The 144,179-nt window shown below is 40.4% G+C and overlaps 5 protein-coding genes across 6 annotated transcripts; 2 read left to right on the top strand and 3 right to left on the bottom strand.

Annotated features, from left to right (window-relative positions):
* Nucleotides 1-28,117: 28,117 nt before the first annotated feature.
* On the bottom strand, nt 28,118-31,064 carry barx1 (BARX homeobox 1). Its single transcript, XM_033966845.2, has 4 exons — nt 30,643-31,064; nt 29,720-30,008; nt 29,171-29,255; nt 28,118-28,798 (listed from the first exon to the last, which is right to left on the bottom strand). Exons 1-4 carry the CDS (start codon nt 30,842-30,844, stop codon nt 28,637-28,639), a joined length of 738 nt encoding a protein of 245 aa, XP_033822736.1. The 5' UTR covers nt 30,845-31,064; the 3' UTR covers nt 28,118-28,636.
* A 2,108-nt stretch (nt 31,065-33,172) lies between these two features.
* Nucleotides 33,173-42,161, top strand: ptpdc1a (protein tyrosine phosphatase domain containing 1a). 2 transcript variants are annotated; one of them, XM_033966831.2, is made up of 10 exons: nt 33,173-33,352; nt 35,494-35,589; nt 37,842-38,013; nt 38,367-38,447; nt 38,528-38,646; nt 38,941-39,078; nt 39,192-40,270; nt 40,447-40,632; nt 41,173-41,283; nt 41,358-42,161. In XM_033966831.2, exons 2-10 carry the CDS (start codon nt 35,502-35,504, stop codon nt 41,469-41,471), a joined length of 2,088 nt encoding a protein of 695 aa, XP_033822722.1. In that variant the 5' UTR covers nt 33,173-33,352; nt 35,494-35,501; the 3' UTR covers nt 41,472-42,161. The 2 variants fall into 2 exon arrangements, with proteins under 2 accessions (XP_033822722.1, XP_055077596.1); XM_055221621.1 differs by lacking the exons at nt 33,173-33,352; nt 35,494-35,589 and adding an exon at nt 37,383-37,766.
* Nucleotides 42,162-47,813: 5,652 nt separating this feature from the next.
* wnt7aa (wingless-type MMTV integration site family, member 7Aa) lies at nt 47,814-57,106 on the top strand. The gene is made up of 4 exons (XM_033966843.2): nt 47,814-48,251; nt 49,138-49,364; nt 52,568-52,839; nt 54,591-57,106. The coding sequence occupies exons 1-4, from the start codon at nt 48,181-48,183 to the stop codon at nt 55,068-55,070; spliced, it is 1,050 nt and encodes a 349-aa protein (XP_033822734.1). The 5' UTR covers nt 47,814-48,180; the 3' UTR covers nt 55,071-57,106.
* Nucleotides 57,107-80,193: 23,087 nt separating this feature from the next.
* fbln2 (fibulin 2) lies at nt 80,194-111,656 on the bottom strand. Its single transcript, XM_033967283.2, has 17 exons — nt 111,400-111,656; nt 108,559-110,346; nt 101,655-101,772; nt 100,811-100,940; nt 99,587-99,773; nt 96,672-96,881; nt 95,998-96,111; nt 94,078-94,176; nt 88,666-88,764; nt 85,472-85,609; nt 85,233-85,376; nt 84,362-84,490; nt 83,495-83,620; nt 82,541-82,657; nt 82,329-82,457; nt 82,094-82,217; nt 80,194-81,234 (listed from the first exon to the last, which is right to left on the bottom strand). The coding sequence occupies exons 2-17, from the start codon at nt 110,258-110,260 to the stop codon at nt 80,874-80,876; spliced, it is 3,927 nt and encodes a 1,308-aa protein (XP_033823174.1). The 5' UTR covers nt 110,261-110,346; nt 111,400-111,656; the 3' UTR covers nt 80,194-80,873.
* A 13,883-nt stretch (nt 111,657-125,539) lies between these two features.
* hdac11 (histone deacetylase 11) lies at nt 125,540-143,738 on the bottom strand. Its single transcript, XM_033966842.2, has 11 exons — nt 143,512-143,738; nt 143,073-143,135; nt 142,836-142,984; nt 141,957-142,057; nt 141,502-141,618; nt 139,339-139,381; nt 138,748-138,824; nt 135,912-135,974; nt 129,221-129,317; nt 127,135-127,313; nt 125,540-126,911 (listed from the first exon to the last, which is right to left on the bottom strand). Exons 2-11 carry the CDS (start codon nt 143,105-143,107, stop codon nt 126,678-126,680), a joined length of 1,095 nt encoding a protein of 364 aa, XP_033822733.1. The 5' UTR covers nt 143,108-143,135; nt 143,512-143,738; the 3' UTR covers nt 125,540-126,677.
* Between the last annotated feature and the right edge of the window lie 441 nt (nt 143,739-144,179).

The raw sequence follows: 144,179 nt of genomic DNA, 5'->3' as shown, positions 1-144,179 counted from the left end.
CACTGATCAGCGACTCCTGTGCGCTCATTTACATTTTGTCCAAGTATTGTTTTCTACTTAAACGTACCGCACCTGTGTCTGTTTTTCCTCTGTAAAGATACTCTAAAAGCAGTTCGTCGTATCAAAATCAGTCCACCGTGAGCTGTCTGCGTCTAATAAAGCAATTTTATCATTTCCAGACCCTTAACTGTCTCAGATCACATGGCCTGGACTCGTGGGGTGCTCCAAGGGTCAATCCTGGGACCCCTTATCTTCAACATGTAGCTGTTTAGGCCAGTTAATCTGCAGAAATAATGTGTTTACCAGATGTATTATGTATTTTGATGTTAATTAATCTTTCCTGTTGCTGTTTTTAAGATGGATAGTTGGATATCCTGCAGAACCTTCAGCCAAACACAGTTCCCTGACAATTATGACAAGCATTAACCCTGTATTTGCCTTTCAGATCTTTAACTCGTGTATTTTTATGTGAAGTTGAATGTAATATCAATCTATTTTCCCATATCAACCAAAATAAACTAATCTATGAGTTATTCCTGAGAAGAGGAGAAAGATGTGAACGTCCACTGCTCCTCACAGATTTACTCACAGATTGATCGAACGCAGAGGACATGGGAATAATACCTCAAACGTTAAACATTTTATTGAACCGTTTTTGATTTGAGTCACTGTGAAATTTGAACAAAACCAGTGTAAAACTCCCCCTTCGCATTTGAACGCTCTGAGCCAAGCATTTAAATGTTTGTATCCCCTTTTACTATCAGAAACGGAAACAATTTGCTTTAGTCCTAACAGTACGACCCCACTGTTTCGTTCATGTTACCGGCTGCCATTTTGGTTCTTTGAGTCACCACACTCCATGTCAGCAGCATTACTCTCATTATTTCACGGTTAGTTTGACACACAGCTAATATTCAGATGGCAGGAGTTGAAATGAGCAAGTGAAAATATGTGAGTGGGAGGTCTGGAGTTGGACTGAGTGTGTGTGTGAAGAGGGGAGGGGCATCTGGACTCTGCCAAACAGCCCCTGACAGAACAGGGCCTATTTCCTTCAAACAGCAATCAAGCCGAATCAAAGCAGCTGCTCTGGTCCTGAATACTCCAATTGCGCTAATCAAGTCCGTTTAAGTGCAGAGGGAGTGCGCCACACACGCATATCTCACACACGGACACACACAGACGAGCCGCTGTGGACTCTGCAACAAGTCAGAAATAATAACACTTATTTTATTAAGGCCTCTGGAGAAACGCCAGAGACAGGATACTCCGAGAAATACATTTTGAGCAGGCTACAACTGGATTATTTTAATGAGACTGAAACTGTGCAGATAAAATCAAACTAAAAAAGCAAAAAGGTGATAGCACAAATGCATAAAGATTGAATTTCCTAAACTGGGGAAGCTGGGATTCCCTAAAAAGTGTAAATATTATCTTCTAAACTCTGCAGACATTTTCATATATTCATAAAATCTAATGGAGCGTAATATGCACTTTGCGATGTTCTGTTCCATTAGTGTCAAACTGCAGAAATAACACGTCTAACTTGTTGATTAAATGTGTTAATTGAGCCAGTGGACGTCAGACCTGAGGGTTGTTTTATACCATAATTAAGAACATGTAACAGGATAAATGACTCTTCTCGTGCCTTCATGTCCTGCCACAAGTCGACCACAAGTGGCAGGACCAGAGTGAGTCAAACGCAGTGACTCTGCCGGAGTGCTGGAAGTGGCATATTTGTTATTCTGCAGCTGCGCTCTTGTCCATGTGTATGACAATTCTAGTCTAAATAACATGGCACTAATCCACTGACGTGCGCTCACTCTCTGACGCCTGCTCGGGTTAATCTTGTTGGTTGAAATGCCTGATCCAAACGCCTAATTCTGTGTCCAAACGCTTGACCCTCTGTGTCCAAACGCCCGACTCTCTGTGTCCAAACGCCCGACTCTCTGTGTCCAAACACCCGACTCTCTGTGTCCAAACGCCCGACTCTCTGTGTCCAAATGACTATGAAAACTATAATGATGAAAACAATGCTGGGCCTAATAGTTGTGATTTGCTGGTGATTATGGCTCAGAGTGAGTTTGCCAATTCATTCAGTGAGTCGGTGGAGAGCTCTGATCACCTTACATAAATCGAAGCGTTTAACAACCCAAAGCGGAGGAAGTAAAAGCACGTGGAAAGTGTTTCAATGTGGTCTGGCAGCGGAGCCTTGGCCCTGCGAGAGACTTCCTCTCACAAGTATTTAATGTTGGAAGCTCGGTCTCTCCAAACACACAGCACCTGGGACAACAACAGAGCTTCCAGCAGCCATGTCCAGTTAATACAGCACGGGCTCGGAGTCACAACACAATACAGCCCTACACAGGCCCGCACAGGCCTACACAGGCCTACACAGACCTACACAGACCTGCACAGCACAGCCCTACACAGACCTGCACAGCATAGCCCTACACAGACCTGCACAGCCCTGCCCAGCACAGCCCTACACAGCACAGACCTGCACAGCCCTACACAGCACAGCACAGACCTGCACAGCCCTACACAGCACAGCCCTACACAGCACAGCACGGCCTCGCACAGCCCTACATAGCACAGCACAGCCCTGCACAGCCCTCCACAGACCTGCACAGCCCTCCACAGACCTGCACAGCCCTACACAGCCCTGCACAGCCCTACACAGCCCTGCATAGCCCTACACAGCCCTGCACGGCCCTACATCAGAGACGAGCTGTGGGGACACAAAACATTCATCTATAGCAACATATTAGTGTTAATGTGTTATGTATTATTTTTTATACAAACATGAATAAATCAAGTTTAACAAAGAGCCTTTGAGTTTGGTCCGTTGCTTGATTCTCCACAGCTGGCTAACTCAAGCTTGTGACTGTTAAAACTAAACTCAGATTAAAGTCCAACCTGAGCTTCAGAGCTGGGCCTATCTCTCGAGGAATGTTGATGACGTCACTGAAGGTATCACAAAATCATTTGGCCTAGATATTTAGAGAAATGTAACATGTGTGTGAGCGTTTACATCAGCTCCAGTCCAGTGTAAAGCCTTTTAATTGAGCGTTATATTATGAAGAGAAATGATGTGTAACATGAGCTCATAACTCGAAAACCCGGTGTCGCCCAGAGAGCACTTGTCAACACTGCAACATGCAACAGGCTCCGTCCTAATAGCCCCGCACACTAGCCCCATTTAGGTCGTGTCATTAACTTAATGCTCATCCATAGTTTGGTCTAAACATAGCGCCTTTTATGGAATTATCCTAATTAGTGCGACCATTAGTCTTAATGGGGAGTAATGGCCAGTTAGAAGTTATTTGGTAAAACAACACGCCAGCGGCTGGAGGTGTTTTATTACAGCGCTAAATTAAGCTTATTTCTGGAAGGTAAGTATGTTTCCAGATTGCCAAAATTGTCTGGGCGCAAATTCAGTTTCCACATCAGAGCCATTGGCCACCCACTGGGCAAATGACACAACCAACGCTTAATTTATTAAAGTGTTCTTTTAATATTTAATACACGCATCTGAATAAATACTATCTGTATGATCATATTACAGGTGTGGCACATTTTTCTACCATTCATAAATCTTTTACTTAACTTTGGCTAATGATGCGGAGGCGGAAGGCTCAGGTCTCGGGTGAATCTCTTGCTCTCACCTGGTGGAAATGAAGGGATTCTGGGTAAACTCAGCGCACCTGATCATTACAGGTGTGTAGGAGGAGAGAAAATACCCCGCTTTTATTTAATACTTGAATGAATTTAACAACTTTTCAACGGAATCAAACTGAGTCCTATTCAGTCCATAAAGTAGACACACTGCATTGACGCAAACCTAATCAAACATTACCCTTTACATCATATTTTATATCTGCTTCGGTACAAAAAAAAACAAAAATATGCGTGTTTTTCTTTAACTACAGCCAACTACGTCATATTTACACTGATCTATTCACGTACAATACAATATAAGCGATACCAGCAGTGGGAATGAAATGAAATGCCCATGTCCAGCTCCTCTAAACTCATTTTTAAACATAATCTTAATACGATCTATTCGCTTGTTAATGAATAAGCCTCCAGTCCAAAGCTTACAGGAGTTACAGACCCCAGCGAGCGTTCTCTAAGTGGCTGAGTGGTGCGGATAATTAGTCTGGGAACACCATAACCTCTGGCATCGCTCTCATGGCAGGACTCCCCTCTGCTTTTGTCCAGTGTTTATTCACCATAACAGTTCAAATTGCCCTGTTTGTACGGCCCGTCCTCTGGGATGCTATACAATCTCGTAACTCAAAATGGACTTCTTTAGGCTGCTAAATTCACCATAGGGGCAAAAGAAACCGCAAGGAAACACAAGTTAAGTGAGGCGCTGTAGGGGCTGGTCCACATCAGGCAGTAATCAGGGGAATTCCTTCACACCAAAGCTTCTGTAAACAGAGCCTGTAATGAGTTAATTACTTTACAGGGTGAACGATAAGCAGCTATTTAGCAGGGAACAAGTGGTAAACTCTTAAAATTTAACTGTCATGTTTCTACAAAGATTTATGACGTTCAGAAATAGTTTGATTTCTGTCCATGGACCATTTAGTTTGAGCAAATGATGGTGCATTGTCTGTTTTTATGAATCACAGACGGTGAATAGAGCGCTCCTCTCCCTTACGTAAACCTGCCAAGCTGATGAATCACTCTGAAAAGGATGGTGTCACTGAACCGTAAAGGCAAAAAACGTTTCAATTAGACAAAACACTGAATTATTAAAGCTCTTAAACACATCAGAATAAAACAAATCTGCAGTGAAATGTGTTCCCGACATAATAAAATCTTTCATTTTCCATTTAATTTCAGTTCAATCCCAGACTTCGACAGTCAAAAGCGAGAAAAAAAATGAAGCTGGGGTTTCCTAATAAGCTTAATATACAGTTGAAATGCACCATATTTGACTCAAACACCTGCTGATTTCCCCAGACTCAAGCGTTTATTGATCCTCGTGACTCCAATCTCAGGTCAGCGCGGTTTCAGTCAGATCTAAAAGGTGAATTACGATATAAACGACAATGATTTCACTGTAAAAACACATCCAATAATCCCGACCAATGTGTCATCACTGCTCTGACTCCACCCGCCTTCACTCAACAGCTCTTCTTGCACAACGACGCTCTTGATCGACAGTTTCAGACAAGCCGCAGCTCCTCTGACATGAGCCGGCTCAGCGGCGCTAATCTGTTCAAATATAGCAGTATGTACGTACGTATGATTGTTGAGAGCGTTAATGTAGCGTGACTTGAGCTGAAGTGATGTTTCCTCGGGTTCAAGAGGCGCAGATTAGAGCATTTACAAAAGCAGTGACGCTGTAAATGAAACTTACGAGGCTGCGTTTGCTGCTTATCTGATATATTTGGTTGTCGATTTGGTGTGAAGAGGACGTCAACGTTGAGCAGAGTCGGCCCGAGCTTTCAGGCGGCCCTAAACTGAATTTGTCTCTGCAGTGGGTTCCTCTTGGCTCAGTTATCGGCGATTCACATTTGACAACATTATAACTCTGCTCTCATCACCTCATGTTGTAACGACTGACAGGGAGCAGTTTAACTATGTTTATTTTACAGTTTTTAAACGTGCAAATGAAGGTAGATTGATCAGATAGTTGAGAGCGGGGTCGTTTTGCAGTGGTCCAGGAGGAGATCGTGGGCAGCTGGGTCGGAGACAGAGGAGCTGGAGCAGGATCACTGCGGATACGGGGACGATCTGGTGCCGAGTGTCAGGTCCTGGCTCCCTTTTTCCTCCCCAGGTGCAGCTTGATTGTCAATTAGTTGCAGGTGTGTGTGGGAGGAGCCCGAGTCTCCGCCCAGCTCTAGGCTCTGACACAGAAGAGAGGAGGAAAACAGCACAAAACACGAGGCAAACTTAGATCTTAACACCTCAATTTACTACATTTGTATTTACAATTAAAGCCAGACGTTTACATACAGTATATATATAAAAAAGCACATACACACTGTTAGCTGTGATTGCCTAAAACAGTGTATATGTGTCTTTTTATACATTTAAACATTCACAGAAGCAGACACTTAAATAAGCTGATTCACCATCCTTTACTTATTATATAAATGTCCCATTTTATCCTTCAGAGTAAGAACTAACCTCTCCTCACCTCTGCCCGGCTCAAAAACAAATGGCAGCAGCAGATATTTAGCAAAAAAATAAATAAAAATAAATAAATGTAATCTTTGAGAGGGATATTTAGGCTGCAGTGAACACACGAGTCCTGTACGACGGAGTATAAGGGTCAGTTAAAGGCGCTACGGGAACAAAGTTGTAGCATTTCGATATTAAAGACGTAATTTTAGGAGAATATATGCTACTGTGCGTGGATGAGTGACCAGTGCGTTATGCGTTATGGAGAATTTGAGCATTTTGTTCAGATTTACTTTCAGCTGGGGTTTGTGCACGGTGAAATACTGTGTCTTTTCGCCCACCATCACCGCACTATCATCAGTCTAATTACTTCGAAGCGACACTGCAGATGTTTGAGTTTGTTTCGTTGGAGGAACCGTACGGATTTGTGAAGAAATTGCTACTTTTGTGGAAGAGGAACTGGCTGCATAACACACCAGTCACTCAATCACGCACAGCAGCCTATATTCTCATAAAATTAAGACTTTATTCTCGTAGTTCTATGATTTTATTCTCATAAAATTATGAGTTTTTCAGGCTTCGACTTTATTCTTTATGTCTTTAATGTCGAAATGCTTTATTCTCGTAGCACCTGCATAGTTTATTTTATTTAACTGAGCCTTATACTCCGTCGTAGTCCTGTTTCCAATAAAACTTTACATATTATACTATTTTGAATATAAACATATGGGCTCTTGGTTTTGAGCATGAGAGTGAGTAAAACACCTCTGCTTTAATTAAATAATACGCAAATACGCAAACTCATATATAAACTCTACAGATGTTTTATTATAGTGAAGGAGAAGCATCCCACAGGTCACAAACTGGAGGACAGCGCATGTTCCAGGTTGATTGGGGGGAAATATGAAGCACCAAACTCAAATCCAGACATATGTTTTCATAATTTCTATTCCCTCACAAATGTATTCTAAACTTTCCTTCACGTTATGTCATGTAAAAACCCATCAAACTCTCATGTGACCGCGGATGTTAAAAAGTATTCGACGTGGCTGCTGCTGTAGAGTTCACTTTTATAACCAACTTAACATATTGTGTAATGGCGCAATTATCATCATTTGACATGTACATGTATCCTACGCATAAGAATATAATCCCAAAACGTCATACTTGTTAGTTCTTGTCCTGATCGGATACAGTGCATGACCTGGGTGAGGTAATGCTGACTTCCACGTGCCATGCTCAGGAGCATCTGGGATTGGTAAGAGTGTCTTGAGTTCCCGGGAGGGTTTAAGATCTTCTCTGATTACATGTGGCAGCCTCTGACCTGCGCTGAGGACCTGCTCTGACATGGAAGATTGACGATTATTGATGCAGAAACCTTTGTTAAATTAGCGTATTAGCTCGAGCACTGAGTCTATCAACCTGAGCACTGAGCAGATGGTTTACTGTTTTTCACTTTGTGGATCAAGTTGATGTTTTGTTATAAACTTTGCCAGTCGTGTTTCTGTGATGTTGTGAGTAGATATGATCATATTTAAAGGGCCAAGTGCAATTATGATCTGTCAGTTTACAAATTTGCCTGTTTGTACTCATGCCGTTAAGTTTGTAAAGTCACTTAAAGTCTCCTGAATATATTTATTAATTACGTTTATCTGATTAAGGCTAATTAATATGGTATTTTTGTGCATTTGATTCAGGTCATTTTACATGTTTTAATGACAAAAATATAGTCATTAAACCTCACTCACCATCAAATACATTGTAGTTCTTTATACACTTTATACAATTTATTTGAAAAAGTAGTTTAAATCCATCAATGTTCTTATTTTCATGTTGGTGTTCCACAGGGGAGGCTTCTTGGACCTGATCTTTTTCCTCCAGAATAAATAAATTTAAGGGGATTTTGATGTTCAGCAGGTAAATTCAATTCAAGTGTGTTTCTACAGCACATTTAAAACAACAAACAAAACATAAAAGTCAACAAAAAATAAATATACCAATAATACAGTACACAAGAAATGAACAATAATAAAACACCAAGAGAACCTGTGGAGCTGTTTGTTAAATGCCAGGGAGAAGAGGTGGGTTTTCAGTCTTATCTTAAACTGTGTTAAAAACTGAAAGGATCTAAAAGGCAGGGGGCGCTGTTCCATTGTCACAGCCCTGCCACAGAAAAGACTCAACACAAAACAACACAAACATATTTAGAATTGCACCTGAGATGGAGCCAGTGCAAGTTGAGCAGCACAGGTGTGACGTGCTCTTGTCTCTTGTCTCTTGTCTCTCGTCTTAGTTTTTCTCAGCAGACTGTAGTGTTCTGGACACTCCGTCTGTGGAAAGTAGAGCTTCACTTTATGACAGGTGCTTGTTCAGTTTGAACACAGAGTCCACAACGTCCCCAAGATTCATCACTGTAGGTCAACAATAAGAGGACAGAGGACCAATCATACTGTCATCCCCAAGCAGCGGGTTAGTTTGGCCAAACACCACCACACCCAGAAACATGTACAGAACGAAGAGGGACAGCGATACTGTAGAACCTGGGAGCACAGCATACTCTGTGGAGCAGGAGGAGTGTCCTAGATTCACAGAAAAATTATGATCCACCATTGAATGCAACTGATAAGTCTAAAAGCAAAAGAACTGCAGGTTTCCCAGACTCAACAGTTAAAAGCAGGTCATTAAAAACCTTTAAAAGAGCTGTTTCGGTAAATTTAGATTAAGTTAAGTCTGCAGTCATATGTATCCTTCTCTCAAACCTTAGACAAAAAGGGCAACTTTGAAATAAGTCTAAAGTTAGAAAGAATATTTGGGTCAAGGTTTTCTTTTTGATGAGCGTCTGGACCACAGCGTGTTTCAGAGCAGTGGGAAAACAGCCAAACGTCAGAGAAAAGTTCACAACATCAGCAAAATAAAGTCCAATAGAATCAAAAACATCCTTCAACAGACGACTTGGAAAACTATGTAGCGGACACAAGGAAGACTTTAGCTGTTAAACATTTTTTCCAAGTTTAATGAGCATTAATCAAGCCTTAAACTGTTTCTGTGGAGACGGGAGCTGTCTGTGGTTGAGTGAATCACCTGCTGCGGAAATGATAAACACTGACCAGGAATTTACATTAGGCCCCCAGTGGAAAAGTGCAGAGTGTTGATGGCTTTGAATGATCGTGTAATTAAATCTCTTCTGTATACAAGACATATTTCATTCGAGGTATCTGCACTTCTTCACTCCAACTCTTTAAAAGCCATGTCCTCAATCTTCAAAAAGAGCTGTGAAGGCCAAGTGATCATTTCAAAACAATTCAACAGCAACTGTGAAAGACATTGTGCTTTTGCAGCTCTTAATTCACCAAAGCCTTAATGGAAAGCTGTGACAGGGCCCAGGAAACGGCGCAGACAACTTGAAATACCTTCATTTAAACTTGTATTTAAAAAGAGGTGAAGTGCAGTTGAGCACGTCGCAAAAAAACGCGCAAGTTGTTTTGTATTTTAACTTTGTGAACGCACGTTGTCGACTGCAAACAGAAGATAAAAAACCAAAGAAATAACGTTCAGCATTTGGAATTTTGAAGCTAGTTTTAGGCCTTGAATTTTAACCTGTTGAATCAATAAACAATTCAAAGTTTTTAACAGCTGACACATGAGTTCTTCTTTAAATTCCACTTTTAAATGAGGAACCAGATGTTATTGGTGGAGACGGAAACGAGGATAAAGGTTTAGGTTTTTAGGTTTTTAGGTTTTATTCAGGCGATGCAAAAGTATTGAGGAAAAAGGGATTAAAAAAACACGGAAAACATCAGCCCTGCAGCACACACGAGCCTGTTCAACGCAACGGATATTTACTTACACGGTTTGACAATAATTCTGCTTCTTAGCTCCACCTTTTAAAAAAAAAAACATCTGCAAGTAGCACAGACATTTAAATCCACGCTAGCCATCATTTGAAGTGCACTTGGAGGCTTCAAGCACTTGTAAACGTTTCTTTAAAGAGAGAGAGAGAAAAAAACTGTGGGGCGTCAAAGGAGAATGTTAAGTGTACTTATCCATTCATCAGCGGTTGTGACGTTGCTAAGCAGATGTGCAAATAGAGGAATCAACCGCGCCGTGTTTTCTTTACAGCCATTGCACAGTTTGTGGATTGTGAGAAATAGGATAGACGTTCAGCAATCCATCACGGGCGGACGGGTCGGCACGTCGCCCCGGAACACCAACGAAACCACACGACACGACTCGATTTATGTGTGAATTCATTCGGATCAGGTTTTCTCCCGCACAATAAAACTTACTACACTGAAAAACACAGCATCGGTGCAAAAGTCACGGTGCTGCAGCCGCTTTTTGACGTAACGACGGGAACGGAACATAGAAAGTGGAGCTCGCGGGACCTCCCTTCAGCCACATGGACACCGCTCTGCTCAACGTCAACCCGAGCAGGCCATGTATCACTTTGTTTCCATGATTTGACTCAATTAAATCATTAAGTGTGATTAGGGGACTTGTGTAATAGCCGCTCTGGTGCTGGTGCCGAGATCTGGTTCTGGACTGGAGCTGCCCGTCGTCGTCTTCGTCCCCCCCCCCAGGGTCACCTTAAACAACTCCGCCGTCCTCCATTTCCTCCCCAAAAGTTATTGTACGTGTATAAAGTCACACATTCATTACCTCCGTGTGGTTTTTGATCGAAAATCTAAACATCGCAGGGGAAGTATGACTACACGAGTGAAAAAAAAAATGCGGAAAAAGCAGCTTAATGTTCTGCGTCCACTTTGGCACAGACGCACGGAGAGTTCGAAGCCAGGTTCTGGTCAAATGAATGGAAACAGTTGTATTTAGATTATTACTTCACACAGCAATTATTACATATGGGGTGTAATGAGTCATTGCGAGAAGATTAGCGTGTTAATCTGTAGGAAATGAAAGACCTGGAAACCCCTAAGTGCACGGAATCAAATATCACTCGCCTATTTTGTAAACACAATCAAACCAGCTCTTGTTTTTCAAATTGTGAGTAGTTTGAAAGCTTCTAAAGAGCCAAAACTACAGATTGCATCCACTTAAGAGCGAATGCAAGCGGCGTTCCAACCTGACGTTAACTGGAACCATTACAAAAGTGTTATACCTCATACCTCGCTAATGAACGCATGTGTGCAATAACTCCGAGAGACAGTTTTCAATTACCTCCCACTGGAAACAAATGGGTTTTTATTCGGCCCTGAATTATATATGTCCATGCAAATACCTTGTGTACTTGATGCTTGGGTAACAAATTGCCGTATCGTGTGTTACAATTACCTCCTCAGTTTGGCCAGTCAATTCATCTTCCTGATCTGATGGGTTGAAAGCTATGAATTATGGCCATATTTCAGTCTAAAAGAAACAAACCACTAATTGCGATGTGGCCTTTTGGTAATTTTGACTAGAAAACGCGGAAAGCCACTCCAGCATCGGTGAGGGAAATCATTTACTGCTGCTGCTGCTTTATTTTGGTTTCAAATAACAGACACTACTAATTTGATGTGGGTCTGACCCCGGAGTACCCCCCTCCCTCTCGCTCTCGTCCGTGGGGAATACTCCAATCAGCCCACATCTCCGAAACTTTTTCCCCCCTCCTCTTTTCTAAGCTACCATCGAACTGGAGACTGCCTCTCTCAAATGTTTCTGCTAATTCCCATTTCCTTTGTAATCACAAGCTTTCATGTGAGTGGCCAGTGCGTGGGCTAACGGGGGGGCGGAGGAGGAGTGTGTGGATGCAGCGGGGGGAGGGCTGGACGGGGGTAATTACTCCAGGGTCTCGGGGCATTAACCCAACCAGGTGTCAGTGGATGGCCTGTTTACGTCAGTGATTAATGAATAGGACTGCCGCTGGCCCGCCCGCCCACCGCCCTTTTCCCTCCGTGTACCCGCTGTTCTTTCATGCAGACTGGAGCGTGCCACTGAATCAATTTGCAGGGCAGCTCTGACAGGTTTGGCCTCTCCTGTGCTAACCTGTGTGTTAACAAGCTAATGAGGGCAAGGACTCCAGCAGCAGAGCCCGGAGTGTTTGTGAGTCACTATTTATTCAGAATTTATTTATTTCTATGACATTTTTCTCAATAATTTCAATTTTATTTTATTTTTCACAATGGTCGACGTCATGTCAGGCACAAACACACCCAGCGTTTAACAAACTACATGCACAAGTGAATATTGTGCACATATTTTTGTTTAATTACGCATGAAGTTTATAAATGACACTGTGCAAAAACATGGACGCCCCAAGACGCTGTGCAAAACAAACTATCTGAGGCTTGGCAGGTTGTTGTGTTTTACTTTTGCCATTAAAGTTTGACACGGTGTTTTATGAAAGCAGGAAATTTGTAAGAGGAAAAAAAAAGTGAAAATAAAATAAAATATAATAATAATAATAATAATAATAATAATAATAATAATAATAATAATAATAAATGAAATACAAATGAAAAATAAAATATAAATTAAAAAATTTATATAAAATAAAAAAAATAAAATAAAATAAAACAAAACAGAAAGATTTAACATGATTTTATTTGTCAGCCTGTTCCATCTATTTATTAATGCTAAAAAAGAAGTGAAATGTTAAGCTTAATGTTGAGATTTAGACTTTTGTTTCACAATTTACATTTTATTTTACGTAAACATCATATCAAAGTACAATATAACAGTATACATTTACTTCTCCGCTCATGACGTAGGAGTTAAAATAGAAAAGCAGTCTGGAAAATAGCTAAATAGATATATATATATAGATTATAATTTGCATAAAATTGTGTTACTTGAACCTGTTACTCATATAAAAACTCACTCCCATAGCGATATAATTCTTTAATAGTCCTAATAATTTTTTTCTGAAACTGATGAACATCTTGGCTTTGTCATTTGGCATTTTTAAAGAGTTAATGTTCCGCTCAATGATTCCACATCTTTAATCCATAATAATAGTCAGAGTAATCCGTCCCAGGCAGCGGCGGTAATAAGCCTGTACCAGCGCTGCATTAAAAGATTAACTTTTCATCGTTTCCTTTTCTTCCTGATTGTACAATGGGCCGGGCCAGACCTCACCTGGTGACTCGGTGTTGAAACAGTAAATATGTTTTACCTGGTCGAGGCTGTTATCCGCCGCGTGATGAAAGCGCCGTGAAAGGCCCTGTGTCGTCCACTCACATCTGTCACACCGGATCTGGACACGAGCAGCTTTGTGTACACAGGTGATTACCTAATCAGAGGGAGGCCACCACAGGTTCACGTCACTCAGACTCATTCCCAAGTCATCTCCACATATTCCCCCTGCCACGTGTGTGAGGCCGGAGCACACGGCTGCTTATGTCTGTGTCTGCTGCTCAGTGTATGTCTGCGTCTGCACACTGCTCAATGTATGTCTGCGTCTGCACACTCCTAAATGAGTCTGAGGGTAAGATTTAATGTATAAAACAATAAAACACAGTCACTTATGTCTGCGTCTGCACACTGCTCAACGTATATCTGCGTCTGCGCACTCCTAAATGAGTCTGAGGGCAAAATTTAATGCTTCAAACAATAAAACACAACCTCTTATGTCTACATCTGCATACACCTTAATGTATGTCTGCGTCTGCACACTCCTAAATGAGTCTGAGGGTAAGATTTAATGCATAAAACAATAAAACACAGTCACTTATGTCTGCGTCTGCACACTGCTCAACGTATATCTGCGTCTGCGCACTCCTAAATGAGTCTGAGGGCAAAATTTAATGCTTCAAACAATAAAACACAACCTCTTATGTCTACATCTGCATACACCTTAATGTATGTCTGCGTCTGCACACTCCTAAATGAGTCTGAGGGTAAGATTTAATGCATAAAACAATAAAACACAGTCACTTATGTCTGCGTCTGCACACTGCTCAATGAATCTGAGGGCAAGATTTTGTGCATAAAACAATAAAACATAACCTCCTGCTCAATGAATCTGAGGGCAGGATTTAATCAGAATCATTAGACTTTTATTGCCATTGTCAGTTAACACAGACTCACAAACTAGGAACTTACTGCGGTGATAAAGTGCAACATAAAAACACACTGAATAAATACAAATAAGGACGTGCATGAAGTTAAAAAAGATATGCTTAAAAATAAAATACTTAGACATAAAAAATTATATACAACAGCAGCGTCAGAACAACAGTGCAAACGTGACTAATTAAAGTGAGCAGTGTTATAAAGTGTCAGATATATAATGTTTCAAACAATAAAACACAGTCACTTATGTCTGGATCTACACGCTGCTCAATGAATCTGAGAGTGAGATTTAATGCCTCAAACAATATAATATTAGAGGTTTCAGCTTCCTGTTTTTATGCAACATTTTACTAACATTTTTCTGTTCAAAAGACATAATATTGTGTTTTAATTTGCTATTTGCTGGTTTGTTTTACATTCTGAAGCCCGTGGACTCAGCTCCTTCTTCACTGTGGTGTTTTTTTTCCTCCTGCAACAATAAATTAGAATAATCACGACTGGTCAACTGTTAAAATAATCATAATATTTTGATGATTGTTGTTGTTGTTTGGATCATAGAACATCCACATGACCCTTTTATAACAAAGACGAGCGTTATTAAATTCAAATTCGCTCACTATTTCTGATTTGACTTAAACGATCGTTGGTTGTCTCCCCGTTTCTTTTCTTTATTTATAATTTAAGGCTCAAACACGTCACGTCTCGTCTCTCCTTCTGCCTCGTCTCACGTCCTGCCACTTAATTGTGATGATTTGATAAATGAAGAGTTTGAGAGTTTTCTTTAAAACTGTTCTGACCTGGAGACCTCCTGTGCAGCTCGAGTTCAAACCTCCTTATCCCGTCATTGATGAGGTGCATTATGGGAGACTCAGAGATAATAAAATGATCCTAATGGGAGCGTGTCACGACAGAGCACATTCCTCCTGCTGCACTGAGGTCCGTGTGGCATGTCATGACATCAGCTCACAGCGCGCATTAAGACAGCCCATTACCAAAGCCGATGAGTTACAAAGCGCTGCTGCTCTCATCCCCGGCTCTTAATGGATTGCATTTTGATTGTGTCAGCCAACACTCAGCCAGCCTTTTACATGGTGCTTAGAGGCGTCCCGTACACTTCCAGCAGCTGTTTTTTCCACACTGTCTGTCAAAACAACCAGGATGGAGAAGTGGTGGAGGCGGAGGGACACTGTTATGACTAGTGCAGGTGGGGGCACGGAGAGGAGAAGGCCTGTCACTGAGGAATGCTCCAGAACAGAGGAGAAGCCTGAGTTCACTGCGCAGGTGGATGCCGAGGTGAATTAATACAGTGTTAATGAAACAAAAACATGTCAAAATGCCCCTCCGCTCCGCACTGTTTTAACACCTGCGGTCGACTCTGCTGTTTGCACTTGTGTGTCAGTTTATTCAGAGTTTCACAGTCCAAGGGGAAAGCCAGTAGAATTAGGCTATCAAAACATTACGGTGAAATATTACATTTGGTTCCTGATGACTGCAAAGCGTACAGTTACAATAGCAAAAGGATTCCTTTGTGATTAGTGCGGCGGACAAAATAGTTTGAGTTTCTGGCAGTTATCACATCTGTGTGTGGTCCTGGGCTTTTGAACGCAACAAAATGTAGAATTTTATTACAATCTCCAAAGATTAAAGACACTATCAACACTGTGGAGTGAAGAGTAAAAGTATTTACACAGAGAAGAGGTTAAAAAATGTTGGATTGTAAAATCAAGATGTGAGTCTGGGTCAGTCCAGAACATTTCAAATGAAATCATCATTTCATCTTTATGAAATCATCTTTATGAAATCATCTTTATGAACTTTATGACATTATTTACATTTATTTTAACTGTATATAGATATGCCCTGAATTATTTAAACTTTCTCTTGAAGTAATATTCCTCACAGTTCAAAATGCCGTTTCTTACTTTTATTATATTTATTTACAAGCTCATGTAGCTGATGTCTTTATTAAAGTTTATCTTTCACGATGAATCATTGCTTTATTTAGTATTTACATCCTCTCAGTGGTGCATCATGGTACAAATCGACAGTTTATCAGCACAACTGACTCAAAGGAGAAGCAAATGAACCAAAACAAATGTGATGCAGCAGAGAAGCAGAGTTTGGAAACGAGGCTTCAAACGGCTTCAAGTTTTCAGCTGAACATTTGGTCGTTTCATGATCTGTTTCAGTGAGAGTCGTGTCGTCGTGCGTCACATCAGACTGTGCCAGGCTTTGTGAAAGTGACCCTGGTGTGACTGTGTCGATGGAGAAGATGTGGAAATCGTCACAGTTTATGACTCTGACAGATGTGAGTTATTGAAGGGAGTGAATTTGTGATGAATTAAATCATGATTCATCCAGAGAAACTCAATGGAACACAGCTTCACCTGTTACCTCTGAGTGAATGAGGCCTCACAGACTCTGACAACTGAAAGTAATGATTAAAAATAATAATAATAATAATAAAAAAAAATAAAATAAATAATAATAATAATAAAAATAATAATAATAATAATAATAATAATAATAATAATAATAATAATAATAATGCCTTACACTTGTAATGCTGCTTGTTGAGCACATTGTGTAATCTGTCTCTGTGGCACTTTAGGGACAAACTCTGTGCCAAGCGTCTCATTGCATCATGTATAGTGTCCCATGTCTATAATGTCCCATGTCTATGTCTATAATGTCCCATGCAGTCGTCCCATGTCCCCCTCGAGCTCAGGTGTCCACACAAACACCAGACTCACATATGTCCAGTGTCACATCAGCTCCAGTGACATTAAACTACCACAGTCTGAGGTGTTGGAAAGTCACTTCAAATCGTTTATAGACCTGGTGCTAAAGTCGTGAAAACAATGTGTAATGTCTGGTCCAGTTTCATCCTCCAGCGTCAGTCACATGACGTTTAGTCAGATCCACCAACTCCACGTCTCAAAGGTTATCGCAGCGCTCTAGGAATTCATTTAGTGGATCATTTTGGTGGATTCTGGAAGAGGAATAATCGATTTGTCCACGATGGCACTCGTTTAAATAAGGCTGGAAAAAACTGTTTAGTGACAATATCAAATTTACGCTGGAGTCTGCTCCTCACAGACGACTGAGCGACTCCTTAAACACAGGATAAAGAGACTCACGTGATTCTTTGACAAAAACACCTCCCACCTGCTTAGATACGACAATAAAACAAACAAATGTGCAGATTTCTCATAGAATATCTCATCAGGTTGTGTAACTTGGCTCATATCAATATTTCTAACAAACTTAACTCCCAGACGTCAAATCAGTCCCAGTCAATCTCAAATAAGCCCAGAATCCCTAAAGAGTTTGATCTATTTCATGTGTAAAACTGAGAATTACACGTATGAATGTTCGTAATATCACGTCTAAAGTCGATTACATTAACGTCTGGACAAATCAAACAGATCCAGATATATTTATGTTTTATGAAACCTGGATATCAAATCAAATAAATGAAAAGGAAATCGAGATTGAAAATTACAAAGATTTTCACCGTCACATCTAAACGAGGGGATGTTTCTGTTTGTTAAAGATCATCTGCGGAGCTTCTCCTGCCAAAAGCATCAATGTTTTGAATATCTATGTCTGTCAGTTCTCTGTGGAAATGACTGTGATAAAAATATTTCTGTTATTTTCATGCACCAAAACAGGAAAATAAGGAGGTGGTAATGACGGGCAGATGCTCCGTCTTCATCTCTGACCTTTGTTCTCTGCATAAACATCAGGATTTTATGGGATTCAGCTCTTGTACATTTTACAGAGGAAATATTTGATGCTTTTAATACACATTTTATTTCTGTTTGTGATGTTTTGGATCATGACGGTGATTCTTCTGATGTTGATTATGTTGATTTTCTTTTTAAATCCTTTGTTTCAGGTGATGAGTTTAAAACACATCACTGTTCACCCGATGGAAAAGTCGACTGACCATCGCCTCTGTCAGAACAAAACTGTACAGATGGATTTATAAAGTTTACTTTACACTGTCTGAATATCTCACTTTCTTGTTAAACTTTGATACAGGAGGAGCTCATGACGGTTCACATCTAAAATCTGACCACACTAGAAATGAAACGGAAAAAAAAGCTTTTGGTTGTTTTGCTTCCTAAAAATGCTGTACATTTAAAGGACAAAACTAAACACAAAACTAAACACACTGGTGCCACTAATGCCCTTTAATAATAATAATAATCACCTGCTCCTGTTTTTAATATTTAAATGTTAAATGAGCCTCTGCAGATATTTGTTTTGTTTGTTTTGTTGTTTGTGTTATTTTATATTTTAACAGAGCTCATGAAAAAGAGTCTCACTGGATTCTGTCTGGGTAAATAAATAAAAATATGAATCAAAGTCTCTCAGAAAAGAGACGCTGCTAATCTGACATCAGCCCCTCTGACCAACACCGACACACACACACACACACACACACACACACACACACACAGAGACACACAGAGACACAGACACACACACACACCCCCACACACACAGAGACACACACACACACATGTGCACACAAAAACACAGTCTCACACACGCGCACACACAAACACCCCAACACTCGCACACACACCCCCACACACAGACACACTCACACACACACACAGACACACCACTTTCATCCAAGGTGCGGTGGGTGAAGTGACTAAAGACACAACGACAGCTCTGTCTGAGCGAGAGCTGATGGACGACTCAGACGACCTCTCAGACGACCTCTCAGACGTCAGATAAAACAAACACATAATGACACTGATGATGATGCGACATTAGGGACATAGACAAACATCTTAAATGTGTCGTCATAAACGTCACACTGTTTTTATTAAAAAACATGTTAAATATATTTTTGTATGTTTGTGTGGAGCCCTGGCATAAAACATCTGGAGGATCATTATACAAACCTTCACCGCGGTGATGTTCAGGTCCATCTCAGATGAGTCAGTGGGTGCAGGAGTGAGCGCAGGGTCATCGTTCAGCGTCTGGTTTACACCTCTCTTTGTGCGTCCGACCGGCAGGACGGGGGTGTCATGGTGCGGATCAAGGCTCTGATGGGAGCCCTTGACCCTCACTGGAGTTAAAAGCTACAGAGGAAGCCGTGCTCAGATGTAATGCTTTCCACCGAGATGCCAGACACCTGCACTGTGTCAATCTGTTTAGATAGAAGCTGTGGCTGATGGAGGCGCAGCTGGAACCACCATCATTACATCCAACTGTGATGTAGCACAAAGCAACACACAAACACTGGCCCCGGCTTTAATGACAAAAGCTCAGCTTGGACATTAGCAGAGTTTAATGATGCAAAGCACTTACGGAGTCATCTCTGCCTCTAAAGAGCAGTGCGAATATGCTTGTCTGCTGTAAATATTATGTTGAACACATATTTCATCTTGTCAAAACAAAGTCCTGCTTTTGCTTTTAACGTTCTTAATCTTTGGCCCTTCAAAACAGATTCTTAAGTCGATCTGGACCACATCTGCTGAAAACCTTCTTTTCAGTGTTTCTAAATCAGGATTATGATCACAATAATGAACTAAGAAGAGACGTAAAGATTGTGGCTCTTTAAGAGGGAAACATCACACACTCGAGTCCAGAAGGTTAAAGGTTTTACTCTGTAAAGATGTCACAGTTTAATCACATGGAAAAAGACGATAGTTTTCTGTCCACACGACCCTGAGGACGGAGGGATTATACAGATGATTTAATGAGATTTTTAATTTAAGGACTCACTATTTAATGATTGAAAAATTGTCTCATAAACTCAACAAACACATTTGATAGAAAAGTGCCGTATAATAAACTCTGTTTTCACAAGAGTCAAGTCTTTATTGCCCTGCTCTTTGTTTAATGTTTCATGTTTCCAGCTCATTCTGTCTTGTCTTGGTAAATTTAACTTAATCAAGTCTTTTTTCATTTCTTTTCATTCATCTAAAGTTCACTCCGGACATGCCTGGAATGTCTCCAGAAACATTAACACTTAAACATTTGTATAATGAGGCATTTATAAAGTGCAACCAGAGAACTCCAGCCCGGCCACAGATTTAATGTGGACGTGAACTTGTACGTCTGCAGCAGGATACGCTTTAATTCAGAGGGAAACGAGAGTCATGCTCGTCAGTTTGAGTCAGAGGAAGAACCGGGGCCGCAGTCTGGACTGGTCTGCACGGCCCCACAGCAGGAGCCACGGGCCGGGGGAGCCGCGGGCCGGGGGGGAGCCACGGGCCGGGGGGGAGCCACGGGCCGGGGGGGAGCCACGGGCCGGGGGAGTACTAGGAGCCCATCTGGCAACGGGACTTTTGACTGGCACGAAGGGAAACACTGAGGGAAACAGACATGGCTTTTGACTCTTTTCAAAATGAACCTTTACAAAAGATAAACACACTGTGTGTTCAGAGATGGTGTCCACCTGTGTCCACCTGTGTCCACCTGTGTCCGTCCTGTGTCCACCTGTGTCCAACTGTGTCCGTCCTGTGTCTGTCCTGTGTCCACCTGTGTCCGTCCTATGTCCACCTGTGTCCACCTGTGTCCACCTGTGTCCACCTGTGTCCGTCCTATGTCCACCTGTGTCCACCTGTGTCCGTCCTGTGTCCGTCCTGTGTCCACCTGTGTCCGTCCTATGTCCACCTGTGTCCGTCCTGTGTCCACCTGTGTCCACCTGTGTCCGTCCTATGTCCACCTGTGTCCGTCCTGTGTCCACCTGTGTCCATCCTGTGTCCGTCCTGTGTCCGCCTGTGTCCACCTGTGTCCACCTGTGTCCGTCCTGTGTCCGTCCTGTGTCCACCTGTGTCCACCTGTGTCTGTCCTGTGTCCACCTGTGTCCACCTGTGTCCGTCCTGTGTCCACCTGTGTCCGCCCTGTGTCTGTCCTGTGTCCACCTGTGTCCACCTGTGTCCCTCCTGAAGTAAAGACTCTTCTAATGAGCAGAGCAGCACATGAGCTCAGAGTGACGCAGGTAAAGACGATGAAGGTGAAGACGTTTATATTTTGAAGACCATCTTGAAGCTTTAATGTTCTGCTTATTAACGGACTAAATCTGTGAGACGTCCACGTGAGGCTCGTCAAGACATTTAACACAATGAGACGTCACAAAACAAGAACATTTTACTAATATTTGTGGTATTAACTCACCTGTGCAATACTAAAACGTGCATTTATTTGATTTGATAGTTTCTTTAGATATAGAAAAAAGTATAAATAATGTATTGAGCCGTGTGCACACAGAAGTACAGATGTTTTTTCTGTTATTGTCCGTCATTTTAAGCATAAAAATCCATGGTAACGTGACAGGCCTGCAGACAGCGGAGGTCTGGGTGGCCCCGGAGCCGCTCTGATGGCTCATGAATGAAGGCTCAACTTTGTGAAATGTGGTTTGGCAACTTTTTACTCTTTCACCGACAGAATGTTACACTTGAGCAGCTCTCACAGGAAGGACTACATTAATGAGCTATTTCCACTTTTATCCAACAACATGAAAAGAGCTGTGGCTGCAACACTTTTTTCACCTTTTTTTTCTTTTTTTTACTGGATCGTAGTTCGATTTAGTTTAAGTTTGACGGTGTCGTTGGTCTGTTATTTTCTCCTCTGGACAAAGATCAACCTGAAAACACACACTGAGGCACCTGACATCTGTAAATATGAACATTTTTGGATTATTTTAGGAGCTGAACCTGCGAATTGTTGTCCCATGTCCCAAATTATGATTATTTCCATCACTTTTTGACCGACCACACACCCATCCACATCCTTAAGAACAATGTCAAAAGAAAATACCTTGACACCTGCTAAACCATTTGTAAAATTCACAAATTATCATTCACATCTCGCCATCCGCTGTGAGCTCGCTAATGAAAATCCCAGTGCAGCGTGTGATTAGGACTGTCAGATCACATTTGAGTCTTGGAGCTCATCACTCGAGTTCGACCGGGGCGGTGCCAGAACGTCCTGATTGTTCTGTGCACCCTGCGTCAGGTCGACTCGGGAACATCTGGGAGATCATTCCAGCTGCGCTCCAATCTGCTGCTGTTTACTTCTACTTTACGAATATTCTGAGCGGCTGCCCGGAAACGCCCCGAGACAAACTTGGACGCACAACACACGGATCACAAAGTAGATGACTGGCAGCAGAAGGATTGTTTGGTGCATATTTAGCGTTTATGACTGTGTAGATGCCATTAAATTCAAAATGGCTGCTTTGAATTGTGTCATGTGTCATGTTCTGTTTTGACATTTGGGCGGCTTGTTTTGGTTCCAGATTAATCAAGTCAGAATTACATATAATTGCAGTAATACAGTGCACATGTGCTTGATTTGTCAGTGATAGACATGTGAAACAATGGACTAATGGAATGGAATTGGTATTAAGGGAGTCGTTATGTAATTACAATTTTGAAATACTTAATGCAGCTCTGTTTACTATTTTTATATTATTATTATTTGTTTAATTAGTTTGCAATTTTTATTTTTTTCTCCACTATAAAAATAAATAAATAAATAAATACATGAATAAAGAAATTAATTAATAAATAAAAATCAGAGTATCTATTTACATTTTTTTCATATTTTTATAGAGCATCTGCACAAAAATAAAAATAAAAAAAATACTAAAATGTGTAAAATCTGTATAAAAAGTTATTCAAACACGTGTTAAATAATGCTCAAGAATATAGTAGTTTTATTTTAATTTTTTTTGTAATATTTTATAATACAGCCTTTAAACCATAAGTCTTAACATTGAAAAAAAAAAAGAAATACTCATTATAATAAATTAATTAAATATTTGTGAGCTAATACAAAGCCCTACAGATGCTCTACAAGACTTGCAAAAAATTCTAAAATTAAAATTCTAATTAAATCTCGCGGTGAAGTGGTTAGGCACACGGTCGCTGAGCAGTAACGCACTGAAACGTGGTGTGTTTGGGTCTATATGTTTCAGATAAAGATCTGGAGCCGCACAAGTGCAGCAGCTCAGACGTTTCATCTTTAACTCACTGTTTTCTTTACTTCAAATGCTGCTTGGCTTTTGTCTGTTTTTGTAATCTCTATCACTTAAGACGCAGAGTGGGCTCCCGAGGCAGATCTGGATAAAGTCTAATAGGAGGTGAGCACATGTACATGGAGTGTGCGCTGTGCGAGAGTGTGTGCGAGAGTGTGTGCGAGTGTGTGTGTGTGTCCAGCTGACTGTAATGAGCTCTGTAAGCACATTTGCTCCACATAGACACAAAAAAGGCCTCACTTATATGAAACATGTCTTTTTCTGTGGCTTGTTTTGGAGAATCAGGTTCATTTTTCAGCCGTTTAGTCTGATCTGACCATAATCCTGATGTAGACTTGGTTTTTTGTCCTGTTGAACCTGGTTTTGTTAAGTTCTAGGTTTATTTTTAGCCCCATATTTGCTGTCGTGTGTGTGACTATGTGCACATCCAGTGAAAATCATCAGCCAAAGTGGAAGATATAACGTATTATGCAACTGTAATCACTGTAGCCCTGAAAGCACTTGGTTTAGTTGATTCATTTGTTAGCGTAAGGTTGTTTTTAGTCGACTAAATGTTTTCCAGGGAGTCCGCAGCAGAAAGGAGAGGACAGGACTCTTTTTAATCGCGCTATTCGATGGACAGAGCGTGACTTTTGTTCTTTAGTCCATGAATGATTTGACGTTGCGTCCGTTCACTCCCTGAAAAAGCAGCTCTTAAGTTATGAGGTTACATTAAAAGTGCTGTATTACAGATCGAGTAAAACATTCCAGCTGAAAGCATTAGGCATCAGAAGAAAAGTATTTACAAACCAAGTAAAGATTTAGTCTGGAAATGGACAAATGAAGAATGCACGATCCCAGGGCTGTGTGCTGTAAACTCAATCTTGAAGCTGTTAGTTGCGATGGACGGCTGCTTGTCATGTCTTCACTTTGAAACGTCCTGGAAAGTGGAGTTGTCTTTCAAACGAGCTTTTGAAAGGAAGGGCTTTTTGCAGTGTAATTGCTCCATAATGAGGACTCCGCTGACCTCCTGCCACGTCTTGGACATTTTTTTATTTACTCATCTCCCTAATATCAGACAGATGGAAACCGCATGTCCGTCCAGCTCGTCCACTGTTTCGATTTGTCCCGTGAAACAGCTGTCCCTTTGCGTCTCTCACACAAGAATGAAGCTCGAAATCCATCCCGCGGCGTGACATAAACCCTCACGTCGTTGTGTTAAAGGCGTTTTAATAAGAGCTGCTGATGTACTTGTGTTTAATCCTAGGCAAAGACGAGCGTTAGTCTGAAAACTGTCGCTTGATTGATGAAACTGTAAAGATAAAACCTCCAAAATGGCCGCCATAAAACTCAGAAAAATCCTAATATTATCTTTAATTCACCGTGAATCACAAAAATAATCATTTCTAATTGTCTGATGTTGTTATTCGCACCTGTAACACTCACTTCAGCACCACAATATTGTCATTTATTATTTATTCCACTTAAAAAATACAGTATATAAGTTTTCGCAGTGACTGTTCTGAAGTTGTACGGTTTTATTTTATCGCTTTTATTGGTGATTGTTTGATTTTTAGGTCAGTCTTTAAAGTGCAATCGTGACCTGCTGCGTGTGAGTTAATAAATGATATTAAAAACTGTTCAAATACGCTCACACTAACATATTTACTGAAAGATCACTCACTGCAGCCAATGGTATTAACTGTGAAATACTTGAGCTACATTTAACTAATTGCGCTCTATTAATGGATCTAGTTTCTATTTGACTTCGGCTCTGCAGCTGCCACATCAATGATCATCTTAAATAAGTCTGCCGCATGGATTCTTCTCCGCGGACGTTCATTTTTGACTCGAATATGTTACGTTTTGAACTATAAAATTTGACTGTGATGCCTGAGAACCCCGTGGAAGAGTATTTGTTTGTACTGGAGCCAGGAGCGAGGGCCCACTCATGGCACACGCTGCGAACACTGAGGACTTTATTCAAACGCCAGTGTAAAATTCACTTCATTTTGCCTTCGGTCATGGCGCTCTGCAGATCTGTCCTGTGATTTATAAAGCACAGTCAGGGAACATCGCACCGTTACGCCTGGATAATCCATTACACACACACTCAGGACAATTAGAAAAGTCATTTTGCAGTTAAGATTTAAGAAACTGTCAGTGCAACGACGGAAAAAATAGATGTTCATTTATTAATTTTATATAATTTAATGTTTTTTTTATTATTCTATTGAAACATCTAACTGTGTATAGTCTCAAAATAAGGTGATTTTATACATTTATTTGTTTTATTTTCACAAAAGAGTAGCCATTGTGATTTCTGGAGTCAGATTTTTCTGTTTTCCCTCCATAATTGCTCTGGTTCAGGTCGTACAGAAAAGTGATGGTGATTCAAAGTGATCCATGCGCATGTTTTAAAAAGCCAGGAAAATATCTATTTCCACAGGTGTTTCTTACATTTTTATAAGGTGACTGAAACAAGTCTAACTGAATTACTACTGTTTTTACTAATAGTTAATATTCTTGAGGTGATGGAGGTGCATTTACCTTTTATTTTTGAAACGCCAGGATGAAAATAAATAGTTTTATCACAGCAAAACCTCTAAAACTGTGTGTAACCGGCGTATATTTGTATTAAACGCAACTTAAATCCTAACTATTCCCTTTTATCTGATGCTCTGCTGGTGTTAAAGACTCGGCTGAATTCATTTGGACACAGGAAACTGCACAAACTCAAAAGGAGAGAAGTGAAACGGCCGCTCCCTCTCACAATAATTGGGATCATATGCGGCGGCGTGCACTTTAGCACATACATACGTTGAATTAATCAGTAATTATGCCTCCAGACCCCCAGCCTGCGCTCTGTCTAAGCACGCACCTTTTGACTCCATAAACACCCGCTTTCTAAAATTGGGGTCAACTTGGTCCTCCGCAGCGCCATCAAGCCACTAGCGGAGTGCTCCTCGAATAATTCTATCAGACGAATCTTTCTCCTGATTATAATTTATGTCAAAAGCCACTGACGTCCCACAACGAGCTCCAGACACATGGCACCGTGACCAGCCTGTCCAATGGAAAAAAAACACCACTGTTTTCATGGCAATTATCAGTTTAAAATCAGCTGAAAAGTCCTCAAAATGTCACTTACAACAGGAAGTGAAAACCCATGAATAATCCACCTGATGCACAGTTTATTTTGACTGTATTGTGGTGATATTTGAGTAATTTTGGGTCATTTTGTGCAGGACAGTTATTTGACTATAACTTACCAAGCTGGAGATGCACTTTTTACCTTTTTATGTGTTTTAATTTCCTGTTACAGTTGACATTTTGAGGACTTATATCTTATTTTGCCTTGAATTTCTACGTCTAATGTTAAAATTCTGTTTCTGAAACCTATGCACACAGCAGGTTTCTACTTTAACTCTTAACATAAGGTTTTCTAAATATAAATCTGGACAAAAATGACATTACGGCCTTTGACTCGACACCTCCTCTGGCTGCGCGGTGACAAAACGTGAGCGCTTTGTTTATAGCTGTCATTAACGTTCCTGAAGGAGCGAGGGAGCGGGCAGCGGCTGATTGAGGGTTGAGGTTTTTCGAGCGTTTGCATGATGAGGCCTGGACATGTGTGCTCGCCCTGGACAGATGTTGAGCAGCAGCCCGGACGGTGAAATGGAGACCACCAGCTCGAGAAAGGTGCACTTACAAAGCCATCCCTCTGATGATTAGCAGGAATTTCAACAACCTGGCTTGTATCATTTGCGGCAAAAGTGAACCCCGCTTTAACCTTTAACGTACCACCCTGCAGGAATGGGTGACTAATGCAACGGTTTGATAGTAGCAGCTCATATTTGTTATGTTTTACTCTGTCTGAGGCGATGCAATAATAGTTTTCTCTTACATTATCTTCAGAATTATGTGTAAAATATGAAAATGTTGTGCATAAAGACACTTTCTGCAGCTACACTCACGCTCAAAATCACATTATTGTCATATTTTTGGTCATTTAATAAGAAAAAAAAACACTAAAATGACACGTAAACGTCAAAATCCTCTTATTTCTTTCGGATTAATTCTGAATTTTAAGGCGAGCAACAACGATTTATTTATTTTCTGTTTTAATATCTGATTAAATCTAATGAAATAGAGAAAGCGTCACCCGCAGGACAGCCTCATACTGTGGAGATTACAAAAGATATGCAAACTATGTGGAAATCTGGTCATTCTTTCTCAATAAAAAATAAAAATAAAGGGTTTCAGGTTCATCCTCAAAGCAGTCCCACATGCAAATCAAAAACCACACCATTCACACAGAACATACACTCACAGGATTAATACATGCATGACACAAACAGCTGCTTTATCAGAGATTCATGAACGATCCAATAATATTTTGCATTTTGAAAACACTGCTCCTCCTTTAAGACGCAGAGCAGATGAAGTATTAGGCTTTTTGTGTGTGTGAACTAGAGTTTGGACAAAACATCATGGACTAAAAGCTACGACAGAACTGAAGGTAAAGTGCTCATCTATAATTTGAAATGTTTCCCTTTTTTTCCTGGGATCAGTTTTACCGTTTTGGGCTTAAGAGCTGAACATTTTAAGGTGATTCATAAAACACTGGATTAAACTTTCACAGACAAAAATAATAATAGGCCTGATTTGTTTTTTTCTTGTTTGTTTTTTTAGATTTCATTTCATTTTATAAAAGCCTGTGAGCTCGTGCTGTTTCTGTTAAACTGGGGTAAATGACACATATTGTTGTCTGTGTTCTGTCCTTCACATTTTGTACTTTTGTCATTTGGTTCATGTTTTGTGAGTAATGCTGGACACGTCCCTGCGCTGGGCGGTGCACTGATGCCTCACGATTAAACCGTTTGAATAAAAAGAGGAGTGTGTATTAGTGAAAATACATTTAATAATTAAACAGTTACATAAAAGGAATGCAAATCAAATGAAAAGTCCTTAAAGAATATAAGATTTTGACCTACTGCAAACATTTGAGTCCTGTCCTCAACAGCAGCTGGAAAAGACACAGACACGGCGGCTCACTCTGGTGTCTCTGTGGTGTCTCTGTGGTGTCTCTGTGGTGTCTCTGTGGTGTCTCTTTGTTGTCTCTCTGGTGTCTCTCTGGTGTCTCTTTGTTATCTCTTTGTTGTCTCTCTGGTGTCTCTTTGGTGTCTCTAAGTGTCTCTTTCGTGTCTCTCTGGTGTCTCTTTGCTGTCTCTTTGTTGTCTCTTTGTTGTCTCTCTGGTGTCTCTTTGGTGTCTCTTTAGTGTCTCTCTGGTGTCTCTCTGGTGTCTCTGTGGTGTCTCTTTGTTGTCTCTTTGGTGTCTCTTTAGTGTCTCTCTGGTGTCTCTTTGGTGTCTCTAAGTGTCTCTTTGGTGTCTCTCTTTATAAAAGCGATCCTTGAGTTCCTTGAGTTCCTTGAGCCGCTCCTCGCTGTGTAAAAGTCCATGTTGTCCATTAGATTGACTCTCGTGTCCAGAGTCAGTCCTCCTGAGAGCTCTCTAAGTGGCTCCCTGCAGCAGAGTCTGTTTGTGGCTCCGTGTCTGTGGCTCGCTCACACAGCTGCTCACTGCTCGGGATGGAGTTTTTCTTTGGGCGTCCTTTGGGTTTGGTGGGAGACTCCAGGCCTCCTCCTTGTAGCACCTGCAAAAAAACACATAGAAACCACAGAAATATCATTTATCACTTTGTGTTTGTAGATTTAAAAATAAATCTGACTTTGAACATTTCAAATTTAAGTGGACATTTAAGTAGTTTGTCCCAAATGTTATTTTTTGCTGCACCTTCATGTTTGTCAAAAATAATTGTACTAAAATACATTTTATATATTTGTTAATAATCAGTTGAGAAGTAAAAGTTTTACTCCTGTTTTTGATTCATGTTTAAAGGTAAAACACTGTCAGGTTCCTCTGTAAAACACTTTATTTATTTCTTATTTGTGGCTCTGAGACACGTGTGGAGTTTGTGAAGTAAATTCATGTGAAAAATATCAGACTTCATTGAAATGTAACGTACAATTTTCTTCCACTTCATTCTTCGGTTCTGGTACCACGTTTTCACTTGAAGTTGACTGAGACCCAAAGACTCTGCCAGATCTATTCTGTAAATACAAACAGGAACAAAACTTTATTTATAACAAAACATTTCATCAGAGCCTTTTATTTTACAGCCATAATACTTCACACTGAGATGTAGGAGGTTTATTGTTGAAAATGATGTTTGGATGAAATGATTCTGTGGCACAGACTCTTCTGTTTTTATATAAATCTGTTTGTTCTGCCCTGACACTGACTCTGCCTTAAATCATTTTCTTCATATTTCCATAGTTTTTTATTTCCTTAAACAACTGGCCCTGACCTTTAAAACATATTTTAGGAGCTAATTATTCGTCAGTGTCTTTTTGTCACGGTGCGTGGCCTCGACGCGCGGCTGGACCGGGTTTAATCTGCTCATTTCGATCATGAAAATGTGGGGGAAAAAAACACATTTAAAAAGCGACACTTTCTTCTTGATTTTGCTAATGTCCTGACTTAAGTCTGTGTGTCATTTTAAACTCAAATGTACCTGTCTGGAGTGGACAGATACTTCTGCTTCTCGAAGCGCTTCTCCAGGCCCATGAGCTGCAGTTCGGTGAACACGGTGCGGCTGCGGCGGCCCTTCTTGGTTTTGCTGCCTCCATCCGCGCCGTGCTCCAGTTTCCCGCGGAGGTGGAGGTCCAGGGGCAGGTGGTGAGACGCAGATCCCACTGTCAACCCCGGGGCAGCGGACAGAAGAGGAGAGCCGAGCGGAGAGGCGAGAGAGCAGGACAGCGGGGACATGGGGAACTTGAGCAGGCTGCTCTGGTCTTTGAGCACTGCGCACAGACACAGGACAGTCTGGGTCTGGTGTGTGGATTAAACTCTGACCCATTAGAACTTTAACATGCTGAGATTTACTCCTCACTGTCCTCACCTTAAACTGACACGAGTCACGGAGCATGAGGCTTTACTCAAAAGATCCACGAGTGTTATTTTTATTTTCTTTTTCTATTAGGCCAAGGATAAAATTAGGCCTGTCCAGGTTTTAATGATAAAATTAAATCCAAGATGAGCACGTTATAACTCATGTGAGTCAGAGTCTATGGACTTTTTGTTTAATTAGCCTGTTTTTTCTTTATTTATTTTTTTGTCTCAGTCTATTGTGTTTTTTCTCTTTTGCTTAAATGATATTCACCATGTTCATAACACATAATATAATAATACATGAATTATCATTAATTATAGGCTAATCATTTAAATATTACACTCACTTTATCACAGCATTTAGAAAATGTGCTACTTCTACAGTTTAGAACTCAAACTCAGAACTAAAATCAGTGAATGTAGGACGAGTATCATTTTTCCTTCCAATTTATAAATAAAGGTCTAAGTTTGGCCCGTGCGTAAAAGTCCCGACAGGAGAAGTCAGTGATCCAAAGCAGCTCAGAGTGTTTCTTTTTAGTTTCTTACCCAGTTGGCTGTGGAAGGGCCGCGCGGACAGCAGAGCCTGGACTCCAAACTTGAGCAGTTCTCCCGCGTGCGCAGAGGGTTTGTGCTCCGCGTGGTCCGTGAGAATCTCCTCGATCATGAAACTCCTGTAGCGGTGCGTCCTGTGGTCCGGATGCGCCTCTGGGGCGTAGTAATGCGCCGCCAAGTCCAACGGGTGCTGCATGGTACAACTCTGGTCACTTCTCCCAACGCCTCAGTGTGACATATTTCCTGCAGTGAGTCCAGAAGCACCTCTCCAGACGCTTATCCAGACCGCGCCGTGCGTCTTTACGCGTAAATCCGGGGCTATATTCCGTCAAACGGCCTGGAGTTAAACTTTGCCAAACTTCAGGAGTCACCTCGTTTGTGTCACTTTTGTCCAGATACGATCAGTTGTTGAGCCTGAGGACGTCACCTTGGCACTGAGGAGGGATAGACTTTGGGTTTTATGAGATCGTTAAAGCTCCACCTCTCCACAGAGCTCGTTTGCTGCTTGCTCCATCTGCACATGCAAAAACATAGACTGGCATGGATTTTATGCAAAGAGGAAGGAAATAAGGAGACGCACTTCAGACACTGGGTGACTTTGGGACGCAGTGGTTATTAGGCCTGTGCCATGTAAGTCCTTATGTTAATATGAAATTATGTCACTGAATTCTCCCATGTTGTGTTTTAACTCAAATTTAGTTTGCACAATAGAAAAAAATAAAATAAAACTAAGACAAACAAAAGCATTTTTATCAATTAGGACTAAGCCATTAATTTATAATTGATCAATTAGTGACTTTATATGGACCATAGGCTATATTTTAATTGACAAAATAAGGAATTCGAGACTCATCTAAACCACTAGTCCAATAAATGGTGCGTAGAATATTAACAAACAAAAATGCAAATGTAAAATGCAGATTGTAATCAAATCAACATGGAGCAAGACTAAAACTCCCATCTGTGATTCTACAAATCAAGATCAATCCTAAAGCAATTATAGAGTAACTGCATATCTATCTATCTATCTATCTATCTATCTATCTATCTATCTATCTATCTATCTATCTATCTATCTATATATATAACCTGTAATTTTATATATATATATAAAGTTAGTGTGTGTGTATGTATATATGTGTATATATGTGTGTGTATATATATATATATATATATATATATATATATATATATATATATATATATATATAAGTTGGTGATCTTTTGGGGGAAAAAATGTAGCAAATTGTCTTTTTCCTGCAACCTGTAACTTTTGAGGAATTTAAATCCAACACATGCTCGTGCACACATGTCTCTCTCTAGGACACATGCTCGTGCACACATGTCTCTAGGACACGTGCTCGTGCACACATGTCTCTCTCTAGGACACATGCTCGTGCACACATGTCTCTAGGACACGTGCTCGTGCACACATGTCTCTAGGACACATGCTCGTGCACACATGTCTCTAAGACACATGCTCGTGCACACATGTCTCTCTCTAGGACACATGCTCGTGCACACATGTCTCTAGGACACGTGCTCGTGCACACATGTCTCTAGGACACATGCTCGTGCACACATGTCTCTAAGACACATGCTCGTGCACACATCTCTCTCTAGGACACATGCTCGTGCACACATGTCTCTAGGACACATGCTCGTGCACACATGTCTCTAGGACACATGCTCGTGCACACATGTCTCTAGGACACATGCTCGTGCACACATGTCTCTAGGACACATGCTCGTGCACACATGTCTCTAGGACACATGCTCGTGCACACGTCTCTAAGACACATGCTCGTGCACACATGTCTCTAGGACACATGGTCGTGCACACATGTCTCTAGGACACATGGTCGTGCACACATGTCTCTAGGACACATGGTCGTGCACACGTCTCTAAGACACATGCTCGTGCGCACATGTCTCTAGGACACATGCTCGTGCACACGTCTCTAAGACACATGCTCGTGCGCACATGTCTCTAGGACACATGCTCGTGCGCACATGTCTCTAGGACACATGCTCGTGCGCACATGTCTCTAGGACACATGCTCGTGCGCACATGTCTCTAGGACACATGCTCGTGCGCACATGTCTCTAGGACACATGCTCGTGCACACATGTCTCTAGGACACATCGTGCACACATGTCTCTAGGACACATGCTCGTGCACACGTCTCCCTCTGCTGGTCACCCACAGAATGTAAACTTGTCTCATGTTGTGACTAGAGCTGATCACATCTATGTGTTTCTAGTTGTTGAACTCAGTTCACTTTAAATAACTCAAATGTATTTCTTTATTAGAAAATCTAAATACCAACAGTCTAATAAAAAGTGTGTCAAATATAACATTCCACACAGATTAAAATGTTGAAAGATTAAGAATATTGAAATGAATATAATTATGTAGCAACAGAGCATCTTAATATTAGTTTTAAATATCTAAAAACATGGTTAAATAATTAACTTGATTAAACAGCTGTGGTCACGTGACACACCGTGAGTCAACAGGTCACGTGGCTAAGCTAGCTCCTCTGTTAGCGCTGTTAGCTTTACTGAGCAGATCTTATGATGTGGCTCCACGAAAAATGGACTTTCAACGGCTCCAACATTGACAACAAAACGGACATCGACAAATGAATCTTCTGTGTCAACGCGCCGCAGCAGAAAGCCGCACTTAAACCCCGGAAACACGGTAAAACTGCGCTTTTGTTGTGCTAACTGCGGCTAATTCCTAAAGTAGCAATAACGGTAAATCCTGCAACATCAGCACCACTGCCATCCAAAGGCTCTAGTACAACCTGTAGGACGGGTTTGAGATGGTTTCTGCTCTCTAAAGTATGTGCACACAAACAAGGGATTGCAGTAGTTTAATATTTATGAATTATTAGATTATTACTTATCAAATCTGGACAGCTGTTGAACTGTTTTGTGACATCTTCGCTGGCATGAATATTTTTATTTTGCCTTTTATTAATTAGTTTCACCGTGAACAGTTGCCATAGCATTTCTAACAAATTGAAGAAAACAACATGGGGCAAATCATCTAAGAATTCTCTAATCCACAGTTTCACAATGTGGTTTACACACGAGGAGAAGGGCCATTTGAGACCATGTTGTTGTCAGACACATTGTCACTCGTCCCACGCTCAATTTAACAACATTTTTGACATTTCTTGGCTCCCATTTCCATCCAAGTGAATCTCTACACGATGTTGGCCCTATGCAGACAATGTTTATTAGTGCAACCTTTCTTTTTAATCAAACTTTTATTTGCACAATTTTGACATCTGATACTACAATTTAGCATTTACCATTTAACATTTCTGTAGTTAATCTGAAACAGCAAATATGAAGCTGAATGTTGCGCAAGATACAAACTCCAATAATGCATTATCATCTTATGTCCTTAAATATGATTGCAGAAGCACAAATCCAGGGTACACCATCCTGACGTGACTCCAGGGGCTGTCCTGATTTCCCTGCTCTTCCTCAGTCACACTGTGCTAGTGTCATCTCAGTTTGTTAAGGGTCGGTTACAGTAGAAGGATTCCTAAAGGTGTGTCGTGGATGGAAAGAGACGGCTCTAACTTTACAGCATCAATAATTCACAGAGCTTTACAATGAATAGGACAACAGTTGTGACCTTAGCGTGACCTGCCGCTGAAGATGCACACGAAAGAGCAAAGAGACATGTTAACAGTCCAACTTTGGTGGATTAATTTTACAGCCCTGTTATAGATCCAAAGTATGTTGACAGTGTGTGGATGCTGCACGCTGGTTCTTTCAGAGCATTGAGTTGGAACATAATTACAGTAGGTTTGTTAATGATGCCAAGAATGCATAGTATTGGATTTTTCCTTTTAACTAAAACAGTGATAGAATGCTTAATTTGCAACGTAATTTTGTGTAGTGATCGCAGAATAATAAAAGCCAAATCCTTCTTTCTGATGACTCATGGTTACTATTCATTCAGCACATCTTCTCTTAAACCCTGGCTACCTGAGAGCTGATCATGAGTTACTGCCAGCTCCTAACACTCACGAGAAGCTAAAGGTCAATAAATCAACAGGCTAATCAAACATCACTTCAGCAGCACAGCAGTCAGATCAATAGTTAATGGGCCACACTGGGGCGTGGGTTGTGAAGGTGCAGGGTTTCTGATCTTGCAACAAGCGGTTAGCGCCAGTGTCGAGACCATTAGACCTCGCGGTGTAACGTGAGAGACACTGGGACACTTAGATTTCAGTGGACACTCAATAAAGGGTTTATTATGATGCCAATTCTGCATGCAGTGGACTTCTGAGAGAAATCAGAGGGAGGTAATACAATATATGAACAACACAAGGCAATTCCATCAACATAATTATCACTTTTAAACTTTAATTTGCCATTTTTTACAGGAAAAAATGAACCAATAGACCCATAAAAGTATTACAGATAAGCTAAAATAAATACATGTGTGGCAATTTCATAATGTACTAAGATATTTTACTTGGCAGTGGGTCAGGAATGTGATGAGGAACCTGTTATAATAACCGAGAAATTTCTTAAGAAGACCTGTACAAATGAATAATGAATTGTGAATGTTGTGATGCTCCCTCTTGCCTGGACCACACCCTCTTTTCTCCCATGGGTGCTGTGGTGCAGGAGTGACACTTGAGCTGCTGACCTGGTGGCTCAGTTTGCACATTTGCCTTCTCCCCTGAGTTTTACCTGCCAGGCAACGCTCATATCTCATTTATGCTCTCACCTCCTTATCAGCAGCACGCCCGTGGAGCGTACAGCCCCTCCTATTGGTGTCGGGGCGTCTGACTCACTGTCCCCACCTTTCAGGTCCAGTCATGGCAGCAGGAGTCAGCCTCGTCAGTGACCTCCCTCTCCTCTCTGCTGGAGTTCACAGTGGAGCCAAACGCGCAGACATGGAGATGGGTAAGGAACGTACTTTGGACTGTGTGTTTGTCCTAGTCTGTTGTTCTATTAAGTATTAAGTATTAAGTATATTAAGTCAAGGCACCTGTGTAAATAAGTGTTAGTGCTGACATTTTTGATTGCAGGAAAGCACCAGGGGAAAATTAAGTTGTACTATTGGCATGTAATTTGACTAAAAAGGTGCAGTTTAACAATATTACAAATAAAATAAAATAATTTCAGAACTGAAGAAGCGGCTGAGCAGCAAAACGTCTTCACTCCTACAAGATTTGTCCAGTTGACAGATTTAACTTCGTTGTTTGCTCTGGATCAGACCTGGACGAGTGAGGGTCTACACAGACAATATTACAAATAGTTTCTTGAAGTATTAGATAAGATTAAGGTTAGATTTTATAATGGATCTAAAATGTGCCTCTTAAAATGATTGGACTGTAAAATAACATAAAATATCACATTTGTTTGAAAGATTCCTCTTCAAGTATAATTTATTTTACAGTCTCTCTTTGCAGCTTCTGTCTGTTTGTATTCAAGTTTATACACTCATATTTTACTTTTGAACTACTTATGTGTTTTCAATATTTTGTTTACATCTCACAACAGTGTATTTCATTTGTCATAGTAGTGTTTTTGCTGAAGTTGATGTTTTTGCCATGCTCTGAGTGGAGATGGGAGTGGAACTGAAACATCAATAATATAATATTTCACTTGTTTTGCGATGTCTATACACTTGTTCATTTTATTCTCCATTCACTTTTTTGGTGATTCTTCAACCTCACTGCATTTGCGATGGATTTCAAACATATCTCATCATCGTTATTATCTTCTTAAAAAGGAGATGTTCATTGTCGTCAGCTTTGGCCACGCTTTAGCTCTGGGTAAAGATGCCGGTTGACTTAGTGCTGCCTAACAGAGAGCATCATGGAGCAGGATCAGTTCACCGTTTGGCTTCAGGTGAATAATGACACAGAACTCTGACCTAATTTAAAGCCTCTAATTGTACTAAGTAACTAATAAACATGAGCTGTTGTTAATATTAATGTATTTTATGCAGCCAAAATGCAATAGTTTTTTATCATTTATATTTATTTAGCATTGTTGGTGAAATAATAATGTTTATAACGGTGAGTGATATCAGGTGTTCCAGTTTTTTTGTAGTTGGTTAAAAGGTTAAATGTACTTTAGCTTTAACATAGTGTTTCTTTCTCATGGAGATCTAATTCTGGCATTTCCTTCACTTAATGCAGCCAACAGGCATCTTTGGTCAGGAGTTTGGCTGTGTAGGTGTTTGATATTGATGATGTCAAAAGAGTCAATTCATCGACTAATCCAGTGATCATTATCTGGACTACGCACAAACTCCACAACATGCTGTGTGCTCCGACAGAGTAAGAATTACATGAAAATTACACAGACAACATTTGGATATTTTGTTATATTGGATACTTGACATGTGGGGGTATAATGCCTCTTTTTCTGTCCCACAGTGTGACCACACACTGAATGGGTGTGTCACACCTTAGTAGCAAAATTGTTTTTCAAAAAAGTTGGATTTTACAGTAAGAATATAGTAGTAATTTCATTTCTTTGTGTATAAAACCTTAACCCATAGCTCTTTTTGGTGCATAAATTAACTCCTTTGGTGTAAATGGTTGTTAAAATATTTGATTTTATTGTTCATTGTAGATTTTTGCAAAATAATCATTAATTGCAACCCTGGTTCAGCTCCACATTATGATTAAGAAATGCATATCTGCCTGTGCTGCCTGTGATCTTTAGAACTGGGCTCTTTGATAGCTCTGTGTGTTTGTGCTCCTGTGTACTGTATGTGAGCCGCCCTGCCCGCCTCCCTCTGATGGCTTTGGAAATAGTTGTCATGGTGACATTTAGATGCTGCTGATAGGTTGTATCGGCTCTTTGCCCATGGCTGATTGTTGTTTGATTCAGCGTGGGCACATGCTGAGTCAGTAGCCTGGTTAGTTGGGACAGCAGTGACAGACGTGGCACCATGCAGCAGCACAGAGGCTCTTTGGGGGCTCCGGGGCCCAGTGAACGGGGCCGTGAGCGCCGTCACTCGGCCTGTGACATCCTGTTGAGAGTGCTGCAGCGCACACGTGGCTCTGCTGCCGACTGTCGCAGAGTCATGGGTGCGCTCAGTGAGGAGAGGATCCCTGATGAGTGTAAAACTTCTCTTTGCTCTTTTATCTTGTGCTGTGTCTTTAATGTTTCCTTCTTATTTTTGTATGTTTTTGCAGCCACAGCGAGGGTCCCCACAGCGAAGTACACAAAGATGGGGGAGACGCTGAGGCATGTGATCCCGGGCCACATGCAGTGCTCCATGGCCTGTGGAGGGAGAGCCTGTAAATATGAGAACCCCTCTCGCTGGAGCGATGAGGAGCAGGCCGTCAAAGGGCTCTACTCGTCCTGGTACGTCCCTCCCGCTCACTCTCCCTCTCCCTTTACCTCCCTCTCATCCTCTTTCCCCCCTTCCGCTCCAGCTCCAACGCTGGTCATCACAGGTCAGATCCATCATTGCGTAACAGCTCAATACACTTGTCCTTGATTTGACTGTATGGCAGAATGATTTCATGTTGACTTTATTGAATGTAGTAAAACAAACGCTGTGGTTCAGTTTAGGGCCACTCAGTTTTGAAAGACTGAGTTTGTTATCTAATACAGAAGGGACTTAACTAGTCCTACTCCCGGGCATGTCAGCTGTTAAACAGTTTGAACAATTTTCTCCACACCTGCTGTGTAAAATGTCATGTCTTTTCTCCTAGGATCACTGACAACTTGCTCGCTATGGCAAGGCCATCCACTGAGATCATAGAGAAATACAATATTATTGAGCAGTTTCGGAGGTGTGTAGTCCATATTCACCCACGTTTATGCATTTGTGTGAAATAAATATTGATTGTTGTATTGTTACGTTGTGTCTCAGATGTGGTTTAAAGACGGTCATTAACCTTCAGCGGCCAGGAGAACACGCCAGCTGTGGAAACCCTTTGGAGCAAGAGAGCGGCTTCACATACAGACCTGAGATCTTCATGGAGGCTGGCAGTACGTGCACACGAGTTTATAATGGGTTACAACCATTTCACCCACTGATAGAATTAGAGCTGTATAGTTTGGGTGCTCGTAGGTTTCTGCACCTCCTTTGAAAATAAGCTGGAGAAGGATGTGTATTATTCAAAATGATGAATGAAAATGTGTTTTGGTTGTGCTGTGTAATAGTCCCAAGTAACAAGCTAATTACCTCCGAGATGTATGTTCTGCAGTCTTTAACGAGCTCCCTTGACATTTGTTTCCGCTCCTAATTGGCCTCGAGTATAACACTTTGTTTGTTGTTTGCAGTCTATTACTACAACTTTGGCTGGAAAGACTATGGAGTGGCATCCCTCACTACAATCTTGGATATGGTCAAAGTCATGTCATTTGCTGTTCAAGAGGGGAAAATGGCGATCCACTGTCACGCTGGCCTGGGCAGAACAGGTTTGTACAACTCCAGTGTTCACACCAAAAGGCATAATCTGTGTAGTTTTGTTGGTATAGTAATGCAAAGTATAAAACATTGATAGCAGTAGTAACGTGTAGTGGTCTCTCAGGTGTGCTGGTGGCCTGTTACCTCGTCTTTACCTCCCGGATGAGCGCGGACCAGGCCATCCTGTTTGTCCGCGCCAAGAGACCTAACTCCATCCAGACTCGAGGCCAGCTGCTCTGTGTGCGCGAGTTCGCTCAGTTCCTCATCCCACTGCGCAGCGTCTTCTCCTGCACCGAACCCAAAACCACCTCTGTCACCCTCTCCCAGTACTTGACCCGCCAGCGCCACCTACTGCACGGCTACGAGGCTCGCCAGCTCAAGCACGTGCCAAAGATCATCCAACTTGTGTGCCAGCTCCTCACTGACATCGCGAATAACCGTCAGGCAGAGATTGAGGAACAGTGGCTGGAGATTCCTGACCTCACCGCAGAGGTGGAGAAAACTGTTTCTCAACAGGCTCTGCAGCAGCTTGGTAACGAAATGAGAGGCAAAGGCATTCCAGTGTCACCTTGTCTATCACAGCTGCCCAATCCAGGACTTGTCCAGCCTCTCAATGATCTGTCTTTGATTAGTGACAGTGAGCTGGACTGGAACATCCCCATCAGTCTGTCTCTTTCTACACACAAAAGCCTCAGCTATAGTGACTCTGTCCTTCACAAACTCAACTGTGATGAACTCTGTTTGGAAAGTGTGCACAAAAGGGTGCCATTGACCTTCCTTCTACATCATTCATTGTCCCACAGCAGCCTTATTCCATGTAACCAGCCTAATTTCTCTGACCTCTCTTGCAAGAACTTTACCAGTAAACTGCAAATGCCCGAAATGCAAGTACAAAAACACACACAATCCCCATTCCTGAAGAAACGATTACAGAAGGGCCATCAGAGTTTGTCTTTAGATCTGTCTGAACCATTGAGAAACTTCTACAGTTATTACACCAATCCAGCCTCAGCGGTCAGGACCGAGGGAGCTGGTTCAGAGCAGCACTCGCATGTGGTAGTGGAAAGGAGAGAGTCAGAAGACGTTTCTTTGATAAGCCTTCCACCAGAGCTCTCTCCTGACAACAGACGTCTGCTCGTGGCTAAAGCTCTGGCCCTGGACCACGTAGACCCAGATCTGAAATCCAAAGTCTCAGTCTGGCAGGTAAAGCAATAATAATGACCTCTTATGTATTAATGTATTTATTTATTTGTCTTTATATTAATTGAGGTTTGAGTATCAGACAAATGTGAAATGATTGATACTCCAGCTTGATTTTTCTCCACGTTTTATTTTGTTAATATACTGTTTATAAATGTATCATATCTTTTGTTTCACAGACAGAACTGAACTCCAGGGAGGGTGCGTGGGAGCGACTGTGCTTGGAGAGAGAGCCTCTGGTGCTATCAGCTCTAATGTGGTCGTGGTTAGAGCAGCTGAAGGAGCCGGTCATCAGCAGGGAGGATGTGAAAGCGCTCAGCGAGTCCAATGTCAACTCACAAGAGGCTCTTGACTCGCTGCAAAAGGTACAATCTGCGATGGTGTCGTCATTAGTCATGATTCTTACATGTGTTAACAGGGCTGGAGGAACATTTCATTAATACATTTTTTTGATTATTTTATTTGAGGGTGGCTAACTAGTCAGACACCAACAGCTTTAAACTATAGCTTCAAATAGTTTATTATAAGAAAAGCAATGTTTTTGTGCACATCTGTGTTTTGTGTTGAATGTTATGTGACATTTAACACATGAACATTCACACGGACAGTGGCTCTTCAAACTGTGCCCTGTCTCATGCTGTATAGATATAGTGTACAGTTATATAAATATCTTTTTTTTTTTAAATAAAGAAGCATTTTATGGAGCTAAATTAGTCCCTGATTGTGGGAAAGATGGACGGGTTTGGGTAGAGTTGTGTTTTAGTTTTAGTTTTTCCTCGAGTGATGCAGAAAAGAGGGAGCCACTGTCAGTGAATGGTCATGTGTGTTAGTTGAATCACAGTCACGTCAAAACCTTTAGCATTTCTACAGACCTGAAATATTGTCTCTTTATCTTCATGACGCAGGGCCACAGACAGACCCTTCTTTGCATCCTGGAATGTGCAGCTAATCTTCTGCCTTTACCTGAAGATGTGGAAAGTAAATTTCTCACTCGGACGATTAAAGTGTTTACACGGGTGAGTGTCAACAGATGTACAATAATCATTATGTTCTGTGGAATCTTTAACTTTAACTTAACTCTGCTTCATAGATCGACCCTGACTCTGACACAAACAAGGGCTTCTACTCAACACTAAAGTCTATTTTGACTTCAATTCTTCATGATGTTTGTGACAAAGCTACAAAGGACAATGAGGACCATTGATCCAGCCTTAAAACATCTTTTTAAAATAAAAAGCAGGGTTCATAAGGTATTGTATTGTGGGCATTCTACTTTTGGTCAGATCAAACACTGGTGAACTGTGCTAATGTTCATCTATGACGTAGAAAGCTATTTAAAGTTATGTTTCTGTTTCAAGCTATTAATAGACCGTAAGCACTGCCATTTTTATCGATGTGCCACTGTTGTGTTGTACTACTGTAATGTCCAGGGACTTAGTCGTTTTTGGTTGTAAGGGAGAGAGATGACTGAGAAGTGTTCTTACGATCTTTTAATGTAACTATTTAAATGTTGTGGGAAAGGGTTATAATTTAAACCAAAATATATTTAACACTGTGCAGAGCAAATGATGTGTCTTATTTATTTAAATGCAGGTATTAGTTGTTATGTAACCAGATGACAAGTTGCTTTCTTGGCATGTCCTAATGTTTTTTAGTTTTAAATGCAAACTGTTGCTACTTAAAAAGCAATGCAATTTAGTTAGACCACAGTGCATTGGGATTTCCCAAATCAATACCAAAAACTGTTGTGATGTACATGCACTTATAAAAAACTCTACTCACCGACGGCCTCTTGCTGCTGTGACTAAATCATTTGCTTGTAAACAGCTTGAAACAAAGTTTCTGTGAAATATTTTTTCATTGTTCCTTAAAATATTAAAATATTGACTGAGTAGATTTGTGTGGAGTCAGATTTGTATTTATCCGAATCAGGTTGTTCCAGACTAGAGAATCTCGAGTGGCGTCTTCCAGGGGAGGTGTTTTTGAACATAGAAGGTTAGACATTGGTTTTATTTAACCAACGTTGGTTTTATTTATTTTTATTTATATATATATATATATATATATATATATATATTTATATATATATATATATATATATATATATATATATATATATATATATATATATATATATATATATATATATGGGGGGAAGCCAAGGGTGCGCTATTAACTTATTTATTATGGCAGAGGAACTTATGGCAATTCTACATTTTAAAAACTCTCCACACACTGAAAGTGTTAATATTATGGGTAAAAAAAATTTATTACTGGTGGTCAGTTTGCTGAATATACCGCTGTATTTCTAAAACACAAAAATATGCTGCCCCTTGCCATTGAGAAAATTTCTATTTTTTTCCATAGCATCTGTTGTGTATGGAAGCCCGTTTCCGCCATGAAAAAAAAAATAAAAGCCCCACAGAAAGTCGAAATTACGAGTTTTAAACTCGTAATTATGAGTTTAAAACTCGTAATTATGAGTTTAAAACTCGTAATTATGAGTTTAAAACTCGTAATTATGAGTTTAAAACTCGTAATTATGAGTTTAAAACTCGTAATTACGAGTTTAAAACTCGTAATTAGGACTTTTAAAACTACTAATTATGAGTTTAAAACTCGTAATTAGGACTTTTAAAAGTATGAATTATGAGTTTATAACTCGTAATTTTGGGAATGTAACATTTACAAAAAGTGAACCTTATCAATTTTGATTAAATGAATTTGGTATTTTAATAATTTCCTCAATAAACCAGCGGGGTTGTGACCAGCTGGCACTCTGCTCAGACCAGGAAAACGAGCGCTCACAGACACAGAGCACAGCTCATGAGTGGTCAGAACAGCACTCAGGGCCCACTGATTTGTTCAAGACGCCAGAAACTTTACTGGAGCTTAATTTATTCATTTTTTAAAAGTATGTAGGTGATAAACATAACAGTCCTCCTCCTGTCTCCTCTGCTCTGTACACTCAGTTGCAGTGTGCTACAAGCTAAATTAAGACTTTAAAAGTTCTAATTACGAGTTTTAAACTCATAATTAGTAGTTTTAAAACTCATAATTACGAGTTTTAAACTCATAATTAGTAGTTTTAAAAGTCCTAATTACGAGTTTTAAACTCGTAATTACGAGTTTTAAACTCATAATTACGAGTTTTAAACTCATAATTACGAGTTTTAAACTCATAATTACGAGTTTAAAACTCGTAATTTCGAGTTTAAAACTCGTAATTTCGACTTTCTGTGGGGCTTTTATTTTTTTTTTCATGGCGGAAACGGGCTTCCATAGTTGTGATATTCTTAAAAAATGTGAAATTTTGGCTGTTCATAGCTATGATCTAAATACTACTGAAAATGTTCCTGTTAAGAAGGAGGTGCAATATCTTGGCCTGATAATATCCAAAAACATTCCTGACAGAGAAAATATTAATATTACCCCCAGACTGAAAGCTGTTAAGAACATTTTCAATCACTACTTAACTTGTGATTTGTTAATTCTGGGTCGTATTTTGCTCTCTAAATCAGACTCAATATTTTTTTTATTTTTTTTTTTATTTTTTATTTTTTCTGGAACATACATACATACATATATATATATATATATATATATATATATATATATATATATATATATATATATATATATATATATATATATATATATATATATATATATATATATATATATATATATATATATATATATATATATATATATATTTATTTTATTTTTTTTAGATTTTTTTTTAGATTTTTTTTTATTTTATCGAACCGCTTTTTTTCCGGAACCGTTTATTATTTTTTCCGGACCCGGGGGTAGTTGGTCTCTGTTGTATGGAAGCCCGTTTCCGCCATGAAAAAAAAAATAAAAGCCCCACAGAAAGTCGAAATTACGAGTTTTAAACTCGTAATTATGAGTTTAAAACTCGTAATTATGAGTTTAAAACTCGTAATTATGAGTTTAAAACTCGTAATTACGAGTTTAAAACTCGTAATTACGAGTTTAAAACTCGTAATTACGAGTTTAAAACTACTAATTATGAGTTTAGAACTACTAATTATGAGTTTAAAACTCGTAATTATGAGTTTTAAAACTACTAATTATGAGTTTTAAAACTACTAATTATGAGTTTAAAACTCGTAATTAGAACTTTTAAAGTCTTAATTGAGCTTGTAGCACACTGCAACTGAGTGTACAGAGCAGAGGAGACAGGAGGAGGACTGTTATGTTTATCACCTACATACTTTTAAAAAATGAATAAATTAAGCTCCAGTAAAGTTTCTGGCGTCTTGAACAAATCAGTGGGCCCTGAGTGCTGTTCTGACCACTCATGAGCTGTGCTCTGTGTCTGTGAGCGCTCGTTTTCCTGGTCTGAGCAGAGTGCCAGCTGGTCACAACCCCGCTGGTTTATTGAGGAAATTATTAAAATACCAAATTCATTTAATCAAAATTGATAAGGTTCACTTTTTGTAAATGTTACATTCCCAAAATTACGAGTTATAAACTCATAATTCATACTTTTAAAAGTCCTAATTACGAGTTTTAAACTCATAATTAGTAGTTTTAAAAGTCGAAATTACGAGTTTTAAACTCGTAATTACGAGTTTTAAACTCATAATTACGAGTTTTAAACTCATAATTACGAGTTTTAAACTCATAATTACGAGTTTTAAACTCATAATTACGAGTTTAAAACTCGTAATTTCGACTTTCTGTGGGGCTTTTATTTTTTTTTTCATGGCGGAAACGGGCTTCCATACTGTTGAGCTCTGTTCTTAACCATCAAATCCTTCCCAGTATTTATTTCAATTCCGAATTTAACAGCAAACCACATTCCAATCCTGGTGGTGGCGCTAATGTTCAGGCTGCTTCCACACACACCCGAGCACGTCGCACGTATGACGCAGCACGCATGACGTATGACGCAGCACGCAGGGGCGGAGCGCTGGCTGCGTGCTTTCGACATGGCCGCCAGGTGGGTTCACGCTTCTGTCTTCTCTTGTACGTTTTTAACTCGTTCGTTTGCTTGTGTACGTATTATTTTAGACACGTTTTTGGCTAAGAGTTTAACCGCGGTAGTTTGACGTTTGTGACGGAGTGCAGCAGCTTATTCGGGTCGTAAATATCCGTTTTTACCCTGCCCCACGCTGTGCTAGCTTCATCAATGTGCTGTTAGCCAGTGGAGTGTGATGGAGTGGTGTGGCTTAGAGAACTGCAGGAAGAACACAGAAGTACATGTTTTTTTGGCACACCATTAAAAACAACACAACCTGCATGTATCACCATTCACTTAAGTAGTTATTTTCTCATAAGCTGTGTTTTTATGGCTCATCCTAAAGACTTTGCCTGTGTTGAAGGTGTGCCCCTGTCAACTGTAATAACAGGTCACAGTTGTATATCCACTTTGACACACAAAACTGCCTGATTTAAATACAGTTTCCTGAATAAGCGACGGTAAATTAAACTGTGATTAAGTTTTATTAGAGCAGTAGGGAGAGGACATAGTTTTTGTTCACCTACAGATGATTAAGATCAGGAAATGCAGCATTTGTAGTGAGTTCTTCCCTCTTGTTCTATACAGTATTTCAGGATTGTAGACAGGCAGACCCATATCTAAGACCACTACTCCACATACTTTGTAGATATGGCTCAGACAACAGGATTGGTTGCTCTAGACGTTGATAATATTGGCTTTTTTGTGTGTTTTGGATCCTTCTTGTTATTCATGGATGTATGGATGATGCTCAAATCTTTATATTGACAGATTATTTTATTGTTCCTGTGCTTTGTATATCCACACAGATCTGCCACCATGTTGAACTGGAGAGGACCATCCCCACATCTCTTCCAAGGACTTCCACAATAGCAACTGTGGGATGAGGTAGTAGGTTGTATAGTTTTAGGGTCACACCCGCACTGGGAGATAACTATTCAACCTACTGTCTTTCTCAAAGTGCTAAAGCCTTGACTGCTGCATCCGGTTAGCGCCATCAGACCGTCGTGTTATGGAACTTTCTTCGGCTGTGTGAGGGGTGAGGTAGTAGATTGTATAGTTCTAGGGTTGTGATTTTTGCCCTGTTTAGGAGATAACTATACAATCTATTGCCTTCCCTGCACACAGAAATATACCTTCTTAAGACAATGTTCTGGTATTTAATTAAATAAGGTTTGTTTCTGGTCAATGTGTGTAAGTTAGAGAATAGTAATAAAGTCTTTTCAGTTTCACTTTTTTGTTGCTAGCTGCTTTTGCAAAATGTGTGAACAGAGGTGTTGAAATCAAACTATTTTTATCAAGAGCGACACACAGGAACAGATGAAGATGTGGGCAATAGACTGTCAGTACATTCAGTAATTTAAATATGTGCATTTAGAGCAGACTGAGGCACCAGATATTTATTCATGCTCAAATTCTCAAAACTAACAGACTTTATTAACTCAAGAAGCCAAGAAAAATTTGGCTCCTGAGGGCAAGACAATTCACCTGTCTTGGCTCCAGAGTCCATTTGATTTGATTTAATTGATGATTGCAGATAATGAATGAATTTCTGCAGAATTTACAGCATTAAAATATACAAAAGACAGGAAATGGATATATTTAACATTTCAAATTCATACAATCTGTTGTTGGCAGAGCAGATTGCTTGAGTTTGTGTGACACTGATAGTCAAAGAGTCATCCTTGTTCGTGAGTTGCCTGTGGGAGCTCTGTTCTCTGGTCTCAGGGCGCAGGTCGTGCAGTGGCAGGTCCTGTGGAGTGGGTGTGTACTGTGCTCTTCATCCGTCTCCTGCTGTGAGGGGAGCTGTGGGTTTCCCTCTGGAGATTATCTTCAGGGCTCTGTTACACCGTCTCCAGCTGTGCAGCCAGTGTCCGTGTCACTGCTGCATGAACGAGCGTGTTAGTCCTTGTTATGTCTGCTATAGCTTTTAACTTTTCTATCTCCATGGCAACGAGCAGCCCACTCACTGGATCAGATCAGTGGAGAGGAGACCAGCAAGACTTCATGTTTTAAAGGTAACATGGAAATGAAAACATTTAAGATGAACAAGTTTAAAACCATATTCTACTATGGAACATTTCAGACAGAGTTGGAACATCGCTGGTGGCCAAAGATTCTGATTCTTATTGTAATAGTTCTGTAGTTTTCCTGCAGATGGCGCTAAAACTCTGCTTGTAGTGTAGGTCAACGTTTCCACATCTGACCTGATCCTATAGAAGTGATGTTCAAAATTAAAGCTGATTTATTCCTAGCCAACAGGTGGTTTTCCAAATTATCCAAGCCCCCAGTCCTCTCCAAAGTTTGTGTCTGTATCTGTCCTTTTTGGCCCCAAGCCCAGTACAAACTTGTCTTAAAACGTTCAAAATCCTTTAAACTTGATGGAGAAACTGAAAATCTAAAGTAGGAAAACTGACACTTAAAAACTGCCCTGGCAGTGTTTCAAATTAAAGTTCTGTAGGTGATGGGACTAAACTCTGAGGAAAGAAGCTGTGGGTGGAGCCAGAGTTTCGACATAAAAGGTGATGGGTCCCGCCGACAGAAACCTCAACTACCCTCAGACCCACGGAGGCATGTCCCAGAGCAGGTGCGCGCAGGACCACAGCACCACGACACATCCCAGAGCGCAGCGCGTCCCTCCTGGAGCAGACGGGACAGGACCGAGCGCGCAGTGAGTGAGGACAGACTGCGCACCTGCGGAGAGACCCCACTGCGCCACAACTGCTCCAAAACTGCCCCAAACTGCCCAAATCCTGCCCCAATGCCCCGGTTCAGCCTCCCTCGACCGGACCCCGAGCCAATGACCCCGCCACGAGTCTCCACACATCAGAAGCTTTGCTGGTTGCTCTCGAGGGGCTTTATCCACGCCTCGGTCCCGCGGGATTTTACGCACAAATAGAAGTTGAGTTGGACGCGCAGCAGCATGAAGAGGAAAACGCGGCGCTGGATTTTTCACTTTTTCCTGTGTCTTGGAATAGTGTATCTCAAAATAGGGTGAGTCTGTTTCATGTGTAGATGTAGAAAATAAAGACTGGAGTAGCTCTACAGGTCAGTGTGGGGCCTGGTGTGGACAATTTGCATATTTAATTGAGACGCCTGTGAAAAAGGATTTAATCAAAAGAAAAAAATGACCCAAATACATGATATTTCTCCTCAAAAAGTTTTTAAAAAGTGTAATTTATAGTATTATTGATATTCATTTTAGATTTAAACAACACTTTCCTCTGCAGATCCAGTTTTCTGTTACTTTTTTACATTTATATCACTGCAGAGAGTTTGTGCACAGGTAGATCCAGTTGTGGATAGTTTCATTTATGTTACTGTAAGAGCTTTGTGCACACAGGTAGATCCAGTACATTTGTGCATCACATTCCTTTTGTCATTGACCACAGGGTTCACCTGGAGGCTGCAGCCACAGAACAACAGCCTCCTCCTGGACAAAGGCCTGTGTCTGTGTGGCTGCTCTTAGACTGAATACTGCCATAAAGTAGAATACAACTACAGATGCTTCACTAAAAGTCGTAAAATGAACAAAAAATATAAAGCAAGGTGCAGTAAAATGTGTCCCATCCGCTGAAGTGACAAGAATCTGCATCTCTGACGGATGTTCTTGTTACCAGGCTTTGTTAATCTATTACAAATACTATAGTACTATAATGGAAGTAAAATAAAGTGCTGCCTTCTCTTTCGTAGTTATTTGAAAGTGAGACACATGTTGACGCTTTAACTCTCACTTTTGTCGAATCTGTTGAATTTACAGAACAAAATACTGTAATACTTAATAGAAAAATATCAAAATTATACTTCCATAGATTTATTTTACACCGGTTTTGAAATGTAACACTGAAAACCTGTTGTTATTGCTTCTTGTTGACCACAGGGGGTTGTCATCAGTGGTTGCCCTGGGAGCCAGCATCATCTGTAACAAAATCCCCGGCCTGGCTCCGAGACAGAGGACGATCTGTCAGAGCCGGCCTGATGCCATCATTGTGATCGGAGAGGGAGTGCAAATGAGTATTAACGAGTGCCAGTTTCAGTTCCGCCACAGCCGTTGGAACTGCTCCGCCCTGGGAGAGAGGACGGTGTTCGGCAAAGAGCTTCGAGTGGGTACGTTCCACATGTCAGCCTCTCATCCAGTGGAGTGGAAAATAACTTATCTCATGTTACAGCCAATGAATCTAATGATATCAGGAGGGAATTTGTGTAAGAAATTTCAGTTTAGATGTTCATTGAAGCATTAAAGATAAACAATACGATAATAATAATAAGTACATCAATGTGAAATAGTGAAGAGTAGCACAGAAAGATCATCTCAAACTTTTTTTATTTTATTTATTCATCTTTATTTACACAGGGGGGACCCAATGAGACACTTGGACTCTCTTTTTCATGTTCGTCCTGTTTAAAATACAACACAAACCGAAACAACAATCAAAACAAATAAGTCCATATCAAACATCAATACCAAGTGCAGGTGTGTGTAAAAGTTTGTTATCAGATTATTAAATTGCGATTGTGTCACCAACGTGTCCAGTTTTGCGTTTCCTTGGAGCATATTCCATTTTTTGTGAAGCAAAGCAGCTAAAAGCCTCGTTCCCGTGTCAGTTCTGGTGCAGCTCGTCTTTAGTCTTATGCAGTCGTGTGATCTGGTGTTAAATGTTCCGGTATCAATAATTAACAAGCAGGTGAGGTTTTCTGACAGTTTTTGAAGTCGTCCCTTATAGATAAACTTAATGCAGTGCTGTTCTCTTCTAACAGACAGTGATGGCCGACCCACAAAATGAACCTAAAGGGAACTGATGTGATGTTTTACTTTCTGATTAGTTTGTGCAAAAACACAAAGACAGAAAAAAAGTTCCACTGAGATATTGGACCCTTTAAACTTGTCAAATGTCAGTGTCGATTCTGTCATGTGAGAATAGTCCCTGGATGTGTCTCCTGTCTGTGGAATAAACCTGGAGGCTACGTTTGCTCTGGTGACAGGATGGAACTGTTTTATTTACAACCACCGCTTTTCATGTACGTTAGCTTTAAAAATGTGGATTTAGAGTCGTGTGTCGTGTGTCGGATTCAGGGAAATGTGAACACGCGCATTTTTAGGTGTCGTTTAGGAGTTTGAACCCAGTAATGTCTTGAAATATAGGCAAATTCCTCAATAGTGAATGAATGGAAGAGGCATGAGCAGACATGATCAAATAGTAAACCTGTAGGCACAACATCAAGACAGAAACGAGCACAGATCTTCACTAAGTTTTCCTTTTGTCTATCGTGATTTACTTTATGTATTTGCCACATGTGAAACGCCAAAACAATGACTAAACTTAACCTGCACAGCTGCCCGCGTCTCACTAATGTTGTTTCTGCTGATCACATAATTTGCACCTACGTTAATTTCTGTGTAAATAAGCAACGTAACAAGACGCTATTTGCACTTGTCCTGGATTACAGGTATAGGCAAGTGTAGACCACCACCAACAAGCAGAGAATCGACTTTTCTCTTGGGAGAGTTTACACTGTTTCATTTGCAAAACGTTTTAGAACCACGTTACTATTTTGTTCATTTAATTATCCTCATTTTCAGGTAGTCGTCCTGGGTGCTGCCGTTAGTAATCTTACCCCTTCTTCCAGTTTATACACTCAGAGAAAGGTGCGTTGTTGACTTGTTGGTGCAGATTTTACACAAAAAAAGCACTTTTTCTAGTTCTCCTCTTAGCCCTTTAAGGACTGAGCACATTATAGACCATCATCGCTCACCTAGACTCTTTTTTTTTCTTTTTTTAACCATAAAAATCATGTTAAAGGAAGTATCAACGTGTACTTTTGTCCTTTTTCACACAACTACCTCTATTTTACAAACCCATCCTTATTTTCCCATCGACGCATCGAATAAACGTGTAACACCAGTTTAAGTAGAAGAAAAATATAAAAACGAATGCACTTTTGAGTAACTTTTATGCAAGGGAACAATGAAAAAAACTATCTGGCCAGCTCAGAAACACTTTAAATTACATATATGAACAATAATCAACATTTATACAAGAGATTATGCAGATTGTATTTAAGGTTAGGTTTTTACAGCCCTTCCTATTAAAAAAAAAGTCAGGCGTTTATGCAGCTAAGACATTGATTTTTGGAACGTCTACTAAAGGATATCGGAAGTTCTGCAGCTTATGAGTTTGTAATCTTTGGTAAAATACTGTAAGTAACATATTTAAAGAGCTGCAATAGGGTTTAAGCAGAAAGACAAACAGAAGTGCAGGTCGTTAGCCGTTAGAATAAGAGGCTGAATAAGATGTAAAAAAGTGGGACGTGTGAAAATAAAAAATCTTTATACATGCAGGTAACATATATTTTCTCCGAGAGGCAAGTTCACACTGGTTTTATCATGTTGTTTAAGGTTTAACAGATAGAAAAACATGAATAGAATCAAGTTTATCCAGTGTTCTCGATGTGTTTGATCACCAAATGTGCATAAAAGACACTTGGTGGAGGTTAGAGCAGGTCAGTCGTGCTCAGGTCCAGCTGCTTCACTCACAGAACTCCTCAGTCTTTTGTTAAGTGTCAGCAGACCAGAACACTCATAACCAGAGCGATGCATACTCTTCTTAACACTCTTGGCAACCGTGCAGCAATCTACAATATTTTGGCATCACTTGTGCTCCCCACCCACAAAGCTGGCTACTCGGACTGTCAACGTGTGAACCTGGCTCCGCTTCACCCGCCATTATTTACACTTAAAACACAGATTTTTAAATACTTTTGCATGACATAAATACCCCCCGATAGCCACGTTAATTAGCCTAACAGATCTCATGAATCTTTTACACGTTTCTCTCTCCACAGAACAGTTAGCGAAGCTGTTCTTTCGTGGTTTAAATTTACGTTGGACTATTTTTCTGCTCGTGTGGAACTATCTTGATTTATGGAGTAGCCATCTATCGTGTTAGGGAGGCCTGCATGCCTCTCAGGATCACGTCCGCAGGGTAGATCCCGGGGTGACAGCATCCGGGATGAGGGCCAACGCCAGAAAAGATCAACCGTCTCACCTCAAACAATGAAATACTGTCTACTGTTTCTACTGGAGGTGTAGTTAGGAGGCTCAAAGCTCGTCGTGGACTTAATTATTTACAGTAACTTGAATGTTCTGTTGTTTCCGTAGACCTTGATAAATGAATTAGTCTTGGCTGGCTTCATACGTTTGATAATTGTGTTCTTTTACAGCTATGCCCGGTATGTAAGGAGGCTTGACAGTGTTGAAATAGTGCGCGAGTTCTTCATTGTGTCTGAATACCTGTTTGTTTGTGTTGCAGGCAGTAAAGAGGCGGCGTTTACGTATGCGCTCATATCTGCGGGAGTGGCCCACGCGGTCACAGCGGCCTGCACCCAGGGGGGGATGAACGGCTGCGGCTGCGACAAGGACAAACAGGGCTTCTACAACCAGGAGGAGGGCTGGAAGTGGGGAGGCTGCTCCGCTGACATCGACTACGGCCTCAGCTTCTCCAAAGTGTTTGTGGACGCGCGCGAGATCAAGCAGAACGCACGCACGCTCATGAATCTGCACAACAACGAAGTGGGACGGAAGGTAGGACAAAAGTAGCAGAAAAACCTTAAATAAAACACATAATTAATGCGATGTACCTGGCAAACCAAACTAAACTCCTCACAAACGTACAGTAATGCTCAAAGAAATTAGATTCTGCAGGTTCAAAACTCCACAAACTGCCCAAAGCTCCAGCTCGTTGTGATCAAATTTAGCTTAAAATGTGTCGATGTGTCCATGGGCGGTGTACTGTGGCTGCACGTCGCTCCACTTTGACCCGGTGACGCTCCAGAATGGGTCAAATGCAGAGGATAACGTGGACGATAAAGCATCTACAGTTTGGAAACAGCTGCGTGTGTCTGTGTTTAACCTTCTTTATGATTCTGATCGCATTCGTTTCAACACTGTGCCAAAATATTATCTATGTTTTGGTATAATTAAAAAAGCTGGATCTTTGACTAAGCTGGAAAAGTGTCGTGTCATGTGCGTCCTGATCTGCGCTGAAGAAACGCACAGTTCTTTGATCCGTGAGGCTGGATTTGGTTGAGGGCACCGCTTCATATTTGAGGTCTGGCATCAGTCACGATGTGAATCTCTTAATTTAGACTTACAAACCGATACGGCTGTAATTACTGTAGCGGGGCTTTCGAGTTCAAATGGCGATGATGTCAGTGCCAGTCTTCACGTTTCTTGAGAAGAATAAACAGATTGTAAAAGGAGTTCTGTTAGACAAACAATGGGGGCTTGGCTGGCATCTCACTCCACTGAGCGCGGTGAATCCCTCGTCAGGGTCTTACAGGGCATGGCCACACAAAGCTGCAGGCTTCTAAGGCTCTTGACAATTACCCAGCAGACTCCTGTGCGTCTGAGGCCACATCACAGCGAGGTGACTCAGAGCGTGGGTGAGGCCGGTTCCCACTAAACCCGAGAGAAAAGGGGTGAACTGACGTCATCGGGGAGAAAACCCAGGCTCATCATTCACAGAGACACAGATGCTGCCATTCAGTTCTTTAGTGGAGCTGATAAACACCTGAACATGGAGACAAACTAACCGCCGTGAACAAACGCTGCTGTAAAATGTGAACTGGGGCTGTTTTAATATGTGTTTCTGAATTGGCTATTCATAGGTTTTCAACATTTCACCATTTAAAAGATAGGGCGTTTTGGTTTGAATTGTTAATTGCTATGGCGACAGTCCTAAAGGTTCATCATTTGTCCCTCATGTTTAGCAGCAGGACACTTTACATCTTTGAAAAGGACTGAACAAGTTTGAAAAAGTCATGTTTATTACTTTTGAAGGCACAAATATCAGAGTCCAAAGTGTGACCTCGTTAGCTGATCTGTCATTCACACCTTTCCTCTTTTTAACTGAAGACGTCTAAGCATTAGGACGTGTAATGAGCCTAAAGATTCTTGCCGACATTTACGTTTCAGAGTGTGGTATTTGAGCCGTGGCTCATATAGCAGCCTCTGTACAGTGATGCATTGAAGCAGCTCACACAGCTCAGGAATGCTTACATTCATTTGGAATGCTAGAAAACTTTTGTCTCAACCTGTTGGACTATTCATGTAGGATTTTAGTCACCAGGCCTTGGAAAAATGTGGCCCTTTCAGGCTTCTGCAAATCATCCCCATGAATAATCCATAAAATAGATTTTATATGAACTTGGTTGTGATAAAAGTCTTTTTTTTAGAGACTTTATCTTCCCTGCTCACATCACATAAAGATAAATATCTTCGTGTTTTTTCCATGTGGTCCCTCTGTAATGACACACTGTGCTTCTCTGTTGCAGATGCTGGAGAAGAGCATGCGTTTGGAGTGTAAGTGTCACGGCGTCTCAGGATCCTGCACCACTAAGACCTGCTGGACCACGCTCCCGAAGTTCCGTCAGTTGGGATACATGCTGAAGGACAAGTACAACCAGGCCGTGCACGTGGAGCCGGTCCGCGCCAGTCGCAACAAAAGACCCACTTTCCTCAAGATCAAGAAGCCCCACTCTTATCGAAAACCTCTGGACTCTGAGCTCGTCTACATCGACAAGTCTCCAAACTACTGCGAGGCCGACCCCCTGAGCGGCAGCATGGGCACGCAGGGCCGCCTCTGTAATAAGACGGCTCTGCAGCCCAACAGCTGTGACCTCATGTGCTGTGGGCGGGGCTACAACACGCACCAGTACTCCCGCGTGTGGCAGTGCAACTGCAAGTTCCTCTGGTGCTGCTACGTCAAGTGTAACACGTGCAGCGAGAGAACTGAGGTCTACACCTGTAAATAGAAGTATTTATTTGTCTACTACACTGTCTCTGTGAGACGAGGCCGGGCGGGCCAGGTGGGTCAGGCGGGCCGGGTGGGCCGCTTTTGCACAGTTTAACCACCACAGCTTCTGATGAGTCGATTCAAGCCAGAAATCAAACCGTTACTGTTCCTGCATGTGTACTGTAAATATACACATGTACTTACAGTATACGTGTGTACTGTCAGTATACACATGTACTTACAGTATACGTATATACTGTCAGTATACACATGTACTTACAGTATACGTATATACTGTCAGTATACACATGTACTTACAGTATACGTGTGTACTGTCAGTATACACATGTACTTACAGTATACATGTATACTGTCAGTATACACATGTACTTACAGTATACGTATATACTGTCAGTATACACATGTACTTACAGTATACGTATATACTGTCAGTATACACATGTACTTACAGTATACATGTATACTGTCAGTACACACATGGACTTACAGTATACACGTATAGTATAAGTACATAAGTGAGGAGCCTGTCTAATCCTTCATAACTGTTTTAAACAGTTGATTGGATCCTGGTGCCACAGACCTGCCTGTGTGCAAAAGTCACTAACACCGTGTCACAGATGAGGTTTATATGGCCTCATGTTGGACTGTAGCTTGTGTTGATGAGGTCCTCTTGGCCTCATGTAGTTTGTGTTGAGGTCAGTTTGGCCTCGTGTAGTTTGTGTTGAGGTCAGTTTGGCCTCATGTAGTTTGTGTTGAGGTCAGTTTGGCCTCGTGTAGTTTGTGTTGAGGTCAGTTTGGCCTCGTGTAGTTTGTGTTGAGGTCAGTTTGGCCTCATGTAGTTTGCGTTGAGGTCAGTTGAGGGGACATTTCCTCCGACTTGTTGATATTTTACTGATGCCAATGGACATCCTGTGACAGGAGAAAAGTATTTCATTTATATTTGTAGGTCAGATGCCACTTCAGCCTCGTCTTTTGGCAAAACTGTGTGAAATGTTTATGTCGTAAATTGTTATTATTTATTGTGTAAAAACTACTGACTATTTTAAACATTTCTGTGGGAAAAATCTGGACTTTAAACGAAGGTTTTTTCCCATGTTTCTTTATAAACATTTGGTTGATTTGGTGCCACAAAATTAAAACTAATCAACTGATCTCACTGTTTTTATTGAAAATTACAACCTGCTGCTATGTTTGCAGATATGTCTCTAAAAGGTTCTGTCCTGTGTCACCTGTGAGTCTCGTTAAGGCCCTTTTCTTTACATTATTGGAGTAAAATCATTTCCTTTGTCATTTATTTACAAATGATCGAGGACGTGAGCCCTGAAACTCTCAAACTGACATGAAATGGTGAAGTTTGGGCTCAGACTGTTTCCCTCGACAGATAAACTGCAGAAATATTCTATATTTTATACAAAACTATTGTCATATGTCACTCATCATTTCCTCTGCTGCTCAAAAGTGATGGATTTGTGTTTGGGAAGAATGTCGTTCATTTGTTCAGTCAAAATTAAACTGTCAGATTTATTTTTATTTGCTCATTTCATGTGAAACATTTTATTTTGTTGAAGTCAAAGACATTGGAAGTTTGAGTGTTCATGTTTTCACTTTTTAACCTAAATATAAGCCTTAAAATAACACATTTAGTTCTAAACCATAAGTACTTTATGAACCCAGTGGTTTCTCTGAGGTGTTTCTGTCGTTTATTTGTTTATTACATCAGGTTGAATCTGTCGCTCTCCCCAGACACAGTCACATTATTTTTATAAAAGTCCTGGTCAGTTTTGGCTCACAGCTAATTCTTTTGTGCATGTTGGTTTATTTTATTTGATAGAGTTTATTTTTATATGTTTTATTTATTTGAGTGTTTAAGCCTTTAGAATGTCTCCTGCAGGTCACTGAAGTCAGATTCACTGTTGTTCTATCGATGCATCAAAGGGAAAGTTCGATTCAGAGCTGAGGACAGTTAAGTCTTGGACATAAACTCGGGTTGTCACCGTCTACACTTTGTTTCTCATCAAATAAAAATAAATGTACAAAACTCTGACGTGGTTGTTTGTGTTTTACAAAGTCAAATGTTCTGATTTAAACGGTTTTGGTTTAGATTCATCAGCTACAAAATCCTTTTAGTCTCCATCCTCCAAATAGTGACGTTTATGACGTGTTTATGTGGAGAAAAAAGTACTGAGAGATTATAGATTTGATTCTTTTGTTTTTATTTCACACAGAAAACCTAAAATCAGATCAGATTTACCTTTTTTATTGTATTGATAAAAGAAAAGGACAACACCATAAGACATTTTAGTAAATCTTGACACAAAAAAGGCTTTGACTTGAATTGACTTGAATAATTTTAAATGAATAAATGTTTGTCAAAGTCCATTGAACTGAACTGAATCTTCAAACCTGAATTCGACTTTCCCACAGACGCTTGTTTATCTAAGTCCTAAAGAGAATTACAGAGATAAACCCGAGTAACATCATTAATTTCACCTCTGATTTTATTTGTTCATTTTAAGACTGACACGTTATAAGACACAGATCTAAACACTTTTGTCTGGAGTAAAACAGCGTAAAGAGCTCCGTTAGTTGTTTGAGTTTGGCTGCAGGTCTATAGTTCTGCCGGAGCTCAGTGTGTCTGGGTGAGAGCGGAGAAAGTAGATTTGGCATCTGATGGATTACTCTGACATCTGCTTCATTCACTCCTCTCAGACGTTGCCTGAACAACCGCTCTGTGCCCCTCAGAAATGTTCCCCATCGCACAGAGAGGCCAGACCGACCGTTAACTAAATGGTTACTATGCAAAAGCTAGATAAAATTTGGATGCTATTTATTTTGTGGCGTTGGCGTTGGGGGGACGCTGGGAGCACAGAGCTTTACAAAAAGAAGAGGATGAAGTCAAAAAGGATTTGAATCAGACCAAAAGAAAAGGTTTTAACTCCCAGGACTAGTCTTCACTAAACATCCCCCTGAAACATTTCAATAGAGCCGTGTCTTTGACTGGCAGCTGGCCAAACACACTCACTTCAGCCTTTACAGGGTCTGCACATTTACTTCAGCTAAAGCACAAAACCATTTATCCACAGGTCTCCCCACGGAATAAACAACACCATTTATTCTGTAAATGATTTGAGGTGACAGCAGACGTGCCCCCACCACAGAGGGACTGCGAGATTTAATGTGTAGGTTTGTGTAATTCCATAAGAAGTGTTTGTAATGTGTGTGTGTGTGTGTGTGTGTTATTTGATGTGTGTGTAATATATGTGTACTGCAGTTCAGTGTCTGTAGTTCACTAGTTTCACTTTATTCTCAGGAGGCAGGAAACTTTCACTTTTTGCTACTGAAACAATGACGTAATTACATTTTGATTTTGACTCATTATAACTTTTTCATGCCAATTACTAATAAGAAATAAAAAACTAAAGTGACGTGAGCTGTAGGAATCTCATCATTAACAGAATAGTTATGGATGGATCGAGATGCGTTCAGTCGACAGGGTCTGCGCACACGGGGTCTGCGCACACGGGGTCTGTTTGGAGGCAGTGCTGCGTAGTACAGTGGACACATGCAGTCACATCAGGGTTTCACATGTTTTAGCTCATCTGATATAAACTTTTAGACACAAACACACACAATCCAACTACGGACGCACAAATCACACAATGACTCAGTGACTGTGGCCTGAAATCTCACCTCACAACAGTGTCTGAGGAATGAGCAGCATCAGGTCCATCTGTGTGGAGTTTGCATGTTCTTTCTGTGTCCTTTCACCATAAACAGACACACTCTGGACTGAGGACACTTTTTCATACAAATCTCTATAAAATAAACCTTAAATCAAACATGGAGGCTTCTCAAACTAGATCTTTTATCATAAAGCAGTGTCTTTTCTACAAACACGTCTCTGACCTTCACTAATCTGACCCACGCAGCACAGGGACAGATGACCTTTGAACCTTTATGGGGTCAAATATGGGACAAAAATAATTCTGTCAGAAATATTTCCAATAAGAAGTGTCCATCATTAAGGCCCTGTGTAAAAACGTCGGTGGGATTAATGTAACTTTATTTTGTGCTGTACCTAAGTGAACGCGGCAGTGCCAACACTTAAACTATTGCCAAGTCATGCGTAACAGCCCACGTACACATAGTTTGGAAAATCAAAGAGCACTAGAGAGGATTTAATTGAAGGATGCATAAATCAGACACAGCACTTTGAACAGAGCAGACGATAAATCACAGCTGAGCTCTGAAGTCTGAAGTGACTGAATAATGGGGGAGATATTTGTTGGTTAAAATTGTCCAATGTTACAACATAGATAATTATAAAAATGCTGCCTCAGACTGGAGCCTTTAAACAGTCTCAGTGTTATATTTGTCTGTACAATAAATGAGGCTTATGTTTTTTTTAATTTGTGAGTCTTGATTGGTCCAAATGTCAGTTGTTTTGTTTAATGAAAATATGTTGTATAATATGATCAATGCAACTATTTTATTTGAGTTAATAGTGACATAACTGTGGATAATTTTGAGTGATGTAATCTGATGTGTTTTATATTTTGTTGGGAACTTGCTCCACCCGATACAGAACATTATATAATATTATCTCATTTGAAATGTCTAGATCAGGGGCCTCAAACTCAGATTATCTGGAATCAGGTATTCAAAAAAAAAAAAAGCTTTGTTAAAATCTTCTCAAACGTCATCGCTGTTTTCAACTTACATGAAGAAATATGACAATTCTTGTTGATTTTATGGATGTGCCTCGTTATTTGTTGAATCTTTTGTAACGGGAGCACACAGCGCGAGTAACACGTGTGTTTGGGGTTTACAGATTTTTCGCCAAATCTGTAAACCCCAAACACACCTTCTACGCGCAACATGATAAAGCCACACTAACATTAATCAAACTTTATTTCTATAGCACCTTCCAACAACCAAAGCTGCCCAAAGTGCTGTACAACATTAAAAACACATTAAACTTTCACACTGACCTGTGGGCCACAAAATATCGTCTTGAGGGCCGGTCCCCGGGCCGCGAGTTTGAGACTCTGGGTCTGGATTAACCAAACACTGAGTGGGAATGAATGAACGGTTTGGATAAAAGATGTGACATGGATTGATCTTATAACACAGAAGCCAAACAAAGAGAATAAACAGCTATTAAAAAAACAAAACAAACAAACAAACCATATTGGAGTCAGTAGGTCAGTATATGGGGCTGAATGTCTACAGAAAAGTATTAAAAGGATTGACGAGTTGTTCGAGGGGGACGTCCTAACATCCTATAACGACAAAAAGAAAACATGACATTTAGAAGAGCATCATCACTTTTGGAGAAATCGTCGAATGAGAGAATGTTTAAAGAGAAACATGAAGTCGTCTGATGAAAATCTGGTGCTTTTCTACTCCTAAAACCATGACTTAGTCCGGCTTCAAGATGGCATCACATGTGCACAACCGTCAACATGTACAACACATATTTATGCAAAACAAGGAGCAAACAAATGCAGCAGTGGGTCTAGAGCTGCCGTCTTTTAAACAGGTTGATCTTTAGGGACAATGACAGTGAAAACATGGTCCAGCAGGTTTTTGATGGTGTTTTCTGATGTGAGATTTGTACGAGTAAATGTGAAGTGTGGCATGGATGAGGCCGTTTCACTTTCACTTCTGTAAGAGACATAAAAGCCGACAGGAGGTCCCACTCTGCTTTGTGCTCGGCTCTGACTGACAGCGCCGCTAATCCCAGAGAAGCCACAGGAAGTAACACAAAGATGCACTTAATGACACAGGCTCCTTCTGCTGGAGGCCTTTCTACTGCATGTGTGGCACAAATATGAAATTACACTCCCTGTAAAAACAGGATTAGAAATGATTATCTCACTTGTGTTAGCACGCAGCCTGAAATCATTTGTGAGCCTTATATACAGTCGTTTTTATATAGGGTTAAACAGCTTTATCCGTCCAAACTACAGCATCTCCTCCTGTGATAATAAAGAAAAGATAAAAACTAAAAACTCTGCAAATCAAAGTGTTGTAAACGCAGGTGATGCTAGTTGATTTAGCATGTTTTAGGTTCATGGGAAAGCCACAATTGTCATAGTTCTACCTGTTTGCTTGTGTTTTCCTCAGTCCGGCTCCGTTTTTCAGCCTGTTCCGGCCCTTCTTTTGTTACCTCCCTGGTTTGCCAGCAGCTGCCTCTCGTTTTGTTAATCAGCCCAGCGTAGCCTATATAAACTGCTTTTGTTCAGTCAGTTCTTGCTCGATTGTTGACTAATCAAGAGAAACATTCAAGCTCCTCTGAAATGCTCTGTACCTGCATTTATATCTGTTTGAGTTACCTGTTCCTGAGTTCATTTGCCCAGCCTGTTTCCCCATTTGAATCCCCAGTATTAAATTCAATAAGACGTTTATTCAGCAGTTGTTTAGTCCCTGATTTACCATATTCCAAATGACCTGCTTGTAGGTCACTTTCTGTTGTAGTTTGAGACATTTGACGGTTCATTTGTGTTTCATTTGAGTCCAGTTTACCAGCGTGACAACAATTTCCCCCTAGATGTTAGCAGAACCCCCCCAGAAAGAAAAATCCAAATAAATGAACAACCGTGAACTAAATTTGTGCGTTATCCATAAAAAAGTTAAAATATAATAATGACACACACAGTTCAGTCCATGAAGTGCAGCCGTGACGACACGTGTGGGGCATGTCCCTGTGGCCACGCAAACATTCAAACTAAACAACTTAATATTAGCAACACAAATATCTTCCCTGGAAGTATAATAAAATCTTATTATAGACCCGTGGTGTCTTCCTGCACGTCGTCCACCAGCTGTAATTTGTTCGCTAAGAAGAGGTGTAAAATGTTCTTGAAAATTATTGGGCAATTAAATGATGACAAACTCCTGTCTAAGGCCTGAAGCAGAGTCTCGAGTTGTATAATTTACACCACTGAGCTTAATATATGTTTGCTTCTTTTAAGGTCAGGGACAAATTCGGTCGTATTTATCAGGGACAATGTGCAAATTCATTAATCTGACAAAGAACTGGACCAGATTTAGCTACTGCTGCTTTCCATCTGCAGACACACACAATAAAAACACACATCGCAGTGACATTCCTGCGCCAACTTACATCCTTATTAAAGTTAGGTCAATAAAATACACAATTAATATCAGTTCAAATACATTAGAAGCTTTACTAAAACACCTGGAAGTTTACTGACAGCACTTTCTTTGTGGTGGCACATTTGGTTTTGCCAAAAAAATAGGTTGACTTGTGTAAAACGTTCTTTGTTCAAAAACTGATTGAAGTACTGAGTAAAGTTCGGCAGCGCCATGCAAAATAATACAAGTTCACAAATTCTCGAGGATCCGTCTTAATGCAGTAGATGTGATCGGTCAGCGCTGTGTTTTGGGCGAACGTCAAAGGAACAAACCAAAGCAAACATGGCAAAGTTTGATTTTTCGTCTTGTTCTGCTGTTGTGATGTTTGACTCATCACTGATCTCTTCATCTGGAGTCAGGAAATTAAAACAAATATGAATAATAATGACCTGCTGGTGTCAGAGTGAATATTACAACTATGATTTAATTTGGCAGATGATGTGTCTGACTTGTGGTTGAATAAATATATATTTTTTCCTATGGCCATGGACAAGGTAGAGTTACCTCATTCTCAAGAGTTTCATCACCTCTCAGTATTTACAGCTGATTTAAACTGTGGAATGTGGTGGTAACTTTTCACACAGAACAGCAGCAGCCAAACACTTCAGATGGGTTTGAGTAATGACCCGACTGCTGACTGATTAATACTCTGTGCAAAAGAACTCCTTTAACTCTCCGTTACATCAACTGATCAAGCAATGAAATACAAAGAAAAATACAAATTTTCTTGTTAAAAACTTGTATTTTCTTCTCATTAGTTGAAATAAATCCTAATTTCCTTCACCCCTAAGATCAGTCCAATCCCTGGAGCTGTGTTTGCATCGTCTTCAGAAAGTCAGACCTGCTCCTGGTGCACGTCCGACTCTCCAAGAGCCGCCATTTGTCACTAAATCTGTTCTAGGGTGTGTGCGTTTTGGGGACCACAGGATGATGTTGTCCTGACGGCTTCATCGAGCACATCCAATTCCAAGGGCCATGGCTCCTGACTGAAAAAAGGTGGCGTCCTCTCCAGGTGAGTGGGGAGTCCTTATCTCCAAGTGAAGGACGAGTGAGGGAAGGATGGAGCGTGAGACTGACAGGCCGGTCAGTGCAGCGTCTGGAGTAATTCAGCTGAAATATGGTCAAGCTACGGCCCGACTGTCACCTGTGGTCATGAGCTTTGAGTAATGACTGAAAAACTGGGCCAAACTGAAATGATACTATTCCTTACAGACAGTGTGAGAAGCTCAGATTAGAGCTGCTGCTCCTCCACGTCACGAGGAGTCAGCTGAGGAGGCTTGGGCATCTGTCCCAGACGCCTCCTGGACTCCTCCCCATATGGGAGCTGTTCCGGGCATGTCCCAGGAGACCCTGGGGGAGACCTGAGACATGCTGGACATTGATGGATAAATTAATATTAATTCAAAGTTTACTTGGCCCAGTTCATTAAAATAACTGAACCACTATCAAGAACTAGCATAAAAATGAATAAATACAATGGCTATAAACAGTATTTATATTTGATTCTGCGGAGGAGTCATATTAGAGGTAATTTTCTTGACAACTTTTCCCTGAGTCACTGACTTATTTCTCTTCCTCCACCTGCAGCCACGTCTTATCTTCAAGTCTAATCACCACTGTCTGTTTTCTTATGTGCTTTGCTTGACTTAGGAAACTATTCTGCTCATATTCAGCCAGTGCGTATCTTTATGGACTTTATGAGGAATTACCCAGATAAGGCATGCTTGTATTGTAACTGTGCATGACTCTGGAGTTTGTACTGAACTGTCCTAATCACGACTGGAGGAAGTCAGGTTTTTATGTCCACAAGTGGTTTTAGATTGTGAAGTCTTGATTTGTCGTCGTTCAGGGTCACAGTGAGTTCAGTTCACCACGTCGGACCAGCCTTTAAAACGATGAGTGCAGAGCTTCAGTCACTTCTCGTACAACGTTGGCGCTAATCTGTGTTCGTGAAATGACAAGTTTCAACAAGTGCGTTTCAAAGGGGAAAGTGTTTTGGAAGTGAAGGCACATTTCTCTAGAAGGTTGTATTAAATTAACAACTTGTAAGTGTAGTACAAGCCTTCATTCAAACTGCATGTGACCTGAGTCTGAGGGTGCACTGCAGCTCAACGGGTTTTAGCAAGAACTAAGTCCACCAATCTGTGTAAACGGTAAACTGCACCTCGCCTCATGTAACGTGTTTGAAAATGGAGCGTGTTTTGTGTGAAAATGAAAATGCCTCGATACTGAAAAGGAAATGTCATGTCTTAGTTGGACCATCCTGGTTAAAAACACTTTGTTTTGCATTTCTTGACCTTTATTTAAACTGAAAATGTTCTGACAAATGTGGACGGGTGTTTATTTCTGTCCGAAGCAGAAGTTAAAGGCCTGTTTCAGTGGGACCAGTTTTAGGCCTTTCCCATGGCAGTCCTCTGCTGCTCGTTGCTCTCCCTCTTCGTTCTTGTTTAGACAGCTTGAGGCCTGGAAGCAGGTCAGTTGATATTTATGTTGAGGTTTCTGACTAACCAAGCAGGAGGAGCTGTGGATACAGCACCATCCAAGTTTCTTTAAGTAAACAAATAGATAACAGAGCTAAGGCTCTGCAGGTACCACTTGGTTGGCATTGGTGGAAAAGATGCACATAAATAATAGAAGATACTTTCATTAAATACGTAACAATAATAATTACATGTACTGTTGGGTTAAAACATTTCACTGATGCCACAAGTGCTGAGATGTGACAGTATAGACTTCTGTAATAATATAAGTTTTAGTGTGTTATGAGCAGCAGGCTTCAGTAAAAAACTTGTCTTACCCACATTTTCCACTCCTTAATTCTGATGGGGGTTTTTTTTTCCTATCCTGAGGTTAACTCTTGAGTAGATTGAACTGGTTCAGAGTGAGGTCAGAGGTGAGTTCAGGTGTAATCTGCCATTCACAAAAAGAAGCTGGACTGAGCTGATCATTTAATAAACTCCTGAAGGACAGAAGCCACATGTCCTTCTCTCTGCTTCTCTGCTGACTCTGGCTCATTATCTATTCTCCTCCTGCTGCTTGATCTAAGTGCAGACTTCAACACCATCTCTTGTTCCCTCCTCGATCAAAATCATCTCTCACCGATCAGTTTCACTTCTATCTTTAAGGTGACATTCAATTCATTCAATTTTCATTCAGATCTTTCATCTCTGATCCAGTCTCAGTCTCCACAGGTGTTCCCCAGGGCTCTGTCCTCTCTCCCCTGATGTTCATCATTTTTCTTGTTCTTCTTGGTCACATCTTTCCCAAACACCACATCAATTCTCCTTCTATGCAGACGACACCCAGCTCCAGCTGCAAACCAAACTCCACACCTCCACCCCTCTCCCTAATCAACTGCCTCCAGGAAATAAAACTCTGGTTCATCGCAAATTTTCTGAATCTACCCAAAACAAGATCGATAAATCCGTTTCAATTCCCATCGACGAGCTATTTAAAGATGGATAAAATAACTGAGGTGACCTGTGTATTCCATGTACTTTCCGCTGATCTATTTAGTTCATGTGGCAGACGACCCAGAGACCAGCGTCTTTATTAAAGGCCACTGTTCTTTTGTCCTGTTATTGTCACAGCGTAGTGTCTGTTTGTTTTTGGGTGGTGTCCTGAAACCTCAGAGAACATTGAGGACAATGCTGCGGTTCACCACAACCACTAAAGACAGAAACATGTGGGCAGTGTGACATGTGACACATGTGCCAACTCTCACTCCATGTGCACTGGACCTCAGCTTTAGCCCAGGGTGAAAAGGACGGGGTCATTATATGTGATTGTTTTGATAGATTCAGCTGATTAACTATCTACTTTTGGTTTTCTTTATAGGCCAAACCAGCGCAGTACAAAACCCTTGATTCCTTTTGCTCAGTAGATTTCTGTGTCTCTGTTCAGCACATTATTAATGCAGGTAATAGAGCAGCGTTTGTGTGACACGTCTGAGCTCCACAGTGAGACGAGGCAGCGTCCAGATCACATTCTCCCACAAGGGAAACTGTTATTGTCAGTTGTGTGAAATTAAAAGTGGCCGTGGCGCTGGTGTCAGACGATACTTGTGCGATCACATAAACGTCTCTCTCCAGTCGTTTCAGTTCTTGTTACAATGGCAGTTTTGATAAAGGAGCCCAGAGTTTGACTGTATATGTAGTTTGAGTTACCAACAAGTCAAGTGCAATTATAAAGGTTTTGTTGAAACATTCTGATGTTTATCTACTGCCTGATCTCTGCGGGGCCCGCGGCGGTTTTCATTGTATTCCAGGAGTCATTCTGCATGTGCAGGTTGTGACACAGACTCTTTAATTGCCCAACATTACCATTGTTCATGGATACGAGTCAGACGGTTTATTGAGCTATCGAGAAATCAGAGAAATGCTGCAGAGACTAAATTATTATTTTATTAATCGTTTCTTGATACAGTCTCAAGAAGAGCCTATTGAGCATAAAACTCCATAAAATGATACCCATAAATATCCATAAAAAGCATGTTTGTTGAATATAAGAATATTGAACTGAATATAGGCCTTAACAGTTGCCTGACGAGCCCAGAATGACTCTCTGTATTTTTATACAGAGAGATCAGTCTGATCCTCACTCCCTCCTTTGGCCTCCAGCCTGGCCTGAAACAAGACCGTGCAATCAGATTTATTGTTGTTTTTTTTTACAGTGATGCAGTGAAAAGAATGAATTGGTCATCATTTTGAATAAAGTTACATTCCTTAGTGCTTCATCTATTGTTTGTTTATTCATTTATTAATTAAAAGCATGTTAAAGTGTATTGGATGCAGATCAGTGAAAATGTCGAAATGATCTGCGTGTGCATTGTAAACATCAGTTCAAAGTAATTTAGCTTTTTCTGTCATGCGGTTTGGGTGATGCCCTCCTGTCATGTGGTTAAGTGTGTGGAGAAACACCGGGAGCGCTGTTGGTTGGGAGCCATAAAGCTAGTCCATACATGTGTGTTTTGTGCATGCTTCTTGGTTTGTTTAGTCTCATCTGCCACTGGTGTAACCGGCAGCTACAGACTTATTAAAGCCATTCATCATTCCACCAGTGCAGCGTGTCACTAAAACATAGCCGCAGGGTCAACTCAGTCATTCTGAATGCTTCTTACCATTCTGCGTTTCCATTACACCTCAGGACATGCACAAATCATATCTATCCTAAATTATGTATGATTTTATTTATTTGTGTACCTTGTTTGTTACCACTTTGCTGTTTGGAGAGATCGTTTCTCATCAAGAATAATACTTTTCCAACATGTTTGCATGACTGCGTTTATACAGATGTGTGACCTATATCTAGATACAGGCTATTTTATTTATTTATTTATTGTATTATTTTTATTTATTTATTTTTATTTTTGTATTTTTTTTAATTCTTTTTTTAATTTATATACATATATTTTAATTTATTTATTTGCTATTAATTCTTTTTTTATTATGTATTTTTTATTCATTCATTTATATATATTTTTTTATTTTATTTATTATTTATTTATTTTTATTTTTTTTACAAAGTTTAGCAACACTAACATCTGATAATACAGTTAACAATATTTAAAAGAAAAAAAACAACTGCATTTAGTGATTTAACGACATACATTTTCTTGATTAAGTCCTTAATTTACCTGTACAGATAAGTTCTACTGTATCAAGGCTGTGGAGACACTGAAGAGCCTGTCACCCGCTGCAGGACCCTCAGGAGCCCTGAGGACCCTGGGGCCCTTCACAGCCCGACACTTCTCTGTATCTCTGAGCCGGAGGAGAGCGTGATTGAGCAGCCTGCCGCATTATTCCCCATGACCACAGCACAGCCCTTTCAGCGTGTCTTTCCGGACTCGTTTGCATTCAAATGTGCAACAACAGAGGCTGAGTCTTGCTGCAGCTGGCCACATTAGGTCACCGTGACAGGCTCTTGGAGATCTGCCGTCCTCTACTAGTCACACTGAGGAGACAACAGGCCTCACTGAGGACAGGAGGCCGACGAGAGACTCTGACATTTCACTGTGCTGTGCTCCCAAAGGCAAACAGTCAGAGGGGGGTTCACTACAGGAGAAGCATTCACCCTCACCATGTAGGACGCACACAGCGGGCTTTCAGGTGCACACAACATTCTGTACTATTTATTAGACCATGCATAAAAGAGTATGATGTAATTGTAACTTAAAACACTGTACCAAATCTGTATCAAATGTGAACTCTCATTTTTTTTTGCATTATTCATCGGTTTGCATCCGTTTACATGAGGACGTTAGGTCAACATTCCCTTTTCCGAGTTTTAGGCCAAATGTTTGTGCTTGTGTCATGTTATACTTTGCCTAAAATGCTCCACAGTGTGATATTTAACACATGTAAGACAAACGGGTAGATCCTTCTGACACAAAAGTCACATGTCGCACGTTTAATGGGCATCACAGCTGATATTTAGTTGAGATGATGTTGATATGGGCTGCACCTGGTCGCCTCATGACATAAATAATGAGAAAGATGAAGTGAATTACAGGGCTACAAGTGTTTTATTGGTCCTGTCAGCACCTGCATATAGCCACACGCTGGAGCTAAACTGATGCATTTATTACAAGTGCTGAGAGAAGCAGGTTGCAGGTCGACCCACTTCTGGAAGGTGGAATTGCCTCCGCAGCTGCTGTTCAAAGCCTCGTGGATCCTTATAACCAGGGAAATTGTTTGTTTTGAATCATCATCTGTCCCCTGGCTCAATCTGTGCTTTATAATTACAGAGTCGGTTAAACGGCTACAGTTGTACTTTCATGTAGTCGGTTTCACAAAGCGGTTCTCAGCGGTGCTCGTTTTGTGTTGATAGAGAAGTAGTTTTGGGGGTTTTTTTTGTCTTAAAGTTAATGTCTGACGTGAATAAAAACATCACATTGCTGGATATCGCAACAAACGGATGGAAAATATAAGTTTTGACATAGATTAGACATAGATACAGGCTATTTTATTTATTTATTTTTATTTATTTATTTTATTAATATTATTATTTGTATTTTTTTTTTTTTTTTTATTTTATAATTTATTCATTTATGTTATTCATTCATTTTTAATTGTATGTATTTATTTATTTATTATTATTTTTTTATTCATTATTCAGATTTTATTCATTATTTTGACTTTAGCAACAGCTCCAAGACAAAAGTGGCCCCTTTTCCAGCACAAATGTCACTATAAAGTTAAAATACAGTACAACCAAACAGTAACTTGCTGTTTACAGTGTGATATGTTAGTGATGATTTGTTTTAGGCAACGACTGGAATTATCTGTGCAGGTTTATGAAAAGGTCCTGGTGCTGCAGAATCAGTGTAAACGTCTTTTTAATACATTAATAAAAGCTGACTGTTGGTGCTTTCTGAAGACGACGCTCCAAAAAATAAACCCATCAGATTTCCCAGCCTCATTCACAATATTTATAGAAGTCGCCGGACTTAACGACGGGTTAATAACAGTCAGAAGGCGAGGTGAGCGCTGCTTTGATGTGATGGATTATCTTTGGTCTTGCAGATTGTTCTGATAACGTCATGTCAGTCCCTCAGGCCGTGTTGTCTTCATTCAGAATAAATAAATACTGTGATAGTACGCGCTTACCACAGACGCTCTGAGCTTAACTGAGGATTCTGTTTATTGCTGCCATTTATTTTCTGTTTACCAGCCCATAAGTTTGAAGAAAGAAAGAATAAGTTATGATAAGCGAAGTCCTTTTAAATGAACGTGTCTTTTTGTAAGTCCAGGACAGGTGCCTCCGTCCCTGTGTGGACATTATGTGTGAACCATATACATCAAAATGCTTTATTTGCCTTTGGCTTTTAGGTGGAAAAGTGTGAGAGCGGGTAAAAGCATGCCAACTAATGCAGAGTATGGCTGAACGGTTAACGTGGCAAAGGGCCAGTGGTGTGATATGCTCTGTGTGTTCAGTGAGCAGAAGGTCTGAGCTCTGCCCCGGGTCAGGTGTATTATGGCTGTTTTCACACTCACACTGTCAGACTGGAGCCTGTGTGGATTCATGAGCAGGTGGACAGAGGCTAATCACCAAAGGCCAAACGCTCACAGCTCAGTCTATAAAATATTTGTAAAGAAGAACGAGAACGCAGAAGAGAACTCGTTTTTAATAATAAAACCCCACTGCACGTTGCACCTAACAGTTTTTTCACAGCTATGATATCCACATTAAGACATGATGTGACCCAACCCTTCTCCAGCACAGACGATTAAACTTGAGGTGTTTGGATGCAGGCCATGAGCAGATTTTACTAGTGAGGACAGGACCGCGCAGGCATTCCAGAGGTGTGCAGTAAAAACAGTGGCCCAGAGCCCTGCGCTGCAGCACAGGCAGCCAGGCAAAGTGGTCATGCCTCCCGCCGGATCTGTCACCAGCTTCTTAGTGTGTCCCAGAGTCGCTGACGGCCTGGGCCAGTGCTTTGTCTGCCTCACATTCCCCACGAGCAGAGCTGGGAACACCTCAGCATTGTCACACATTAAGCCTGCACCATTTGTCATCAATGAAAGCATCTTCAGCGAGGAGGTGTTGGCTCTAACATTGGAATTGTGATTTGAAAATACGTCTTAATGTGAGTCTTTGACATGAGCTGTTGATAATGTGGTTCGTGACGTGTGACAGGCCTGACATCAGTATCTGACAAAGTGAACTTTTAATATCCTTAAATGAAATCATACAAACTTACCCACATCAGGGGGAACTGCAGCGAGCACCTTGAGCAAATGTTTTCAGAGATTATAGATCATTTTCACCCTGTCCAAGAAACAGAATAGACAGGACATGACGTGAGAAAATTCTGCTAACTACAAGTCTTCCATGCCTCCCTTATAGAAATACTTGAGTAGAAATATTTTTGGTAAAACAACACTTAAAAGTAACTAAGTATCTGGCTTTTAATCCAATAAATGTAACTCATATCATCCTCTACTACAGGACACAAAATACACCACAGTCCAAGAGAATGACAGGCTCATGGGACACAGAGGAAAGAAACACAATGATAGTTTATAAAGAGCAAGAATAAATCACCTGAAACTGAGCTGATGTTGGCAGCGCCGCACAAGGAGCTGTGATTGGTCCTGAGAGGGTGTGTGGAGACGCCATGCCACACAGAGAGGCAGGACTAGCATCCGTCAGCACGGCCATTATCCTTTGTTGTAGCCAAAACCACCTTCAGCAGGTGATGATAGTCCAGGTTAAAGTGCACCGGGCTGAGAGCCGCCGTCTGAGCACCACAGCCTCAAATAGATTCATTCATGTTCAGGCACAGATACATTATGGTTTATTTTATTTGGGACAAAGTTGGTACGCTCCAGTTGTTTTGAGTTTTACTTGAATATTAGATCCACATGGACAACAATAATATTTCATTCACTATAATTTTCACCTGTCATGTCTCACCTGTCACTCAGTTACAGTTAAGTTTTTATATCATTTTTATTCCCCTTGTTTGTTGAACTAAGTGGGATTCTTTTAAACCTGTGGTGGAAAAAAATAATCATAATCTGCATAGAAAATATTTCATATATAAATCACATCAAGCACAAAACAAAAGTCATCAGTGGAAACATTTCATCAGTCAGATAAGAACAGAGCCAAAACAAACAGGGATGTGTCCACGGTCAGCCTCCTGCTGAATTCTCAGCAAATCTAATGATTATGTCGTTTTTTCCAGGTTTTATCTGTGACTCACTTTGGGTGGGCGTCAGTGACAGTCTGAAAACTCACAGGTCAAAAAACACTTTTACATAAATAATAATAATATATGTTCATCAACTGTTAATGAAAAGAAACATGTGACAACAGGATACTCATCTCGTATCTTTATTTTATTTTTTTGAGGACAGATGCATTTCATGCACTCAGCCTGGTCACTAAACACCCGTGTGTTTATCAAACACTAAACACCCGTGTGTTTATCAAACACTAAACACCCGTGTGTTTATCAAACACTAAACACCCGTGTGTTTATCAAACACTAAACACCCGTGTGTTTATCAAACACTAAACACCCGTGTGTTTATCAAACACTAAACACCCGTGTGTTTATCAAACACTAAACACCCGTGTGTTTATCAATTCAATTCATTTATTTTTGTAACGCCCAAAATCACAACAACAGTTGTCTCGAAGGGCGTTCATGTTTTGGTTGATGGGGGAAACCGGAGTACCCGGAGGAAACCCATCCAGACACGAGGAGAAACATGAAAAACTCCACACAGAAAGGCCTGGGCGACCCGGGGATCCAACCAAACCTTCTTGCTGTGAGGCATGAGTGTTGCCACTCAGCCACCGAGCTGCCAAACACTCAACTCAAATCAAACACTAAACACCTGTGTGTTTATCAAACACTAAACACCTGTGTGTTTATCAAACACTAAACACGTTCATGTTTATCAAACACTAAACACTAAACACGTTCATGTTTATCAAACACACCTCGTGGTCAAATATCTCCACTTCAGACAGAAGACACTGGACAGGGAGCAAACAGGAAGTATCCAGATCAGCGCTGACAGACGCCACACACCACCGCCTCACTCACCTCCACCCTGACGACCAAGGAACAGAAGAGGAGCCGTGCGCCCACAGCACCGCCCCTAACACTCACCCGCCTCCACCCTGTGACTCTGGACCTCACCTGTGGCACATCAAAACATGAGTATTTTGGTGAGATTGTCAACATCTTTGGATTTAAATAAACACAGGCACAAACAAACAGGTCCAAAGGGACTCTGCAATAATTTAACATGTGGACATTATTACCTGGTTTGGTGGATACTACCTGTGATGAATATTTAACATAGTTTTACATCTGTTAAGTGGCAGCTGGAGGAAAAAGAGTTGATGAGAAAATAAATACTATATGATATAGACAAAAAATTACATCCAAAATGCAAAGTCAGTTTAGGAACAATGAAGACATTTTTCTGTCAGTTTAAGGATTCATGTAACAAAATAAACATGTCGTCATTTATATTTCTAATTGCCTGAAAGTGATGGTTTTGTCTTGTTGTTGGTTTACTGTTTTAGCTGCATTTACCCATCTCCAGCCTTTGCAGTGGGATTACAGATGTAATGACTCCGGGGCCTCTCATGTTAATCCTGTTCTACTCTATCAAAGTATAATGTTTACATAGTCTCCTGAAATGCCACAGACTGTAATTATGCGCTATCACACAGATGTCTTAAGAATATCAAATTCACAACATCTTTTGAGCAGTGACAGCTCTGTCACTCCAGGCTCTGGTGAATCCCCCAGATGAGCGAGCTGCAGTGGGAAAATAGTGAAACAGTGCAACAGAAAAGGCTCAGATTGCTCAGAAAAAAATGAAAAGTGTTGTTCCTTTGTGTCACTCTTCAGGATATACTAAGAGACCATCACTCCAAGACAATAATCGCTTCAAACGGGATAACTTTTAGGGTGCGCATGACTCGTTTTGTGGACATCAGACCAATGGGAAGACAGTTTTTTTGTTCTAATTTATCCCACAAACTTTTAAAGGTGTCAACATCTCCAGCAGGATCATACTCTTAGAAAACTGTGACAAGGTGAACCCAAACATTTGCCGCTAATAACAAGCATGAACAGAAAGACACACTTAACATAAATCAGTCTTTTGTCCTTCTGTATTTGAAGATAATAATCAACATCCACAGTTGCTCCACATCAACGCAAGTGTGAGCGCCAGGAATGCCCTCAGGAGTCCACCCGTGCAGCCCCAGACTCACTGCACCTCGTCCCCCATGAGAGCCGCTCATGCACAGCTTTCACTTGTGCTCCATTTCACAACTTCAGATTAAGAATGCAGAATCATAACAAATACCTGATAGTATCTGGGGTTTCCAAGGACTTTTTAGTGTCTAATCTCCTGAAGGAATCACATTAATAAAACCCTGCTCTGTTTGGGAAATTTGACCAGCCCAATGCCAGATTAAGCAACGTTGGCAGGTTTTCTGGGCATACGCTGGAGACAATACAAAACAACAACAAAAACAGCAACAAAAACAGCAAAAACAGCAAAAACAACAACAAAAACACCAAAACATCCCCTGAAAACACATCCAGAACAGCACAGATTGACACTTATCCATAGTTTGTATTGGTTTTTATTAAGGTTTCACTGTGTAACTTATGTTTTTATGTCCTGTGGCATTTGTCTTTATTGAGGATGTTATTGCTTTGCCTGGAATGTTCCACAGTACGACATTAAACATATGTAGTATCTCAAAGTATCACACAAGCAGTCAGGCCGACAGCTCAACATCTCAACAGTCTGGAGAAGAGAGGCGGCTTATGATAAAAATGCATGTCCAATTTTCATATATTTTTAAAAAAGAGAGTAAAAAAAGTAAGATTTCACCCAAACATGTTGCCTCTGTATAATAATACTTTACTTGACTCTATATAATAATACTCCAGTCTCCAGCTTTGGCTCAAATTACAGGGATAGTATCAGTCAGAACATTTTACAAAGAATCAAAATGTCCTGATTGACGTGAACAGAGAAAGAAGAAAATCCTTGCTGTAAATTTTCACAAAGCAAAGGGACTTACTGCGAGCCTCGGGCGGAGAACGTAATAATCCAATGCATTCATCATACCAGCCAGAGCAATTAAACACGACCTGTAGCTTCATGCAGTTTAACAAAAATGTGACCACGCACCTCCAAAGGTCAGACTCTTTCCTCTCTGTCAGAGATGCCACAGGAACTTTAGGAAGATCAATGAGTAGAGCCGTGATAAAGGACCTGCATATTTCCCTCTGAGAATTGTCTTTCATTCAAGCTGGAAAAAAATGTAGAAAAAATGCAAAAAAATATAGAAAAAATGCATTATTAAATATTTACAACAAATGATGAGCTCTAAAAATTACTGAGGGACAATAATACTGCAAACGTTTGGCAAAATAAATAACAAGTCACTGCAAATGATTTATTTACTCCAAAGCAGGATATTTTAATGGCCAATAATACTGTTTTTGATGGTGTAGAGTGATGAGTGACAGGGGAGAGACACCACTCTGCTCTGATGTTCTTTCAACCTGCTTTTGTCAAAACATGGCTCTTTTTTACCAACACCTGAGACGAGCTCTTTGAAGACACCACCTCAATGTATGACCGTGGGTTTGAGAATGAAGAAAAATCATGAAAAATCAGGACTGTTGTTGTCTTATCTTTTCGCGTGTGTTCTTAAAATTTGACCTATAACGAGAAAGTGAAATCCATGAATAAGTTCTGTGGATCTTTGTGCACTTGAAGGACTCGAGTGAAGGACTAGAACACGAGGGAAAAGATCACTTATTCTTCTACAAACTGGAGACTGAAGCTCCATACCCCAGCAGAGGAGTGACCTGAGGCGCGGGGCCCAGGATCAAACAGAGCAGTGGAGCTGAGAGAGCATCACTTGTTGAGTACAAAGCACATAAGGTTTTTAGAGCTGGGACCCGGCGTCCACAAATACACCGCTGGACCACTTCAAACAGCAGCGGCCTCTCGACTTCATTAGCTCAGATGAAAGACACGCATTCATCTTTGTGATTGTTTGATGCAATGCACTGACCGGCACTGACCACAGCACTTTAGGTCAGAAAAGCTGCTCCACACTGTGCTGCTGTCCTCTTGTGTCCAGGACTAAATATGTCACTTTTACAACAGTGATTCTGTATTGACCCGGTTTTCATCTGCTTCAGTCTGACGTCTTTATTCTCGTCCCTTTATCGAGACGCCGCTCTCCTCAACAGGTAAATCCTTGAGATAAAGTCCTGACCAAGTCCAGCTCAAGATCTGGACTGGTCCTTTCTCCTGACGCTTCGCCCCAGTGACACTGAAGGAAAATGCAGATGGAAAAAAATAATAAATAATCCCTATTCAAACATGTACCTTACCATTCGGAAAAAGAAACTGTCACAACTAAGACATGATAAATAAAATCACAAAAATAAAACTTATATGTATGTGTATTATATGTGTATAAATATTTGCAGTACAGATATGTGCAGTTACAGCTGAATGATTCTAAATGTCACTTTCCGACTCATTTAACATGTTGCTGTTAAATGTTTGAACAAACATGACACTGTCACTGTGTCTTTGTTCATCTGTCGTGTCCAGCTACATGTGTATATAAATGTGTGTGTGTGTGTGTTTTATTGTTTGTAACATCAACCTGTAACGGGGTCTGCAGATGGAAAATAGACCAAATCTATAATCTGACATGTTTACATTTGTCTTCTTTCATATGCACTGCCCCACTTTACTTAAATAAATGAAGACATTAGTTACAAGAGTATTTTTGAGTTGGCATCATTTGCTGTTTAATAATAAAGACTCATCCTGCATTTGGGTCCAGTAGATTAGACGACTGTAACGTCCTGATCACTGGCCTCTCCAAACGAGCCACGGAACAGAACATCCAGAACATCCAGAACATCCAGAACATCCAGACCACTGCTGCTCGGGTCAGGACTAGAACCAGGAAGTACTTCACACATGTTAGAGCCACATGAACCATCTCACACTCTGAGGACTTCAGGGACCGGCCTCCTGCTGGTCCAGAGTCAGGACTAAACCTGGAGAATCAGTTTCATTTTTGTGCAGCTAAAACCTGGAACATTCTTCCTGAAGATGTGACTCAGGCCTCGACTTTGACAATGTTTAAATCCAGACTCAAACGGTTCTGTTTAGCTGCTGTGACTGAAAGGGGTTTATTCTGCACTTTTCTGTTTTAATCTTAATATTATGATGATTATTTGTGATTATTTATGTTTTGATTTGTTGTATTGTGCTGTACAAATAAACCTGCTTTGCTTTGCCTAATAAGACAATAATTACACACTGCAAACACAATTATCATACTTCCAAACATGACACTTGTTAAATGAGTCTGTGAGAGACCAGAGGAGCCTCTTTGACGGACAGATAGTGTTAAAAACATGAACCTGACTAAACCCAGGGAGCTGCTGTCAGTGGCGTTCCCCGAAGGCCGGAAACAATCAGTGCAGGGATGATGAAGTGAGCTCTGCCCTCTTTTACTGTCACAGCCAGAGGGAACGCTACTGGTATGTCTGCTCATATATCCATGTAGTTTATGCATTAGCACTCATCACTTATAGTTCACACGGTGCAATTATCCTTTTGAACACAGCACTTTCAGGAAATTATAGGCCTACTCATCCTACAGTCAAAAAAATATGTTCAAACCCAACCAGCCTTACATCATAATAAAAAGAATTGTCAATAATGATGAAAATATATGACAGAAATCCCACAAATATCTCGAAATGTCTTTATTCTGAATCCACTATTAAACATTTCTGGCTTGTTTAATGTGAATTCCTCTGAAATAAACTCAAATTAAACTAAAATCTTCTGTTCTCTGTTCAAACTTCAGCTCTGTTCAAAAAGAAAAAACAGCATATCTACTTTTTTTCCTATGTTTGATTGCCTTTTCCAGCCAGTTTTCCATCCCCACCTTTTTTCTGTATCATCAGGAGGAGCAGTCAGTAATTACAAATGATGGAACAATTCTTTCCATAAAAATTCCATCCGAGACAAGTAGAGATGTAATACCTTTCCGTGACACTAGAGACAGAGTTTATGATCACTGTGCATCAGCCAAAGCACCGCAGGAGGTGTCACTGGGGTTTATTTAAGACTAAAGTGACCACAGGGAAAGTATTTGATGCATTGTACCAGCTAGTTTATTTAAAAAAGTTCAATTGTGGCACATTAACCTCCTGAGACCCGGCGTCCTCTTCTGTGGACAACACATTTTGGGTTGTTTAGGCCACAGTGCACATTTTTAGAAGAAGAACAGCAACAAGAACATGTTCAATTTGGAATATTTCGAAGAGTCTAAGAGTATTTTTTTTAATGTATTTTAATTTATTTTTATTATTTTTATTTATTTATTTATTTATTTTTATTTATTTATATTTTAGTTTTTTAATTGTATTTTATTATTATTTATTTTTATTATTTATTTAATTTAATTTTCATTTTTATTTAAAGGCATATGTCTTCCTGCGCCTATTTGCAGCACTTCAAATGAGACACATTGTTCTAAGAGTGATGTGTGTGTTCAGGCAAGAGCTCGGGTCTCAGGAGGTTAAAACAGTGATAAGTTAATAATTAGAGCTTTGCAGGTCCTAAAAAGTCATGTCAAGTGTTATTACTGATGTTTAAAAGCCACAGGTGGATGTGAAACGCACAGTCTGCTTCCCTCTAGTGTCTGACTCTTTGTGCAGATGAACTGTGCACTTTACGTCAGCAGCAGAAACAGACACAGGGAAAGACAGAGGAGGCTCTTCTCTTGTATTTGCTGATAACCCTGCACAGAGCACACAGATAAAGTGAGTCTACACCCTGGAAGTGTGGGAGGAACAATCAATGCCCAACAAGCACCATCCTTCCTTAAGAAAACTGTGGCGTTCTCTTCTATCATGTTTTGGCACATATTCTAAAGTGTGTGGTATTTTTAGATTATTGTTAGACCAAACCTCTGGCCGACCACATCCAGCGCGTTTCACTAAAGCGGATTTCTCTTTTTGTTGCTGTGAGTCAGTGGAAAAGTTAAAGCCAGATGAGATTATAACATGCACAAGTTTTCAAAAGTTTGCACATGTGACAAAGAAATGGCTAAAATCAAAGCAAATCTGCATCTATTAGTGAATGTGTGTGAAAGAAAGAGGATTTGTACATCTGAAACTGTGATTGTGTGTGAATAAACTGGTTTGGTTGTGTATTTGTGTGTCTGAACTGAATGTTTTTTTTAGAAATGTTGTATTTAATGTATGTATCATAAGTTTACAGGTCTTTCCTCTACTTACATTTAACTGTTCTTCTTACTTAACATGCATTTATGTTAAAGTTTCCTTCTTCCCACTTCTTTTTAAGCTTATATAAGGATGAATTTGTGAAATGTACTTTAAGTGAACCCGATACATGTGCTCGAAATAAATAAATAAAACAAAAACAAAACAAAAAACATCAGCCTGTCCTGGGACGACACGTGGACATTTGTATTTTTGCAATAACATGGCACCAAACATCTTTCCTGTTTTGTTTTGTTTTAAGGTTAATGTGTTGTTGTGCACTGTCCATGTCCAGATAAAAGCAAACCACATCATACCATGCAAAAAAAACAACAAAAAACAAAAAAACTATAACTAAAGTAGCATCTTTTCCAGCTGCACCTGTGTTGCTGCTCGGGACTCTTCCCTGAATAACTGAGACATGATTCCAGGGAGGTATCATGCTGCAGATTGCATGGATTTTACTTTATAATTCCACCTTATAAAGCCACGTTTGCCTGTTATTCTGATGTTGTTGTATATACTTTCTACCTCTAAGACTATTTTATTTTTAAACCCATCTTTTTAAACTTTACACATGCCCTTATTTGTACTTATTCAGTGTTTTATGTCACACTTTATCACCGAAGAAAGTTGCTAGTTTGTGAGTTGTGTTCACTGACGATGGCAATAAAAGTCTGATTCTGATTCTGATTTACACTTTTTTCTTAATCCAAACACAAATAGTTGCAGATAAACGGTGTCCATGGTCGAAAAACAGCATAAAACAGAACAGAAAACGCTTCTCTAAATATAGTTTTAGTGTTAAATCCTGTTCTTTACTCACTGATCAGCCCCTGCACAGGAAAACAGGGTGGTAGTGTGTCCCATATCAGCTCATAAGAAAACACTAGTATCAGCTCTACACGACATACATATATAAAACAAACTACACTTTTTCCGGGTGGGAGTTGTAATCTGGGTGTTCCACTGACTAAATCCAAAAGGTTCAGATAGAATTTACCCATGTGAAGCATTTCTTTAACTAAAACAGCAGTTAAAATGTGTGCACAAAGTCTTACTGTACACCAAATGTCCACAAGATGGCGACGCTGCTCCAGTAAATCTTTCAATCCAAACTGTAAGAATAACTTTTATACTTTTATTGAATACAGTGGGCATGGATTAATGAGTTTTCCATTATCTTAAACATTGAAATAAATGTTTTGTGTAGAAAAGTTTGCATTGATAATACCCTGAGATAATAACAGCAACGTACATTAGGTGCAGATAATAGTAAAAGCAGAAAAACTACAATAGAAACTCCTTTTTTTGTACAGTGCAGACGCAAAACAGATCCGAGGGTAACTTTTATAAATATTTACATCACACGCTGGCTTTGGTTGTGACTGATAAAACCTCAAGTGCACTTTAGTGGAGCAAATTATGGGTTTTTTTGTGGATTCTGTGGGGAAATTAACACTGTAACATTAATAATCTAATGTTAAACTTAAACGTTATGAAAATGTTGATATACACAATTATATCCAAATCAAATCTTTGCTTTTCCAGACAAATATACTGAAATAAACTACGTTTTGAGGTATTTGCTAATGTTTACAGTACATTTTTAGAGCATCTGAGTTGCAAATCTGTTAATTTTACGGAAAGAATGGCCTCTGTGTCACTTGTTTAATGGATATTTTTATCATTTCTGGTATAAATATGTCCGCTGATGCATCTCGGTTTGACTATAGAACTTATTTCCTGCATTAACAAAAAAAAAGCACCATATGAAATCATGAGTCCGTGAGATCCAGGGTCTTTTTCTCACATGTGGCTCGATGTGATGAAGACGTAGATTCTGGACAGAAACGAGGTGAACGTGCCTTGTCTCAGCAGCTTCATCTCCACGTCGATGAGGAAGTCCCGTGGCTCTGTGACCGCCCTCTGGATGTACACCGCTCCCGTGTGACTGTTGAGTTTGCGGGTGCTGAAATAACCCTCGTCGTTGCCCCTGGTGATCTTGATAACGATGTGGTCACCGGCGTAAGTGGGAGACGGGCCTATCCTGAAGATCTGCGCCGGCACGATGATGTTTGTCTGGAAGCTGAGCTGGTAGTAGGTGATGCGCAGCGGGGAGTTGAGACAGTCCGGAGAGTTGGAGGGACAGCTGAGCCTCTCACAGCGACTGAAACACACGGACATGAAAATAGTTTGTTTCGAGATCAGAGGAGAACGCTGGACCTCGAGCTGCGGGGGACTTTCCACACAGGCCTTAAACAGGACATGTGTTGTGTTCAGAAGCTACTTTTTGGAGTCTTTCTTTAGTATTTTATTTATTATTTTCACTTTAATCTCTAATAATTTGTGAAAGCCTCGGTAAAACATAAAACATTACAGACGGATTATAATGCAGTGACAATGAAGTGATTAGACTGGATAAGGTTCATCTCAAAAAGTATGATTTTGTTTAGTTTTTTAAGGCAGTAGATGAATATTGTAGTCGCATATGGGTTATAACTGAATATTCTGCAGAGTTTATCAGGCAACAGTGTCATTAACATTGTCAAATACAGTTGTTCTTCACTATATCGTATTTTTTTGTGTGTATTTTTTCATGCTTTTCTACAGAGTATGAACGTGCATTGTGTCGTGCGTCCTGATTGGCTGTTGGACTGTAGACCATTGTCCATCAGTCTCCTCCGTGCCGTGTCTCCTGTCCAGTACAGAATGTGTTCAGACAAATTTACATAAACGTTGGATCGCAGTGTGACTCTTAAGTGCTGTACGTTTGCGATTCGTTTTCTCCCCGACAAAACCCACAATGTCGATGAAACGTTCTGCACCGACAAAGACGCCTACGAAGGTTTGAACTTTGAGAAAGTTTAAACGAGAGAGAAATGTGAGAAAATGTTAACGCCTGTGTGAGAAAAGTGTATAAAGTGTGTGGTGAGGGGGTTTTTACAGCCTCAAACCCCCGCGAGAAACGAGAGACCAGCGTAACACAACATTGACATGACTGTAGTGATTCTGATTCGTCCACTCACGTGTCCGTCACTTTGTTGTAGTTGGGAGGACAGTCAAAGGACAGACACCTGAAGCCTCCCTGGAGATTAAAGCAGCTTTGTCTCACGGAGCAGTTATGAGAACCAGTTGTGCACTCGTCAACATCTGGAAAAAAACAAACAAACAAACATGATTTTACCTCGACATGCCACAGATACTTTGGTCTATTGGGTCTATAACTTTTCAAAGCTTCATTTAAAGTCCCCAGCCCCTCACCTTTACACGTATGACCGTTTGCAGCCATGACGTAACCGTGAGGAGGACAGGCGCACCGATAACTGCCGACGACATTGACGCACTGGAAGGCACAGAGGTTCCCCATACTCTGAGAGCACTCGTCCAGATCTGCAAACGGCACAAATCACAAACTTTTACACTGCCTCTCGCTCTGAAAAACGTGAACATCTGAACCCGACTGTGGACGGTACCTTCACACGTGTGACCGTCCTGCTTCAGGTGGTATCCCGGGCGGCAGTAGCACTGGTACGAGCCGTAGACGTTGGCGCACTCTTGGCTGCAGGGGTTTTTCTCACACTCGTTTACGTCTGGGGGACACATAAACGCGCAGTATGATTAGATATGATGTACATATATGAAGAACAGCGTTAATTAGTAGATAATATAATAACTGTGTGCGACCTCAGGCTGTGCAATTCAATTAAACTAAGTCACATTTTAATTAAAGCTGAGATTCAATCATTTCTATGGAAAAAATATGGTTTGGAGTGAAAGAAGCTGGAGGAAAACGTTCAACTTTGCTTTCGTTAAAAGTCTGTATTGTTTATGTTCAGAAAATTAATACTGAAAGGCATTTAAAACTGGAAAACCTATATATTGCTGAGTTCTCGTCCAAGCATGAGCTGAGTCTTACAGATTTCTAAACATGAGCAGATTTATGTCGGCTTCATCTGAACAGAAAAGAGAGTTAAGTGGATGAAGTTGTCTTGAAGCTGCGGTTAATATGATCTGAGACTCTGTGACTGACTCCCCTGAACCGCCGCCGACATTAAACTCCATCAGATCGATCGCTTTGAGCGGCAAATAAAGTTATGAGAGAGACGTGTTTATGCAGAAAACAAAGAGAACACTTGGAAACGTTGGTATCTGTCCATCAAACCATCAAACTCTCCGTCTCCACCGAGGTTTGGGATGAATATTTTGGGCTTTGGGGAATAAAACGTGTCAAAAGTGCCTCACAGTTTGATGATTTACTTTATATTCAGTCGCTGATATCAGAGGTGGAGTTCGCTTGTTTTTGGCAGAATATCTACAGCTTGTTCCTCAACTTCCAGGCGAGTATTTTGTGTTTAAAAAGATAAATAAATAAAAAAAACAAACAAGGCCAATCTGACAATCTGTTAAATCCCACACACTGTCATTACCTTCGCAGTTTTTTCCATCCGGTGCCAGGGAGAACCCGGAGGTGCAGGAGCAGCGGTAGGACCCGGGGATGTTCTCACAGCTCTGAGAACACAGACGCCCAGGGAAACGCCAGCATTCATCCACATCTGTGAGCAAAAACAGCAGAGTTACATCATTTATAAAGCGTCAAGTGTCTTCATCCGCCCCACAGCCTCAGTGACTTACAAATCTTGCGCAGGGCGTTTTTAGAAATGTTGTATTTAAGTGTTGTATTTAATGTATATATCATAAGTTTACAGGTCTTTCCTCTACTTACATTTAACTGTTCTTCTTACTTAACATGAATTTATGTTTTAAATGAAGACAGGGGTGGGATTTAATAAGTTTTCTTCTTCCCACTTCTTTTTAAGCTTATATAAGGATGAATTTGTGTAATGTACTTTAAGTGAACCCGATACATGTGCTCGAAATAAATAAATAAAACAAAAACAAAACAAAAAAACATCAGCCTGTCCTGGGACGACACGTGGACATTTGTATTTTTGCAATAACATGGCACCAAACATCTTTCCTGTTTTGTTTTTTTTTAAGGTTAATGTGTTGTTGTGCACTGTCCATGTCCAGATAAAAGCAAACCACATCATACCATGCAAAAAAAACAACAAAAAACAAAAAAACTATAACTAAAGTAGCATCTTTTCCAGCTGCACCTGTGTTGCTGCTCGGGACTCTTCCCTGAATAACTGAGACATGATTCCAGGGAGGTATCATGCTGCAGATTGCATGGATTTTACTTTATAATACCACCATAGTTCCATCATTATAAAGTGTTATACCATCAGGGGTCCAAGTGTCCTCATCCGCCCCGCAGCCTCAGTGACTCTCACCGTTACAAATCTTGCGCAGGGCGTCGTACTGGTATCCCGTCTGACACTCACAGCGGTACGATCCCGGGACGTTGTGACAGATCTGAGCAGCTCCGCAGTGATGAGACCCCACCTGACACTCGTCCACGTCTGTGCGAACAATCGTGATTACAGGGAGCTCGCCAAAAAGATTTCTGGTGTTAATGTTTGTTTGATGATGGTAATTAATCAAACTTTTGTTATTCATATTATATCAATTTGATGCCCGACTTTCTGCAGTAATACACTGATAATGGTTTATGTTTTACGCATCTAACTGTGCCTATGTGCTCATCTAAAGCTTTCTGTGGCTCTTATATATTCTCAATTTCTTGCATCCTCTAAAATTACCACCTCTTTGACATTTTTGTTTTGTAAAAGCAGCTCACAGGAGGAAAAAGGCTGGAGTCCCCTGTTCTAGAGCATTAAGGACGGTCAGATATGGACATTTTCAGCTCATAAAATGTCCAATATTTGTCTCTTTGTTGTGGACCATAACCAATATTTGCTGTTTTCGATATATAAAGATTTTTAGATTGAAGTAAAGTTGTTGCAAATTTAAAAAAAAATAACTTTCCACTTCTACTTTCAGGGATATTATATCATTTCTTCAGCTTCTTTTCTTTTCTTGATTGGGGGAGTCTTTGCATAAACTATCCATGGTAAACTTTGTGCATTTGATGATATCAGGTTATGAAAACTCTCTAATATATTGTCTTATATTCACTGCATGTTAGCACAGGGACATAATAACCAGGTCTCAATGGTCCTCGTTAGCTCTGACCCTGGACCTACATTCAATTACACCTTATTTGTCTGATGAAATCTCACAGGACTGGACCCTGCTCCTCACCGACACAGGCGTCTCCCTGAGCGTTGGCGTGATAACCTCGGCTGCAGGTGATGCGTTTCTTCTGGCAGGTGTAAGAGCCCACGGTGTTGATGCAGTGGGAGCCCGGACTGCACGGATCTGTCCGACCGCTGCACTCATTTATATCTGTGCAATAACAGGACATAAAGGACCATTCAAATCAGGGATAACAAACCTTTGCTCCTTCATGTTCACTATCAGCAGTGCGATTGTTAACTCACCGATACAGTTTCCATGAGGGTCCTGAGTGAATCCAGTGATGCATTTGAGTTTAGGTCGACAGCGGAAGGATCCTGGGGTATTTTCACACACAAAACTCCCTCCGCAGTTATGAGTCTGTAACTTGCATTCATCAATATCTGGAAAAATAAATGTATTATTATTATGATTATTATTATTATTATTATTATGATTATTATTATTATTATATATGTACTATTATTATTATTATTATTATTATTATTATTATTATATGTACTTTTATTATTATTTTATTTAATGTATATATTTATTTATTATTATTTTTATTATATTATTTACTTATTTATTTCTATTATTATTTAATGTATTTATATATATATATATATATATTTATTTATTTATTATTATTTTTATTATTTTTATTATTATTATTTTTATTATTATTATTATTATATGTACTATTATTATTATTTTATTTAATGTATATATTTATTATTGTTATTATTTTATTTACTTATATATTATTACTATTATTGTTATTATTATTATTTATTTACATATAATTTTTTTATTAATCAATTTATTTATTTTATTTTTATTATTATTATTACAGTCTAAGTAGCTGCTGCCAGTAGGTGTCACTGTGGCTCAATGTACGAATAAACCAGTGAATAGACCATCATTAGGTCCTGTCAATATTGGAGGAAAATGTGCAGAAATACCACTGCATCCAACTCTGCAATTAACTCGGAAAACTTGTAATTTGACAGCTATTGAATCTGGAAGGGATGGATGAAGTTTTATTGGAGAACTTGTCTTGCTACTTTTTTCTTTTTCGTGGCCAATTTCTCACAGTTTATATCTGGTCTTTTGAGATAAATGCCACAGCACACTGGGTCTTCATGCTCGCGCTCTCCCCCATTTGTTTCTTCAAAGATGGATTGGTCATATCCCAAGAATTATATTACATTTTCTACATTGTTGAGAATAATTTTCCAAGACTTTTCCAGGTCATTAAAAGTTGTAACTACAAATTGCGCTCTGGGTATTGGGGATAGTTATTCTCCTGGAGTTTGCAGTGGATATAAACTCATTCTCCTTTACACATGGAGAAATATGGGTCCGTGAGGAACGCTCGGGGACAAATGACTTGCAGTTATTTTCTGATCAAATTAGATGAAAACAATAGAGGGGACAGGATGATATAGCAGGAACAGTCTTCAGTGTGTTACAAAGAGCCTCGGGGTGAAGCGGTGCAGCTGGATGTGAAAATGGCCGCACAAATGAGCCACAAAATGAGATTACGCCATGTGGAGCTTTGATCAAATCTGCAGTAAGTTGTTTGGTGTAGACGGCCGCGCTGTTATTAATACTACAACCCAGACAACATCTCCAAGAAATCAATTTTACTGACCCTCATTTTGGACCGGGACTGTGTTTTTGTGGGTTATTCAGATGCTTCAAACCGCGTTGTTAATCGGACGCTGCATGTTTGAGTTTGAGCGATCCTGATTGTTCTGCATTTTGAGGTTTGAGTGCTCAGGAAATGTCTGTTTTCACCTGTCCCCTATCCCCGCCCACAGCTCTAACTCCAAACCCCGGAAGAAGAAAGACTCTGTGGTTTATGCGAGTTGGAGAAGTGGAAAGTGAAGCTTATTTTTTGTTGTTTTGTCCGTTTTATGATGAATTTCTACATCTTTTATTTGATGAAACGTTCTTCCACTGCCCTGAGATGTTCTGATGAGACGGTCGTTTCATTCTAATGTTTATAAGTCCCTTAATTTCTCTATAAAGTCTTAAAGAAGCGGCAGATGAGTTTGTTGGTGTTTGTAACTGGCCTGTTGTATTTGATTGTGTTTTTTTTTAATGGCGTCTTATAAACATATTAAAGGACTCGACATTTTTTGTTTGTAAGACACGATAAAATAGAATCAGTCAAAATCAATCATGTAATTATATAAAAAAAAAATAATAATAATAATCTGTCTCCGGGTCAAAAATGTCACAACATAGATAGAAAAACATGATGAAAATGCACTACTGTGGCTTTAAACACGTGGGTTTTTCCAGATCTGCAGTTTTAAACAGGAATAAAACTGTCAATAGACCTTTTTTCTATTATAAACGCTTTTTTTTAGATCAATAATAATGAACAAAACGTGTGTATGTTACAGTTTATGTCTGTGTAATCCCTCAGTCGTCCAGGTCTGATTCATAGTAAATGCCGAAGTTTAATCTGTTAACTGGAAAAAAGTAGGAGTGAAGACGTTTTTCTGCTCATCCAAGACGCTTCTCCGGTTATAATTTATGTTTTTGTAAAAGTAAATACCAGAAAAAAAGTTGGAAATTGGATTAATCAATAGTTATGGAGTGTATTCTGTTGGTACGTCTGTGTAATCCTTCAGTCGTCCCGGTCCCTTCAGTCGTCCCGGTCCCTCAGTCGTCCCGGTCCCTCAGTCGTCCCGGTCCCTTCAGTCGTCCCGGTCCCTTCAGTCGTCCCGGTCCCTTCAGTCGTCCCGGTCCCTTCAGTCGTCCCGGTCCTTCAGTCGTCCGGGTCCTTCAGTCGTCGACATCCTTCAGTCGTCCTGGTCCTTCAGTCGTCGACATCCTTCAGTCGTCCGGGTCCCTCAGTCGTCCGGGTCCCTCAGTCGTCCTGGTCCTTCAGGGTCCTTCAGTTGTCCTGGTTCTTCAGTTGTCCTGGTCCTTCAGTCGTCGACATCCTTCAGTCGTCCGGGTCCCTCAGTCGTCCGGGTCCCTCAGTCGTCCTGGTCCTTCAGGGTCCTTCAGTTGTCCTGGTTCTTCAGTTGTCCTGGTTCTTCAGTTGTCCTGGTCCTTCAGTCGTCCGGGTCCCTCAGTCGTCCCGGTCCTTCAGTCGTCCCGGTCCCTCAGTCGTCCCGGTCCCTCAGTCGTCCCGGTCCCTCAGTCGTCCCGGTCCCTCAGTCGTCCCGGTCCCTCAGTCGTCCCGGTCCCTCAGTCGTCCCGGTCCCTCAGTCGTCCCGGTCCCTCAGTCGTCCCGGTCCTTCAGTCGTCCCGGTCCCTCAGTCGTCCTGGTCCCTCAGTCGTCCTGGTCCCTCAGTCGTCCTGGTCCCTCAGTCATCCTGATCCCTCAGTCGTCCTGGTCCCTCAGTCGTCCTGGTCCCTCAGTCGTCCTGGTCCTTCAGTCGTCCTGGTCCCTCAGTCGTCCAGGTCCGTTGCTGTTGTTATACTGACTCACCTTCACAGCGTCCGTTGTTGAGCTGACGTCCTGGTGCACAGGTGACACACACGAGCGAGCCCTGAGAGTCCCGTCTGCAGTGCTGCCCGGCGTCTACGGCTGCAACAACACGGACCACTGTGAGACTCCAACCTGTAACCTCCTCCAAACACTCTGCACCACCCAAAAAACACCCAGTCCAGACACTCCTGATCCTGATCCTGGACCAAGATCTTCACCAAAATCAAGATCAAATTCATCAAACTGTTGCCTAAAGCTCAGGTTGATCTGACACAGGTTTCTTTATGCTTCAAAATGTAATTTCTTTGCCTGGAATGTTCTAGTACGGCACTAACTTAAACATGAAACATTTATCTTCATGAAGACCACCAGGTGACACCAGCCAGGCAAAGTTAATCAAATAGATCTGTGGAGAATGCATGAGTTTTGAGCAAAAAAAAGCAGAACTATTACACTAAATGAACTTTTCAGAGCTTTTATCCACGCTGTAGCCGTTTCCTCTTCTCATTTACACTCTCATAGTTATATTTGGAGTGATTCATGCATGTTTGAACCATCTTTTATCACTCATTTTCAACACGCCAACCTCCTTTTTCACGCCCACCACTCTGTACTTACTCCATTCTCCAGTTTTATTTTCTTAATCGGTGATACATGTAGGATTCACAGTGTCACAAATGAAATGTTATCCATAGGAGGGGCGATATCTTGTTGAAATTGGTTGAAAAATGATCAAACGTGCTCACACAGGTAGATTATTTTCTTCTTGGGGCGTCTTAAACTCAGAAAATGGTCTGTTGTGGTTCACTTTCCGTCATGTCTATGTTCACTTTTGTCTGAGTTTCTCTAAATGTTCTGTTTCTGACCTGCCTTAGGACAACGGTTGTCAAGTAGCTATTGTGCTAATTCCGGCATATTTACATTGATGCTGTTTGTTGACATGTTGATTAATATGCACTTAAAATAAATAAAATACATCTACACCGCTCTTTGTTGTGATGACTTTTACGGTGCCGTCAGCTTCCACTGCAGTTTTTATGAAGTAATTTTGACGAGTTTTATAAATATTGCAATTTAAAGCGTGCAAATTATAGCACAGTGACCCACGGATGTTGCAGACGTCTTCTTTAATGCCATCCAGGGTTACATTTAAGACAAAAACAATAAGATCTTTATGGAGAGAGCAGCAGGTAACAGGCCGTCCATCAGATTATATCAATTTGTAAAAATATAAAGTTGACAGGACACGTGTTGGACCTATTTTAGCTCCCGAGTTAAATAATTCCCTTCAGAAACATGGGGTAAAGCTGCATTGTGATTCATATTCCCATCATTGCATCAACACCGTGTATTTGTGCACGAGAAACCAGATATATCAGCTTTGAACAGGAGCAGCTTTGCAAATCCCATGACTAATTAATATGATATGGTGCTGGCGAAATGTTTCTGTTTTTGTCGTTAGCGTCACGCAGTTGAGAGCTTTTGAATCTGTATCGGACTAACCATGTTGATTTACGACACTGGTGCCTCATTTTTGCATCAGTGGACTTCTTATCATGCAGAACAGTGACTAGAAGATCAGTGGGATGTTCTCCGATCGCGCTGGACCAGGACAGCTGTTAGTCGTCGACTCTATCTGGTGCATCTGTGCTCATTCTGGGACACGCTGCAAGTCCTGGTTTAAACATCAGCGAGGAATCCATCACAATCCACTGGGAACGTGATAGAAAATATTACTACATTCCTCTATGCAAAAGCTTAGAGACAAAACAAAACATATTTTCGCATTTTGTTGCTCAGGCTGTGGATCTTTAGAGAGTCTGCGGCTCCGGGGAGTTTGAGTACTGAGTGTTGTTGTCCACAGAGATTCTGCAATGTGAAAGAAACATCTGAGCTTCTCCTCTGGGAGCATCACCTCGTACACAGACCTGTCTGTCAGCACACACGCGCTCTAACATGCAGCGTGATGTCCTGTCCAGGGACTGATACAAACACCCAGGCCCCTGTGGCAAATATTCCATAACAGTAACAAGACGCTTTATCTGACTGTCTAATCTTTTTACAACTTTTGCAGTAAAAAGAGCTTCTCGATCAAACGGCTCTGTCCAAAACATGACAACATCTAAAGATTAAATCAAATCCTTGGTGCGGATGGCCAACACTTACCTATAAAGCAGTGGAATATACACACAAAAAAAAGTCTCCACCTGGATTTAACTAAGCAAATAGATCCGGTTCTCCTACAGTTGGTCCGGTCTAGGTTCAGCAACAGTCTGTGCTCAAACAATGAGGTCAGCTGACACCTGAATATACTGAGTGACCAGGTTATTCAGGATTCATCGGGCTCAAATTGTGACAGAGTGGATCAGGAGCATGAGACGTCATTTTCACACATGGATTGTCCACCACAGAGTCCAGACCTTAACCCCACTGAGAATCTTTGTGCTGGAGAAGCTTTGTGCAGCGTCAGACTCGACCATCATCAATGCAACAGGTGAAACATTAATGCAACACTGGATGGAAATAAAACTTGTGACGTTGCAGAAGCGAAATCGAAGGACAACACACGTTTCACTGTTTTAAGTCACTTGAAATTCTACTGTCAGTGCTTAAATAATCAGGATTAGTTGCATAAAACATTAAGACTATGAGCCAATATAATATCCACCATTTAAAAATAAACTATTTCATGTCATAAATGCACATAATAACACAAAAAAACATAACTAAACCTGACAAAAACACAGCTTATACCATTTCCTCATTCTCATTCAACAAACTCATGAATGAATCTGAACTGCTCTCCTCCTGAGACCCTCTGTTCTGTCCTCAGCACAGGGGACAGTGTCCACGAGCCCACCGCTCAGCTCTAGTGCTGCATTTTCCACTGCATCATTCAAAACACAAATGCCTCAAGGTTCATGCATTCAGCGCCCGCTCCCCTCGGACTGCCACATACGGCGGTGAGTGGTGAAGTGAGCCAAAATGGAACAAAGAGGCTATTTTCTGACAAAAAGCATGATTGCTTTGCTGAAAGGAGAAGGGTTTATAAAGTAAGGGTTATTTTTCACCCCCGGACTCAATGCCTCGTCTAAAACAGCGCACATTGTATCAAAAAGCCTGTCTTATCCAATCAATTCAGACAGACATATAAATAAATCTATGCTTGATTATTTTACTTAGTTTTCCAAGGGTTCATAAACCAGTATCAGAGGCCGTACGATTTGCAGCGTATATCAAATATCTCACTATGTATCTCACTTTTAGAAGACATTTGAGATGAAAACGTCGTCAGGAGTTGTTATGGTGGACCTGAATGACCTTTGAGCTTGTGTTCCTCAGTTAAAAGTGGGCGGTGTGTGGTTTGATTGGTATCAGAACAGAGGAGACAGGATTCCAGCCATGCAAATGTAATAACTCTGTCCACAGCCTGCGGCATTGGACGACACTGAAGGTCCTGGTGGGAAGAGCGTCATTAAGACGTTTGAAATCATCCAAAACCAACGAACCGTGAAATGGTCCGTGATTCTGAGAACTCCTCCAGATCTGTCCATCAAACACGTAAATGTGTCAAATTTTGTGTTTCAGTGTTGAGCAACGAACAAAGAACGACACTGGGGATTTTTATTAAAGGTTTGAGAGTTTTTCAGACAGATCGGTACAATTCTTCCAATTCAGCTCTGGCCCGTGGAAGAAAATGCTTCTGAGGCAGTTATCTGGACAATAACGTTTCTACCAAATAAACTTATATACTTAAATAAACTTATATACTTAAATAACAATTAAATCAATAATAAGAGGAGAAAGCCTAAAACTAAAAGAAGACTTAATATGGGTTTTGTGCTCTGTTCTATGTTTTTATGTTTTGTTCTATGTGTTTTTGTTCTATGTTTTTGGTGCTATGTTCAATGTTTTTTGTGCTATGTTCTATGTTTTTGTGCTATGTTCTGTGTTTTTGGTGCTTTGTTCTATGGGTTTTGTGCTTTGTTCTGTGCTATGTTCTATGTTTTTGTTCTATGTTTTTTGTGCTATGTTCTGTGTTTTTGTGCTATGTTTTTCTGCTATGTTCTGTGAGTTTTGTCCTTTGTTCTATGTTTTTGTGCTATGTTCTCTGTTTTGTGCTATGTTCTATGTGTTTTTTGTGCTATGTTCTATGTTTTTGGTGCTATGCTCTATGAGTTTTTGTGTTTTGTTCTATGGGTTTTTGCTCTGTTCTATTTTTTGTGCTATGTTCTCTGTTTTTGTGCTATGTTCTATAAGTTTTGTCCTATGTTCTATATTTTTGGTGCTTTGTTCTATGGTTTTTGTGCTTTGTTTTATTTCACTCCTACAACTTTTCGTCCAGATTTAACAGCTTTAACTTTGTCTTTTACTACGACAGAAGTCTAAATATTCCACTTGGACTGTTGGACCGGTCGTTCCTCTGAGGACGTAGCCCAGATTTTAAAAAGCAAAGTAAAGATTAATATCAACAAAATCTGCTGAGGTTAATTACTGGACAGGACCTTGGATGTTCTGTTGTACCTTCATCTCGTACACACTGCCCACCCAGATCCCACATGTGGAAACAATTTGGCATCGCCCAGAACTTTGACAACGAGCCTGTACAGAAATACTTCCTCACACGATACAAATGACGTGAACAGTCTCCAGTTTAAATGTCAAATTGAAATTTCCAGTAGTGTAAATGTGTGTGTGTGTGTGTGTGTGTGTGTCAAATAAATGAAATGGTACACAGCACGCTCAAACTGCAGGATTTCCGGTTATCAAAGGTGTGCATGGCTGCTGAGTGTTAAAGGCTACATTTACTGCTGCGATGTGAGATTATGATGTGGGAGGTTGATGAAGGGTTTTATACGCTGTAGTTTTCAGTCTCTAAAGGGCAAACCAGCACAGAGGAAAAGGATCACATTTTGCAGGTGAGGGCACAAATGCTGCGTTTCAGAGCTGAAAATGTACTGAGGAAGGCACAGTTTGAAACATTCAGGACAGTTTTGCATTCGTTCATCGAGTGTGTTCAGATAATGCTCAGATCTGATAGACACTGGCAACTGTAATTTTCTTTCCCGTCCCTAAACTTTATCACCCGTCCATCGCTTGGATCTCACACCTGGAGCTTTTCACAGACCCCAGTGACAGTATTATACCTTCATATTCTAGAATCTGAAAGTCTATTGTTGACGGATGATGGTTTCAGTGATTTTCTAACTTTCTGCTGCTTAAATTAACATTGAATTGGACGTATAGGACCAGTCGCACTGTAGCATTAAGATTTAGAGGGAAACTAATGTCATGACCGATCCCAGATCGATGTATAAAACACAAATCAATGCTGCACTTAACAGTCTGACTTGTGCCAGGTTAATAAACGAAATCCTTATGGTCACATCATGTGAAATACTGAGCTCGTACCTTGACATGTGCGTCCATCAGTCATGAGAGAAAAGCCTGGGAGACAAGAGCAGAGGGCACGACCCCCGACCACACTGCACTTCTGACCACAGCGTCTGTCTGCAACACAGAACAAGAACCCACACCACACCATGACTATTAATGTACTTTGTTTATATATATTATTTATTTATTTTTTATTAATACTTGATTAATATTTCAGGTCTCATTAATATTCACAAACATCACAGTGACATTCAAAAACATCACTTAAGAGCTGACAGATGAGTCTTATTAACAGGGAAAGATAAATGATAATAGTTTTGATGTTAGGTGTGTAATAGTAACATTATAAATAGGATTAAGGGAAATATGCTGAGGTCAGACATCGTAAAAGACACATGTCTGTGCACAAGGGCCGACCCCAGGTGTGGGATTTACAATCCAGCACAGGATGATAATCATAGTCAAATTATGAAGTTTAATCACATATACATTCAGTTTTAGTCATATATTACTTTGTGTGAAGGTGAAAAAAGACATTAGCAGTAGTTTGACCCACAGTGTCTCCTGCCCAGAGCTCACTCTTCTCCAACCAAAGACGTCCCTCTGTCCCAGCCTCTGATGTTATTGATTACAGAGGACCAAAAAGAGCTGAATTGAGTTAGCTGTTTTTATGAGGATACAGATCCACTCTCTAAGATAATAAGTTCCATCGAGCACAGTCATAAATTGTGCAATGGAGACCTGCTCTCTGAATTTCCACTTAACCAGAATATATATATATTTTTGTGATGCATAAAGCAGTTTAAGAGTGCAGGCTCTACAGTTACTTCAGTCTTGAGTAAACCAAAGTCTCCTGACAGACACAGTGAGGGGGATGCAGGACACAGAACTGGGAGGGAAAACCAAATGGATAATTCTTCACAAATCCTCTGCCAAAACCTTTGTATCTGTGCACATTTCCACAGAGCATGTACATAATCATCTGTGATACTATTTGAACGCTGTGGACATGTTTCAGATGCACATTCTTTGCCCTGTGTAATGTCCTCTGTGTATAATTTTACACTGTTAATACTTGAACCCAGAATGGTTTGTCAGAGCTGATGGTTGAATCTTTCTCCCGATGGGAAAAGGGGAACGAGGCTGAATCATCGTTTAGAACAGTCTGGGTTTGTTCAATTTCAAACAGTTACTTATTGTTGCTACAGAAATAATGTATTGCCTTTTGGAGTTAATTATATATTTAAGTTGTGTACATTCTATGAGTTATCTGTGCCATGAGATCTTTAAATGTAATAAATATCCCTTTGTCATTTATTTGCTGCAGACGGTTATGCTCTTATTTTACCATGAAGGAAAATGTAATTTCCTTTTATTTTGTAAGAGGTCAGGGTTATTCCAGATAGTCAGAAATATTTGTGCCGTTTAATTACACGGACGATGAACGGTAGATCTGCCACTTTTAATTCCTGACTCATTGTTTCTCCTATGTCCAGCCATGCGTGATTACAAGAGCCAGAGTGTGTCCACGTGAGAATATAACAAAGTGCAAATAATAATAGTAAAAATCCTGCAGTTTCAAACCACCACAGTGTTTTGACTTTGTAAAGTTTTTAGGCAAATACATTGAGGTTTGTCTCCATAAAACAGAGACACAGACACCAGGTATTGGAAGATTTGGTTGGAATCACTGAGAAAATGTCATTTATTTTTCGTCAGATCATCATTTTCACTTTGTTTTTAATTAGAGCAAAGTGAAAGATGAATACAGTTCCATAAAACTCGTAGCAGAGATGTTGATGTGTTAATCTTGGTTGAATCACTTTTATTTGTAAATAATAATTCAGTTCTTACACTGTGTAGCGTGTGAGGACATTTATTTAGCATTTATTTAGTTTTTGATATCTGCTGTTTTATGAGCCAAAGTGACTTTACCTTCACATGGGTTGAAGTAAACTGGGCTGGTGCTGGTGGTGGTGGAGGTCTTGGTGGTGCTAGTCTCAAAATATCCGTCATCTTCTGTGACTCTGTTGTCTTCGTCAGGGCTCTCTGTGAAAAGACACGGTCCCTTTAATTTGGAAAGTTCCACTGGATTTGACGCCACATGAGAATCTAATCTGGAAGAGTTTGCCCGGTTTAATCCTGGATCTCCAAATGTAAAGGCCACAACGTTTGTCCTGAGCTGCATGTTTTTTGTCCTTATTCTCAGTGCATGAGGCAGAGAGGTCTCCATATAAATTATGTTTGATCTTCCTGAGAATTTTAATGAGCCCGAGCTCGAGAGCCACATCACTGTATGATAATGAAATCAATTGGAATATAACTGCTGAGTAATCATAAGGAGATGACTACAAACAAGCACTTTCTCTGTATAAATTCATAATAAAACAACTAAACATGACAGAATACCAAGAGGAATGTAGGCAGACGTCTGTACCTGCCTAAAATGATCAAAACATTTGATCAGCTTTTCTTGTACCTCAAACATTTTTTCTTTTACAGTTTTACAGCAAAATTAAACCTATTCTTACACAGTGATGTTTGGTGCATGACATGAAACATGATTCACAGAGAGTGAGAGCACAGAGTATCCTGCCGGTGTGAGTGACCTGGTGTGCAGGAGTGCCCGTCTGGCTGCAGGGAGTACCCCTGGTGGCAGCCACAGCGGTAGGAGCCGTAGGTGTTGGTGCAGGTGTGCTGGCACAGCTGCCCCGCGTACACCTGGCAGTGGTCCAGGCCGTCCTCCTCCTGCGGTGTGTGTGTCGCCTCCTCTGTGGCAGAGATGGACAGGGCCTGTCTGGGCAGGGGGCTGTTCAACACTGGAGCAGAGAGAACAATGCAAATTACAGACAACAGCAGACGCCTGTTTAATGTATCTGTGCTCTAACTCTGTGGAACTGATATGAACCGACAGCACGACATCTGCTCCTCGCTGGTATTCACATGTTTGCTCTGACCGCAGCCTCGAAATTACATCATTAAAAGAAAGCACCAGTCACAAGTGCTCGGGTCAGGTTCTGTGGACAGTGCTCAACCACAAGACAGAATAAAAGTGTAACTAAGACAGTCGTTATCAAATGAATCTAAAAAAAAACTAATCTGCTTGTCCTTAGATTGAAACATTCAGTGTCATTATCACAGATACAGTTGTTAATGCATTGACCCTATGGTATTTTCCTAAAGGTAAATGTAAAGATTTATATCTAAAGGTTCAGACTTCCCCCTGTCAGCAGCTTCGACTCTCGTCACATCAGTCCCCTCCTTGTTTCTGCCTCAGTGTGTCTCCTCCACCTGCAGCCTCACCTGCCTGGATCGCCCTGGCTCATACCTCCCATTCTTCCCTCATCTGCATCCCCCCAATCACGGCTCGTCTGGCAGGAATCTCCACTCATGTTTTCAAGCTAATGTAACCCTCCACCTCCCCGTCTCCTCCTCAGTGGCATAATCTCTTCTGCAGGGTTCAGTGCTCTCCACCAGTGTCTCAGCTCCACCATCTGTGTCCAGGCCGTGGGGAGACCGAGACTCCATCTCGTATTCTAGTTATTCATGTCCCTCAGAATGCTCGTTGTCCCTGCCGGTGTCTAAGTGCCAAAAATATGAATCAATCATGAAATCTGTGTCTCACTCGTGTCTCTGTTTAGTCTGTTCAGTCTGAAGTTGAATAATACTGGATCTGAGCCTCACTCTGTGCAGACACACGCCCCTAACAATAGAGCTCTATCCACCTGTCCCCGTCCCCACACCTCACAGAAGAGGGCACAACAACACCGCTCCGGAACCTTCTCCTCACAGTCAGTGGTTTACATTCAAAGGACTGAGTCGAATGAATGTTTGCTTTTTAATTAAAAAGCAGTGAGTCACAGACTGAGAACATATCCCCTCATAGGAAATAATTACATCCTTTTTTCATCCATAAAGACTGACTTCACACGCAGCATTTACAGCTTTGTGCAGGTTAATAACCTTCCAAACAAAATGACATCATCTAAAAACCTTTAAAGAGAGAAAATAGTCAACAGTCAGTGGTGAGAGCAAAGCCTATTAAACTTTTCAAAAACACGTCAGAGCTGTGATGTTTAGGACTTTTACCTCAGATACAATTGTCTCTCATAAAACGACCCCAGCTGTGCACGACGTTCCAAATGTCTGGTGTTAAGTCACATGTTAAGTTAACAACCTGCCTGAATAATGACATGTGCTGCAAATAATCAAAGGAGCAAAGATCAGAACAAGAAGGAAACTGAGAGAATTAAGACTCTGCATCTCCACGTGCATGATCTCTGTGAACAAAAATGTTCAAATGAAGTAAAAACTGATTAATGAGTGTTTATCTCATTTAAATGACGGCATAGTGGGTGTTTTTATATATTCACACAAAGTGCAAACTGTTGTTATTTTCTTAGTCAAGGCAAAATACATAAAATCGATTATTCCTACAATGTGATTCATCCCACGACACAGGCTGCTCAACCTGACCATGACAAATCAGTCCAATGTCAATTAAATTCTAAATAACACTTTTACAGTTGGCGTATCTGTTCACAAGAATGAAAATCCTATAAGACTAAAAACATTCACCTGCCTGTGAAAACTGGAGCTGACACTTTGAAGAGTACGTCTGCATGTGTAGACTGCAGGAAAAAGTACGTTCATATTTGTGTTCACCTCAGGACCTCAGGGCCTCAGGACCTCAGGGCCTCAGGACCTCAGGGCCTCAGGACCTCAGGGCCTCAGGACCTCAGGGCCTCAGGACCTCAGGGCCTCAGGACCTCAGGGCCTCAGGACCTCAGGGCCTCAGGACAGCCCTGTGTCCCTCCTCAGTCTGTCCTTAATGTTCTGGACTGTAATATGGTCAGAGACTGTTACACTGTGCATATCCTACAGAAAGCTGCTTTACCGTATGTGCCTTTGGCTGGATGTCAGAGTCGGGAGTAGATGAATAAAAGACAGTTGGAGCCAAAATCTGGTAATAATTGAGCCCAGCTCTGGTGCATTTTTGCATTCACATTCTACCTCCCAACCAGCCAAACTGCACATGGGCAAATGTGGCCTGTCTGTTCAGAAAAAACATTTGAGACGAGAAAATGTTGGACAATATTTTGGACGAACACAACTTTCTTTCAACAACAACAACAACAGTTTTAAAGTCATTATCCTCTACCACAAAGAAAGGATGCTGAGCAATGGAGGAGAACTGAGAAATAATAGAGAAGTAAAACAACAATCCCCCCAAGATTGAAACAATAGAGTGAAAAGAAATACGACTTTCTTTGAAATGAAAAGGCTTTTTCTCAATTTCCCCATTTCTTTGATAGGTTAACCATCACAGTATCACATTCAGCTTTTATTTTATCATTTAGGCCGACATTCAAATTGTGTTACAGAAATACAATGTGCCTTTACACAGTACTGATAAGTTGCAGTAGTAGTTCAGTAGCAGTATTTTATGTAATACATGTATATAAAGCCATAGTCATCGTATATAAGCCGCAGTACATGTAAATACTATGATAAAGGCCTGTACCTTGCCTGGGTCTTGTCGTGGCTCTAACACTGTGTTTACTCCACAGGACGGTGTGGCTGGGGTCGGGCTCGTCCTCGCAGCAGGTCAGAAACACATGTCCACACGGATAACCCAGGAAATGGTGACTGTCACAGCTCAGACGCTGACGACGCACCTGCAGACCCAGGGCACAGCAGCCGCAGCACACCTGGACACACACACTGTCTTTGTTCAGATCCTTTCATTTAACTCAGGCGGCCACAAACAGTCAGTCACAATTAGTGTGTTTGTGATTGGATTTGAACCAACAACCTTTTAGAAGTATTTGGAGCACAAAACTCAAAGCACCTGGTATGACATCTGAATATAAATAAAGTACTGTTGGTGTGGGCAGACAGCTGAAGGACAGAGACGTTCTAACATGGAAGTATTTACAGGATCCAAGGGATTTTGGCAAAACATATCAGCCTGTTTGCAATTACTCATAAATCTACTATGGACAAGGAGAAACTCATGGAATATTTAATGACACAAGCCAAAGTAACTCCAACTTATCTTTTCAAATCTGCTGAAACATTCTCATTTCTTTTTCATTGCACAATGGTAATGTGGCAAATACAGTACAACTTTCCTCTTCCTGCTGACATTTACAGTGGAGCCGTGTGTACCAGGCAACAATACATTAGGTCAGTTGTTAAAGCTTTTACTCACTGACTCATTGGCTCCTTGACAGAAAACACTTTGAGTCCAGTAGAGGTAGAACAGTGTTATATAAATGTAATCTTAAAAATGTAATGTTTTCTAAAGAGTTACGTAATTTCTCTTCTGTGAATCAAAGGGATTTTTGTTAAATATTAGTTCGCATTTTTAGACGCAATCTTATGTTTTCTGGGCGCGAAAACACAGAGATGAAATATTCTCTGATTCATTTTCAAAGTGATAAATTAATTCTAATGACACAACACAGAATATAACCCATAGAGTCTTAATGAATTGCACCCAACTCTTTAATGATAAGTTTATTTAAATGATCTGAATTTAACAATCCTTGAAAACCTCCTGCAGTGGATAAATCTGCTCAGCACCTTACGCCACAATAAACACGACACATACGACCACAAAGTGAGGTCTTAAACTCTGATTCGCGTCATGTCCATGGACCTCTCTCATAACCACATGGCAGAGTCATGAACTGCAAAGGAAAAAGTGTCTTTGTTTTGGCACTCGTGGTGGACTGGGACTTGCCTGGTAGGAGTCGTCTGGACATGGGGCTTCCTGGTCCACATCACAGGGGCTCCCCGCTCGGGCGGCGGTGACTCCAGACTCACACTGGATCTCCCTCACTGAGCTCAGACAGCACTGCTTCTGAGCCAAACTGCAACAAACAGGAAAATACACTTTATGACTATGAACGAATATTTTCCCTGCATGCAACCTATTGTTCACTTTGCAGCTGATGTCATCAACGTTCCCCGGAGCTCGGGTCGAAAACATGTGCCTGAGAATAGAGAACAAACTGAACAAACTGAACAAACTGAACAAACTGAACTAACCACACCAGACTTATCTGTTATGGACAAGCTTATTTAGGGGATCACTTTAAGATCTATAACTTATTACTATAACTTGTGTTTTTTTAACATTCATGTAGTTGTTCTTGATATAATAAAACCTATTATTATTATTATTATTATATGTTTTATTTATTTTTATGTTATTATTATTTTGTATTATTATTATTATTGTTATTATTATCATTATTATTTTTAATCATCATTATTTTAAATTGTATCATTTTTTGTTATTATTTTATTTATTTATTGTTATTTTATTATTATTATTAATATTATTATCATTATTTTTATTTTGATCATTATTATTTTATTATTATTATTATTTTATTTATTTTTTTTACTAGATCTGTGGTAAGAATGTTCTTGATATAATAAAACCTATTGTTATTAATTATCATCATCATCATTATCATCATCATTAATATTTGTACTAGTATTTATTTATTTATTTTTTACTAGATCTGTGGTAAGAGTGTTCTTTCTCCCAGGTAAACCTAAAGTATAAACACACACACCTGCATATAGAGTCCTTGTCACTGTGGAGGGACGGCATATCGACACAGTGCTCATTCTGTTTGGCCCACGTCTGCCCGGCGACGCAGCAGCTCTGGACGAGGTCATCCTCCGCCCCACCTGCAGACATATCCCCAAACTTATTCCCAACACTGTTATTCCACACGAACTCCATCGCACAGAGTCGACAGGAGCCCTCTCACACACACACACACACACACACACACACACGGTGAATTCCAGCAGGTCTCAAAGGCGCCTTCAACATTTCATCACATTCCCCAGAGGTAAAACTCAACTCCAGACACACAGGTTTTATGAGGATTTTTTTTTTTTTAAACGCACAGAGTAGAACTGGATATGTATCAGGTTTAAATAGCAGCATATGCAATGGAAAAAAAAACAAAAAAAAGGTAAGAGAACAACATATGTTTAGAAACAGACTGAAAAGATGATCACACAGAGGTCAGGTTGTTTTCTGGGGCAGCAAATGTGATGAACTGTTAAAACAAAATCACAAATCACATTTCGACAGCTGCTCCAGTTTGAACAAATACGTCTTAACATCCTGCACTCTGATAAACACATGTACAGTATGAGCCTTTCTTTCATCCACACATTAGTCTGCACCAGCGGCTTAACACCATTTGCATATTCATCTTATTCTTACAGCAGTGAAATGAAAGAGCTTTGTTTTGTTGTTTTTTTTTTCCAATTTCAGAACACAAACCTAATTTATGTCATCCCCAAATATATTGCGAGGAAAGGAACACATTTGCAAACATTAAACTACAGCGCGCGGCTTCCTGTTTTGGACTTTACTCCGCTCACGAATCACGGAGCCATCACAGAATTAGCTCCACATGGCTCTTACTCAGATCAGATTTAACAGCACGCTTTATTCTCTTTATGTTTTCACCTCCGTAAGCCTAAACTATGCTAATCTATTCAGCGGCGTGTACATTCAGAAGTACGTCCGATACTGCCGTTTAGGTCCCACTTGGAAACTTCGCTAACTTCATTCTGCGCTCTCATCTGCATAATTCATCAAAGGAGTTCTGTAAAACAAATTGAGGGGAAATAGCTAAGTTAATTGTTTTTTTCTTCGGGGTTTTGCGATGGCAGAACGTGGAGGATTGACTTTAAACCGGCTTTGATCTGAGGTAGTGTCTGTTTTATAGATGTGCAGCGAAATCAAGTCTATTTATGAGATTAACAAGGAACAAAAGTGTAATAAATGCGAACGTAGAGTCACATGGAAGGCTGAACGGACAGGCCCCGGACACGTGCGTGAAATAAATGTGCGCAGATGTTTCTACGGGCACGACTATGGTTATTGTAAGAGGAAAAGACTTTTGCATGTGATTAGAAGTTATTAACCAAGGACTCGATGTGAAAAATATGTATGAGCGATGCAATTGTGATGGTTTTATAAAGAAATGTTTTATTTGTTTGTGCGCCCGGATAGCAACTTTAGCCGTTTAATGAGGAACAGAGCAGATTCGAGCGTCTTTTATGTCCCGACACCAAAAATACTTACTAAAACAAGACCATTTAAAGGAAAAAGCAGCATCCTGGCACCTCCTGTACGCGCAGCATCTCCTCTGAGCAGACTGAGGTTTGTTTCTTTTATAGAGCTCCTCCTTTAATTGGTTGAGTCCACTCTGCAGCACAGGGAAGTTTACACCAATTTTACTCAATAATCTTGTTAAAATTTTCCTTTAACAAATCAGTCTACATCTTTATTCACTCAAACTGCTTATTGAAAATGGAGCTCTGCGTTAAATTTATCAGTTTTAACGTGAGTAAGATGAGCAAAAAGCTAAAATATTTGACACCCCTCCACCTCAGCGCGTAGTGGTCTGCCCCGGAACCTTCTTAAGGGGGAATCATTTGGCCGTAACACCTAAGATGGCCGACAACATGGGTAAAAAGGTGAGTAGAGTCCTTTTTTCCTGTAGCTTCAAAAAACAGGCCCATGTCATGAACTAAACTACATTACAGACATTTATTTATTTTCTTGTTTGTGTTTGATGTTTGTGTCATTATTTTGCATCAGCTTTATTTCATTTTCAAACCTCTATTTAATCAAATCAATATTTTGTAAGTGTTTGGCAGCTGCTGTCGTGTTATTGAGCTGTACAATAATTAGATCGATCAGAATCATGAACAAACAAGGTCAGACATGTGAAAGTTTGTGCAATGGGAATAAACTCTGGGGCAGATATTAACCAAAACTATGACATTATCTATGGAGCAGTGAAAAACAGAGCTATTTATATCCACAAAAACACAAGATAATATTATCTTTAAACGGCAAAAACAGCAGCCGCTCTGATAGAGTCGGGCGCTTTAAGATGAGTGACCCACGGAGCATCCTCGTTTCAAGATATCCTTCAGCGGTTTCACAAAGACACAACAAAAACAGTGTCCAGTGAGTACAGCTGAAACATTTTCTACCATGGATTCCTTAGATTTTCGGTTCCACTGCTCTACGTCTGTCGAAGTTGCACGTACTTTTTTATCTGACTCAATCTTCTCAAAGTCACAAACTCACTGGAACACACTGATTGTTCTAGTGCAAAAGGGATATTCAGGTTCTTGGGGGGGCAAAGTCGTCCAATATTTTCAGTATTGAGACAAACACCGGGTTGAATAAAGAGATAAAAATGATATGAAATGATAAAAATGACAAATGACTGCTTTTGCAAAATGCCTAAGATGCAAAAAGAAAATGGATGTTCCAAATGATCCAACTGTTTGCCGTGTCTCCCATGACTGGAGAGTGATGATCCTCCAGGTCTGAGGACACGTGAAGCCCTGGAGAGAGAACACCTCAGCTCATTAGTCAGTCTGGACAAACAGAGCGCCGTCTGCGGAGCTGCCTCTCAGACGTACAGTATGTCATCTGTGCACATCTGCATCGCATCTGGACACGGGCTCACGCTGTCTCACACGCTGCTCCAGAACATGAATGTCTTATGAACGGACAATAAACCATGGATTTATTGACACGTAACTGTCTCGTTGGATTGGATTAGCAGCCCTCAGGCAGTGACAGTAAAATAAGCACATCTGGACTTTAAGCAGGTGATATTTTTATACATATCATAGAAAACTACATGGATATCGCAATTCCTTATTTCTATATATTGTGTGGCTTTGCATCGGGCCAAAATCTTTCAGAATTTTACTGCGTTTGGCCTCGATCGTCCACTGAGCCCCGCCTTTCAGAGCTGCAGATCGTCAGCCAACGTGCACTGAACGTTTGAATCTATTACTGCTTGAAAACTGAGCTGCTAAACTGTATTTATATATTTTTACTTGGCAGTGACTAATAACGAACGCAAATCGTGATCATTCTACTTATAAAATACTTCTATTCTTAAACAAAATGTCAAATGTGCTTGGAAATAACATTTTTTTTCAAGTGTTTTCTCTGCTGATTTTGTAACAGACCAACCTCAGTAATCAGATTCCTTACATTTTTCTAAGGATCCGTCTGAATTCCTTCTCAAATAAAGCCCTTCTTTCTATTTCAGCCACTGTTTCTGTAACGGTTTGATTAATAGTTTGCCGAAAGCGCCGTCATAACAGCGGCTTCTCTGTTACTGCAGTTGAAGGATCACCTGTTGAATCGATTCTGACATTTACTATTAGGTTCCTACTTAGAATTTATATTAAAATATGTGTTTTATTAGTCCAAAACAAACACAAGATGATCTGTTAAGCATATTCAGGACTTTACAAAAGCAGAGGGCGATCATGAGAGTAAAAGTTTCAGAAATCAGTAAATGGCAGTGCGTAAATGGCGTGTTCATTTTTACGGCTGAATGTGTCGACTTTAGGACTTAGACTTTTGGTTTAGCAGCGTTTTAGCAATGATAAAACAAACAGGATCATGGGTAATGCTTAAGAACAATGTGAGAACGACGACAGAAACAGCAGATTAGAGATGGGAGCTTTGGCATTGATCAAATTGTAAAAGCAAAGTTTGAAAATTAGACTAATACAGCACACGAGCACTGTTCATTATGCTCATTTTATTTGCATTAATTTATATTTCTAATTCTGGTAACGAGCTGAGTTTATTCCACTGGGCAACACTTTAGACATGGACGTGTTTGTCAAATGTTCTGTGTAAATAAAGAGTCCAAAAGATGTGATTTTTTTGGACAAATTGTGCACTACTTGTTCAGACTTTTCCAGCACTTTTAGCTGTAAATACATTCAATTACGTTCAACTTTTTGTGGCATCACTTTAAGTTATAGACAATTACGCAACACGACAATGACTGGGGCAGAGAAAACCATCTGGAATCTGAAATCTCCGGAAGTAACGGCGAAACCTGTGATTCTCTCGTGCGATAAACAGTAGTTGTTTCTCGCTACAGTACGTGCTTATGTGTTATTAGGACGCTTGAAACTACTATTTTAACACACACTCTGAGGAAACCAATTCACATAAACCCAGAAGTGTCCGCTCAGGTGAGAAAAGACTGTATACGACGTTTGAACCAGCAGATCCTTTCTCCTCCCGTCTACATTCCACACACTTTATATCCTCCACTGAGAATGCAGCTTTTCAGTTTCTCCAGATTCCTCCAGTGCCTTCCTTTATTTACCTTGGTACTTCTCAAAACCTCTGCAGGTGTAATGTTTCTGTCCATCCTCACATCATCGCTGCAGCAAAGTCCACAAAGAACCATTTTTTCACCGCCAACTTGTAATTAGTGGCTTCCTGACAGCGGCGACCTGACTCCCTCTGCCCACCATCACACCCATCAAAGCTATTTCATTTAGAGAGATGGATTTCTCTAAATAATCAACTTTTAGAAGCTCAGGTGTAGTTCTGCATGTGCTGCTGGTGTGACGTCCTGTAAAAACAACAAGAGCTGCTCCTTTTGAGTCAGCGTTTCCTCGGATAATTACAATAAGAATGCACGTTTTGCCCTTTTATGTTTAAAATTCTCCCTCTTTCCCGAACACCTTGAGCGCTAATCCACCGCCAGACCGAAGATAAATACTACGGTTTATATAACAAAACAAATCATCATTTTGTGGAGTCAGAAAATGAAAGGTTAATTGTATTGTTACTCTGCTGATTACAGACGCCGTGCAGCTGGTGGCCTTCACTCTGCTTTTAGGGATAAAAACACATTTGGAGCTCATTGAGATTAAATCAACAAGACAAAATATCATTAGACATCACCACATTTCAACTACGAATCGTTTTAGTGATAACAATTAGATTATTTCCAAAAAATCAACTTGACTGTTAATGTCCCACTGCCAATAAGACTTCAAGGCCCATTGCAAATGTTCAATTCTGATAAAATAACTTTGCTTTGGAGAGGTGGAGAGGAGAAGGCCCTTTTTATCCACTTTAGATATGAAACGTAACGTCCTTTGGTGGAGATAAATATAATTAATGTACATGAGAAACCTTTTCTTCCAATGTTTTCCCCCCAAGTTCTGAAAATATTGGACTTTTCCCTGATGATAAAGTGAGCAGTTCTATCAGAAAGCAGTGAGCAGCCTCAGTTTAGCACATGGTTTGCATTATCTCACTCTCCCACATGATACCTCCAAATGCTGCGATGAAATGAAGACGGATCGCTGCAGTGTGAGCCACCCCCAGCAGTCATGGCCCGACATCACATGTGAGAGGATATCGCTCCAATCGATCCCTCTCCTGTTACTCATGTGTCCTTGTAGATCAAATATTTCTGCTAAAGAGCTGAATAATCGACCAATTGTTGCATCTAACATTGCATTTATAGAACAAAAGCTATTGAAACAGAGCCAGACTTATGAAAAAGAGCCTGACAGACGTTAAAGACTTGTCCTGCGTGCTTCAGTGCTGCTTCTATACTTAGCCCATGTGCCGTAGACTCTGATAAACTTCATTATCAGCCGTGGGGAGAGCGCTGTCCTGCCCCATCACCTGCCAGTGGGCTGCAGCGTTACTATCTGAGGACGCACTATCTGTGACAGAAGCAGCCTGCCAGAGAAACTGATAACTCCACAGCTACGGCAATACATTCTCAGATGGACTTTTCAGCCTTACTTCAAAATATCATACAGCTCTTTTTGCAGAATACTCGTCCCGCTGTGTAATCATTAACAAAAAGTACAAAAAACTGCCATTGTGAGCCAAATACTCGACTTTTGGAACAATATTCTTAGTGCAACTTAGAGTCTCTATGATTTAGTTTTATATTTATACCATTAAGGGACTGATCTGTGAAGAAAGTAGCTAATTCTTGTATTACACCCAGGTCTGAGTGCAGAAGTAAAACTCTTTTGAACACTGTTGCTGTTGTGTTGCACTTTCCCTGAGCGCGAGCGTAAGTAGCTGGGGTAAGAACTCACCAGGATTTATGAATGGATTTAAGCACTAACATCTCTGACGGCTCCTGTGGGACATGTGAGGCAACGAGCAGCAAAACTTCTGCGGGAAAGTGCCCAGACTCAGAGGTAGTGGTGGAGTCACTAAAAGGGGATGTTTAGTGGAAAGATTTGTCCACTCCCTGCTTCTGAATCGACGTTAAGCAAGCAATGTCTTTTCCTCTTTAGATAATAAGTTGGTTTGTTAAGGAATTTAGGACAACGAGCAAAAAGATCCTACTATACAAACAGACGTGTGAGGTTTAAAGCACTTCACAATGTCGATTTTACACAGAAAGATGGTGGATTGTTCAGGAAATACCCCGCAAAACTCTTTACTAATAGACTTCTTTCACTTAAATATGACCACATCAGTCCTGTTGCATGCTCCGTCCAAACCTCGACAACGTTTGCTCAATCAGGACCAGATATTCGGCTAAATCAATAAGCAACATTACATTTGACTTTAAATACACTGTGGCGAGGGTGACACTATATACAAATCTTCTAACTTACCTTCAGATCTGCTGTGTAATCCAAACTGATCAGAAATGTCTTTCTCCGATGCAACCTTCCGCGGTTCTTCCACCTTAGGAGCGACGTAAACGGCCTTGTCTCTGGGGTTTTGGTAGGTGCTGTTTACTTCTTGCTTGAAATGTAACAGTGGTTTTGCCGTCGTGGTTAAATAAGCTGAAGATGTTGCTTGGTAGGGAGTAGTAGTAATAGTAGTAGTTGCAGCAGAAGTCGTAGACGTTGTAGATTCTGGGGTTGCTTGTCTGTAGGTCGGAGTGGCGTTTCTGCTCTCTGGTTTCTCATTACCTTTTTCCTGATTGACTGGGTTAACGTTGTAAAGCACACCGTAGTCCTGAAGCGCTGTAACATTCTCCAAAGGCACTACGTCTTCACCCTCGTCGTAGTATTCGTCCGCAAACTGCTCCTCCGGGCCTGAAGTAGGAGTTACGTCTGTGTTTTGAAGTGGGTTTTCTACAGTATATGGCGGAAGATTAAGAACATTTAAATCCATGTGTCCATTGTCTTGACTTCGACTACTCGAGTTGATCTGATTTCTCAAAGATGCTTTAGTCTCGACCTCTGAACTTTCATGAAGATTAACTGAGTTCTCTAAGCCTGGATCCTCTAGAAGTTCATCAATGCCCAGTTCTTTCTCTAGTGGAAGAACAAAACTACCAAAATGCTTACGTTCCTTTAAAGAATACTTGAAATCTGTCAAGTCTGTGAACGTAGGACTCTTTGAAAGTTTCCAAGAAGTAGTGACGTCTTCATAGTCCAGTGGCTGAGAGGTAGTCTCTCTAGAAGATGTTGGGATTCTTGTAGGTCTTCCTGCTATCTCTGAAAAGTAGTTGTGAACTCCAAAGCGTTCTTTAAGTTCAAATTTGTTGGTTTGATCTCCGTTATGAGGCATTAGGTTTCTGTCTTTGTTGAAAGGCGTAAAAGAAGCCAAAGGATGACGGTAGGTGTCTGGAAAGTCAGTGGGTCCATAATCGTAGTCCTCCATCTCTTCATTGTCCATGTCAGGTGTTTTGAAAAGAGGTAGATTCCCCTCAGGTGGAATGTGATGAGGCGTGGGGAACTGACCCATGTGATCTTGCTGGTTAAACATGTAAGGGTACGTGTTGTGTTGAATAACGGACTCATCCTGCGGCGGTCCATTTAACATCGCTTTTTGGACATTCTCTGGACTGCAGTTTGGCACAGGGTAGCACATGGGCGTCCCTCCTTCATTGGGGCAGTGGCAAACCTGGCAGGGATCGATGTGAAAAGAATGCCCCGCTTCAATCTTTTGCTCGTTGTGAATGCAGCCGATGCGCTCGCACTGCATGCACCCATCGACCGGCTCGGACATATCTATGCAGTTTGGGGGCATTTCGGGGCAGCTGATATAATGGCAACTGATTCTGCCACCCCCTGCTGGACACAAACACTCAGTGCTGCCGTAATCTACAAAGTAAGAGTCTCCTTCTGGTACTTTCCCATTCTTGAATCCAGCGTTTAGACAGTCGTAGTATTGGTATCCTTCGCAAGTGCAGCCTTTGCGCAAACACGAAGCACAACACGCACCTGCTTCGAGAACTTCCTCGATGCAGTTGTTCAAAAGAGGACAGTCCACACCGGTGCAATCTTGCTGGCAGTGCAATCCAGGAATAGAAATGTATAAAACAAATGAAAACTTTAGGAGCGTTTGTGTAAAGCTGGCCATTGCGTCAGGTAAAGGTAGAAGAAGTCTTGTGTCCAAAAACCTTAAGCTGACGTCAAAGATCCAGACATACTGCGTTCATGGATTACCTAAAAGAGAGGAAAGCAAAAGCAGACACATATAATTTATTCTTCACAATATATGCGGGCCAACATCTGGCTTCAGCATTAAACTCATTGAGTCTAGTTTTTTTTACGACGTTGAACTGTAGCTGGCTAAACATTAAGACAGGTCCTCATCACCATTAGCTGCATTCATATCCTTTGAATCACTGTGCAGTTGAGGAAAATATATTAAACATACTTTGGAGCACTGCCAAAACGTAATGCTTCTGGAGTATTTCAAAAATTATCCTCGTTATAATGTTGTTAGCAATCAACCCGCTGGTCTAAATGAGCACAAATGGTTTTCAGGACATTTGTGGTGTTGCTTTCAGATAAACAAACGGGTCAATGTGGTTTAACACTTTTCAAAGGGACAGATTTAAAAAAAACAAACAAAAAAAACAAAACTCAATTACCCTCGCTGTGTGCAATTGTCACACGTTGTTAATGTTAATATCAATAATTATATCATCTAGCTTTACCGTTAAATTCCACAATCCCTCCATAAACTGTCGAAATCGAAAACCCTGCAACATTTCCTCTCAGTAAATGTTCAAACTTTCCCATTTCCTGAAACAGACCCACATGGGGACAGTAACCCTGGATTGCTCCCAGATTTTGTCACTAGCTCAGCAATCTGTGCAAAAGAAAAGGATGTAGTGCGTCAGTCAAAGTGACATATAGCTTAATAGCAGCTTGCAGCCCACATGAGCGCAAAGAATGCAAAGTACAAAGGCGTGAGGTGAGTGATGGGGGTTCCTCTGTTGACTCACTCCCAGCTGATCTCAGTAATATCATGCACATGGCAAAAGAGACTGTACATGCAGAAGGGCTGTGCTTTTCCTCCTCAACAGGCGTCCTCTGTGCATGTTGGGATATTATTTATTGATTTATCATCGTTTTGCACCCAGTTGCTTCGTTTTATACAGGCTTGGGACTAGCTCGTGTGGCTGAATGATGATTAATAAATAAGTAAACAGTCAGTAGTAGCCAAGATGTTAAGAAATTCCATCAAAAGCATCAACTTCCAGAACTTACCACGGATTGTCTTCTCGTTTAAAATGTGTCAAATTAAAAATCCAACTTAAAATCATAAAAAAATAAACATGTTTCCGCTGAAATGGTGTACCTCAACATCCAACAGTTAGCTTTCTGCTGATCAAAACTGTTTTTAATCTTGTAAAAACCAAAAAGAAGAAGCCCCCATCGTGTTGCATCTACTTTAGTGTCCTGGTGTGAGACGGGATGTTCTGAGGACTGCTGTCTGTCAGTTTTGTGAGGCTCAAAGTGGGAGCCTTTTGTCCCAAGCAGAGCAGCAGCAGCGGTGCAGAGGCAGGCGGGGGCAGGCAGGAGACCGGGGGAAGGGAGGAGGACGAGGAGGAGCAGGAGGAGGAGGAGGAGGGAGCCCAAAGTTTCCCCAGTTGGCAGGAGGAAATCCCATCAGGAAGGTCACTCCACAGACGGCAGGCGGACTATAGAAACAGGTCATAGGGAACCAGTGTGTCCCAGCAGGTAGTGTAAGGTCTGACATACAGCGACACGTTAAAGCTGTGAGTTACATACTGTAGGCAGGACAAAACGATGATTAGGAAGGTCAGAAATAAGGACAAATGTATCACTGACAATGGTAAAAGCTGCTCAATTGAAAGCAAATACAGCAAAAGTGACAAATTTGAAGTATTTTTTTACAGAGTTGAGAGAAACAACGGTGTAAAATATCTCGTTTTGTTCCAACATTTGTAGAAAAAAAGGATCTGCACATAGACTTAAATCCATAAAAGTTCCTTTACAATCAACAGACAAACCAACAAGTACGTGGCCTCGCTCTAATGCTGTCTGCAGAACGCTGAAAAAGTTCTCCTAAGTTACTTGACACGACCTTGTTAGTCACACTCGAGACCAGTGTGTGGAAAGACTCGTTTGTCCGTTTGTTGTTTTATAGTTAACATTCTCACGTGAAACAAATGTTAGTGCACGCTACGACAACAAAGGTGCAATTCAAAGGTCTGCGTAAGCCGGAAAAACCTGCAAAAAAAAGGAAAAAGTATGAGTTAAACATGGCGAAAACAAAGTCTACATAATAAGAGAAACGGTGGAATTCTGAGCTCGCCTTCGCACTTCACAGGTCTGACCAAAGTGCACTCCTTTATTTCCGTTTCCAGCTCTTTATTGGCCTCTTGGGACGACTTGAACCACCGGCCACTGCTGAGACTTTAAGGGTCTTGCGTGTACATTTAAAGTGGAAGCTCTTAACCTTGATTAAACGAGAGACGTCCAACCGCACGATGGTCCGTGTTGTTGTCCATTTATTTGTCTAATCTCACAAAGCTCTCGTCATCTGTCAGTTTGTCAAATGTGTTTTATGAACAGTTTGATTGTCAGTGATTACAATAGTTGGATTGATGACTGAAGATGATTGAATCCTTAATTGTCCTTCTTAGGAGCGGTTCTAGAGTTTTTGCATTTCCTGATTGACTCGCACATTTAATACCAACACTATTGTCAATCAAGATTATTTATTTTCATTCAGCCGGTATTAAAATCATTTAAAACTAGAAAAAGATTTGGTAAAACAAGCATCTGCAAAGGAGAATGTGAGCTTGAACGAACACGCTTCAGAACGGCCTCGCTCGTGTCGACTATCGCCCTGATGATCAAAGTTTAGCGCTGAGGTCCTACTGCTGAGATGAGCAGATAAGAGGTGATGAATGAAGAGCTAAAACAATAGACAGGACTCCCATGAACTCTTCACTCATGGGTCACTGGAGAGGCACGCATGTCAGACGTCAGCAGGTCGGCGAGTTTTTACTGTCTCGGTCGGCCTCGCTGCCTCATCAATACTAATATACGTCATATCGGACAATGGGTCAAATGAAACCACGGTCTAACATTGGATTATAACTGTTATTTTTAAACGCAATGCAGGAAATATCAGAGCTAATTCTATAAAACGATAAAAAACAATGCAGAACGTGATACAATTATTACACTAGGCTACTGCAAATGCTAACCAGTACTTTTTCTGTCTTAAAGTAACATTTACCTGAATTAATTTGATTGAAAATACTTTTATTAACAACTATAACAGCTGACTGTACTCGCGAGCCATAAAACTTTGACTCTCAGACAGCAGCGGGGTGAGATTTGTGGGGAGCGTTTGGGGACCAGCCGACAGACGGACCATTAAAACGACCCCAGGAGCTGTCGTCATGTGCGGTCACAGTTACAGACACTTTGCACCACTTCGGTAAATCTGTAGAGACGCACCAGTACGATTTTAGATTCTGATATCGGTGTCAATCCAGGAAAATTAGCTGGGTTGGTTATGGTTTTCGTGGCATTAGTTTCGTGTAGATCAGTGGGTCTTTTATTGGATGTAATAAAACGATTTCCTGGCTGATGTTGGCGCAGAATGTCTCATAATGTTTTAACTTTTACTCATATAAAGCTGTAGTTTTTTTGCAGGATAAATAACAGTCAAATGAGCAAGTTTGATCTGTTTTTCTAATGTGTTAACTGTGTTTTGAGGGGAAATATTCTTTGCAGTTCTTACACTTGTGTCGGTTAATCTCAGGTAATGACAGACGCTTAAAGTCAGTTTCAGTTTTGGAAATTAAAAAGTGGGTCTTTAAAAACCAGCAAAGTTTTTCAACACTTAATTATTTATTACACTTAATTAAGCTTCAAATAAGATGCCTGTACTGAGTGTCTCTCCACAGTATGGCATTAAACTTCTGTATCTCCATGGTGACAAGCTTGTGTGTACATAAGTTTGTGATTCATAAAAGGACTGAGACGAGGAATTGAATTTGTATTTATTTATTAAAGGAACAATACATATTAAAACAAGTAAATGCAAATACATCTGCCTAAATGCAAGAGTTTAACAAAGCTTAATCCTGTCAGGCTGCTGGACCGAGACGCACAACAAAAAAGAACACAAAAACCAACAGCCGCACACATTTCACACACATGTACACACACATACACATACACACACACAGGTCTATGCTTCTTTAGTTCGGTTCACGATCAAACATCTGAAATATAATAAATGCAAAATGTGTATATTTAATGCCACACTGTGAAACTCCAGGCAAAGCTAAAAACCCACACCAGAAAAGTTACAAAGTGCACCTTTATTTCCTGCTTAAGGACACAACTGCGGTTTGTACTGATCAATCTGCCAACTCCTGGACTCGGAACAAATGCAGAAAACCTCATTTCAACTGGTGCTTCTCAAGAACAAATCTGATTTATTTTATTTATTTAGTACAATAAAGAGGCTGAAACATCCTGTCCATGTTGATCAAATATTTATTTGATTTATTTTGTACAATAAAGAGGCTGAAACGTCTCGTCTGTGCTGATCAGGTGCTCTGATCTCGCGCGTCCAGATTTGCCGTGTCAGAGTCCGGACGAGGGAAATTAGCCACTTGATGATGCAACGAGCTCCAAAAAACCAAACAAATGCCATCTGGACAAGAACCAGCTTTTAAGTAGTTTTTGTCCTGGTATTTGAAGTGTACACACTAAAGCATGAATTAGGACTTTTTCTTAATTCTGTCAGTATGTTTCCTGGCTGAGATTTGTGTGGAATAAATGCATCAAATTATTCCCAGGATGCAGCTTTGAGCTTTGAAGGTAGAGTGACTGGGATAGATGTGGTTTCACTCTATAGAAATAAATGCAGCATGTTGCAATTAGGTCTGGGCACATCCCCAGAAGTGGATTCTCATTTGGCCGAGCAAACAATGCCCAGATAGAACAGACTGAGACAGTGAATGTCTAATATCAGTGTTTGTGTATTGATTCAAACCAGGCATTTTATAGGGACAAATACAGCCAAAAAATAGTTTGGTTTAATAAGAAAAATCAGGATTATTCTGCAGCAGATGTGTCTTAATATGGCCCATGTCTGTGTGTGAGCAGCGTCGGATTAGATGTAATCAGTTCATTGTTCAAGACAATATTAATTTTGGACATGCTCATTTCTGAGTTTGTTACATCCAAAAAAAGAATTCAATCTAAACTTGCATGGTGAGGTCAAATGGCTTTGATTTTTTGATAGAATATAACATATCAGATGAGCCTTAGGGGAATTATTTGATTTCTGTAATGATCCAGACCTAATGGAAACCAAACTTTAGCAAATAGATTTCAGCTCCAGATCCACAGCACAATATCAGGCACGTTATGGACAAATACTCTGCTAAATTAAGTTGTCTTCTTGGTACAGACTGCAGGCTTTGGAGAAAAAGAAAGGATATGCAGCACAGAAATGAATTCTGGGTAGATAGAGGAAATGGGTGGTGTAGTTTTCTGGAATCTCCATTAGCCCGACGCAGCAGGGGACAGAGTGGCCCTGCCCGGCACCACTCGCTCTTCTAACACCATTACTGTAACCAAATGCCCAGCGCAGTCAGAACATGGAGACATTTGCAGTGAATCGAGCCCTCCAGGTGAACCCCCGTGTGCCAGGCCCACGCTGCGTCCATCTGTACTCAGCTCTTTTTCATCTGCTGAGAATGTGCTGCACGTGCCGGAGCATTAGCCACGGCTTAAATCAAAGTTTCTCTCTCTTAAAGCTTAAAGTTTGCTATTAAGTTAGTGAATAAAACAACTAATACTACAAACTACATCCAATAAACAGCAGAAGTGACTCATGCTGCTCAGAGCGATGCCAAAGGGGAAACTCTGGGAAAAGACCTGCCTCACACTAAAAGGACAGACTGTGGGTTTGTGCGGAGCCTTATCGATCTCTTTTCTTTATTGATTATGTATTTGTAACTCGCTCCTGCTCTCTGTCTTGATTTGAGTGATGTAAAATGACGACTTGGTTTGTAACTCCTCATTTGTTCTGAATATTGTGTGAGGCTTGTTTCTGTAACTCCGCCCAGGACAGTTGCAGATGTTTATTACAGTAGTACAGAAGTACAGTACAGTACAGTAGCTTAGCACCAAGAGTGGAGTGAATACTGTGATGTAAAGTGTGAGTGTCCAGAAAAGAGCTGTATATTATATTTTATGTGTAAAACCTAGAGGTAATAATGGACTCAGACTTGAACTTTAACAGCCACATCAAATCAATAACATCTGCAGCTTTTTACATCTAAAAACATGTCAAAAATCAAAGGTAAACTGTCAAAACCAGACTCAGAGACTTATCCTGCATTTGTGTCCAGTAGATTAAACCATTGGTCTAGTGGGGGGGCTAATGCTAATGCTAATGATTACACATGATACACATTTGACTCACAATTAAGTTAATAGCAGAATAAACCCCGCTTACCGATCAGGAACAGCATCCAGTCCATCAGCACATCAGGTCCTCTGGTCCTCAGTCCATCATAAGATCTTCACTCGGTTCCATGAGCCGCTCCGGGTCCAGATGCCTCTAGTTTAACTTGTACAAACATCCACAGTGTCCTCGGTCGTGTACTTCCTTTGTTTTGTCCGTTTCGTCATGTTTAAAACGCAAAACTGCTGCGTAAAATTACGCAATACGTGCGCATAATTTTACGCGCGGATCTTTATATCCAGTCTCGTTTTTTTTATGCAGAGAAGTGACGGAACAGATTTCACTTTCCTGCAGCAGATTGGACATGGAGGCTCTAACTTCCTTTGTGAACATCATTTCTTGACTGGATTATATTCTCTGGACCTTTACAGAACGAATGAGACCAACTTTGTGTGAATATGTTGATGTTTGACAGAACCAGAGCCTCAATGGTAAGTGAAGTCCAGATTCACATTTCTGACTTCTCTGTAAAAACGTCTTTCCTGTCAGCACTGTGGTGATTTGAGGTGTAAATGGTTTACATATTCAGAAAGATGAATGTCGTAGCTTTCATTTGATGTGTAGATTGTTTGTGTGGGTGACGCAGAAATACACGTACATTGCTGTAAAGTTGTAACGTGTAACGCGCGCGGGCCGTCGGAACTAAGTGGTTAAGTTGTCGGCGCTCGAGTGACGGAAATGTAACCGAGAGAATCCGGTCATTTTTCAAAATAAAAGATTTTTCAAAATAAACGATTGTTCAGACTCAGATAATAAATACAACAGAAATAATTAATTATTTCTTGGACGGCCCGCGGCCCGGTACCAATTGATCCACGGACCGGTACCGGTCCGCGGCCCGGTGGTTGGGGACCACTGGGTTAGACGACTGTAACGTCCTGATCACTGGCCTCTCCAAACGAGCCACAGAACAGAACAGAACATCCAGAACATCCAGAACATCCAGAACTAGAACCAGGAAGTACTTCACACATGTGTCCTGTGGCTCAGGTCTGTGGCTCCTGTGGCTCAGAGACTTTAAAGTTCATCTCAGACATGTTAGAGCCACATGAACCATCTCACACTCTGAGGACTTCACGGACCGGCCTCCTGCTGGTCCAGAGTCAGGACTAAACCTGGAGAATCAGAGTTTCATTTTTGTGCAGCTAAAACCTGGAACATTCTTCCTGAAGATGTGACTCAGACCTCGACTTTGACAATGTTTAAATCCAGACTCAAACGGTTCTGTTTATCTGCTGTGACTGAAAGGGGTTTATTCTACACTTTTCTCCTTTAATGTTAATGTTATGATGATTATTTGTGATTATTTATGTTTTGTTTTATTGTGATTTCAATGTCTTATGCAGTAAAGCACTTTGAATTACCTCGTGTATGAATTGTGCTGTACAAATAAACTTGCCTTTCCTGTATTTTCATTATTACCATTATTATCTGTTCTGGTTCTGGTCTCGTTCTCTGTTCTGGTGCAGATATTCACTTTGTTCGTGGTATTGGCAGATCCATTCGATCCAATAAACACAGTTTGGTCTGTACTGGCTAATCCATCCCTTTTGGTGGTGAACTTGACTTAAACTGTACCATCTGCTGTTTGGACGGTGGGTCCAGCAGTTTGATATTGACCCTTCCCTCGTTTCTACATGTACGTTTGTATCAGCGCCTGTCCCGTTTGGGTTGATGCTATTGGACGACCTGCTTGTCTGGATTTTGTTTTTGGACTCACAGAAATCGCTTGGCACTGACAGACGTGCACTCCGCCTCGCCCTGGACCGGTCGACAGGAAGCGGCTCACTTTCATCTTGTGCCCTCAGATGGAGGCTAATAGCTCGACGCTGACTATGAACAATAAACACACTCGAGGGGAATTTTGGATTATGTCACTGCGCCCGAAAGAAACAAGGAGAGAGCTCAGAAGTGGCAGAGTCTGAGGCTTATGTGGAAGGTGCACGAGACGCCACCAGGACTGCTCTTTGGAACAACAACCCTCAGTTTATGTCAAAAATACAAACATACAAATGATACAATACCTTTTAGAAAGACATTATCTGGGCAACGTTTGTGCACAATAAAACTAGACTTCATACTCTCACAAAAAAGACTTTTACTCTGCTGCTTGTTACTACAGCTCCTTCGATTGTTACTACAACTACTTCATTTCTGACACTGAGTTCAAAGTAGTGCAGATGAACCAGTGCAGCCTTATCGTTTTCAAATAACTGTAACTTATCACTTATTTACTGAGGATTTAACATATTTTATGAGTTTTCTAGTGCAAACGTCTCCTCTGTTCAGGCTTAAGATTGACACAGTGGACAAAGTAAAAGTAAGACAGAGGTTGGATGCTCTAAGGAAAATAAATTCACAAAGTTTCAAAAGTGTCTCAAACCCCTCAGTATCTCAGAGTTATTATTGCCGACTGTTCACTGCACAAACCTAATGATCTTTGAAACTGAAAGCATTTAACCTGAAGCCAGGCGTTTGATTTAAAGGTCAGAGGTTATGAACTTACATACAAAACTGTAAAAAAAAAATAAAAGTTTGTCTGATTGTTTTGTCAAAAACAGCTATTCACACCATTGGCTTAATCAGTGACTGATTTCATGAATTATGTATGTGCTGCCAGCAGGTGCTCAGCGGGACTCGGGCCTCAGAGGGATCGAGCTGCACTGTGAGCCGAGTTTAGATTATGCACTGCTCAAATTGGCTCCCTGTTTCTCCAGATCTGCCATGGCATTTTCCTGTAAAACGTAAAGAAAAGGCCAAAAAAGAGAATTACCAGAACAAGGCTGAACTGTACTGCACAACGGAGCATTTGTGTTTTTTCAGAAATACCACAATGAGCATCAAATTTTAATTTCTGAACAGTGAAAACAGCAAATGTAGAAAAAAAGGCAGTGAAGGAAAACACAAAACACACCATCAGACTCGTATCAAGCAGCACAAATGGAAACGACTCATTTTGGCTGAGATTGGACTCCTCGTTTCATCAAAAACAACATTATCCTCGTCAGACTGAAACAGCTCCTCTGACTATGACAAAACCTGTAATCTGTGCGATACTATTTGCTCTTGGACTTTTGCCTTCACATGTATCACCTGTAGATCTAATTTTACATTTAATTTATGTATTTTTTGCTTTATGTTCCTTTTCTGTTTGGACTTTTATTATTGCACCAGAGGAGATAAAGATGTATTTTGTTTCTGTTTAGGAAAAAGAGAGTTAAGACCAGACTTTGGAACATTCTCCATCTGTCAAACTGTGGAATATTGTCGTCTAAACCAACATTTCCGCGGTTTGTAGAGAGTTGAGCCTTTTTCGGTGCAATAAAAAGCGTGTTAAGAGGGTCCGGTCGCACTGCCTCTTCCTAAACGTGAAAACAACACAATATTATGTTACTTCTACAAATGCATGTGAACTGTTTTGTGTCTGTACCTGACCCGTACGCAGAGGATCATGGGAAAGCTCTGGTTCTGACCTCGGAGGTGAGACAGCTGCACACATTCCTGCAGAAGCTGATGAATAGAGAACTCTTCTTCTCTTGTCATCTCTGTGTGTGGCTGTACCTGGCAGCGCTGATTTAAAAGACAAAGGCTGAGTCTGTGCAAACGGAAATCCAGCCAAACACCTGGAGCAGTCAGCTGTGTGTGTGTCAGCGACGTGTGCACCAAGTCACCAGACACATTTTGAGATTAAGGCTCAATATTTAGCTAAATAGATTTACAAATATTGCTGAAAACTGAGGAAAAACGAGGCACGCTTATCACTGATGACACAAACTAAAATCCCGGATCTACGTCTTTAGCCTGGTTAGCCGAAGCTCCTCCGTGTTTTTAAAGTCCTTAAAGCTTCGCCAGACTTGTTTGTTTTGAGTTTTAGTCTCCAAACAGATTTTCTCATTACTGTGCAGACTGGCGTTTTAGCTTTTTCAGGTAGAAGTAGGAATAAACAAAAGACAGACATTGTTCTTGATTGAAAACGTGGAACTTACACCGTCTGGCCACAAAAAGAAAAGTATCCACCTGGGTTTAATTAAGCAAACAGATCGTCTCCTCCTCTCCACCACAGAGTCCAGACCTTAACACACATGTGTCAAACTCAAGGCCCGGGGACCAAATGCGGCCCACCAGATCATTTTATGTGGCCCGCGAGAAGGTAAATTAAAAGGCATGACTGTCATTTTAAAATACGTCTATGCTGCTTCAATGTGTGCACTGACCATAAACTAATGAGACTTTCCCAACAAATGGAACTGAGAAATATGTGCAAATAATGATCCCAAAATGTTCAGGAAGAGGAAACCTGCGTGTTTTTTGTGTTATGAGGCGGGGCCAGTTTTGAAAAAGTACAATCTACGTCGGCATTTTGACACCAAACACAGAGTTAAGTGTGTAAAAGTTAAACCTTCAAGAAAAACAACAAAGTGTCCAATAATTAAAAGAACATAATTACAGCAGAATATGTTCACAAAAGCCACAACCGAAAAAACTCGCATCAGTGAAACTCGCTCTGTTACGGCTGAGTGTGAGTCCGATACACGCTTTTAAAAATGTCAGATAATCAGGGGATACGCAGTTACGCAGACATGTAATATCTGCAACTTGAATAAGCAATAAATACAGAAAGTTATTACATTTATTTTACGTGACGTTTGTTTACACTTAGTGACATTTATCCTGCTGCACAGTCACATCTGGTTCTTGATGGCGGCCATTTTGTTGATGTGGCCCTCGGTGAAAATGAGTTTGACGCCCCTGCCTTAACCCCATTGAGAATCTTTGTGCTGGAGAAGCTTTGTGCAGCGTCAGACTCGACCATCATCAATGCAAAAGGTGAAAAATTTATGCAACACGGGATGGAAATAAATCTCGTGACGTTGCAGAAGTGAACGTGTGACTTTTTTTTTGGCCAGGCGGTGTATATTTCTAAAAGTATCAGGTTCGAGCTGCAAGAAGCTGCACACGCGACTCCGACTCTTTTTCAGTGGTGGTAAAAACAACTTTAACATGGGCGAATTGCCACGTATCTACGGAGTAACTGACAAAAAGACTTAACGTTTGTGCACAACTCACCACGGCAAATTGAAAGCAAAAGCAAACACAAGTTCACTGTCTCTCTAAAAAAAAACTGTCAAAAATGTGATCTAAACCTTCTGCAACGATCATCAACTTTGGTCTTCACGGCGATTTCATGAAGAAGCATAAACATTTTAAAAGTTCTGTCAGTTGTTTTTTATTTTATTTATGACGTGATGGTTCAGTGGATCAGCCGTGTTCTGCCTGAGCGCTCCAGTTGGCCAGCTCCAGTCTGTTTTTATTTAATGATGTGTGCAGTTGGCAAAGCGCGGTCATGTCGGCCTGATGGATAAGAGCAGAGGGATGAGCTGTCCAAACATCTGCCATATACTAATTCCACTACACCCCAAGACCAGTAGAGACAAACAAAACATACAGCTGTACAGGTGCAGCCCGGGGACATCTGAACGTGATGATGAAAAGTGTTTTCTAATCACATCACACACCCCAGGGGCAAAAACAGTAAACATCTGTGTGGGTTTACAACTGAGAAAGTTTGTACTGTTTCACCAGGCCCGTGGAATTAATCTATTTTTAGAAAGAAGGAAAGGTGGTTGAAGCATATGTTAGTATTTGAGAAAATGAGGGTCCTAATTTTAGCAGGATGCAGTGTAGAAAAGTGTTATTTAGAGACAGGAATTCTGCAAAATGTGCAAGAAATAAGAATGATTTGATGGTGAACTCCCAACACGACCTGATCTCTCAAAGAAAAACGTGAACGCTGTGGACAAATTCTTCAATATTTTCTTTAAAGATGCACAAAATAACCTTTCTGGGACCGTCACCTGCTCGTTCCACCGTGTTCCACAGCATCACAATGTATTTAGCGCCGTAAAGACAAGCAGTTACAGGCAGTTCCAATGAAGTTACAGGTCAGATCTGTGGAGAAACAACCCAGTCATTGTAAAAAAAAAAGTATTGCATTGCTTTTTCGACAATAAAATATCTTTAACCTCCTAGAACCTGACTTCCAGACATGTGGATAACACATTTTGGGTTGTCTAGGCCAGTGGTCCCCAACCACCGGGGCCGGGGACCGGTACCGGGAAGTGGATCAATTGGTACCGGGCCGCGGGCCGTCCAAGAAATAATTAATTATTTCTGTTGTATTTATTATCTGAGTCTGAACAATCGTTTATTTTGAAAAATCTTTTATTTTGAAAAATGACCGGATTCTCTCGGTTACATTTCCGTCACTTGAGTCAACTTAACCACTTAACGTTCCGATGGCCCGCGCTCTGGCGCACTGTTTCGCAGCACTTTTGCGTTTTAAACATGACGAAACGGACAAAACAAAGGAAGTACGCGACCGAGGACACTGTGGATGTTTGTACAAGTTAAACTAGAGACATCTGGACCCGGAGCGGTTCGAGTGAAGATCATGATGGACTGAGGAGCAGAGGACCTGATGTGCTGATGGACTGGATGTTGTTCCTGATCGGTAAGTGTGGTTTATTCTGCTATTGTGGGTCAAATGTGTATCATTAGCATTAGCTAATACCAATCTGCGCCCCAAAGTGTATAAATGCTCAGCAGACAAACTTACAGTGATTCTGACACCTGTGGGTAAAACTATAGGGTGTTTCCTTTACAAAGACCCCAAACTTGTGCATTTACTACTGAGGGTTCAATAGTGGTGATTATTTTAATTTAGAGAGGTCAGAACAAAGGCAATTTCACCAAAATGACACCCCCCCCGGTCCGCGGTGATAAAAGGGTTGGGGACCACTGGTCTAGGCCACAATTTTCTCTCCAAGGTCCTGGTGTCCACATAAACTGTCATTTAAAGGTGACAGAAGAGTTTAACACGTGATAGTTTAGATTCAACATGGACTTTGTTAAAAGCTCCTTCTGCAGAACTTCACATCAGACACACTGATCCAAGAGACACAGACACAGATCGTTTCTCATTTTGTTTTTACTCAGGAAAATGTTGCTGGCACTTAATACTTTTTGGAAATTATTATTCAGATGATGTGATGACAAAGTGATGAAGTGATTTTATTATTATTATTTTTTTTAATCACAATCATTAAAAAGTAACAAATGTCCTCAAATGTGGACATGATTTTTCTCATAATATAAAAAGATAATTATGTATTTTTACACTTATCTGGTCCCAATCAGCCCAAATAACAAAGAGAAATGAATAAAGCCATGAAAAAACTCGGGTCTAAGGAGGAAAATTCACTAAGTGCAAATATGTTTAAAGCCAGAAACAATGAAATGATGAAGAAAAGCAGAAAAGTGAGTGCAACTTTAACCTTCATGACTCACCCAAAGATGCTAAATAGAAAACATGAAAAGTGGTTGTAATCGACTTGATCTTCAAATTATATCCATTTAAATATTTTTGTCACATGTGAAACAAGCAAACAAGCTAAAAAACTAACAAGCGCGTCAAGAACTTAAACCGCAATCAGATATTTATATTTCTAGTAATCAAATTCAAATATTTAGACGTGCACATTGATTCCCACATATCCATCAAAGACAATGTCAAAATGGTGTATACAGTATATTTATTTATATATTTGAACTTTCAGGGAGTCTGGCAGAGGGACTGTGGGACTCGGGTACATTTATTTTATTATTATGTTTCTTAATGTGCACCGTCCCACTCAAAACTAAACACAGAGGGTCAGTCGGGGCTGTTTCTAGATTGATTCATGTATAAAAGTGACTGAATGAGGCATAAATGAAGCTGCAAAGTGTTTCAGGACGGAGTTGGACTTTGAGAGAAGCACAGCCGCGAGTCGTGTGGATGTTTCAGAAGATCCAGGTCCTGCTGTGGCCCCTGGGAGCAGAGGAAACGTGCAGCCTGTGAGCTCTTTCTGAAAACCTCCACAGCGTTTTGGAGCATGTACCACCAGAGTGAGGTGTAAAAAAAACACACAAAAACACAGGACAATGTAAAGGTAAACTCAGATCTTTGGGTCACAAGAAGCTCCAGAAAACTCCAGTGAAGCTGTGAGAGAATTGTGTGTTGATGTTGTCCAACGTTAATTTACAATCTACTTTTATTAAATTGTGTGTAGTTGTGCCTCTCCTGGTTGCAAGTTGGCACATTGAACCAAACACATCCAGATGCAGCGCCCGGAGCCTGATTCAAACCATCTGCGTGATAGACCTGAAGAACTGCAGTTGTTTTGGCACAAAGCGCGAGAACGGTCCACGTCCAAATGGCTGACATAAAAACAGACAGACACGAGAAGGAGCCAATTCATGTGAAAAATGAAATGAAATTTGTCGTCAGCGAGTCTCAAAGTTTGGACTAAACCAGGACCAAGCCAGATCTAATCCATGTTGTGTATGTTTGCGCGTTAAAAATGATCAATAATCTGGTAGTTTCTGTCTTTTACTGACTCAAAGTGATGATGATGATGATTAAAAGTATTGAACGGGCACTTTAAAGGTAACCCATGTCACAGCTTTTGACTCTAACATGCTTTTTCCTCCCTTAATGCTACAGTTTACTTGATTCATACAGTTAAACCACAAACTTTAGAGGTAAAAGTACTCGATTACATTTAGATTTTGATTGATACTCCTACATTTCAGGGTTTTATCAGGTCCATTGTGCTTAGTTGAATACTAAAACACCAGACTGACAAGAAAATATGGGCCAGAGATGAAATGCTCAAGGACTTTCTGGATCTCAGTGCTCAACTTACTCATATTTACCCTCTGCGTAGCACCCCCTGCTGGTGAGGGTCCATTACTACTGCGTTAGAAAGTCAACAAGTCAAGAGAAATAAGACAATCTGACACATTCTTTAAACTCAGTAAGACACAGAGACGGTTATATAAGTGTAATGTCTTTTATTAATTATTACACACAGTTATGCACATTGAAAATAGTGTGATTGGCTTGTTTTCTTCCCCAAAATGAACCAGTTTGACGTCACAAGTCACCTCACAACACACACATCTACCCACAGACGACCGGGCACGAGTCAAAGCACTAACGTTAGAGTGTGTTACGTAAGTGGAAGGCTGCGGTGTTGTAGCCGCTGCATTAAATCGATGTGATCAATGAGTGCGGTAACCACAGCTGCATGTGCGCACATCATTAGAGCGCGCGCTGTGAGAGCACTACACTCCTGATCCATACACGACGCACACACATGAGACTGCATTGATCTGAGGCCACATGACGACAACGCGCAAACGTCTGAATCCTCACGTTTCATCTCGGAATAAACGCCGTGTAAACATGAACATTAGAAAAAGAACACGCAGGTTTATCTGGTAGAATAAAACTATTTAACCTGTTTTAAGTTTAAGTGCCAAGTGCTGATTAAGAATAAACAAAAATCAAACCGTTAACATTTGGATAATCATTCTCATGTATCAGTACAAACATTTCACACTTTTTATCTATGGCATGAGTAGGTTTAAGTATAAATTCATTTCCTGAGATTAAACAATACTCTGGTAAAGTGCCAACAGTTATTCCCTTTATTTCTTTCTCTCTAAAACAAGGAAAATGTCAAAGCTTGTCACGTCTGTCTGTTATTACATCATCATTTTGTGACGACGGGAGTGTTTTTTCCACAGCGGTTTTCTCATTTTTCATGTCATATTTTCTTTTCTATTTCATTCAACATCCGGTATTACACACTTAAAGTACATTTTACAGCGTTTTTGTCAAAATATGTCTTTTGTTGTATCTGAAAAGAAACCGTAAAACAGCAAAGTCCACCCGAAAAGTAAAGTGGCGTATCTCAGAATAAATATTAGTCGCCTGTAAACCCTGACACTACGTTTGGTTATGTCCTCACAGTTTAGTCTGAACGTGTTACATGTGAACTATATACAGTCCTGGAGTTTGAACAGTTATTTTTATTATGTTTGTTAATAAAAACGAATCTAAACTTTGCGACTGAATGAGGCCCGCTGATTTGCAAATCTCACCACTGCCGATAGAAATTAAAATCCCGAGTTAAATCGCCGTGAGTGCGGAGCCAGAGGATCCGGGGCCCGACGTCAGACTCGTCGCCGCGGAGGACAAGCCCTCCCTCTCTGGACCGATCAGACCCTGGTGATGCAGGTTGAGGATGGAGTCTGCGATGATGCGTGCCGTTTTCTTTTGATATCCTCCGGAGGTCACCATGAGGATGGGAATGCCCCGCCTCCTCGCAGCTCGAAACACCAACTCGTCTCTCTTCACGATCCCCTGCACAAAGTCAAACAAAGGATTTATCCGTTCTGCTTCTGTTCTTTATGCTTTTTTGAAACATTAGCATAAAAGAAACACAAACTTTATGAACATGTACTGTAATAATTAACATGGAAGTACCAAGAATCCACCTTTTCACTTCATCCTTTTGAAAAACACGGGCACTGGCTTAAATATTTGCCTTGTGTTTTTCAGATATGATGTTGAAAAGTCTCCGTACATGTGGTGAAATGGAGAGTCCTCCCAGAGGGTCTCCGTCCAGGATGTCCGTGCCCGCGTTGTAGACGATGACGTCGGGCCGGACCTCGTTCAGGGCTCCGTCACAGTGAAGCTCCACTTTCTGAAGATACTCGGAATCTTCAGTGCCCCAGTCCAGCTCCACCCTCCTCTTTATGGCTCCTGTTGAACGCCAACATGAACAACTTTATAATAACAATAATATTTAAAAACTGAGACGTGGGCATGTTATTTAAGCCACGTTGTTCAAAGATAAACACACATAATGTTGTTGTTTGTTCACTGTTAAAACCTTAGAGCGGGAGTGTCCAAACGTTTTTCCCCGAGGTGCCGCATACTGACGCATATTTGAAGCGGAGGGGCCAGAAACTAGTGTCGATACAGATTTGACAGAGACACTGTACCGTTATTTTTAGGTCTGTGTCAAAATGCAGTGTGACGATATTCAGGTTATAGACGTAGAATCTCTTCAATTTGTAGTAAAAAATACTTCCTGATCAATTGGGCCAGTTTAGGAGGAGGCATGAGGGCCGCATTTGGCCCCTGGGCCGTAGTTTGGACAGCCCTGCCTTTAGAGTTATTGTTTATATTTTGTTATGTGTGAGTTTCTGTGTGTTTCTCTTGTTTGTCTAATGTTGGATTTACACTGAGTGCGATGAAAGACTTGGTGAGGTGTGGGTTTGTGCAAAGAATCTGCAAGAAGTTGATTTTTCCCAGACACCACATCGATCTGGTGCAGTTTTCAGGTCATTCGACGTCTGTTATCGCACAAACTCATGTGAAACCTCGTTGATTCGGTGAAATACGCAGCACATTTGTCGTAGTCGGCGTAACATTCATTCTGCACATTACCCCCATGTAAGTACGTGCCCTGCAGTTTATGTAAATGTGGCGTAGGTCCAAGTCATTTTCAGTTACAGCTGCTCTCATTAAAAATTATATCACATAATAAAATGAACTGAGGAGGAGCTCTCGCTGTTGGACTCACTGTTTTCACTTTCCCTCATTGATCCCAGACAAAAAACTCACAGAAAACACAGAAAAGTAGTGTGAATATTCTGAAATACCATAATAAGTCCATTTGTAACACGTGTAAATTGTAAATGATAATGGTTATTATTATGGGGACCTTTTTGTTTAATGAATAAAACCAAAGAAAATGACAATGTGGATGAAGTGAATGTTTCAGAAGAAAGTCAGAGCTAAATGAAGCTGGTTAAGTGTTTATCTTTAACACAGCAGAGCGGCTGGTCTTACGGCGACACTATTCAATTAAGTAACAGCCTCACAGACAGATGTAGGACAGACCCACTTCATGAGAGGATGTGACATTTAGTCTACAGCTGGTTAATGTACATCTTGTCAAATAATCGTCAAATCTATCGACACTTCCATTTGTGTGAAAGCTGGTTTCAGCTCCACGAGCCTCAGTGGGGCATGAATCCTGCAGGATACAAACAGAGTGGTACTGAGCCAATTACAGCCTTTTGAATGACATGTGGAGGACAGACTGTCCCCAGTGCCCGAGCAGAACTTTAAATTCAACACACATATTATGCAAAATCAATACAAATAAACAACTGATGTTTGTTTACTTGTCACTTGCTGTTTTGACAGATAACCGATATCTGCTGATGTTTACATGAATATTTAAATCCACTGCAAACATCATGGACTTAAGTAAAGCTTTAATAATGAACTTTTCCCATTTCATAAACAATAATAACAAAAGGTATAGGCTATAATATAATGTGTTGTATTTTTAGTGGCAGAGTTGCAGCAGCAGTGAATCAGGTCTGTGGTTATGCACGTTTGTTCTGTTCGACTGAGTTGTTTATAGCAGTGGACGTCTGGGGCCCCGGGGCCACGTGTTGAGGGTAATAATCATTACTTCTGAATGTTATTGTGGAGAATAAAACCGTGTCTTTGAGATATTTTCATACTAACACCCCTGGTTCAGAGATTAATACTGTGGTTTACAATGAAAAGTAAAACAACGATCTACGTGTGTGACAGTTTATCACTAAATACAACCAAATCTTAGACAAAAAGTGCTTTATTTTTCTTACTTTTGGCGTATGCATCACGTGGATAGATGTGGCGGTTGTACATGTCCATGATGAACACGCGCTGATCATCCAGGAAGTCCCGCTCGTGTCCATTTCCCTAAAAGTACAAGAGTCAATGAGCAGAATGTGCATATTTGAGAGCTCCAGAATCATGCAGCAGATAAAAAATTTATTGATTTAAAAGGTCTTTTTTTATCACTTCATCATGTATTTCTCAGAGAGTTGACGTTAACGCCCTTCAGCTGCCAACATTAGAGCCGCTTTTAAAATGACAAACTTACTATAAAACACAATTATTTGATATCGCTGAGTCTAAATGAAGCAGTGGATGCTCTGAGAAGGCTGTGAGATCCTATAATAAATCAGCTGGTCGTCTCCTGCAGCTCCAGAGCAGGACTTGTATTAGTCTTATCCTCCGCTGCACACAGCTCCATGTTTCACGGCCATTTGTTACTGTCGGCCCAAAGCAGTCACTGGTGCTTTTCGTTTAAAACAAATATCTTCCCTTTGCAAGTTTGGACAGCTGTACTAAATATTACACAATAAATCAAAACTAAACCATGCATCGTCTAAATGACAGGAAGGTCACAAAGAAAAATGGCACAGCGTGTAAAAAGTGCAAATATAACAGACAATGCTGCAGTTAATGCTCTTAATCTGTCTCTGTGTCAATATTTATTTTTCTAGACGCTAAAAAATACCACACACACAGAAGGAGAAGCTTTTTGGACTGATGAGGAGGTGATTTTAAGATGTATGTGATTTATTTTTTAATTTATAATGTATGAACTACTAAACTATTATTTTATTTTTGTGCTAAATTTGTGTAGCTGTATGATAATCTGGATTATTAGATTACATAATATTATACATAAATATTACATCTTTGATAAATCTGTTGAATAATACAAATAAATAAAAATAATAATAATAATGATAAAAATAATAATAAAAAATAAAAATAATGATAATAATAATGATGATATTAATAAAAACAATAATGATAAACATAAAATAATAAAAACAATAATACAAAAAATAATGATAATAATAATGATGATGATAATGATAAAAATTATACAAAAATAAAATAAAATAAATAATAGTGATTAAAAAATAATAATAATAATTAAAGCCGCAAGCGGCGATGATGGCCCTCGCCCCCCGTGCGACCGCCCCCCGTGCGACCGCCCCCTGCGCGACCGCCCCCCATTGCGACCGCCCGATGCCAGCCACTGCCCCCACGCACCATTTTCCCCGCCCGGCCACCCCACGGCCGCAATCCGCCCCCCTTCACACAGTTTCTATATAAATATGTGTGACTAACACATTACAATGGCTGTGCAAGGCGTTGAACCGGCAACCGCGTACATAATACAGGTATGGTGTAATTGACTTTTTTGCCCCTTTTAATGCCCACAATTATCTCTCCAAGTTTCATGCCAATCGGACAAAGTTGAGTATTTTACCAATACTGTAGAGGGCGCTATAGTGTTCATTTAGATAACAATTAATAGTGCATTCTATTAATACCCTGATATCACATTTGTGATGAGAATTTCAGCTGTCTAGAACCACGTATGTGCGTGTAAGAAATTTTTTAATGTTTTTTTTTTTTGAGTATTCGCGCCCCTGGTGGCCAAACGTGGAAAATGACTCATGGCCATAATGTAATTTTTTGTTTCTTCTGATGCCACCGATTTATTCCCCGAATTTCAAAGGAATCCGATAATGTTGGCGATTCACCCCTATGGTAGGGGGCGCTATAGTGTTTATTTTGATTAAAATTAATATTGCATTCCATTCATGCCCCAATCTCGCATATGTGATGTGAATGTGAGCTCTGTAGGGCAATGCCTGTGGTCGTGAGAGGACATCGAAAAAACAGGAAACGAAGGCGTATTTCGGTGGCGGCGTACGGGCGAACCGTGTGGAATTTGGAGAAAACGTGGATAACTTCTGAAAACCCATGTGTCTGGATGTGGCATGTGAAATCTGAGCTCATTTGGACCAAAAACCTGAGACTAGTAGCGTTTTGAAAACACGCTGCGAATGAAGCGGCGAATTTTTGATCCAAAATGGCCGATTTCCTGTCTGTCATAGAGCAGTCCTTCAATTCATATTTATGCTTGTCCCCCCATTCTCTATCACTGTTCTGATTTTTGTATGTGTTTTCCAAAATAAACTAGACTCCTCTCCCATAGGGGTGAAATTTTAGGTGGCGCCGTCGAGTCAGGGGGCATGGGACATTTTGCCGACACCAATTTTATGAAATTTTTCGCAGAGCCGGTCGATTCTATACCCCCATGTGAGACTTTTCGTGAATGTTCAGGGGGTGAAAAATGCGATTGTTTTGGCGGAAAAACGAAGAACAATGTTAATATGCAGTGTGGTCCTGGGCTGTGTGGCCCTGACTCTATATGAGAGGGGTCTGTGGCTTTGCACCGGCAACCGTGTACATAATACAGGTATGGTGTAATGGACTTTTTTGACCCTTTTAATGCTCACAATTATCTCCCCAAGTTTCATGCCAATCGGACAAAGTTGTGTATTTTCCCAATACTGTAGGGGGCGCTATAGTGTTCATTTACATAACAATTAATAGTGCATTCTATTAATACCCTGATATCACATGTGTGATGAGAATTTAAGCTGTCTAGAACCATGTATGTGCGTGTAAGAAATTTTTTAATGATTTTTTTTTTAGTATTTGCGCCCCTGGTGGCCAACCGTGGAAAATGACTCATGGCCATAATGTAATTTTTTGTTTCTTCTGATGCCATTGATTTATTCCCCGAATTTCGTAGGAATCCGATAATGTTGGCGTTTCACCCCTATGGTAGGGGGCGCTATAGTGTTCATTTTTATTACAATTAATAATCCATTTTATTAATACCCTCATATCACACGTGTGATGTGAATTTGAGCTGTGTAGACCAATGCATGTGCGTGTCAGACATTTTTAAATGATTTTTTTTGGAGTCTTTGCGCCCCTGGTGGCCAAGTGTGAAAAATGACGTATGCCCGTAATATAATTTTTTGGTCCACGTCATGCCCCCAATTTATTCCCCAAATTTCGTAGGAATCCGATAATGTTTGCGTTTCACCCCTATGGTAGGGGGCGCTATAGTGTTCATTTTGATTAAAATTAATATTGCATTCCACTCATGCCACAATCTCGCATATGTGATGTGAATGTGAGCTCTGTAGGGCAATGCCTGTGGTCGTGAGAGGACATCGAAAAAACAGGAAACGAAGGCGTATTTCGGTGGCGGCGTACGGGCGAACCGTGTGGAATTTGGAGAAAACGTGGATAACTTTTGAAAACCCATGTGTCTGGATGCGGCATGTGAAATCTGAGCTCATTTGGACCAAAAACCTGAGACTAGTAGGGTTTTGAAAATACGCAACGAAAAATTTGGCGAATTTTCGATTCAATATAGCCGACTTCCTGTCTGTCATAGAGCAGTGCTTCAATTCATATTTATGCTTGTCCCCCCATTCTCTATCACTGTTCTGATTTTTGTGTGTGTTTTCCAAAATAAACCAGGCTCCTCTCCCATAGGGGTGAAATTTTAGGTGGCGCCGTCGAGTCAGGGGGCATGGGACATTTTGCCGACACCAATTTTATTAAATTTTTCGCAGAGCCGGACGATTCTATACCCCCATGTGAGACTTTTCGTGAATGTTCAAGGGGTGAAAAATGCGATTGTTTTGGCAGAAAAACGAAGAACAATGTTAATATGCAGTGTGGCCCTGAGCTGTGTGGCCCTGACTCTATATGAGAGGGGTCTGTGGCTTTGCACCGGCAACCACGTACATAATACAGGTATGGTGTAATTGACTTTTTTGACCCTTTTAATGCCCCCAATTATCTCCCCAAGTTTCATGCCAATCGGACAAAGTTGTGTATTTTACCAATACTGTAGGGGGCGCTATAGTGTTCATTTACATAACAATTAATAGTGCATTCTATTAATACCCTGATATCACATGTGTGATGAGAATTTCAGCTGTCTAGAACCATGTATGTGCGTGTAAGAAATTTTTTAAGGATTTTTTTTTAGTATTTGCGCCCCTGGTGGCCAACCGTGGAAAATGACTCATGGCCATAATGTAATTTTTTGTTTCTTCTGATGCCATTGATTTATTCCCCGAATTTCGTAGGAATCCGATAATGTTGGCGTTTCACCCCTATGGTAGGGGGCGCTATAGTGTTCATTTTTATTACAATTAATAATCCATTTTATTAATATCCTCACATCACACGTGTGATGTGAATTTGAGCTGTGTAGACCAATGCATGTGCGTGTCAGAAATTTTTTTATGATTTTTTTTTTTAGTATTTGCGCCCCTGGTGGCCAACCGTGGAAAATGAGTCATGGCCATAATGTAATTTTTTGTTTCTTGTGATGCCACTGATTTATTCCCCGAATTTCGTAGGAATCCGATAATGTTGGCGTTTCACCCCTATGGTAGGGGGCGCTATAGTGTTCATTTTTATTACAATTAATAATCCATTTTATTAATACCCTCATATCACACGTGTAATGTGAATTTGAGCTGTGTAGACCAATGCATGTGCGTGTCAGGCATTTTTAAATGATTTTTTTTGGAGTCTTTGCGCCCCTGGTGGCCAAGTGTGAAAAATAACCTATGCCCGTAATATTATTTTTTGGTCCTCGTCATGCCTCCAATTTATTTCCCGAATTTCGTAGGAATCCGATAATGTTTGCGTTTCACCCCTATGGTAGGGGGCGCTATAGTGTTCATTTTGATTAAAATTAATATTGCATTCCGCTCATGCCACAATCTCGCATATGTGATGTGAATGTGAGCTCTGTAGGGCAATGCCTGTGGTCGTGAGAGGACATCGAAAAAACAGGAAACGAAGGCATATTTCGGTGGCGGCGTACGGGCGAACCGTGTGGAATTTGGAGAAAACGTGGATAACTTTTGAAAACCCATGTGTGTGGATGTGGCATGTGAAATCTGAGCTCATTTGGACCAAAAACCTGAGACTAGTAGCGTTTTGAAAACACGCTGCGAAAAATTTGGCGAATTTTCGATTCAATATAGCCGACTTCCTGTCCGTCCTAGGGCCACACTATGATTGGCTTTTTTGCTTGTCTGCATGAGCTCTATCACTGGTGTGAATTTCGTCAAGCTAGGGCGAAAAATGCGTGTCGGCTCCCAATTCATTTTAAAATTTTGAATTTTCTAGGTGGCGCTGTCGAGCCAGTGTGCGTGGGTCATTTTCGTGATGCATATTTTCTTGAATTTTTTGCCAAGCCGGTCGATTTGATACCCCCATGTGAGACTTTTCGTTGACGTTCAGGGGGTGAAAATTGCGATCCCAGGGGGGGAAAAAAAATAATAATAATAAGAAGAAGAAACCCAGGAAGAACAATGCCCCTCGCCATCACTTCGTGAGTGGCGAGGGCCAAAAATAAAATAATTAAAACAATAACAATAATAATACAAAAAATAATGAAAATAATAATAAGGATGATGATAATGATAAAAATTATACAAAAATAAAATAAATAATAGTGATAAAATAATAATAAAAATAAAATAATAATAACAATAATAATAAAAAATAATGATACTAATAATAATAATTTAAAAAATAATAAAAACTAAAATTCCATCCATCCATTTTCTTCCGCTTTATCCGGGGCTGGGTCGCAGAGGCAGCAGAAACAATAACTAATAATAAAAAAATAAAATAAATAATAATAATAATAATGTTGTTTTCTTAAAAGTTAATTTTAACAAAACTGCTGAATCCGCTGAGCTCCACCTGAAATGGAGTGAATAAAACATTGCAGTTTCATCCACACTCTCCCTGTGGAGGTAAGTGCTCTTTAGGCATCATGTTTCAGAGCTGTGATTAGAATTTTACTGCAGACCCCAATAGTTGAGCCAGCTAATGATGTGCTGAGAGGGGCACTTAAGGCCCCGCGCCCAGGTTCTCATGCTGATTTGCCTTTTTAAACAGCCTCATGAATTATTTACTCTGCATGTGCATCAATCGCCTGCTTGTGTCAATAGGTGGAGGTGCATCATTACCAACATGAAAAAGCTGTATTGCCAGACTGCGGAGCCTTGAGACTGTATCAATGTTAACACAGTCCTCGGGCTAATTGGTCCGGGAGAAATCGTTACGTTGGCTATACATAAAGACAAAAGTGTGAGAAAGCAGTTTGAGAAAGTGGTGAGTCATTAGTCTGTGGAGCTGAGGTGAGCTCGGTCCATTCTGTGACCTGATTACACAAGTACGAGGCCAATTGTACTGTAGAATATCAATTTATCAAGTTTAAATACTATTGCACAAGCTGTATTTTTAGCCTTATGTACGATGACACACAAATATTTACATTTCTCTATAGTAAACGTTGTATTTCTTTGTATTTCTTGGTAGTTAGTTTGATACGATCGTATTCAAACTAAGTCCTGACTGGTCCATTAAAGCGCTGTGCTAGTACAGTCCCTATATCCCCGGTGTTAGACCAATATATTCCAGAGCGGACAGGCCCTCTGCTGCGAACAGTGGAGATGTTTCAGATACATTCCAGTGAATACAACAATAAAGGCCAATTTAGTCCGCAGGGAGCCACATTGATCAGTGCAGTGAAAGGGGTTTATCTTTTCATCATTGTCGGTCCAAGCAATAGTATCGGGTCACCTGATGAGCGTCCAGATCGATGATGGTGGCCGTGGAGATGCCTTCAACTCTCTCAAACAGAAACTACGGGATGAAAGAGAACACGGCTTTAACACGATCGCTATTCAATCAATCAATCAATCAAACTTCAATCAACAACCAAAGCTGCCCAAAGTGCTGTACAACATTAAAAACAAGATTAAAAACAATAAACATCATACAAATCAACAGAGCATTGCACCAGTAAAATAAAGAAAGTGTCACAAAGTGTTAAAAGCCGTTCTAAATAAATAAGTTTTAAGTTTGGCTTTAAACAGACGCAGGTCAGAGATGGAACGCAATTCTATAGACAACGACACTGCAAAAGAACGATCGCCCCAGTGTTTGCACCGGGACAGGGGGACCTCCAGCAGATGTTGCCCAGCAGATCGTAAAGCTCTGCTGGGTCGGTGAGGGGTCAAAATGTCACACAGGTAAGAAGGTGCAAGGCCATTGAGTGCATTAAAAACAAACATCACAGTTTTAAAATGGATTCTGAACTGGACAGGGCCGGTGCAAAGACAGGACAGGACAGGACAGGGGTGATGTGGTCATGTGACTGTTAGTGAGCAGGCGAGATGCCGGCGGTGAAGACCAGCTTGGTTAATCCCCACGTAGAGAGCGTTACAATGGTCTATGCGGGAACTAATAATAATAATACATTTTATTTATAACGCACTTTACATTTGACACCAAATCCCAAAGTGCTACAGTGCAAAAAGACTTTAAAAACAGAAGACAATTCAAAATCAATATAAAAAGACCAGATATAAGACAACAGCTGGTATTTAGCTGTAGGCCAGGGTAAAACGGTGAGTCTTTAGTCCTAACAAAGGCGTGGATGCTTTCTCCAAGTCACCACGGCTCATTCAGACTTTGAGGAAAAAACTTTTAACAAACCATTTTGGAATCAGTTGTGGAATATTTATACGGCAGATGCATGATTAAACACCTGAGTGAGCCAATTTAATTAGGTCTGCAAGAATAGCATCTGTATTTCAAAGTTTCAAGCAAAAACGACATCAACCATCTGCACGACGTGTAAAAAAAACACAGCGAAAAAGTGGGGATGATGTAAACAGCCACCTCATCCTCTCGTTTCCCAGCAACCAGTGAGAGAAGGAGCAGTAAAACCAGCGGCACACAGACTCCTGATGAGGCACATTCACACAAACACGCTCACACACGGGGAAAGAAGAGCAGGTACGAGCGCAGAGGAAAGTCGTGTTAGCGTTATGATGTATTCTATGTGTTTGCTCTGGTTTAATTAGTCAAAAAAGTACAGTCGTCCCTCAATATATCGCGGTTCATCTTTCACGGTCTCGCTGTTTCTCTGATTTTTTTTAATGCAATTTTTCATCCTTTTTTACATGTGAACGTGCATTGTGTTCTGCGTCCTGATTGGCTGTTGGACTGTAGACCATTGTGTTGTGCGTCCTGATTGGCTGGATCTGAAGGGACTGCAGACCAAATTTATGTAACCTTTGATTTATTTGACGTATATTATTTTACGTATTAACATTTATTTGGGTCATTAGTGTTTTGTTTATCACTTTGTACTTATTTTATTATCAGTGAATATTATTTATCATATTATTGTCACAGTTCTGCCCGTCCAGTTTTGTTTCCCAGCCGGGTCCAGTCCTGAAGTTCATTGCTAATCGGGGGGGTGGTCTTTATGCTCTGCCTGTGTTCAGTTTGGGTTTCTGGATTGTTTGTTAATTTGTTCATTTCTTTTGTTCAGTTATAAGACACGCAGGCTCTTTATTTTCCAATGAACTTTATGTATTCACCGGGACAAGGAGTTTGTCTGCGTTTTCTTGTGTTGAACGTGAGTCCACTTTTTCAAACTGCGTGACAATTATGTCGGATACATTATTTACTTTCTTCATAATAATATTGGTTCGTACTTTTACTCTCTGGCTTTTAACTCTGCGTGAGTCGTGTGGTCCTCTGTCGTCTTTTATTGATTTGTTCCTATTGATTTTATTTGATTTTATTGTTTTATTGGTAATTGTTTTATTGCTTTTATATACATATTTATTATTTTAATTTTGCTATTTGAGTCTAGTTTAAATGTTGATTTACTTAACTAGTTGTTTTTATTTATAATGTATTTGTGCACTACTTTGGAAACTGCATTTGTTTGTGAAATGTGCTGTAGAAATAAAGTGGATTGGATTATTGTTGCAGTACAACGCATTTGAGGAGCGCACCGATAAAAACGTAACAAGAGTGAACGCACACGACGAGCTGTAACTGTCCTGCTGTCGGTCGATTTAAGCAAAGAAGAAGCAAGAAAATACATCAAATTAAATCTAAATGTGACCGACGAACCACAACCTCAAGAGACTGAACAGAACAAAATATTAGAGTCAAATTTACATAAACGTTGGATCTCAGTGTGACTCTGAAGTGCTGTACGTTTGCAATTTGTTTTCTCCCCGACAAAACCCACAATGTCGATGAAACGTTCTGCACCGACAAAGACGACAACGAAGGTTTGAACTTTGAGAGAGTTTAAACGAGAGAGAAATGTGAGAAAATGTTAACGCCTGTGTGAGAAAAGTGTATAAAGTGTGTGGTGAGGGGTTTTACAGACAAAAAACATAGAGAATAATTGGAAAAAATAAGGCTGACGACTGCGGATTTCGTCTTTTGTGGGTTATTTTTTAGATAAATGAGGGACCACTGTAGTTTTTTGTTATTGTTATTATAGTTAAGCGTCACCATTTTTCCATCAGATTATTCCTGACTTTCTAAAAAACAAAATGGCCATAATAGTGACTTTGCTTTTTATTGAGAGCGTCGTTTTTACCTTTATGGCCAGAGTGATGTCAGCGTAGGCACAGAAACCCCCTCCTCGATCTCCAGAGCAATGATGGAACCCCCCTCCTTCAAAAAAACACACATACGGTACACACAACAGGTCAGATCATCGCACAAACACACTCATAAACTATCGCAATCCTCTTTTCAGTGGGATTTCAGTTTATAACTCACTGAAAATTCACAAAAAATGCATATGTTCTATTACGGTTCACTATAATAAACGTATATTTCAGTTACATTCCGCTTTTTTGCTGCATTTATAACTTATGTGATGGGATTTTATTTATTTTCTGTTATAAAATACAATAAAATGTAGTAAAAATGAAGGGGGAGTAAAGGTTATAATAATGATGTGCACCATTAGCGATAAAAATAAGTTTTTCATTATTTTTCTCCTTGTTTAAATCTTTATTTCACCTTTATGTCAAGTGGTTCATCCGTATAACCTTGTACACCTTAAAACCTAAATCTTTATTATCAGTGTTACACGTTTATCACCCGTATTTCCCCTTTATTGTGTTTTATATTAGCGCACACGGGGCCAAACGGACAAAAACGTTAAGTGTCTAAAACATACCCACGTTTATGGCCCATCCTCGTTCAACAGCCAGTTTTCCCGCCTGCAAAACAACAATCAAAACTTAAAATGTACAAATATATCCTGCGATCCACGTGGGCTTAAAGATGTTTGTGATTATCATAATGCAAATACCTGCGTTGTGTTTGTGCCTTAAACTCGTCTCATGTCCCACATCTACTATATTTTACACTTTGAGGCGGCGCGGGAGTCTAAAGTGGTTTATAGTGCACTGATAAACACTGTAGGGCGAAGCTCATCAGAATATATTATTTTGATATATTTAGAAGTTTACTATGGTCGAGTGAATATATTATCATAACATTATAGTATTAATATTCAACATAAAGGACGTAACCCAGAGCAGACGTGTGAAATGTTAATGCAAACAACAACACAAGCACACAACACTGTTAAGATTCTGCGCTATATTTATCCAAGACAACTTCTAATAATGAGAATGACAGAGTGATTCCTCGTCTTACCTTAGGAGCTGTGTACAGACACTTTAACGTCTTATTCATGCAGTTCATAGAGACATGAAACATGTTCTGTCTTTTTGTAGAATAGGTTCATTAGTCTAATCCTGCTGTGCATGTCTCTGCATATAAAGCTGCTTCTTTTACTGGTCTCCCTTATCTCCTCTAAAAGGCACTGGAGGTTTAATACACTTCACAGAAAAAAACAAAACTGTTTTCTGTGGAATTGATGAGCACACGTAATCAAAGAGACCATTAGGGCTGCGCTGTGTGAGATATTCAAGGTTACCAGACAATCCCTGAAAAGTGACAGCTGCTTCTTTCATGACGGGTCACGATTGGCTCAGTGTGATGTTGTGTCGCCCGAGGAGCAAACACGAGGTGGAGACTGTAAATATCAACACGCCGCACTGACAAATGACTAATAACAGACATTAACACACACACAGACACAATACGTCCACGACTTCATCACTCTGCTTTGGACAAAAACCAGAGGTAAACAACATCAAGTATGTTTAAAATATGATAAATATTCACAGCAAACAACTATAAATATTTCTTTTGTATAATGTTGGTCCATTATTGTGTGCGAGTGCTTTACAGATCTCTTTAGCACTCACTCTGGGTACTCTCTGGGGTGGTCGCCGGGGCCGTAACACCAGATTTCAAACCCTTTTTATTTTGATTAGTGGGAGCATTATCCACTGTGATGTGTCAGTGTTTACAGCTCCCGCCGTGTCTTTGGCCTCGAGCAAAGATGAGGCAACAGACGAAATTACAATGAAATATTAAAAAAACAATGATTAACACAGTAGATTTGTTTTTGGTTTTTTTATAAAGTGATGTGTGTTAGATGCACTGATGCATCGTGAGGCACAAAAAACTATGTACTAAAGTCATTTATTTGTCCCATTGTCCTAAACAATTAAAATATTAGAAAAAAGACATTAAAAGACATTACATCTGTATAAAAAACATCATAAAAAGGTGACTTTTAGATGATTGAATCACTTAATACTGTGTAACAGAAATCCATATAAGAGTCAAAAGGTTAAACAAGCGTTTGTGTTTGTCGTGTTTGACTTATTAGCACTAAATGTCACGATGGAGACGGACTTTTAATCCACTGTTTTTGACGTAGCAATTTTTCATAGACGATAAATTAACAAAGAAAATATAAAGTTTGTGGACTTTTAAATGTTAAATATTTGCCTTTAGACGCATAAAGTCACGACTGGGTAAAGGCCTGCTTTACTTTAGGCATTATAGAGTTTTTTTTTTATACATTTGGACATATCATTGGTATTTCATGTTTTGCAGATCAGAATAATGTTTGGAAAATGTCTGACCTAATTTCAGTCGTCTGGTCAGTCAGAAAAACAAGTGTCTTCAGTATTTTACAGTGACATGTCGTCTCCCTGAGTTCAGGTGTGACTGACAGATGGATCAGCCAATCAAGGACTTGGTCTGTGTATATCCTCTGTTTTACCCAGAAATAAATAAACCCGATTGGACTCATTTCCACTGTGTGTATCTGTGATCTTGTCATTTGAGATATTTGAGTAAAAAAGTAAATATCTACGTCGCCGTCTCTGCTCTGACCAGATCTGTGCTGCGTCACCTGGTTTATTCTATTAATCCAGATTTATAAGATACATTTATATTTCTATACAATACTCACCATGATAGTCCCTCCTGTCTGTGTCCGCAGAGGCTTCAACACCTTACGCTGAACCAGGAAATTAGGTAGAAATATAAGTGGAGGGATTTCTGTGATTGTTGCTACCACAAGAGACCACTGAAACAGACACAGTAAAGAAACAGTAAAGAAACAGTAAACATACAGTAAACACACACAGTAAATATACAATAAACACACAGTAAACATACAGTAAATATACAGTAAATATACAGTATATATGTATGTATGTATGTACCACAGGACTGAGGAGAACTTTATTTCATATCACATAGAATTTGGGTTGAAGGATCTACAAAAAACTGAACAAAACAACAGTGGAAGGAAACAAACATGTCTCTAATCTGCAGGAGAGATTAGACAGGAGACGTTTACTCTGTCCATCTAAAGTATCGTGTCTGATCACGGTGTAATTACTGCGTGTGTGTCAGACGTACTTTGAGTCTGTTGAGGTAGCGTTTGGTGTGCGTCACCAGCAGGTCCTGCTCAGAGGCTTCACGAGCTTCCACAATGTTCTCATCAGTGATGAACTGTTCCTCTAAAAACAGAAACTAAAGTCTTATATTGAACTAGAAATAAATATGTCACCCTGTGCGGCCTGTGGTATGTTTTAAAATAAATTAGACATCATCTGTGTACGGAAGATAAACAGGCAGAAGAATAAAGCATCTGATCTGCACAATCATCCATTTCCTCCAGTGAAGAACAGCTCAGTCAGCACTAGATTATATTAAATATTTATTTAATGTAAGCTTCAAATAACATTCACAAATCATTATACTTTTCAAAAGGAAACAGTTTTCAGACTGAGACGTGACAGTGGAGCCGTGTAGAGCTCAGCCTCTCTCCGTGTTTCTCATGTTTATGTGTCTTCTCTAAACCTAAATCATACATTTATTCATCAGTGTGAACACAGTACTGTACAAAAATCATGCAGTGCATTTACTGATGGAAATATGTCCAAACCCACCAGTGTGAAAGTGATTATCACAAAGAAGCTAAAGGTTTTACTCCTCTTCATGTTTTTTCATAAATAATTACATATAATTATAAACCAAACACTGACGGTTTTATATTTTATCCAGGACAACTCTTAAAATCATCACCACATGAGTCTGGTGTGTAAAGTCGTTCACACCAGACTCATGTGGTGCTATGTGTCAGAAGTGCAGGTCCATATCTCAGGACAGTGTTTGTTCTGGAGTCAGTGCAGCCTGTAGACTCAGCCACATAAAGTCTGTTTTCAAATATATCAAATATTACTCAGAGCATTTATCTTCTACTCCACACAAAAACTAGTCTTCAGATCGATTTACCTTTTAAAAAGTGAATAACTTTGCCCCATTTTCCAGCGTCAAAAGGGTGCAGCTTCTCCAGACCCATGAATGTGATGTTGTAGTCTGAGTGATACACAATGGGGAGACTTGTTTTTGGAGTAGATCCATACAACTCAGTGTGGTGTGGGCTACAAGCACAACGACAAAGAGTGTTCAGTGCAAAACAACAGTAGTGCATCACAGCTAGACATTTGTTTGGCATTTGGTTTCACTTACCCTCCTTCTCCTTCATTATCTTTCTTGCAAGACATGTTTTTCAGGCATTGCTACTTACAGCACCTTTAAAACACAAATAACCAGTGTTTCATTATTCCACTTATTATGAAACACAATCAAATATATTAATACACAGTAGGATATATTTTCTACACACGGGCAAAAACAGAAACCTGCCATTATTCCCCTGCACAGAGCCTTAAACCTCTGCACAGGCCACAGGATCAGCGCATAAACAGGGTCCCTCAGGCGCATGCGCACTCACAGCAGCGGAGGTTTGGTTCACGCGCAGGACATTTTGAGCAAATCAAAACACGCAGTGATGAGTTTACTTCACCGAACACACCACAGCAACGCGAGGTTCCACAAAATACAAGACTAGAGCAGACAGAAGAGTGTGCAGAGACAGAGGCTCAGCTGAAGGACGCGGCGCACTCACCTGCTGCGGTTGTGACGCACGTCAGTGACTCTGGCTCTGGACTCAGTGGGACAGTGTCAGTCTGTGTGTCTCTGTCTCTGTCTCTGTGTCTGGGACCTATCGTCGTCTCCAGGGTCAGATATTCTGTTGACTCGGTGTTTTATGTCGTATCTTTCTCCTTTAGCTCCACAGACTGGACCAGCGCAGCTTCTCTTTTTCTTGGCGCTACGTAAAATGCGTAAGTTTCCAGGAGCGTGCGCCGTGACGCGCCTGTGACGCAGACACATGTTTGACTAAAGCTCCTGGTTAAGGTCTGTTCTGCTCCAGGTAAAAGGAGAAGTGTCATTATGAGAGAAAGTAAAATAACAAAGAGGATTTAGACTCAGAGACGTCACAGCTCGAGGACGCACGAGTCAAATCCCCGGATGTTTGATGTTTCTTTACTGAGACACAACAGAAATGTTTCTTATTCATAATCCAAAATAAAACCTCAACACCACCACATTTATCCATTTAAGGCCTGAGCCATCAAATATTCACCAGAAAAATCAGATTTAAAAAAAATCTTTATTTATTTTGACCTTTTAACAGAATGTGAAAAAACAACAAAAATCATTGCAGAGGCCTGTGTGTGTGTTTTTGTTTAATGTTTGATAAAGAGGCTTTTATGAAATTCAGGAACAGCTGCC

This window comes from Periophthalmus magnuspinnatus, chromosome 5 (assembly GCF_009829125.3).
Source record: "Periophthalmus magnuspinnatus isolate fPerMag1 chromosome 5, fPerMag1.2.pri, whole genome shotgun sequence".
NCBI lineage: Eukaryota > Metazoa > Chordata > Actinopteri > Gobiiformes > Gobiidae > Periophthalmus > Periophthalmus magnuspinnatus.
The sequence above is the reverse complement of the archived record's forward strand: the minus strand, read 5'-3'. Positions and strand labels throughout refer to the sequence as shown.

Excerpts from the sequence above, each read along its gene's own strand:
- wnt7aa (XM_033966843.2), top strand. The coding sequence starts at position 48,181 with ATGAAGAGGAAAACGCGGCGCTGGATTTTTCACTTTTTCCTGTGTCTT. Across the intron at positions 48,252-49,137 it reads ATAGTGTATCTCAAAATAGG|GGGGTTGTCATCAGTGGTTG; the intron begins GTGAGTCTGTTT and ends TGTTGACCACAG. Across the intron at positions 52,840-54,590 it reads ACAACGAAGTGGGACGGAAG|ATGCTGGAGAAGAGCATGCG; the intron begins GTAGGACAAAAG and ends TCTCTGTTGCAG.
- hdac11 (XM_033966842.2), bottom strand. The coding sequence starts at position 143,107 with ATGTCTTGCAAGAAAGATAATGAAGGAGAAGGAGG. Across the intron at positions 139,382-141,501 it reads AGACAGGAGGGACTATCATG|GCGGGAAAACTGGCTGTTGA; the intron begins GTGAGTATTGTA and ends GTTGTTTTGCAG. Across the intron at positions 126,912-127,134 it reads GACTCTCCATTTCACCACAT|GGGATCGTGAAGAGAGACGA; the intron begins GTACGGAGACTT and ends GACTTTGTGCAG.
- ptpdc1a (XM_055221621.1), top strand. The coding sequence starts at position 37,595 with ATGCAGCAGCACAGAGGCTCTTTGGGGGCTCCGGGGCCCAGTGAACGG. Across the intron at positions 38,448-38,527 it reads ATTATTGAGCAGTTTCGGAG|ATGTGGTTTAAAGACGGTCA; the intron begins GTGTGTAGTCCA and ends GTTGTGTCTCAG. Across the intron at positions 40,633-41,172 it reads CTCTTGACTCGCTGCAAAAG|GGCCACAGACAGACCCTTCT; the intron begins GTACAATCTGCG and ends TTCATGACGCAG.
- barx1 (XM_033966845.2), bottom strand. The coding sequence starts at position 30,844 with ATGCAGCACCCGTTGGACTTGGCGGCGCATTACTACGCCCCAGAGGCG. Across the intron at positions 30,009-30,642 it reads GCCCTTCCACAGCCAACTGG|TGCTCAAAGACCAGAGCAGC; the intron begins GTAAGAAACTAA and ends GTCTGTGCGCAG. Across the intron at positions 28,799-29,170 it reads GAATGAAGTGGAAGAAAATT|GTGCTACAAGGAGGAGGCCT; the intron begins GTACGTTACATT and ends GTTTTTTTGCAG.
- fbln2 (XM_033967283.2), bottom strand. The coding sequence starts at position 110,260 with ATGGCCAGCTTTACACAAACGCTCCTAAAGTTTTCATTTGTTTTATAC. Across the intron at positions 94,177-95,997 it reads TTACTTCAACCCATGTGAAG|ACAGACGCTGTGGTCAGAAG; the intron begins GTAAAGTCACTT and ends TCTGTGTTGCAG. Across the intron at positions 82,218-82,328 it reads AAACGGTCATACGTGTAAAG|ATGTTGACGAGTGCACAACT; the intron begins GTGAGGGGCTGG and ends GTTTTTTTCCAG.